The sequence below is a fragment of the Agelaius phoeniceus genome, chromosome 21 (genome assembly GCF_051311805.1).
Source record: "Agelaius phoeniceus isolate bAgePho1 chromosome 21, bAgePho1.hap1, whole genome shotgun sequence".
NCBI lineage: Eukaryota > Metazoa > Chordata > Aves > Passeriformes > Icteridae > Agelaius > Agelaius phoeniceus.
Window position 1 is genome coordinate 6,971,001 of NC_135285.1, and position 109,725 is coordinate 7,080,725.

The window sequence follows — 109,725 nt, forward strand, 5'->3', positions numbered from 1 at the left end:
AGCACCTCTCAGTGTCAGAAGTTCTTGTTTCAGTCCTTCTGCACCAAGTTCTGCAGTAGCTACAGCTGGATTAGGTGGTGAGGAGGCCAGGAAGGCTTTGGGAAGGGCCAGGCTGTCTGAGGAGCTGGGTGGTGACAAGGACATCGAAGGTCAGGCATCACAATCTCACCCTGGTGAGGAGTGTGGGGCATGGGCAGGGCTGTGGGGCTGTGGCAGGGCTGGTGGAGCCAGGGCAGGGTTCTGTGCTCACACCAGGGGCTGCTAAGGACAAGATTTTCTCGAACCCTGCCCTGGTTTTGCAGGCAGGAGCTGCCTCGTCTAAGAGGCATCTTGACACTAAGCAGAATTTGCTGCCCGAGGGACTTTCCCTTAATAGGCAGGAGAGCAGCAGCTCTGAGGGACCCTCTCCTCCCTGATGGCTGGCCCTGGACTAAGACATTCCCTGGGGACATTCCAGCCACCCTGCTGGAACCCTGCAGCCCTGCTGCCTGGCCCTGCTGGCACTGCCCATCCCATTGTGCCACCCCTGCTCTCTGCCAGCGCTGGAGACCCAGCACCAGGCCCTTTCCCTGTGCCCCAGCAAAAGCTCTGTGTGATCAGGGAAGGGATTTGGTGATTTCTCCTCAAGGCGTCCTCCTCTTCTTCCATTGCATCAGTCAGGAACAGGGATGGGAGATCTAGAGCAGAGCTGGGAGTGGGGCAAACACAGCGTCCCCCCTCCCCAAGGCACCCCCGGCAGCAAAACCCCCAAATATCCTTTTTTTCCGAGCAAACCCAGGTGAGACAGAAGGGAAGGACGGGACGGGGCGACCCGCAGCAGGTGGGGAATGCAGTCCAAGCTCTCATCTCCCGAAGCGGAAGGTGAAGCCCCCTTTTTTCCTGTTGTAGCCGTTGAGTTCCTCCGCCAGGTTGCCCAGGGCTCCGCTGCGCTTCTCCCCTCCGCTGGGCAGCGCCTCGGGGCCGCCGCTCCTGCCCGGCCGCCGCCCGGCCCCGAGCGCCCGCAGCTCCCGGGCGATGCTCAGCAGCGCGTCCCGCTCCTCCTCGCTCCTCCTCCGCTTCGGGCCTGCCCTCCAGCCGGGACCCCGGCCCTCCGCCGCCGCTTGCCAGCCAGGACCGAGCAGAGCCCCTTCCCCGGGCTGTGCCGGCTCCCAGCGCTCGCCGGCAGGGAAGCAGGCTCCCAGGCTCAGGAGGAGCAGGCAGGACAGCGAGTAGGGTGTTCTCATCTGGGGGAAGCGCAGGGAGGGGAGGGAATGTCAGGGGAGCAGGGGCTGCCCTGGGCTGTTCCCCAAACCAGCCCTGCTAGAACCCCCCGAGCATCCACTGCTCCTCCTGCAGCAGCCTCCACACCAGCACCCAGCCCCAGAGAGGGTCCGAGCTCCCCCCTGCCTTCCCTTCCTCTTCCCAGAAAGAGGAAACGGGTGGTATTATTTTTTTTTTTTTTTTTTTTTTTTTTTTTAATTTTTATTATATTGCCTTTAAAGCTGCTGCAGGTGCTGGGGGCCAGGCTGTCTGCTCCACCCAAGGGTTTGTTTCTCCCTCCTGTGCCAGACCCAGGTGCACTCAAGCCCCTGCCTGCCCTTCCCAACACCCCTTAGCATAGAGGCTTCACTTCGGGCTTCACCCCTACCTTTTTCACACCTTGCCTCTGTTCTGCTCTCTCCCTTTTCCACCCCGTTTCCCATCACGGATCCAAATTTCTGAGTCCCATCCTGGGGTCTGGGGGTGCTGTGGGTCCCCAGCTGCTTCCCACCAGCCTCTCACTGCTCCCCGGCTGTGCTGCCCATCGAGGCAGGGGTGTAAAGCAGGGACAGACGGACAGACAGACACACGGACACCAGTCACTTACCTCTGCACCTCGGTGCTGCCCAGTGCTGCCTCCCCTGGCACCTCTCTGCCCGCCCCGAGTCCGATGAGCAGGACCCGCCTTGGGCCATTAAATAGCCACGGGCGCCGATTGCCGTGTCACCCCTGGGCGTGTGGCCGCAGGGAGAGGAGGGGGGGACCCTCGGGGAGGGAGCCGAACAGGGGACGGAGGGGACAGGGGTTGGTGGAGCTGCCACAATGGGAACGCAGCAACGCCGCTCATTAACGCGCTGCTTTCGGCTGCTGCCTCGTTTGGAGGAGCAGCCGGGAGCTGCCCTTGTGTCCCTGGCAGCTGTCAGGGGTGCTGCAGGGATGGAGGGGCTCGTCTGGGGGCCCACGTGTGTCCCCCTCATCGGGCTGGTGTGTCCTGTGTGCAGCTCTTGGGGGTGCCACCCATCTGTTTGTGTGCACAGGCACCACTGGAGACCCCAAACCTGCCCAGGGCCTGGCCCCACATGGACGTGCCCGAGTGCTGCCACCCTCCCTGGTCAGCACACACAGCCCCAGTGCTGGAACACGGTCCCCAAGGCACCTTGCTGTCCCCTCCAGGTCTGTCCTGGCTGTGGCAGTGGAATGTGCAGTGGGCAGCAGGGAGGGACTGGGGCATCGCTGGTGCTCTGTCCCTTGGAGCAGGTCCCCATGGCACAGACACTGCCACCTCCCCAGCCCCAGTCCTGGGGCCACCCCAAGGTCCTGCAGGGCCCTGGTTTGGGCTGGAGCCCTGGGAAGCCTCAGGCCTCAGCCCCTGGGTGTCCCCAGCTCTTGTTTTGCAGAGTGGTTTTGGTGTGGTGATGGTGCAGGTCCCCAAGGGTGCTGTGCCATGAGCCTGGCACGGGGAAGGAGCCATCCCCCAGCACAGAGAGGAGCTGCAGAGATTCAGTGTCTCTCCCTTTGCTGTCCCTCTGGCCGTGTCCCCGTGCTGTCACAGCTGTCACACAGTGAGTAACGATGAGATCCTTTTATTAAGGAGTTTAGAAAGTCCACATGTACAGCTTTGGACACACTCACACACGACCTAGACTTCACAGCACTGCTACACACCAGGGCCTGGCCCAGGGCTTCTCTGGGAAGGTCCATGGCCACATCCCAGCCCCACAGTCACCCCTGCCCACCCCTTTCCAGGGAGGTGTCACCACAGATGGGTTTAACCTAATCCAGGGCCATGGAGCAATGCTTGAGCTCTTGGGAATAATCCTGGGAAATCCTGCGTCTTGGCATGGATTAAAAACCTCTCGTGCAAGTCAAAACAAATCTCTGGGGGGTCCTGGGTGGCACAGGCAGTTACACAAGGATGTGCTACCAACAAACCAACCTACAACATTCCCTCCCTGGCACGGCAGAATGCCATTGGAGGGGTCTGGGGGGGGATGAGCCTTCCCACCCAGCACATGGGAAGCTGGGTTCCATGTGCATTCCATGGTTCCATGTGCATTCCTGCCCAAAGCATCAGAAAACCCAGCCACAGCTAATCTACCAAAAAAAACTGATTGAAAAGTACAGATGGGTGCAGGCAGGAACCTTTCCAGGAAGGTCCAGTGGAATGCAGGAAGCTCCTTGGAAGCTGTCAGGGCTCCTGCTGTTGTGCTGAGAAATGCCACTGCTGAGTTCCCCCAGTCCCCATCGTTCTGGGCATGGATGGAGTGCTTAGAGTTGAGTGCCCTCCACTCAGGGCTCTCCCTCGCCCGAGGGCTCTGAAGGGTCTCTCTGGCAGAGTAAAAAGCTGTGGTGATCCCAGTGCATCGTTTGTCCATTTCTCTGTCAGGGCAGACAGACAGACAGACACTCACCCAGTAGGTGAGAGATCCTGTCCAGCACAAGATCCGAGGTGGGGAAGGCTTGAAAAAAAAAAAAAGAAGATTCACAGAGGGAAGTACAAACCTGGCACAGTTGGGAAGCTGAGCCTTTGATCTCCCCGTGCTTTAAGCTCCCCTGGAAATGGAGACAGGGGGAGTTTTCCTCCCCTCCTCAGTCCATCTGTCTGTCTGATGGCGTTTCTTGGGGCAGGGCTCTGCTGTAGCACGGGCAAAGAATGCTGTAAAGGGTGGCAGGGCTCTGTCTGTCCCCTCCCCTCTCAGTCCAGAGTCTGCTCACATTTGGTTCTCGTTTTTTTTGGACAAAATCCCCCATTTGAGTCCTTCCAGGGAGCCAGCAGGAGACATCAGTCCCACAGCCCATGGCAGCTCCTGCCTGGGCTGGCTGGTGCTGCTGCCCAGTTATCAGGGCCCTGCAGATGCTAAGCCCCACTCGGGGCTTCTCTTTTGCAAAACCTTAACAGGATTTGAGGAAATGAAAGGCTTTGGATATCTGCAGGTGCCCAGCCAGTGCCACAGCTCAGAATGCAGTGTCCAGGCCAGCAGTGAGCAGAGGGGCTCACAGGGGGATGTGGCTGAGGTGCCCAAAGGGTCTGGGGAAAGGTCACAGCCTCTGGATGGTGAAAGTTTGATGTGAATCCCAGTGGGTCTGGTTGGGAGGGAGGGGCTGTGAACTGCAGGCAGAGCTGCGTTGGGAAGTGAGCCTTCCTCGCCTCCTCCTCTTCCTTGCTGTGCTCCCTGTTTGCCCAGCACTGCCAAAGCAGCTCCGTGGTGTGCTCAGCTCTGGGTGTGCGTCCTTGCAGCGCTGGTCTGGCTCCCCTTGGGGTGTCGTGACCTGCTGGGAGGCTCCAGGACTCAGGACAGGGACAATGGGGAGTAAGGAGCTGGTGGTTGTCCCTCCCCAGCTGCGCTGCTCCTGCAGGGGCAGGGGAGGAGTTGCTGGCACGGTCAGGCTGGCCCAGCTGAGCCTCCCCATCACCAGTAGCACCATGGGGGGAGCTGGAGCCGTGGAGCAGCAGCCTCATCCCAGTCCTGGGCGTTTGGGGGGCCCATGACAATGCCCCCAGCCCCTTGCCAGCTTGGTGAGCCCACTGCCAGGTGTCAGTGCCCAGGGCAGAGGTGACCAGAGGTGCTCAGCCTGCCTGGGCTGCTGCATCCCTCCCTCCCTCCTTCCTTCCCTCCAGGCAGCTCCTTTCCTTCCTGCTGGCACCTCTGCCCAAATACCTGCATCCTCTGTGCCCCAGCCAGGAGCACAGGCCGTGGGTCATGCTCTGGCCAGGACACCTGGTCATGGCAGTGGGAAGCAAAGGTCTGACAACTCTCAGGGTGCCCAGGAGCCAAAGTCACCCTCACTGGCAGCAGGTGCTCCCCACGAGCCCCTCAGAGGTGGGCAAGCCCTCGGAGAGGATGAGGAGGATGGCAGCTGAGGGATTGGGTCTGCAGGGTGCTGGGGAGGGGCAGGGGACCGGGCGCTGATGCCATCAGCTAATTCTCCTCGCGGATGGGCCGGATCTTCATCTCGGTGAACTTGAGCGAGTACTGCCAGCCGGTCCAGGAGGACCACTCGATGCCGTCGGCGTAGGAGCTGTGGTGGCCCCGCAGGTACTGCCCGTTCAGGTTGGACGTGTGGCAGTTGCGGTACCACCAGGCGCCGTGGTAGAAGGAGGCGCAGTTGTTCTCCGAGTGGTCGTTGTCCAGGTCCTTGGTGGTGAACTTCATCCCGTTGTGCTTCAGGAAGGAGTCACCTGTGCCAGGGGAAAGGGGATCCTGATGGGCACCTCCTGCTCCTCCAGCAGATGCCCAACCTCACCCACCTCCATCTCCCCGAGGCCGCAGGGATGCAGCTGGTGCTGCTGCCATGGGACACTGGAACACCCCAGCGAGGAGGTTGGTGCCTGTGTGTCACAGACATGTCTTATGAAAAATCTTTTCCTTAAGAATTTTTTCCTCCTGAGAAGCCTCAGGAACAAAATATAAACAATTATTATCTGCTGCTATGGAATGCAACAGGTGCATCTGGGATTGGTCTCATGAGGTTGTTTCTAACTAATAGCCAATCACAGTCCAGCTGTATTGGACTGTCTGGTCAGTCACAAGATTTTATCATCATTCCATTTTCATTCCTTTTCTATTCTGTCCAAGCCTTCTAATGAAATCCTTTCTTCTATTCTTTTAGTATAGTTTTATATCTATATATATTTAGTATCTATATATATCTATATATATTTAGTATAGTTTTATATCTATATATTATATTATAGATAATATAATATTCACAGTATATTATTTATATAATATAAATATACATCTATATTATATAAATATAAGTTATACATATATAAATATATATTTATATTATATAAACATAATATATATTTTATATTTATATAAAATATATATTTATATAAATATGTTTATATAAGATACTGTTTATATAAAATTATTGACATATAAATATTGATATATAAAATATCTATTTATATTATTTATAAATATTATCTATATATAAAATATAATATTTTATATTTATATATGAATACGAAATAATATTTCTTTTTATAAAATAATAAATTAGCCCTCTGAAACATGGAGTCAGATCCTCATCTCTTCCCTCTTCCTAAGACCCCTGTGAACAGCCCCACAGCTGTGTCCCCCCCCGCCCATGGGGGATGTGCCCTCCATCCCGCTGCCCCACCTGCTGTCCCTGAGTAGTCGGCGATGGTGATGGGGTACCCGTCCTCCTCGGGGTCCACGGAGAAGAGCCCCACCCCGAAGCTGCCGTAGTGGGCGAAGGCGGTGCCGTTGTCGAAGTCCTCCAGGTCGATGCGGAGCTCGTAGCTGCCCTGCACGGTCAGCAGGTGGATCCTCTTCAGCCCTGGCAGAGGGAGAGGGGTGAGTGTGGGCATGGGGTGCCCAGGGCTGCAGCCCCTCCCTGCCTGCCCAGCCCATCCCTCCCAGCCCACGGGTGGGGGTTCCGGTGTCCCCTCCATCACAAAGGGACCCCAGAGCTCCCCAGGCTTTGCCAGGAGCCAGCAGCGCCAGCCCCACACACCCAGCCAGTGCTCTCCTGTCAGCTTCCCAAAGCCGTCCCGGTAGGCTTCCCAGCCACGGAAGAAGTTCACGGAGCCGTCCTCCCGCCGCTGGAACACCTGGGGACACACAAAGGGCATCAGCTGTGGGGCTGCTCCCAGCCTGCGTGACCCCCGTGCTCCCCACCGCGCTGCCCACCCCTCCCTGCCGCTGCCTAATTAGCGGCACAAATTAACCCCTGTCGGCTCCGTGATTGCACAGGGATGAGCTCCCCGGGGAAATGCTCCATCCCAGGGGTGGGTGAGTCCGTTCAGGCAAAGCCCTTCACAGGATCCTCTGTCTGGAAATGTGAGCAGAGCTCGGGAAACCTGAAGCTCCTTGGGAAGTCGTGGGGTGTCCCTGGGGGGGTGGACACCCTGCAGGCTGCTCCTGCACAGGTGAGCAGGGGCACAGGGGGCTCGACCCCAGCTCTGTGCAGCAGCACGGGGTGCCCAGGTTGCTGTGAGCCCTCCTTGCCAACAGTGGGTGCCCAGAGCTGTGTGAAAACCCAGCAGGGCTGATTTCTTCCTCCTGGATCTCCTTGCTCTCCTGGGCAGGCACCCCATTATAAAACATCATCTCTGTGACAGCCTCATTAATCTCCCAGAGAAATTAACTGTGAGGCACGGAGTGTCCTGAGCCCTGCAGAGCCCCCAGATCCCAGCCAGATCCCAGGGCTCAATGCAGCTTTTCTGCTCCGAGCCTTTCCCTTTTCCTCTCCCATCTGCTCACCAGCCCGTGTGCCCTGTGTGTTCCATCCCCTTTTATCCACAGTTTTGGGTTTGATTTATTGACAGCGATCCAGAAAATGCTGCTTCATGCCCGACCATTTGAACTTAATTAAGCCTCCAGCCCTGGATTAATTGCATTAAAGTTGGCTGAGCAAGCCTGCCCCGCTCCCACCAAGCTCTGCGGTCCCAAGGCCGTGGTGGGGACAGCTGGGACACTTGGTGGCTTGGGCAGAGCCCTGCCAGGGGCCAGAGAACCTCATCCTCAGGGCTGCCCAGCTGAGCTTCCAGCACCGCAGGGCTGGGGAATGCGGATGAGCCCTGAGCCAGCCTGCTCTGCTCCCGTGGCTGCCCCTGCCCTCCCACACTGGGTTTCACCCTGGCAGGTGAAGCAGAACCACCCTGTGACCCTCTCACTGTTTGCCCTTCCCCAGATGGGCGTTTTTGGGGCTGGCTGTGCTGGCTGAGGCTCTGGCACAGCTCTGATCCTGCTGTACTTACCTTCTAGAATTAGAGCCTTAATTTTTATCCCTGCGTTGAGCACTTGAGAAGCTGTGGTTAAGCCCATTTAAAGGGGCTTTCTTCAGCCTTGCTGGGAAAGGGGGACAGCACGGCTGGACAGGAGCCTGAAGCTGCTTTTCCCCAGCCACCACCAGCTCCGTGGCTGGCATGGGGAAGGCGGTGGCTGCAGCACCAGTGCTCCCTCCTAATCGGCTTTGAGCCACAGCTCTAAATAGGCCAATTGCCTGAGTGGTGCCCAGGGAAGCGTGTGGGACAGGGCTCCACTGCCTGAGCCTTGGCACAGCTCAGGAATCACCTGAGGAGAAGCCTTCAGTGCCCCTCTGCCCCCCAGGCTCAGCCCCATGGGGGCTCAAAACCAGGTTTGCTGCTGGTGAGTGCTGGAGGTGCTGTGTCCTCCCGAGTCTCCTGCTCCATCCTCACCATCTCTCATGTACAGTCCCTTCTGTGCCTCTTCTGTGCCCCCTCCAGGTGCAGGCAGGGCTGTGGGAGCCTCCTGGTCACCCTCTGGGGATGCTGGGGATGCTGGGGATGCTGGGGATGCTGGGTGCACCAGTGACCTGCAGGCTCATGTGCTCCAGCCCTGCCTCGCTGCTCTCTTCCTCCTCATCAAATATGCATCACCCCCCTCTTAAGCAAAAAGGATTTCCCTCCCTTCTTGAAAGGCAAGGCTGAAATATTTATCTCCCTCGTTCTCTGCCTCCCCCAGTTGCCCCTGTGGGGCAGGGACAGGCTCCTGCAAAGCCACAAACCCAGAAAAATGGGTTAAAAGCAGGGAAAAGTGGGAGCACCAGCCTGTGCCTGCCATGGCACTGGCAGCTCCTCTCCCTCAGCTCCACCAAACTCCTGGTGGGCTTGAAGCTCCCAGTGTGGGGACATCACCACCACAGAGCTCAGGCTCCTGCTCCAGTTTTGGCAGCCATGGCACAGAGCCCACAGCCCTGTCCCCTGTCCTCTGAACTCTGTCACAGCAGGGAGACCCAAAGAAAGGCAGGGAGAAAGCTCTGGGCAATGCAGAGCCAGGCCCAGGATGTGCCAGTGCCTTGGGGCAGCCTGTGAACACCAGGGCTGGCAGCTCTGCCCGTCCCAGGAGCTGCTCCTGCCTGGCCCTGCCAGCAGAATTGTCTTGTCCTGTTTGTGGTGACACAGAAACCACATCCCCTGGAAAGGGGACGTGTTTGTGGCTCCTCTCAGCCCCTGCCTGTGGTTTGCCCCAGCCCAGTGTCAATGCCCAGCCCCATCCCTGCAGCAGGGGCTGCCCAGGCTGGTGAGGCTGTCCCCACCAGTGTCCCAGCACAGCAGGTGCCCCTGCAGCTGGAAGCTGTCACTTGATGTCACCACAGCCCTTGTGCTGCTGGCACAGCCTTTTCTGCTGCTTTCTTTGGCTCTCCCACCATTTCCAGTGCATGCTGCACATGGAGGTGATGCTGAGGTGCTGATCCCGGGGGATTTTGCCCCAAATGAGGAGCAATGGAGGCTCAGAGGCACTGGGAGGAGTGTGGGGCATTCTCAAAGACATTCTGAAGCCAACATCATGCGAAGAGGACACTTTTGGAGCCCTGCTGGGATGCTGAGCTCCCTTGACCTCTGCCATGCCATCATCACTTCAAGAAAGAGCCAGAGGTGAGCGTCAGGGGCAGAGCTGGGCTGGGCAGCCCCAGGGCAGCCACTGCAGCCCCAGGCAGGGCTGGGCACAGGGCATGGATGGCACTGACCCAGATCCACATCCCCAGCAGCACAAACGTGGCCCTGCTGCTGCCAAGCAGGACTGAGGGGGGACAAAACAGCCCAGGATGGGGACAGGGAGCAAGCAGGACCCTGCAGAGCAGGCTTGGGGACAGTGAGGTCCTGAGCTCTGCCCTTGGCCTCTGAGCTGCCCAGGCAGCCTAAAGCTGAGCTCAGCAGCTCCCAAGCTCCCGAGTCAAAATTGATTCAGCTGCTGCCATCGCTTCCACCCACCCACCCACATGCAAATAAGCCCAAATGTCAGGAGAAATCACTCCAGAGAGGAGGGGGGAAGGGGAAGGGGAAGGGGAAGGGGAAGGGGAAGGGGAAGGGGAAGGGGATTTCCCAGGCTCTGCCCCATGGCACCCATCCATGCCATGGCTCACCTGGAGCCTGGGCCAGGCAGTGCTGAGACAATCCCTGCACCCAAAGGACTGGGGGCACGTTTGGGACCCTCTGCTGCAGAGCACCCCAGAAACAGGAGCCTGGGGTGGGCACCCTCAGGCCAGCCCTGACTGTCTGTGGGGTCCTGCTTTGGCTGCTGGCCCCATCAAGGCAGGGGTGACTCTGTGGTGTCTGTGCCACTGCACTCCCAGGCTCAGAATCCCTCGCTGAGCCCCCTCCCCAGCCTGCAGCAGCTTTAAATAAGCCTTTGAGTGTCTCACTAATCACCTTGGGCTGCTCTTCAGGCTTGGCTGGGGCTGGCAGAGGCTGTGCAGGCTGTGCACGGGGTTTGCAAGGACCCTCTGCACCTTGGGGAGCCAGAAGGGTCCCCTCTGCCCTCTGTAATCCCCCTGGAGCTGAGGTCCCTGGCTGTGCTGTGCCTCAGTTTCCCCACTGGAGCTGCTGGTACCACCCTGGTTCACACCACAGGTTCCTGCTGCCCTGGGTGGGCTCTCAGAGCCTCTCACCAGCCCCTGAGGACAGGGGGGCTAAGCTCCCTCCTGGCCCTGCTCAAAGCTGCTTAGGGGGATCAGATGGTGGGGATTTGTTTCCTAGAGCACCCAGCTGGAGGGTGCTGGCCAGCTCTGCTCATCCAGAGCGTTCTCAGGGCACAGGCTGCCTGCCCACCCCTCCTGCTGGCACCCCAAGTGATGCCCTCCAGGGCAGGGGGAGCTGCTGGCCCCAGCTGCTCCCTGGGGCAGTGGCAGAGCCGTGTCCCCATTGCTGTGATCACAGCCCATTGCAGCTGCTGTGGCAGAGCCAATCGGACAGGGAGTGAATCAGCAGAGCTCCCGTGGTGCCCCAGGCATCCTGGCCTTAAAAATGAGGCCAAATGTCCGGGTTTGGGGTCTGCCCTGAGCCCCAGCACCACCTCACCGGGGCAAAGCACAGCCACAGCCCAGCCCTGCTGAGAAGGACAAATTCCAGAGGTGGCACCAACTCCCTGCCTGAACCCCCTCCAGCTCCAGCCCAGCTCCCCAGGGCAGGGCAGGCACTGGGCTCCAGCTCCACCACTGGGCACCTCTGGGTGCACAGCCAGGCCCCCCTGACACTGACTGTCCCTCCTGGTGACACCTCCAGGTGTCCAAAGCGCCATCTCCCCTGCCCAGCAGGGCCAGCAGTGCCAGCAGTGCCAGCAGTGCCAGCAGTGCCATCTCCCCGTGTCCCCAGCAGGGCCATCTCCCCGTGTCCCCAGCAGTGCCAGCAGTGCCATCTCCCCGTGTCCCCAGCAGTGCCATCTCCCCGTGTCCCCAGCAGTGCCAGCAGTGCCATCTCCCCATGTCCCCAGCAGGGCCAGCAGTGCCAGCAGTGCCATCTCCCCGTGTCCCCAGCAGTGCCAGCAGTGCCATCTCCCCGTGTCCCCAGCAGGGCCAGCAGTGCCATCTCCCCTGCCCAGCAGTGCCAGCAGTGCCATCTCCCCGTGTCCCCAGCAGGGCCAGCAGTGCCATCTCCCCGTGTCCCAGCAGTGCCATCTCCCCGTGTCCCCAGCAGTGCCATCTCCCCGTGTCCCCAGCAGGGCCATCTCCCCGTGTCCCCAGCAGTGCCAGCAGTGCCATCTCCCCGTGTCCCCAGCAGGCTGCTGGCAGCTCACTCACCGTCCAGCCGCCCCCGTCCGTGCTCATGTCACAGTAGACCTGGAAGCCATCAGGGTAGTGGGTGGGGAAGATGGAGTAAATCCCATCCTCCTGCTGTCCACTCACGTAGATGTCAAAGCAGTCTCGGGGCCGGGAGCCTGCAGCCATTGGGGTGGGGTGGGATGAGGGGAAAGCTGGTTAATTAATGGGCTAATTTAATGTCTTGCCATTTCTTCCTGGCTTCCAACCTTGCTTCCAGCTTGGTGCTGCTTTGCTCTTTCCCTCCCTTCTCCTCTGATGCTCGGGGTGAGCAGTGCCAAGGGGGATGGGGCTCCCCAGCAGCTGGCAGGGCCTGACCTCATGTCCCTGTGAGATGGCAAGGGCAAGCTGGGACCCAGATGGGGACAAGGGACAGCCAGTGCCCAGGGAGGCTGTGGGCACATGCTCCCAGCTCCAGGACAGGCTCCCTCAGCTGCATCCCAAGCCAAGCTTGAGGGATGTGCCTGTGCAGAGCCACCCTCCACACCCGATGGAGGTGAATGCCCTGCCTGGTCCCTGCTACCCTCTGTGAGGAGCTGATGGGTTTGCAGGGGTGTGAAGGGGCTTTTGGGCTGCTTCATGGACAGCTGGGAGCGGCACGGTGAGAACTCCCCCTCCCAGGACACACCTTTCCCTCTCCCTCCTCCTCCACCTCCCGCGCTGCACTAAATCCCTTCTCCAGGATGCTCTGCCCCATGCTGGCCGTTCCTCCCTGCCCCGGGCAGCCCCAGGCACATCCCTCTCCCCAGGGATGCCTCTCACCGTTGGAGCAGCCCCGGGGCCGGGCTCCCCTGGCCGGGGCTCGCTGCAGGTCAGCCTTGAGCCGGGGCCGGGCCCCGCCGCGCTCCCTCTGCAGCGAGTCCAGGGCGTCGCTGACAGAGCTCACCAGCCGAGCCATGCTGCTCTGGCTCTCCGACAGCAGCTGCGGGCAGGGAACACGGGGGGGACACAGAAATTGTGGTGAAATGGTTAAATCCCTTCCACATCCCAGCCCCTTGACCGCTGCGCTCAGCAATGCCAGGGTGTAAATCCACAGATCCCATAAAACATCTCTGCTGCTTTATCTCTGATCTTTGTTGGTTTTTGGCAGGGGTCAAGGTCCAGATAAGCACCTATTGCCCCCAGGGAGGAGAAATGCCCAAACCTGGGTGCAGTGGTGCTGCAATCCCATGGATAAAGAGCATTTCTGGGCAAGGACAGGATGACGGAGGCAGCAGGAATAGCCGTGTCCTGAGGCAGCCGCCAGCTCCTCTCATCCCCTGAGGTGACCCAGGCTGGGACAGTGACACGGGGTGGCTGTGGCAGAGCACCAGGATGGGCAGAGAAGAGAAGCAGCGAGAAACAAGCAGCTCTGGGCAGAGGGAGTTGAGTACCAGGAGGGTCAGGCATGGAGCCCCCAGCCATGCCCTGGATCTTGCTGTGACACCTGGCAGACCCCTGGCATACTCAGGTAAGCATTTCAACACAGCTCATTGGAGGCTGGGAAATTTTGGGGACTCTAAGGAGAGGGGGGGCTGATTTCTGCATGAACTGCCCTTGAGAAGGTTCTGTGGTGTTCTTGGCTCTGACTGGAGCTCCCAAACTGGACCTGGAGCTGGGACACCCACAAGGTGGGAGGCTGCACACCAGGCTCACTGGCACTGGGGTGGTTTGGCAGGGAGACACTTCCCAGCCTCCAATTCCCAAGCACTTCAACCTCAGCTCCTTCTCCTGCAGCTCTCCCCTGGATGCTGAGGGCAGGGGTTGTGAGCAGCCGAACCCCAGGGACACTGGGACAGAGAATTCCACCCCCAGGGAGCCCTGCCAGGAGCTCTGCCCTGGATGCTGAGGGCAGGAGCAGCCATGGCATGGGGACATTGGCACAGGGAATGCCACCCCCAGGGATTCGTGGGGTTTGGTGGGTCAGGATAGGTGGGTTTGGTGGAAGGCTAGGCCTAGGCTGCTTAGGGTGAAGGCTGAGTAGAAGCTTAGGTGGAGGTAGGACATAAAGAAAGTTATAGGGTGGGAGCTATGATCTGTTGAGTGGAAATCAACCATCTTAGACTAACTTTCTGTTATTCTGCTCATTCTAATCCGCCTTGAATTCATTCGCAGACTAGTCCTAGGGTAAGGAGGAGGATAAGTGAGGAGGTTCAGGTTAGGGTGGTGTAGGGGATTGTCGTTGGGTGGCTCATGGCAGCGGGAGGAGCAGGGCCTGCCCTGCCTGGCACTGCCAGCCCCAGCTCACCTGGATGAGCCTGCCCTGCTCTCCCTGCAGGGCGCTGAGCTCCTGGCCCATGGCGCTGTGCCCCTTCTTGAGCCCGTCACAGTCGGCACGGAGCTGCACGGCGTGGCTCAGCAGCTTGGCCACCTCGTCCGCCACCGTCACCAGCAGGGCCTTCTGCTGGCTCTTGGTGGCCTTGGCGTCGGCGTCGTGCTCGGTGAGGGCGTGCAGCAGGGAGCCCTGCAGCCCCTCCAGGCGGCCCAGGGCGCCGGCGGCGCTGGGGCAGTTGGGGTCGATGAAGATGTTGATGCGGGAGCTGTCGGCCTTCTCGATGGTCACCAGCGCGTTGGCCTCCTCGGGGTTGGTGCTGATGACGGGGGGCGGCTCGGTGACGGGCGTGTGGTAGTGGTTCATGAAGAGGATGGCCCCCGTGACTGTCACCGCCAGGAGCACGGCCACCGAGAGCAGCACGGTGCACAGGATGTAGCCACAGCTCATCCTCTGCGGGCACACAGACACACTGTCAGCACTGCCCCGTCCCCTCAGCCCAGAGCGACGGCGTTTGGGGTCTGGCAATGGCTCTGAGGGTGGGGAGCACCCCAGGGAGCCCTGCAGGGACACGGAGGCCACAGTGAGTGAGCAGAGCGGCCGAGCCCGCCGAGGAGCCGGCCATGAAATAATAACGAGAGCGAAGGCACGGCCCCGCCTGCTCCCGTGGCATGTTTTATTTACAGCTCTGATCCTCGGCTGCTCCAGCCCTGGCTCCCCAGGAGATGTGTGTGGGGCTCCCTGCTGCCCTGGGCACAAATGTGGGGAGAAAATGGGAAAACACCTTGTGTCCCTCACAGCAGGGATCACAGGGAGAGCAGCACTGATGGCTCTGGGGCAGTGCTGGGGTCACATTGCCCTGAGTGCTATGGGGACCTGCTCTGCGTAGGGCAGCTCCCAGCTATGGCAGGCAACTCATCTTCATCCCCCTTGTCACCTCATTTCCTGCTGGAGGGGGCAGAGCTGCTCCCAAAGCCTTTGGATCAGTCCCAGAGCCTCCTGGCGAGGGAGAATCGCTGGGAAAGGTCTATGACCCCCCCCCAGCCCCTCTGGCAGCTCTGCTGCTGCTCAGACCCCTGGGCTCAGCCCGTGGCCCCTGCTCCAAGCCCACCAGGAGCCTCTTCTCCCTGCAAAGCCTCGAGTGCCAGCACAGTCGGTGCAGGGTGGGTGAGATCCCATCGGCTCCCAGTCCCCCTCCCCTCCTCGTTACACCTGCAGGACAGAGGCTGTGATTTCCCCCTGACCCTGGCCACAGCTGTCACAAGGAATTGCAGGGCTGGCAGCAAACTGCAGATTCAGAGAGACAAAGACTACTTTCCCCAGAAACGAGGGGAAAATTGCTGCATCTGCAAAGATTTCCCAGGCCCTGTCCCTCCCGTGCACATCTATCTGGAGTGACACCTTCCTTCAAGCACCCTTCATTCCATTCCCTCTCACGCAACCATTTGCATTAAGGTGACCCCACAGCTGCAGCGGGGCTGCCCGGGGGGCTGAGGATGCCCCACCAGCCCCAGGGTGTGCTCTGGGTGTCTCCCCCTCTCCGTGGAGTGAGGCTGCAGATCAAACAGCCCTGGAGTGACTGGGAAGCCACCTGCAGGGAGCTCTGCGAGGGGACAGCCCCAGGCTCAGCCCCTCGGTGCAGGTTAAAAGGAGATGTCAAAGGCAATAAGGGAAATTCTGGGCAAGCAGGGGCTTGAGGAGTTTGCCTGGTGTGTGTAGTAGACACAGAGCCCTGCCTGGGGGCACAGGGGACACCCAGGAGCAGCAGGATGGTGGCAGATGCCCATTGCTCACATCCTTATGTGGACATCCAGGACCTGGGCTCAGCTGGGCCCCTCAGCACCCTGGAGTGACAGGAGGGGTGGCTGCTGACCAAAGTGTCAGGTGGTTTGGGATCTACAGAGTGAGCAGAGACCCTGTCCCTGTGGTTGTCCTGGCTGTGGCTGCACCCTCATCTCCAGGACTTTGTGCCCTCCCATGCTGCTCCCCACAATGCTGCCATGCCCAGCTGGAGGGGCCCATGGGGATGCAGGGCCTGAGGGTCCCCTCTGAGCAGAAAGAGCTCCCAGAAGAGAGCCACGAGTGGATGAGGCTCTGCTTCCCACAGCCACACAAATCCCAGCTGAGCTGTAACACACCAAAACCTCACAGCTCTGCCTGGGTGTACCACCACACCAGGAGCTGTATCCAGCTGTTTTCCAGCCTTCAAGCCCCACAATCACTGCCCTCCCACCAGTAACAGGAACTGGGAGCCAATCCCCTTCCAAAGGGATCCCCCCTGCTTGTGACTGCAGGATCCTGAGTGGCAGCAGCCTCAGGAGTCCCACGGCATTTTGCTGGCAGGTTGTGTTACCTGGCAACCTGCAGTGGGGAGAGGAGGCAAACTCAGCCAGTGGCACCAGCAGCACTCCAAACTGGGGTGGGGGTCCCCCCAAGCCCCTCCAGCAAAGCAGCACTGCAGGAGCATGCCCAGTGCTGGCATGGGACCCTGCAGACACCCCCTGCCACACGCTGCTGCCTCACCATGACCCAGCTCTCATGATCCACAGGGTTCCCACTGTCTGTTCTATGGCCTCAAGCTCCTGGAATTCTTGCCAAGACTTTTGGACAGCTGTAAGACACCCCCCTGCCCTGGTTATTGATGTTCCCCTGGGGACATCCATTGGGCTGGAGGTCCCAGTGTCTTGAAATCACTCCTTCCTAAGGAGAGCAGAAGCTGTGAGACTGAGTGGTGCTTGGGATGAGCAGATCTTCACTTGCAAACCTGCTCTGGAGCCTGGAGGGAGCCCCAGGCAGGATCTAAGGGATGGTTGTGTCCCTGGTTGGGCTCTCCATGCCCTGCACTGGCACAGGATCTACACTACTCACCCATGGGTCCTTGGTGACCCAGCCACAATTCCTGAGCAGCTCTAGACCCCATCAGGACCCTCAAATCAGCCCCCAGCCCACTCAGCCAGCCAGACTGGCTGTTCTGGGGATGGAGAGCAGCAGCTCCAGCTCTTGCAGCCTGTGGGAAGGGAAGGACAGGAGCTGGTTTGTCCCCAGGGCACCCAGAGGTGGCTGGTTTCTGGAGAGCATGGATGGAGTGGTGGCAGGAGAGGCTGAGCTCTGTCCTGGGAGATGCTCTAAGATGAGGAGTCCCCCTTGCTCCTGCCAGAATCCCTGCTCCTCTCGGCTCAGCAGACCGAGGGATGGATGGCAGCGGTCCTGCAGCCTGGCTGCTCTGCCCTGGGCTGTGCCCTCAGCCAGGGACGAGCCAGAACCTGTGTTCTGCTTCCCAGGTAAGTGGACACTGAGGTTTGCATCGCCCGGGCTCAGCTGCTGGTGCAAACTTTAGTCCAGGTACCCGCACCTCCTGCCGGGGTCCGCCCAGCGCTGCAGGCGCCCCAGGGCAGCGAGGGTCCGTGCCCCAGCCCGCACCTATGGCTCACTCAGAGCTGCTGAGCAGCTCCGTTTGCATCCTCGCCCTGCTCCACCGCTCCGTCCCTGCCCACCCTCGCTGCCCATCCCGCCCTGCCGGGCTCGGGGCTGCAGCCGCCCTGGGCCGGGGCTGTGTCACCCCCGCGGGCACGGAGCGGCTGAGCCGATCCCGCTCCCGTTTTCCTGCTCTCCTCCGTCACCCAGAGCCTGCTGCCGCCGCTGCCTCGGCACGCCACGCTCTGCGGATGGGGAAGAGGAGAGGACAGAGCACGGGCGGGATGGAGCCGCTCTGTGGGTGAGAACAGAGCTGGGCTGGGCTGGAGCCGGGACCGCAGCAGCGGCTGCGCGGCAAACTCTGTGCATCCCCTGAACCCCACCGCGAACCACCCGGCTCCGCGCTGCCTTCTCCACGGCTGGAGGGGCTGGATCCATCCTGCCCGGCTCGCCCTCGGGGGCACAGGACCGGGGGATGGCAGCTCCAGACGGATGGCACCGCTCGAATCCCTGCGTGCAGGGAGGGAGCTCTGCCAGGGAGGGCAGGGCAGGGCAGGGCAGGGCAGGGCAGGCTGGTTTCTCTCCCTGGTTTCCCTCTCGGGGGGTCAGGGGTCTCCCGGGGAGCGCAGCCCCTCTCCAGTGAGGCGCGGGAGCTGCCGGCAGAAGGAGAAGCCGGGCAGAATCCCCTCTCTTGCCTTGCTGCGTGTGTCAGGGGACAGGAAAGTGGCGGAGCTGGGGTCGAGCTGGGGTCTCACGGCTGCTCCCCCCGTCCTTGCCCAGCTCCTGGGTGCCGAGGAAGGGCCGCACTGCCGGCTCTCGGTCCTTTCCCTTCACTCACAGGCTCGCTGGAGATTTGCTGTCCTCCAGCTGCTCGCAGACACGCTTGCCCATACTCCGCACTCCTTCTTCCCACCCTGCCCGCGCTCAGCGCGCATCCACGCCTGTGCCTGTCCCTGTGCCTATCCCTGGAACTGTCCAGGGCCAGGCTGGATGGGGCATTGAGCAACCTGCTCTAGCGGAAGGTGTCCCTGCCCGTGGCAGCGGGGTCGGAACTGGGTAATCTTTAATGTCCCTTCCAAGCCGAGCCATCCTGCGCTTCTCGGGCTCTCAGCCCGCTCGGCCGCGCTCGGGGCTGCCACACGTGCAGCGGGATGTGCAAACGGGCTCCGGCACGTGCCGGATCCCCGCGTGTCACCGCAGGCTCTGCCGCCGCAGCGCCGGCCTCCCCCCAAAACCCAGCGGGGGCCGAGAGCCGCTCCAGCGGCCGGGAGCCCCCGAACCGGGAGGGATGAGCCCGGCTGCAGCGCGGAGCCGAGATGCCAAATCCCTCGGAAAGGGTTATTTAAGCAGTTTAGAGCGGTTCAGCAGTGTGGCAGCTCCGGAGCATCGGCCGCTGCCCCAGCCCGGGGCAGCCCCGGGGCTGGGTGGGCGCCCTGGCCGCAGGTTAATTAACGCATTAATTGGGAGGGGGGTGAGGAGGAGCAGCCCGGGGGCTTCGCACGGTGGGGACGGGGGGCAGGGACAGCTCGTGGGCAGCTCGCCACGCTGGGCTGCGCCGGGAGAAAAGCTCGCTGGGGACACTGGGGGCTCGCTGGGACCCCCGGGCTGGGTGACCCCCCCTGCCCCCCTTGCCCCCCGCCCCGTACCTGTGATTTCTCCTGCTGCCCATCCTCAAGTTGCGAGGCTCCTCCCACGGTTTTCCAACGCTCGTTCCCCATCGCGCCGCCAACTTCCAGCCCAAGTAAGTGCCCGGACCCCCACAAGCCCCCCCAAACCTCCTCCCCGGCGGCGCAGCCCCCGGCCCGCCCGCGCTGCCCGGCTGGCCGCGGCGGAGGACGGGCGGCGGCGGCGGCGGCGGCGGCGGCGGCGGAGGAGGAGGAGGAGGAGGAGGGAGGGAGGAAGAGGAGGGAGGGAGGACACGGGCACGGACACGGGGGTGGATCTTCCCTCCCCGCCCGCCCCGACCCCCCCCGGGGCTCCCCCGGCCCCGCTCCGGGCACCCCTCCCGGTGATGCCCCGGGGGATCCCCCCGTCCCCCCCGGCACCGCCCGCTGCCCCCCGATCATTCCGGACCCGGACCCCAGCCCCCCCTCCAGCCCCGGGCTCCGCAGCTGCCCAGATGTGGCAGCACAGCTGGAGGAGCGGCAGCAGGTAAGGCGGGGTGCCAGCGGGATCGGGGGTGCTGCAGGGGCCCCGGGGGGAGAGCGAGGGGCGCCCCGGAACCCGCTCACCCCTTCCCGGAGAAACGCCCCCACATCCTCCGGTGGAACGCCCCGAGCTGGTGGGGCTCAGTCCCATCGGTGGGCAGGGATGGGCAGGGTGCCGGGCGGGGGGGCGGAGAGGGCGGCATCGGCATCGCCACCCCCCCAAACCTTTGTGCCCAAGGGTAGCCAAAGTGCTGGGGGGCTCTCGGAGCAAATCCCAGCGCACTCTGCGGAGCTGGTGCTGGTGGGGCGAGGCAGCAGCCGCCCCCAGCCCCTCCAGGGTCACAGCGATGCCCGAAGCCCAGCGCTCCCAGCCCCAAGCCGTGGTGCTGGCCCTGCGTGCCAGGGCTCCCTCCCGGCCCCGTGTGCCGCCACTCCCGTGTGGATGTGGTTTTTCCTTCCCATAGCTCTGCCGCACCTCCCGTAAATCTTTTATTTGCCACTTGTCTGACCTGCGGGCAGGAGCGTTGCTGAGAGGTTCAGAGGAGCATCGTGAGAGCAGCGATGGCTCAGAGCTGCTTCAATCCGGCTGGGGGGAGGCTGAGTTCTCTCTCTCCAGGCTGAGAATCCCCTGGGAAACCTCCTGGGCAGCCCTGCAGCCCCTTGTCCTGCAGCGTGAGGCCGTCCCCTGGGCACCCCGCAATCCCCCCGGGTCTGTCCTGGAGCTCAGCCCCTGTCGGGACCTGCAGCAGCTCCCATGTGGCTCCACTGGGGTGGGGGCTGCCTGCCTGTGGGGCAGGTGTGGCACACGGGTGGCAGGTTGCGTGTGTGGGGGACCAGGGGTTCAAGCAGCTTGTCTCCAGGGCACACACCCTATTTTGGGAAGAGCTGGATGCGTGCTGGGCTGGCAAATATTCCCAAAGAGCTCTCTGGGGCAGGGAGGGGAGCACAGGCGTTGCCTCAAGCCGTCGGTTCCCTCTCTGTGTGTGTGTGTGGGGTGTGTGCATTGTCTCCCGGCCAGGTGCAAATCCTGCCTTTGGCTGCAGAGGTGTTTTGTGTGGATTTACCGGGCGATGCTCGTGGCTGGCAGCCCGGCTCCTTCCCCATGGATGATTTTCAAGGACTTCCCTTTGCAGCTGAGCCCGGCCAGCTCGTGCCGCCGGTGCTCGGTGTGCCCGCACCAGCCGGGCTCAGCTCCCTGCTCCGCTCAGCCGTGCTGGAGGCAGGAGGCGCTGGCCCCCGGGAAGCTGTTTAAGCTGAACTCCAAACAATAAAAACTTATCATTAAAAAGAAATGCATCTTGGCTTCATGTGGCCTGGCAGCGCGGGGAGGAGTGATTCAGTGGCTTGTCAGCCCTGGGCGTTAGGCACGCCGAGCTGCACAACTGGACACTCTCCAAGTCCAGCAACTCATTTTCTGCAGATGGAGCCGGGACCGTGCAGCGGGGCTGACGCTTAATTTGCAATCCAACATACCTTGACATAACCCACAGCCGCACGGCCGAGGTGCTGCAGGATGGGATCCTGGGAGCCGGCTGGCCGGGCTGTGCCGGCAGGGCTGGCCCCTCGCTGGCCCCTGCGCTGTCCCCATCGTCCCCTGACAGCGGCTGCCTGCCGGGGTGCAGGGCCCGGCTCGGTGCCAGCGCTGCCCCCAGGTGCCGGTCTCCAGGTCTCCATGAGCGGGATGGAGGTTGCCACCCTGGCAGAGGGGTCCGTGTTTTTGGGAGCTTTAGTGATGCTCAGGGTGAGCCCTGCCCGGGCCAGGGGCCAGCAGGGACACTGGCCTGGCTCATCACTGACTTACACTGAGCCGTGTCACCTCCTGTTACCTGTCATAGGGTCCGGCTGTAGCTGTGGAATTGGGGACATGGGGAGGGGCGTCCATGGCCAGCTGAGACCCACGGCCCCACAGCCCAGCTCCACAGGCTGTCTCTGGAGGGATCGGGTGCTCAGGGTGCGCCTTGTTTTGGGCACACGGTGGTGGCCGGGCACCGATGGGCACAGACCCTCCCCGGGGCTGAGGAGGGGGCTCTGCCAGCAGCCCAGCCCGGATCGATAGGCATCGGAGAGGATGATTCATGTCTCAGGCTGTGGCCCGAGGGCAAAAGCGGAGAGAGGTTTGATGTGAGGATGCCGGGAGGCTGCGGCTCCTGCTGGGAGTTGCGGTTCCTGGCAGCGTTTCCCCTCCCGAAGCTGCTCTGCCCGCGCTGCCCCGGGGTCCCGGCTTGGCCTGGGGGAAGAAAACGGCTGAAGCAACACAGGATCAGACCCAAGCTCTAAACAGAGCCTTTTCAAACATTTCAGACACTCTCTCCTACGCTGTGGTCTAAACAGCGAGCAGAGCTGCAGTGGGGGTGTCGGGCAGAGAGGCTGGGCTGGGGTCAGCGCTGCGCCCCCGTGGGGACAGGACACCACAGAGAGTGGGACAAGAGGGTGGCACTTCACCCTCCTTGTGTTCAGCCGCACTCGGTGTGGATCCCCAGGGTGCCAGAGCTGGTGAGAGCACCGACGTCCCGTGGGTCCAGCCCAGAGAGGGGCATCAGGGCTGTCCGAGACACGGGGCTGGGGTGGGGGACACCGAGCCCTCCCCCAGGAACAGCGTGTGCTTTCCTGGGCAGGGAGCCAGGGGAGGCAGAGCCGTCGCTGCACACGCACGGCGTCAGACATCATCATCATATTAATAATGAAAGGGCAGCTCCTTCAAAGCTCTCCGTCCCCGCGCCGGCGAGAGCGCGGAATGCAGAGGAGCTGCGTGAGCCTCATCCCAAGCAGCCGAGGGAGAGCGCTGCGGTGCCCGGATGGTCCTTCGCTGGTCCTTCACCGGGCCACCGACCCGGAGTGACAAAACCCTCCCGGTCCCCGCTGGGTGCTGTCCCTGCTGGGAGTTCGGCTGCTGCGGGGGTCCCTGCACAGGAGCAGGGCAGCCCAGGGTGCCCCCAGCTCCTGCTCCAGCACTGCCCTGTGCTGAGGCTGTGCAGGCTCCCCTGTGCCCCCAGCTCCTGCTCCAGCACTGCCCTGTGCAGGCTCCCCTGTGTGCCCCCAGCTCCTGCTCCAGCACTGCCCTGTGCTGAGGCTGTGCAGGCTGCCCTGTCCCCCTCTTTTGGCCCATTGTGGGGCCTTGTTGTCCCCCTTTTTGTCCCCCTTTTTGGCCCTCTCTCCAAGGGTTGAGTGCTCTGTCCATCCCTGAGTGACACCTCTGGCTGTGTCAGGGCCTTTTTCTTCCACAGGGGGAATCGATGGCTCAGACAACAGACAAACCACCCACAAAGAGCTCTTGGGCTGCAGCCCACATGGGGTCAGTGGCATCAGTTCTGCTCTTTTCCCTGCAAGATATTTTCGTTTTTAAAACCCCTCCTTTAACACCCCCGTTTTGTCTAGAGCATCCCCAAGCCTGGTTGTACTTTGTGAGGGTCTCAGCAGGACCAGACCAGGGCTGAGCATCTTTTTTCCTCTCTCTCCTCTGCCAAACACTCTGCCCCACTTTTGCCCCTCTTTGCTGCAGATGCCATGGTCTGGGAAGGAAAGAATGGAACCCTCTGTGGCAGGTAGAGATGGAGCACCCCACACCCACCCTGTTCCCATCCCAATCCCACCCCATGCCCACATGCTTTCCCTGGCACCCCGAGTGTTTCAGAGGTCCCCCCTACAGCACTGTCTCAGAGGGGTGGGTGCTGCTCTGTCCCTCCCAGCTCTTCCTTTCCAGCCCTTTCTCAAGCTTTTTTTTTTTTTTCCACTCCTCCCTCCAAACACAACAAAAGCCCCAAATCCCTTGCAAATGAGAAACCTCTTTTTGTTCCTCTTTTCCCTTTGCTTTCTGCTACGGCAGAGTATTGATTGGAGCTGATGTGCTGTAATCCGCTGTTTCTCTGAAAAGTTGGCATCCCAGAGTCCCTGGAGGGGCCAGATCCTGCCCTGGTGTGGGTATTGCTCCTCTGCCAGGCTTGTGGATAGCAGGAAAGCTGCATCCCTCCCCATCCCATCCCATCCCATCCCATCCCATCCCATCCCATCCCATCCCATCCCGTCCCGTCCCGTCCCGTCCCATCCCTCTCTCCTGTCCCGTCCCATCTCTACACATGGTGAGAGGGTCATTATGAGCAGCTGATGGCTGGGAAAAGGCTCTGGTTTGGAGCAGATCCAGGTCAGATCCCACTGGGATGGATATCCAGAGCGCTGCCTGCCCTTTTGGCAGGGCAGGGGATGGTGACAGGGGGGACATTGGTGCTGATGAGAGGGGCTGGCTGGGGGGTCAGCAGAGGTCTCCAAAAAGGAACAATTCATTTTCCTGACAGCCAAGGAGGGCTGTGGGGAGATAGGGCTGACCCCAGCCTGAGAGGGGCTCACTGTGGGGTGCAAGGCTGTCTCTGTGGGTCTGGGCCCTGGCTGGAGCCCCCCAACTCCACCGTGCTGCCACTCCATCTGCACTTAATGATGGCAAATGGGCCGGAGAGCTGGAAAGTCGGGGAAAGAAACCCAGCCAAAAATCGCCAAAAAACACAGGGAAGATTTTAATTTAAAACCTTTTCCCACATGGAGAGCAGCAGCCTGGGCCATCTGGAGGAGCATATGCAGGTGAGGGGGGGCAGTGGTGCCTCCTCCAGCTCCCCTTGCTCTCAGCAGCCTCCAGAAAGGGCTTTGGGCTGGTGAAAACTAACCTGGGGGGGCCTGGGTACCCCAATCCCAAACACCAGCATGGGGGACCCCAGCTTTCCCTCCTGAGCTACCAAGATCTCTCTGTTTAATTGCTGTATTTGCTGCAAAAGTGATGATGAATCCCAAAGCAAACTACAATAGCAGCTGAGTTTATTGCGAGAGATTAATTCAGCAGTTTAATTGAAACCACAGGAGCAGGATGGGAAAGCATCAGTGTGGGGCTGGGAGGAGGGGGTCAGGGTCAGCTCTGCTCAGCACCCACATCCACCCCTAGCCCCTGCAGTCAACGATGCCCAAATTAGCAGATTTACTCCTCAGAGGACTTCTCCATTGGCTGAGCATCACATCCAGCATCCCAAAGCCCCAAGTCTCCTAGCAACTCCCCAGCTCTGCCTGTGCCCACCCATTAACCCCTTCCCAAGCCCTCCCCACGCTGTGTGGAACACCCAGTGCTTCGAAGGCGTCGCTGCCACACCGGGTGGGAGCAGGGGATTTATGCAGCAAATAAATCTGCAGGATGCTGGAGGGAAGCTCAGGATGCTCGGCTGGGTGGGAGAGCCAGGCTGGTTCGCCAAGACTCAGAGTGTTTGATTGCAGGTGGCACAGAGAAACCCCTCAGGTTGATGTGTTGGTGGTTTGGTTTCTGAATATCACGTCAGTTTTGAAGGTTTTATCCTCCTGGCTTGTGGAGATGATGGGGAAAGGTCAGGGAAGCCCCAGATCGTGGCCAGCCTGTGCAGCTCCCAGCTGGCATCGGCGTCAGGGGAGGCTGAGCACGAGCCAGCCACTTCCTCCAATTTCAACAGTAAATCAATGACACAGCTTCTTTGAGGATAGGACGGAAGGGAAATTTTCAAGGAAAATGGCCCTGAAAGTGTAAAATCGCAGCAGGACATGGTGTGATGGCCAGGCCTGGGATGAAGGAAGTGGGGCTGCTCTGTGATGTTTTTTTCAGATGAGATGTCCAATACTTCCCTGGTTTGTCTTTAGAGATCAGAAAGGAGGAAACCAGGGTTGGAAAAAATAGTGGGGTTTATGGTTGAAAAATAACAACTGACATGAAAAAAAAAAAAACAAACAAGTTTGTTTGGGTTTTTGGTTTTTTTAACTGTCTTAATAGATATAGACTGGGAAATGTATCCAAAGATCACGTGCCACTGAAAAGGATAAATCACTTCTCTCACTTTAATGTGCTTTGTTGAGTTTTATCAGAAACGTTGTCATAAAATTACCAAATTGAAATTTTAAATGGGGGGAGAGAGGGGATATCTCGAGGGTTTATTCTTGCTTCTCTTTTCTTATTGCCAAATAAAATACAATTAAAGCAACATTTTCTATGCCAGCCAGCATAGCTAACATCGCTTTTCTGACGGCACTTTTTTCTGTCAGCCAATGAAAATAGATGATGCAGGATTACCAGGGAGCATCCAGCCTCCGTGGCTGGAGGGGGATGCGGAGCAGCAGGCATTCCAGTTTGAAACAGAAGGATTTTATTCCCGTGGTGAGTGGAAATCTCCAGGGACGTTTCCCACAGAGCTCTCTGCCGCCGCCTGGAGCGAGGCTTTGTTTTTCCTCCGCTCTCCCAGTTCCCACCAGTGCCTCCCAGTCCAACCCAGTCCTTGGCACAGCCGCCACTCTGCGAGTGCCAAATTAACCCGGGACCCCCTGCAGCACTTTTGGGGTGACCCCAGTGGGGTCACCGTGGGCTCTGTCCCCCGTGGGGCTCATTCAGTGCCGGGGCTGCCGGTGGCTCAGCTGCCGCCTGCACCGCAATCCCCGTGGTAATTGGATGAGGGCACCGGTTTCCATGAGAATATGAAATCAGAGCCCCAGCCCCAGTGCAGGGCGACACGCCTGGGGATAGAGAGACACGGCAGATCACGTTACAGAGGAGTTATTTCTCCTACTTTAAAGTCAAAGGTATTGCAACAACTTTTATTTGTCACAGAGCGTATTGGGGCACCTCTGATTGATGGGAGAGGGAGGGAGGAGCCCCTGGCAGAGGGGCTGAGCACCACCACTCGTCACAGTGATGGCTCTGGGGGCTGTGGGAAGGCCCCCAGGCTTCCAGCAGGCTTAAAAAGTCCTTAAGTGATTCCCAAGCCTGATTTTCCAAAGCCCCCTGAGAAACCATCTCTGTGATGAGGTGCGAGTGCTCAGCCTCTCTCAGGGGACAGCCCAGGCTGTGGCTGTGCCCACAAACCTTTGTGGCAGGGCCAGTGCAGGTGTTCCAGTGCTGCACAAGTCTTGTGGGCAGCAGCTCAGTGTCACCAGTACAGGGAGTCACTTAGCAAATGAGGGGCTCCAGTGTCCTCCCAGTTACCAGCTTAGCTGGGTCTCAGTGTGGTGACCATCTGGTGGCATCTGCTGCTGCTCAGCTGTCACCCACCCTCCTGGAGAAGGGGCAATCCGGGCACCAGGGGAAATGTCCAGGGATCCAGCAGAGGATTAGGGGCAGCCATGGCAGGAACATCCCATGGCTCCTGCCCTGGTGGGGATGGATGGATGGATGGATGGATGGATGGATGGATGGATGGATGGATGGATGGATGGATGGATGGACATTTCCCCACCCACAGCACAGAGGCAGGGGGGAACACACAGCCAGATGTGCCTTGTTAGCCAATGGAGTGGCCTCAGGTGATGCTGACAAGCCCATTAAAGGGGTTTATCAAGGGGACTGGGGGTGGCAGGAGGCTGCTGGTTTTATCTGAGATGCTGCTTTTGGGCTGGGAGAGCCTAAGGCTCTGCTCATTAATTAGAAAGGCTTCGAGGAGGTTTGTACTGGTTGGCCTCACTTGTGAGCAGCCGTAATACGATGAGTGATTAGGGACTCTGGAGCTTTTCAGCCAGTGTCGTTAGGCTGCTGATGAGCTCAGGAGACAAAAGGTCCTTTTGGGCTGTGCCTGGAACCGGCTGGTCCTGCTCTGACCTGGTGCTTCCTCCTGCTCTGCTCCCCGACCTCCTGAGCCCAAGGCAATGGGTGAAATGTGTGTCCTGGGGACAGTGGTGGCTTGGCTGTCACCCTGTGTCCTTGAGCTGGGTCAGATCTGGAGTAGTTCAGCTCATCAGTGAGATGATGAGCTTGTGGTCATGCACGAGTGAAGCTGAGATGTTCCTATTTTCACTGTCTGCCAGGTATTGAGAGAATTTGGGGATGATTACCTCTGAAAAGGTGACTTTAGACCATTTGTGCATCAGGGAAGAGGATGGTGATGTGTGTCCTGACAATTGCTTTGGGAGAGAGCTCCTTTACCTGTTATGGGGTTTCCCCACTTGTCTGGGCACTGATGGTGGAGCCCTCTTGCTCAGGGGACATCCTGACGGTGTCACTGTCCCATCCTGCCCTTGCCCCTTGAGGGCTGTGGCAAAGCAGGGAGCAAAATCTGCCGGATTTTCTCTGCCCTCCCTCATCTCCTGTCAGCCTTGGCAAAACTTCCTGCAGCTCAGCAGCGTGGTGGCCCCTCCGTGGTCTGGCTGGCATCTCCAGCACTGCATTTACAGCAGTGTTAATTAAATACTTTCTGCAATCAGCGCCACGCATGACCCCGCTCCCCGGGCTGGGCTGGGCTGGAATGTGCCATCATCGAGTGAGAACATGACTGCTGCCATCCCAGGGAATTTCTAATAGAGATTTACTCATCCCAGGCCTCTCGTTTCTCCATTTTGTGACATTTTGCAAAGTTCAGGTTTACAAAATAAGCCAGCGTGCATGAGAGATGCTCCAGCCATTATTTACAGGTTAATTTCCCCACTACACTGAAGATGGGGTCTTCACTCTGTGGTCAGCAGAGCTGGGGGCTGTGCTGGCGGCTGCCCTTTCCTCCTCCCTGCCCTAGGGGCTGCTGTTTGTGACAAAGAGCACCCTGTCACCCCGGCTGTGCTCCCTTGCAGGGCTGGGAGAGCGGCAGAGCCGTGTCTGTGCTCATTGGAATGCTTGAGGCATCCTGTAGCTCAGCCTGCCTCCAACCCCTGCTCCAGTCCCAGGGTGAGGGATGCAGGGGGAGAGGGAACTGGCTGCAGTGTTAGGAAGGGCCATGTAAGGCTGCTGCGGTTTTTGGGCTGTGATTTGGGATGCTCAGCTGCTCTGCTTTTAAAAATGAGGCTGTGCTGAAAGCAGGAGGAGAGCATGGAGGCAGCAGGCTGCCAGCAGAATCCTGTTACTGTGCCCCAGGTCTCAGCTACAGGCACAAAAGCCATTCTTGGCAAATCACTGGTGGTTGGAGCTGCCTGTTCCAGGAAGGTGAGGCAGTGTGTGTGCTGAAGCACAGGTAGGTGTCCACCCCAGAGGCTTGTCCCTCCATGGCACAGGGTGGTGGTCAGTGCCTTTGACGCTCTCCCATTTAACCTGTGGCCAGCTCCTGTGGGTGGTGGGACCTGGAGCAAACCACCAAGCTGGCTGACCAAACCCTCTCCTCCTCCTCCTCCTCAGGATGAAGCTGGCTGTCCTGTGTTCCCCTTCCCCAGCAAGGTCAGCTCATCCCCTTGGGAGTAGCTCCTGCTGGAAACGAAGAACCGAACCACTCCAGGAGTGCAGTGGAGCCCGGGGCAGTGACCCAGCTCTCACCCCAGCTGCAGGGCATGGATGGGGCCACCCTCAGCCTCAGGGGTGCTGGAGGCAGGTGAGTGGCACCCAGTCCCACCCACCCTGTCAGATCCTGGCCGTGCTGCCAGCCTGGAGCTGGGCTGTGGGATCTGGCACACCTCGCTCCTGCCCCATGCCTGCCTTGTCAGGTCTGATCAGGAGGAGGATCTGTTGGCCCTGTTCCTCCTCTCCAGATTTAATTAACGGGCCTTTCATCTCTACCCTGAAGGAATCTGCTATCTTCTGTCTTCTTAATTAACGTTCATTAAGCAAATCAGAAGAACATTTTCTCCTCTCCGCCTCCACGGCTTTTAACCCTTGCGGGGTTCCAGGTCTGTGTTGGGGCAGAAGAAGGTTCCTGGATGGGTTGGTGTCATCACAGCCTTGGTCACCACACCCCTCAAGTGCTTGGACCAAAGTCCTGGAGCAGTGGGTGAAGTCTCTCCAGGTACAGAGGAGTTCAGGTGAGGTTGGGCTTTGCTACCATTGGACCACAGCAAGTGTAGGGCATCCCCTTGGGCAAGGGGCAAACTTGTGCCCACCACCAGCAGGAGCCTGGGGAGGGCTCATCCAGTCTGGGGCACAGCTGAATCCATCTGGGAATGTGCAGCTCCCACCCCAGCTGCAGCATCCCCACTGCTGAGCACAGCAGTGTCAGCACCAATTCCCATCAAGCTCTGTCTGGCCCTGTGGGCCATCCCCCCACACCCAGTGGGCTGTGCCGGAGGAGGAGGAGGGACTGGGACATCATCAGCATCCTGAGCCCTGGCTGGGTGGTGTCATCACTCTCTAGCATGGACCCCTCTGTGACAGGGACAGGCAAATCCTCTCAGGGATGATTGTTGCATCCCAAGGAGGAGGAGGAGGCAAACTCTTGACACAAAAGGTTTGGTTAGAGCTCGGTGTTAATAGTGCCAAGGTTGTGGGATCAATCCCCATATGGGTCATTCATTTAAGAGTTGGGCTCAATGATCCTTCTGGGTCTCTTCCAGCTCAAAGTATTTTATGATTCTATCTCCTGTCCTGAGCTTACAGCCTCAGTACCACAGGAAAAGCAAAACACCTGGAAAACCTCATCCCTGCAGGATGCAAATCCCATTAAAACTGGTGCTGGAAACGCGTGGGACAATTATTGAGCTGCAAACCCTTCTCTTTCTCCCCGGAGGTTGACAGTGGGTTTCCCACTGGCTGCCCACTCCCAGGCAGCTGCTGCACAGCTCCTGGATGCTGGGAAATGCAGCCTTCCCAGAGGAGCTGGCTCTGGCTGTCAGAGCCTGGGTCAATATATGATAATGGGGCTTTGAAACGGCGCCGCTGCCCAGGACTCTGATTCACAGCTCCCCTCTGGTGCTTGCTCCCGCAGTGTGTAGGGGAAGGAGAATAAAATAAATAAGAGTAGAAGGGAAGGGGATGAAGGGAGCTTAAATTATATATGAGTACTAAGTTTCCAGAGCCCCTGTGGGCAGCTCAGTGAAGTGGTGTGGGGGTCAGAGCTCCCCTGTGCATCCCACTTTTGCAAATACAGCCCCGTGGTGTGTGGGTCAGGGTTTGCCCAGGGGCATGGCACCGTGCCAGGCTGCCTCTCTCCCTGTTTGCTGTCACCCTCCTGCCCTCGTGGGTCAGATCTGGAGGGTGCCATGGTCCCCAGAGGGATTCCCCTGGCACAGACTATAATTAGCATTAGCTGAGAGCTGCTAATGAGGTCTGGTGATGATCTGGTTTTGCCACCCCATGGAGATGCCTCCACAGGAATGTGCCCTCACTCGGGCCCAGGGGACTGGGCTGGCTCAGGGCAACAGGCAGGGATGGGACCCCCCTCTCGAGGGTGATGGGGTGTCACAGACCCACATCCCAGGGAGGTTGGTGTGGGTGGGAGAGCAGTCAATGCCCCCCGTAAATCAGTGTGGGCAGAAGAAGGTGCTGAATCTGTTTCAAAGCCTTTCCCTAATCCCCTCTTGATTTTGGGGCTGCAAAAAAAGTGAGGACCCCTACCAATTGAAGGGAAAAGCCTCATGTGAGGTATGCACCACCACAAGCTCATTCCCAGGGCTGAGAAATGGAGGAGCTCAGCTATGCCCACGCAGCTGAAGCTGCAAATCCCCAATCCACAAAGCAACGGAGATGTTTTGGGGATGGAGCACTGGATGGTCCCATCCCCACGGCCTGAGGGACTGGGATGTCCTGCGGGGATCCCAAACACCACAGCTCTGCCTCACACACGAGTATTTCGACATTCCCAGCAGCTTCCACAAGATGGACCTCGGAGCGAGAGGAGGTGCCGGGTAGGGGGACCCGTCCCATCCCATCCCACCCCGTCCCATCCCATCCCGTCCCGCCCGCTGCCATCCAGAGGAGGCTCAGAGTCCGGCCAGGATTTGCACGGCATGGCACGGCCTCCGGGGCTCTGCCTGCTGGCCCTGCTGGGGCTGGGGCTGGGGGGCTCATCCCCCTGCTGGGACCCTCGGGGGCAGCCCCGCCGCTGCATGCCCGTGTTCGAGAACGCCGCCTTCGGCCGGGCCGTCCGCGCCAGCAACACGTGCGGGTCGCCGCCGGAGGATTATTGCCTGCACATGGGCGCCCAGCACGCCAGCGCCCTGTGCCACCGCTGCGACGCCAGCGACCCCCGGCGCCACCACAACGCCTCCCTCCTCACCGACTTCCACAGCCAGGAGGAGAGCACCTGGTGGCAGAGCCAGTCCATGGCCTTTGGCATCCAGCACCCCAACTCCGTCAACATCACCCTGCACCTGGGTAAGCGCCAGCGGGAGCCCCGGCGGGGCCGGTGGAGGGCAGGGGGTGCGGAGATGGGGCTGGATGCTCCTGAGCCCTGCAGCGCTTGCTGCCAGTGCTGAGTTAAGGACGGGACCCTCCCCAGGGCTTTTTATGGGGTGTGTGGAGGGAGCTGCACTGTGCAGAGCGCTGAAAGGACTCGGGGAGGGTCTGCCCTGTCCATCAGCCGAGCCCCGGGATGCCAGGAGCTGTGCCTGTGCTGCTTCCCAGGCGGCCGTGCCCGGAGTGCCTGCTCCCCCCTTCACCCCAGGATGCTTTTTTTCTGATTTTGGAAGCCTGCGGAGCAGGAGGCAGATGGTTCCTACCCTGGGAGAGCCTTGCCCGGGGAGGGTGGCTGCCATGGGTGCCAAGCCCCCCCTGTTTCACCCCCGTGCGTTGCTCAGGGTCCCTGGTTTGTCTCGGGGTGCCGAGCTCCAGACACACCGTGCAATCCCAGTAGGTTTCCCCAGCTGGCATCCGACCCTCTGTGTTTTAAATACCGTGCAAGCCGCCCACCTGGAGGGTACTTAAACCCAAGGGGCATGCCTGGCATTTTAAAAAGGTTTTATAACATTTTCCTGCCATCTAAACTCTCCTGGCTGTTGGCCAGCGCTGTAAAATCTTCATTCTCTGCAGTCTCCTGCCATCTGCATGCCGAAGGCGGGTAGTGGAGGGGCTGCGGCTGGAGCCGGTGAGGGGACAGCCGAGGGTCGGTGTGGCACTGGTGAGGGGACAGCCGAGGGTCGGTGTGGCACTGGTGAGGGGACAGCCGAGTGCCGGTGTGGCACTGGTGAGGGGACAGCCCGAGGGTCGGTGTGGCACTGGTGAGGGGACAGCCCGAGGGTCGGTGTGGCACTGGTGAGGGGACAGCCGAGGGTCGGTGTGGCACTGGTGAGGGGACAGCCGAGGGTCGGTGTGGCACCGAGCCGTGTTGGCGGGACCCAGCGCGGTCGGGGCGGCCGTGGAGGGTCCGTGCCTGCCCCGGCAGGGTCGGCGGAGCTGCCTGGCTGGGTGGAGGTCGCTGCTTTCCCAGCCCCTGCGAGGGGAAGGGCATCTGGTCCTGTCCCCGGGCCGCGCTCCCCGCCGGGCACCAGGAGCGGTGCTGGAGGAGTCTGCCATCCTCACTCCCTGCTCCTGCCAGCCCTGAGGGCATTTCCCGGCCTCTTGAGCACCCAGCACAGGCTGTCAGGTTGTCCCCAGTCCGTGTGTGGTGACCCGGGGCACAGACCACCAAAGCGCAGCCTGTGTGGCCGAGCCTGCTGCCCCTCCGGGCGGCTTTGTGGCCACCAGTCCCAGCTCGGCACAGCGACATGTGCGGGCTCTGCAAGCCCCGGGGCTTCTTTCCCATTCTCTGTCCTTCTTGCAGCTCTTCCCTGGCTCCTCTGTGGTCTTTCTTGGACCCCACACTTGGGTTTCCAGTGGAGTCCAGTCCCTGTGACTGCCCTGCTGTGTCTGTCTGTTAACACAGCCAGGGCTCAAGCATTGCACCGAGCTCATCTTCCAGCCCTATTATAGCCCCTTTGTGAGCTGGAGCATCCTCTGCCATTCCACCCTTCTTCCTACATGGCTCCTTTATCTTGCCATGCCAAAAAATACCATCTTGGTGCTTGGCACATCATTGTCTGACCTTTCCCACAATTGCCAGGCCCGTTCTTGTCCCAGCCACAGATGTTTTTATTGCTGCCTTAATGCTTCCACTTGGGTTAAGCAGGAAAAGCCCAACTGCAGTCCCCTGGAATGAACCTGGGCTGAGTCCTTGCTCCTGAGCTCCACCAAGTAATTGGGTGTTTCATCCCATGCAGTGTGTCCCCTCAGCCTGCCTGTCTTGCTCAGTCACACCTCTTGTAAGTTCTCCAGCGTGGTTGCCTGGGGAGCTTATTAAATAAGACATGGGATGACTTGGACAAGCCCCGTGTTTACCTGCATGTTGTTGATTGGCGTTAATTAGATTATGCTCCTTTAAATCTCTCTCTCTGTGAGGTTCCAGCCATGCTGTTATGGTGCAGTGGGCTTGCAGCTGGTCGATCATCCCAAGTGTCCACAGCTCTTGTATTTGCCCTGTCAGATGTCAAGGAAGGAACTCAAAATATCCATGGCTTGCAAAGGCAACAGACACCAGGGCTCCTCAGGAAGCAATCTGAATGCCAATGGCTCACTTTGGAGTGTCTAGATCAGGCATTATCTGTGTCTGTGATTCTGATTTTCCTGTAGGACTAGAGATGACAGGACATGTTGGTGACATGACTGTCCCACACACTCCTTTCCTTCTCTCCAGAATTCTCTTCTTGGGGCCCCAGAGCAGTACAAGCTGCATTTTGGGCTCAGGGGAAGGCAGGTGCACAGCTGGGAGAGCACCCAGGGGTCCTGGTGCTGCCTGTGCACCCTTCCCAGCATCACTGTCCAGCAGCACATCTGGCTTTGGGACATGTCACACCTGAGCAGCAAAGAGGAGACAACCAGCCTGGTTTATTTTCTGGATTTTTTTTTTTTTCCTTAGGAGAAATTGGCTGATTTAAAAGCCTGTCTGGGAAAAGCACATGAAAATTCGCAGACAGGCTTTTTAATCAGCCAAATTTCTCCTCTCATGAAAATTCCTCAGAAAAGTGAATCTGCTCCACCCCAGCTGGAGGCACCAAAATGGGGCTCCCCCAGCGTGGCCATCCCCTCCCCTCGCACGGGGCCACTTGGGGCAGGGGTGGTTTATTGACACAGCCCTGCCTTCCCTTCCTCTCCCAGAGGAAACTGCCCCACGAGGTGACGGCCCCGACCTCGCTGTTTTGGTAGAAACCCTCTGGGGACCGCGCTGTCTGGGAACGGGCGCCTGCCAGGGTGCAGGACAGGGCCACCCCCGCTGCCACCAGCGCGGAGCGGTCCCCGAGGGAGGGGAGAGGCACAAGGCAAGGGTGGGACAGCCCAGCTGCAGCCCCTTCTCGGCCCTCGTCACCTCCGGGTGGGCTGGGAGTGGGTCTGTCCCCCTCTCCCGGCAGTGCCGGGCGCTTCCTGCATCCCTGATGGGATGCAGCTGCTTTTCCCAGCGCTGGTAGCCGGCTGCCTCGGCTCCCCCGCAGCAAAGTCGCAGCACATACGCGACAGTATTCATATGGGCCCAATTAAAGGCTTGTTTTCCTAGTCCCGGAATAACCCCTCTAACATTCCCAACTCATTATCTTTTCAAATAAAGCCAAAACCTTGCAGCTAATTGTTTTGTGCTGTCAGGAGTGGTGCTGTTATGGAGCAATTCGGGCTTTGAGCTGGTCCTTCATCTCTGGCAATTAAGTGGGTCTGATGTTCACTTTGGTGTTTTCTCTTTTCCTTTCTGCTAATCCTTTCAAGCTCTTTCAGAGCTCGCCGGACGCCCCAAGGATTGGTGGCCTCTCTTTGTGTTCATCCCAGCAAAGATGGAAGCGATGCCAGGTCCTGGCATGCAGCTCCCTGGGAAGGGATTGGCCTTGACCCTTTCCAACTCTCCATCCCTAAAGCACCAGTGCCCTGGGGATGCTTTCAGTGCTGTGGGCCTAACTCTCCCCCACAGCCTGGATGTGGAGCTGCTCTTTGCCCGTGCAACCCACCCAGTGCAGCACACAAGGGATGGGGGGCAAGAGCTTGGATCTGGACAGGGTTTGGGCTGCGCCAAGGAGGAGCTGGTTGAGGGCAGCTGGGTGGGGGTGGTGATTTGTCCATTTTTAGCTGTGCTGGGTGCTGCAGGGTGCTGTCGGGATAGCCCAGGCTGTGGTGGCCAGCAGAGGGTCGCAGCGTGGCGGCTCTGTCCCCAGGCAAAGCCTACGAGATCACCTACGTGCGGCTGAAGTTCCACACCAGCCGCCCCGAGAGCTTCGCCATCTACAAGCGCAGCCGCGCCGAGGGGCCCTGGGTGCCCTTCCAGTTCTACAGCGCCTCCTGCCAGAAAACCTACGGGAAGCAGCCGCGGCAGTACCTGCGGCCGGGAGAGGACGAGCAGGTGGCCTTCTGCAGCGACGAGTTCAGCGACATCTCCCCGCTGAGCGGCGGCAACGTGGCCTTCTCCACCCTGGAGGGACGGCCCAGCGCCTACAATTTTGATGGGAGCCCCGCGCTGCAGGTGCCACCGGGGTGGGAGGGGGTGTGGAGCCTTGGGATCAAGGGAATTATTGCACCCAGCTGGGGTAAAAGTGCTGGGGATGAGCTGCAGCCTGGCTTGAGAAGCTGCAGGATGTGGCCTGGTTGGGGTGGGAGCTGGTGGCACAGACCTCTCCACCAAGGTGGCTTCCCTGTGTCCCCTGCAGGAGTGGGTGACAGTCACTGACCTGCTCATCTCCTTGAACCGGCTCAACACATTTGGGGATGACATCTTCAAGGACCCCAAGGTGTTGCAGTCGTACTACTATGCCATATCTGACTTCTCTGTTGGTGGCAGGTGAGGAGCAGCCAGGCAGAAGCATGGGGACCTTCTTGGGGCTGTGGGACTGGGGCAGCTGATCCCCACCTCAGTCTTGTCTGAATTGTGATTTTGGGGTAAACTGCTCAGATGTGGCTTCCTCCATGTGTAAACTGGAGCTGGAAATGCAGAGATGGGTGATGAAACCTGGAGACCTCTCAGCGGTGCAGAAATGTCTTTTCCCCACTAGCCCAGTCCACGTGCCACCAGCTGTATTTGCTTGGTTCCCTCCCAGCCCAATGGCTTTTCATGACACTGGGGCTCATGTTGCTCCTCCTGTGACCCTGCTGGTTCCTGGGCACTGCAAAAGGGGAGCCATGGGGTTCTAGTGGAAAGATGACCTGAAGCTGCAGAGGCCACTGGAGAAGCTTGGAGTCAGCATGGCCACAGGCAGAGAAGCTGCAACAGCTGCCAGCAGGAAAGGGCAGCAGATGTGGGACAGAGATGCAGGTGGCACCCACTTGGTGCTGCCCGTGGGCTGTGCTGCACATGCCCTTCCCCAGCTGGGAGAAGTGGAAAATTTCCCCATCCCTGAGAGCGCTCTCTGCCCCAGGCAGCAGGGCTGGGACGGCTCCCAGCAGGCAGACCTGGAGCTGTTGTCCCACCTCTGGGGCCAGCAGCTGGAGCTGGTTAGCACGGGCCACCCTCAGTGTGTGACCTCCCAACTGGCCAGGCTGGGAGAGCCTCAGGGACGGGATGGGCGGCCTCAATGCCAGCCCAGCCTGAGCTGCTCTCACCCCACAGCCAGCCCAGGAGCAGGGTCACACACTGCACAGCCTGGGCACCGTCCCACTGTGGCTGCTGCCCACACTGTGCTCAGAGTGGCTGCCCCGTGCTGGTGTCTCGCTGCAGGTGCAAATGCAATGGCCACGCCAGCGAGTGTTTGCCGGACGAGGCCGGGCAGCTGGTGTGTGTGTGCCAGCACCACACGGCTGGCACCGACTGTGAGCGCTGCCAGCCCTTCTACCAGGACCGGCCCTGGGCGCGCGGCACGGCCGAGGCTGCCAACGAGTGCCTCCGTGAGTATCCCTGGTGGCTCCCTGGCCACAGCCATGGCTGGCCCTGATGGGTGCCCTGCTGCTGTAGCAGCTCACCTGGCACCTCCTGCCCTTCCTGCACCTGCCCTGATGGCTGCCCTGCTGCTGCTGCATCAGCTCACCTGGCACCTCCTGCCCTTCCTGCACCTGCCCTGATGGCTGCCCTGCTGCTGCTGTATCAGCTCACCTGGCACCTCCTGCCCTTCCTGCACCTGCTTCATTTTGGGAGGATTTGTACCCCGGGGCTCCCCTTCACTGCAGCACCCCGAGTATTTCCATTCCCTTTACCCCACGAGTGCAGCCGTCTGCTCCGTGCATTGTACTGCACCCACTTCTGCTTCCGAGGGCAGAGGCACTGCTGAAAGCTCTCACTGCTGGGCCAAGGGGTCCCATCTGGCCCATCCGACCCACAGGAGGTTGCCATAACCTCCGGTGCCCACCCGTCCTCCCGCCTCTCCCCCAGCTTGCAACTGCAGCGGCCGCTCCGAGGAGTGTTTCTACGACCGGGAGCTGTTCCGGCGGAGCGGGCACGGGGGACACTGCCGCAACTGTCGCGACAACACGGCCGGGCCCCACTGCGAGAGCTGCAGGCAGAACTACTACCGCTGGGAGCCGCAGGGAGCCTGCCAGCCCTGCCACTGCCACCCCGCAGGTGCGTGCGGCTGTGCCCAGCTGGGCTCCGGCTGCAAAATTACCGATAACCCAGCCGGAGTTTGCTGGGAGGGATGGATTTGGTGGCTTCTCTCTTGCTCGGGGTTTCCCCATCTTCCCCATCCTGTGTCTCTCCCTGGCTGGGGTTGAGCCTCAGGGCTGGCCGGGGTCCCCGCAGGTTCCCTGCAGCCCCAGTGCGACAGCTCGGGCACCTGCGTCTGCAAAGCCAACGTGACGGGCTGGAAGTGTGAGCGCTGCAAGGACGGCTACCACAGCCTCAGCGAAGGTGGCTGCAGGTGAGGAGGAACCTGGCCCTGGGCAGGGGCAGTGGGATGGGACCGGGGCTCACCCCATCCTGCCTTTATCTCACCCCGTCCTGCCTTTATCTCACCCCATCCTGCCTTTATCTCACTCCATTCAGACCCTGCAGCTGTGACCCCGCGGGCAGCGTGGGCACCTGCGACCCCAACACGGGGCACTGCACCTGCAAGGAGAGGGTGGAGGGGCACTTGTGCAACAGGTGAGCACCTGGCATGGGGACAGGAACACTGTCCCTTACCAGTCTTGAAATTGGTGGCAGGGTTGTGGGGCTGCATTCCTCTGGGCCACTGGGGCTGGGCTCACAGGAGTGTCACCAGTGTCCCACACAGAGACACTGCCGTGGTTCCCTGCAGCTCTGCCTGCCCTGTGCCACGTATTCCTGTTTCCTCCCCGTGCCCAGGTGCCAGCCGGGCTGGTTTAACCTGCAGCCCCACAACCCCAGCGGCTGCACCAGCTGCTTCTGTTACGGCCACTCCAGCGCCTGCAGGGCGGCAGATGGCTACGAGGAGACGCACATCCGCTCCGATTTCAGGCAAGGTAAAGACCCTCCCCAGCCCCAGGTAAAACGGAGGGCTCTGCTCTGCCAATTTCAGCCAAAAATGTTTGGGAAGGATGTGGCTGAATGTTCCTCTTCGGGGCTGAGCATCTCCCTTTGGAGCTAACTGGTGGTGATGGGTGGAGAGGGATTTCTCTGGCTTGCCCCTGTTTTACTGTTAAATTTCTGCTTCTCCAGCTCCACGGGGACAGGGTATCCGTGACTCCCTGTGGCACCCCTCCATGCCAACCTTCTCCTGGGGCTGTGCATGGCTCAGGGAGGGCTGTGGGGCCAGCATGGACATTGCACCTCACCAGGGACTGCAGGAGCCCTAAAGATCAGCTCAGAAAGATAAAAAACCAACCCAATAGGATGGAGCCTGCTGGGAACTTTCCCAATGGTTCCCTCCTCTCCCCATGCTCGGCTGGGATGTGACAGCGCAGTTGGACGGGCGGGAGGGAGGCGGTGCTTTTGCCTGGCTGCTGGCAGGGCTGGGTGCGTGCGGGATGCTGGGGAAGCCCTGCCATCTGCCGCGCACGCCGGCGTGTGCAGCCCCGCGCGGGGACACCGCGGGGACACCGCGGGGACGGGCACCCCCGGCGGGCACCCCGCTCTGCCGCGCCTCTTCCCAGATGGAGGCGAATGCGCCAGGCACGGGTGGATCTTAATTGCCTTTAAACCGCGCTGCCAATTGCTGTGCTGCTGGAATGTCTTCGCGGCCTTGAAAGCGATCCAGGCTTTAAACCGAGTCTTTTTTTCCATCCTTCACACAGCCAGTTTGGGGCTGCTCCTTTGGGGACTGGGTTTGGCAGTTTCTGAGCTGAGATGCAGCCACAGCACCCTCCTAAGTCCCCGCTCCCCAAAACATTCCCCAGTCTACAGTGGAGGGAGATCAGATGGAATTTTCTTATACTGGGTGAAAGTATAAATTGGGAATGATTTGATAACAGAGCACAGCCCACTTGAGAGATTTCCAAGTGTTTGTCCTGCAGAGCTGGAAGAAATAACTAACCCCTGTGGAATGGAGGGGAGTTTAACTGGTTTCTTAAGGAAACCAACTTAATGCAACTATGGCCCATCTCTTCTGGGCTTCTCCAGCATTTCTCCTCAGGTTTCCTGTGCTCAGCAGTCCACAGTAATGTTAGAATGGCAGCTCAAGCAGGAGGGCAAAAGTTTAAAGATAATAATTTCCTCCAAATCTAAGAAAATAAATAGTTGAGGGGTGGTTAAGGCCCCCCTCCAGTGCATGAGAGCAGAGAGCCCAAGTGGGGCAGGGTGTTACAAAGTCCTTTCCAAGACTCAAGAGAGTGTTGGGAGGAGGGACAGAGCCCCTGAAAGCAGCACCCTGCTGGTGCTGTGCTGCAGGGACTCACTGCTCCCTTAGCTGTGCCTGGCCACTGTATCCTGTCCCACAGGGCTGGAGGGCTGGGCTGCCACAGCTCCAGGCCCCACAGAGCTGCCTCTGCGCTGGGCTGGCCAGGAGATCCTCACCGAGTGGGATGGAGAGGAGCCAGTGGATTTTCTGGCACCAGGTATTGTGTGCGCTGGGTCCCTGAGGTGCTCTTGTCCCGCTGCCATGCTGGTGCAGGAGGCACTGAGCTCCATTGCAGAGCTGAGCAGGTTTCTGTAGCAGAAGGCAGTGGGGGGGTATTGGATTGGGACCCCAGGAGGGCAGGCTGGAGCTGGCAGCACCCTAGGAGGGTGACTGTGGCTCCTGATGATGGTGGTGGGAATAGGACTGCACTGGCAGAGCTGGTGCCTCCATGTCCTACAGGCTTTGCTCCTCTCTCCCCTCACAGAGAAGTTTCTGCAGAACCAGCACCTCAGTTATGGGCAGCTCCTGTCCCTGCTGCTGGGAGTGGAGAACGGGACAAGAACAGAACCTGGGGTGCCCCTGCTCCAGGCCCAGCTGCTGCTGGAGGGCGAGGGGATGAAGATCACCATGTCCAGCAGCAAGAGCCAGCTCCAGCATGGAAAGCAGGTTGTCACCTTCAGGTACCCATCACAGTGTTTTGGGGAGACAGTGGGGTTTAGGGCTCAGTGCCTGACTTGTCTGGGCTGCCCTTTACTGCTCTCTGCCCCCCTTGGGGATTTAACTGTGCTGTGCCTGGGTCCCAGCCAGGAGCTGAGCTGTCCTGCAGCACCCAGCTCATGCTGGCCCTGTCCTGCCTCCCCCACTCCTTCTCCAACAGGCTGCATGAGGCACAGGAGGGTGCAGAGCCTTTGCTGTCGGCCTTCAGCTTCCAGCGCCTGCTCTCCAACCTGAGCTCCCTCCGCCTCCGCGTGAGCCACGGCCCTGGGAGAGGTGGGTGGCTCCACAGGACATCCCTGTGGGGACCAGGCTGGGGTGGGACTGGAGACATCTCCAGAGGACATCCCTGTGGGGACCAGGCTGGGGTGGGACTGGAGACATCTCCAGAGGACATCCCTGTGGGGACCAGGCTGGGGTGGGACTGGAGACATCTCCAGAGGACATCCCTGTGGGGACCAGGCTGGGGTGGGACTGGAGACATCTCCAGAGGACATCCCTGTGGGGACCAGGCTGGGCTGGGACTGGAGACATGGAGGCAGCATCAGCTCTCAAGGATGAGAGGGATTGTAGGGGGTGTTTTGGGGCAGGGGCTGCCTCCTCTCTATGAACACCCCTGGGCTCTCAAGGAGGTGTTTTGGGGTCTGTCTGGAGCATTTCAGAGCAGAGCAGCATCCATTCCCACACCCTTCTCCCCTCTCACAGGCAGGCTGTCCCTGAGCGAGGTCCAGCTCACGTCTGCTCGCCCCGGGCCGGGCCCACGGGCGGGCTGGGTGGAGGAGTGCACGTGTCCCATGGGATACACCGGGCAGTTCTGCCAGTCCTGTGCACCTGGGTTCAAGAGGGAGATCCCATTTGGTGGCCCCTTCGTCAGCTGCGTGCCCTGCACCTGCAACCAGCACGGGGACTGCCACCCCCTCACAGGTGTGCACCCCCCGGCCCCTCCACTCACCTGCTGCTCCGTGTGTGGGTGACAAATCCCTGCCTTTGCTTGTTCTGAGGGAAGCTGGGAACAACTGGTGAGGTTGTGGTTCCCAAAATTTGCAAGTTGAATTGCTTGGGTGGTTCTGGGGGCAGCGTTCATAACTGCAAAGATAGAGATTATTAATGAAGTGCAATAATGGTGGTAATCTATAATTAGAGGAGCGTTTTTCATGATATTTTATGACCTCTAAGGAGGAGGAGGGAAGGGTGCTGGTGCTCAGAGGAGTGAGGGAGCAGGGGCCAGGACAGCAGAGAGGGTTTTGCTAGGCTGGATCTCACAGGCAGCTTCACTGCCTGATGAGAGGAGCAGGACTGGGGTGCAGCTCTGGAATCTGCAAATTCAGGGTTAACCTGAGCAGAGAAACAAGGAAAAAAGCAGGAAAACACAGAGGGAAGACACCAGAGGAGCCAGCTCTTGTGCTGCCAGCCCAACCCCTGGTGGCTGGCTCTCCTCAGTGGGGAGCAATAATGATGCACGGCGGGGATGGAGAGGGCTGGAGGAGGCAGAGAGCTCGGCGAATGCCCCTGCCCTGCCCACGAGACCACGGGCGGCAGCTCTGCAAACCCGCCCTCATCCCGCAGAGAGGGGCTGGCGCCGCCGACTGCACAATCCCCAGGGATGGGGCCAGACTTTTGATGTTCCGGCCTGGGCGCTGCCAGCCTGCGCACTTCCTTTAGTTTATTTTTCCACTTCTTCCTGCCACCCGCTTTTTCTTTCTTTTCCATCGTCTGACTCTGCCTGGATGTGGGGAAAATGGAATAACACCCCCTCCTGCGCAGCCTTCCTGGTATGACCGACCCCACAAAACACGGGGAAAATCCTCCCCCTGTCTCCTCTGTCTCCAGTGAAGCAGAGCATCTGCCTGGAGCTGGGGGGTTCCTTGAGCACTCTCCCTCCTCTTCCTCCCTCTCCTCCTCACAGCCGATTTCGGAAGGCTGACTCAGAGGCTCGGCTCGCTCTGGAGATGCTCCCCGGTGGGTGCCGGGCCGGCTGTTTGTGTTTCCCAAGCCGGGCTGGAAAGGACGCGCCTCGACGCTCAGAAATGTGTTGTGGATTACGGCAGGCGCCGGCAGCCCCCGCACACATTGATGGTGCTGCGTGTGCCAGCGCTGCCTCGTCCCTGCATCGCTGTGGCCGCCGTGCCCTCTCCAAAACCTTCTCCCTCGACCAAAGACAGGGCAGGGAGGGAAAATGTCCCGAGCGCTGGTTGGAGATGTGCAACCCCTCGCTTGGAGCTGCACATTCCTCTTGCCACGCTCAGTGCTGGGGTCTCTGTCCCTCCCGCAGTCCCCGTTGTTATTCGGGGTTGGATTTTCGCGGACCCTCAGCTCGGTTTTCCTCCCCGCAGGGCACTGCCAGTGCTCACACAATACAGAGGGTCCCTCCTGCGAGCGCTGCAGCCCCGGCTTTTACGGCAACCCCTTCTTGGGGCGCTCGGATGACTGCAAGCCCTGCCCCTGCCCCGGCCGCTCGCCCTGCACCCAGGTGCCCAGCACTGGGGAGGTGGTCTGCACCCACTGCCCCCCGGGGCAGAGAGGTGAGGCTGCGGCTGGGTGGGCACCGGGGCTGTGGGCAGCGTGGGCGCGGCTGGATCCTCCCCACCGTTCCGCCTTCCCCAGGAAAGCGCTGTGAGCTCTGTGATGATGGGTTTTTCGGGGATCCCCTGGGGCAGAGAGGCCCCGTGCATCCCTGTGAGCCGTGCCAGTGCCACGGGAACGTGGATCCCAATGCCGTGGGGAACTGCGACCCCGTGTCCGGCCGATGCCTGCGCTGCCTCCACAACACAATGGGCGAGCACTGCGAGAGGTGCCGGCCGGGCTTCTACGGGGATGCGCTGGCTCCCAGCCCTGCTGGGAAGTGTGCTCGTAAGTACAGCCCCCGGGCACAGCTCACTTGCAGCCAAAATCCTCCCAGCAGCGAAGGCAGAGGGTGGAAGGGGGATGCCTAGCAGGTTTAGGGGCTGATGGATGGTCCAGGTCACCCCCACGTGTTCCCCTTTGCCCTCTTGCTCCACTGCCATCCTTCCCCAGAGATACTCTGGCTTGCAGGGGCTCTTTGGAGCCCTGGCTGATGGGGGAATGTGGCTCTCCACATTGTCAGGAGCTCAGCCCCAGTGCACGCCATTCCTGCAGTCCCATCCACCAGCCCCATGCTGGGATTTAAGGGTTATTTTGTCTGGTTATTTATGCTGGGATTTAAGGGTTATTTTGTATCCCATAGCTTGTGATTGCAACCCCAGTGGCTCAGACCCGAGGCTGGAGGGCTGTGATCCTGTCACAGGCCAGTGCCACTGCCTCCCACACGTGACAGGCAGAGCCTGTGGGCAGTGCCAGCCCGGCTACTACGGCCTGGAGCCCACCGTGGGGTGCAGGAGGTATGTGGGGCACGCCATGGGGCTGCCAGGGAGCGGCTCCATGCTCCCAGCTCTGCTCTCTGCATTGATTGCCTGCTCATGACCCTCCACTTCTCATGCCAGCTGTGAGTGCCACCCAACAGGGTCCCGGGAGAGCGGGTGCCACATGCTGACGGGGCAGTGCTCCTGCCAGCCTGGCGTCACAGGGAGGAGATGTGATCGGTGCCAGCACGGCTTCTTCGGCTTCTCTGCCAGGGGCTGCCGAGGTAAGGGGAATGGGCGCTGCATCTTTGTCCCCAGAGCAGGGCTGGCAGCCACACTGTGATGCCTTTCTGCCCCCACTGCAGCCTGCAACTGCTCCCCGCTGGGCTCCACCACCCCGCAGTGCCACGAGAACAGCACCTGCCTGTGCCACCCTGGCTTCGTGGGCTACAAGTGTGACCGCTGCCAGGCCAACTTCTTCCTGGAGCCACGGAGCTCCCGCTGCCAGCAGTGCCCTGCCTGCTATGGGCTGGTGAAGGATGAGGTACAGCCTGTGCACTGCTGGGACAGGCACAGCACCCCTGTGTGACAGTGTTTACAGGGGTCTTAGGATGAGGGAAGAGATGAGGATCTGACTGCATGTTTCAGAAGGCTTGATTTATTATTTTATTATATATATTATATTAAAACTATGGTAAAGAAAGGATTTCATCAGAAGGCTAGCTAAGAATAGAAAAAGAAGGAATGATAACAAAGGCTTGTGGCTCGGACCGAGAGTCTGAGCCAGCTGGACTGTGATTGGTCATTAATTAGAAACAACCACATGAGACCAATCCCAGATGCACCTGTTGCATTCCACAGCAGCAGATAACCATTGGTTACATTTTGTTCCTGAGGCCTCTCAGCTTCTCGGGAGGAAAAATCCTAAGGAAAGGATTTTTCATAAAAGATCTCTGTGACAGCCCTGCAGTGCCTCACTGTCCCCCCGTGTCCCCCTGTCCTGCCCACAGGCTGACCTCCTGAGGGCCAGGCTGCAGCAGATGGAGGAGTGGCTGCAGAAGCCAGGCTGTGACACCCACCCGGGCCAGTCTGCCATGCTGGGAGATGCACCCCGTGGAGATGGGCTGCCAGGCCCACACCTCCTGAGAGGTACAGGGGACTCCCCTTCCTCCCACCCATTTCACCCTCTGCTCCCTCAGGGTGCTGTGACATGCTGGGGGGTGCAAGGAGGTCCCAGGTGAGTGCTGGCCTCAGTGTGGTGTGACCTGGGTGGGGACAGTGGAGGGGACATGCCTTTTTAGGAGGACAGAGCTCTGCAGGGATGCTCACACCACTGAGGTCTTGGAGCAGGCAGTGGTGGGCATTACTGGGGGCTGAGCACCAACACATGGGAACCCTTTGGGTGCTGAATTCCTGGGTCCCTCCTGAGCACCCAGAGGGACTGTATTCCCCTTTCATCAGTAGGTGTTAGGGGCTGGGGCATGGGGCAGCTCCACAGGGCAGCAGGGAGCCCTGAGCAACCCCAATGGGCAACGAGATGCTTGTGCTGTCCACAGGTGCCTGGGCCACCCTCTTGGTGCAGGTGGGGCAGCTGGCAGGGGCACTGGACACTGCACAAGGCCGTCTCAGCAATGCCAGCCAGGCCACCAGCTGCTCCCATCATGGACCCCCCAAGACCTGCACCCTGCTCTCAGAGATTGGGGCCGTGCTGCAGTCAGCTCAGGAGGAGATCCTGCATGCTGCAGACACCCTGGCTACCACGGTGGGGGCTCTCATGGCCCTGGGCTCCTGAGAGGGGTGGTGACAATCCTGGGGGCACTGGGATGTGCCTCCCAGGACTGTTGGGGTGGGATGTGACCAGCAGAGTGAGTGAGTGGGAAAGCCTGGGGTCCATGTGGGTATAGCCCTCCTTGCAGCTGAGTCAAGAGGAGATATTTTCCTTGCTCTAGCCCTTTGGGAGGTTCTTGGTGAAGCTGGGCTGGCAGGATCCAGGGGTGCCTGCTCCCTGCCAGGGTCTTAATACTGCTGTTTGCATTCCAAGGAAATTCCCCAGGAAATCCCACGGCAGCCCACAAACTGGAGCCACTGGGCACTGGAGGCTCAGGCTCTGTCTAAGAGGTAAGATTTGAACAGGCAGAGGAAGAAAGCTGTCAGCCCAGCTGGGGGTGCAGGGGGCACTCCTTTGCCAGGAGGCCAACCCTGATTCCCTCTGTCTGGGTGTCCTTGACCCTGCAGCCACAAGGACTCCATGGCACGGGTGGAGGCCATGGTCAGGAGAGCACTGCGTGCCTCCAACGCCAGCTCTGAGCTCCTGAGGAACCTGCTGGAGAGGAACACCACACAGCATGTGCAGCACGAGCTGGAAGCTGGGTGAGGGGCTGGCAGGGCACCAGAGCCCCTTTCCTCTGGCCAGGCCACTGTCACAGGGCTCAGTCACAGGGATTTGCCACCTGCCCAACAGGCACGTGCTGAGCACCTTCAAACTCATTGCACTGCAGTGCTGTAAAGCAGAGGGACAGGGTGCTGTGTGCTGGGGGGGTCAGGAAAAGCCCCCAGAATTTTCTGCTACATCCATGTCCAGGGCCACATTGTCCTCTTTGTCCTGCAAGGGACCAGAGGGCCCTGGCTGACAGCAGTGTCCTGTGTAGGTATGAGGAAATCCAGCGGGCACAGGAGGAGCTGGGTGCTGGCATGGCAGAGGTGGCAGTGGAGGCCAGGAGAGCTCTGGCAGCTGTGGAACAGGCACAGGCTGACCTGGCTGAGAGACTTTCTCAGGTGGCTGCTCTGGGGCAGGTGAGCAACACCCAAGCTACAGCTCCTGCTGGCATCCCTACCTCCTGCTTTACCAGTGCTGCCTCCCGAGCTGGGACGTGATCTCATGGAGCCTTTGGCACTCCTGATCCTGCAGCAGGTGCTGCCAATGCAGGCTGGAGACCTGGCACAGGAGCTGGCAGTGCTGGAGCAGGCAGCAGCAGCCCAGGAGCCGTTGGCTCAGCAGGCTGTGGAGGCATCCCATGCACTGGCAGCTGGATTGCACCTGGAGCTGCAAAGGACTCATGCCTTCAAGCAGGTAATTGCTGCTCACAGGAATGGAGCCCCATCCCTGCTGCTCCAGCAACTGGAGGGACCACATTGCAGCTAGGGAGCTGGGAGAGGATGTTTTGGGAGACATCTTCCCTTGGGCTCCCAGATGTCCCTAGGAGCTTGCCTGCCAAAAGGGAGCAGGCTGAATCCCATATTTTCCTGCTGCCCAGCCTCATTCCTCCTCTCTTCTCCTCTCCAGCTGCAGGACCAGGCTGGCTCTGCCCATGGCATGGCCACCATGGCTGTCTCTCGAGGAAAAGCTGCGCTCTCTGATGCCAAGTCCCTCCTGGCCAGTTTGGAAGGTAAAAGGCACCGGTCAGAGCATCTCCAGCCACAACCTGGCTCTCACCAGGTGACAAGGGGACAGTTTGGTGATGGCCAGGTTGCTCCCATAGGCATGAAGAAGGTGCTGGGGCATCGGAAGAGTCAGGCTGCCCTGAGGAGGAGGATGGCCACCGTGCGGGGCAGAGTGGTGGTGGATGCTCAGAGGAAGATTAAACAGGCAGAGAAGACACTGGGAAGCTCCCTGTCCATCTCCACCACAGCCCAGAGGACAGCTGGGGAGGCTGAGCAAGTCTCTGAGGAGAGTGCCAAGGTCTGAGCTGAGGGATTGGGGTGGAGCTGCTGGGCATGGCCAGGCTCAGCCGTCACCTAGAGAGCCCAGGCTGCTGCAGGCAGGGCTGTGTGTCCCCAGGTGACTGTCCCCATCTCTGTCCTTTGCAGAGGGCACGGGCTGTGCTGCAGGAGAGCAAACAGGCCCTCAAACACGCCAGCCAGCTCGCCACGCGTGCCAATGAGACCCAGTGGGAGCTCTCCCGGCAGGAGCACATGGCTGAGAAGCTCAGGGGAGACCTGGAGGAAGCACAGCAGGTCAGCTGGGTTCCCTTGGACAGGTTGTGTCCTCCAGAGCATGGAGGCAGCTCTGCCCACAGCCCAAAGCATAGGGAACAACCCGGCTTGGGAGCTCCACTGTAGGGACAACACCTTGGGGATGTTCCTGGGATGTCCTCTACCATCCAGCCAAGGGTCAGTGGTGTCCCTGATCTGGGTGTCTGTCTCTGTTGGAAGGTGGGATCAGAGGTGAGTGAGATGGCAAAAAGTCTCCAGGAAGCCCGAGGCTCACTCATGTCAGACATGGAGACCCTGAACACCCTGCTGAACAGCCTAGGTGAGACCTGGGGGGAAATGGGGTGCAGGTTCCAGGGACAGGGCTGGGCTCTTGGCCAGGGCTCTCCTGCTTGATGGCCATCCAGGCTGGGCTGGGTGCTCTCTGGCTGAGATCATCCATGGTCTCAGCAAGGCTTCTTTAAGGCTCATGTCTTGAGGAAAACCCTCATCAAGAATGAATTGGGGCTTGCTGAATGTGTGTGCTCACGTCTGCTCTGGGTACACTGATCTCCCTTGGGATCCTCAGGGGGAGCAAGGCTGGCAAAGTCCCTTTGGAACTGAGGGCTGTGCTAGACTGGATTTGCTCCTTGTTGCTGGCTGGTCTTGCTCCAGCTCCTCCTGTTTTCATCATGTGGGTTTATTTCTGAGCATTCCAGGACTCTTGCATCCAAGAAACTTTGCAAAAGGCTGGAAACCATGACCCATTTGTAAGAATGAGAAGTGCCCAGGCCCTGCCTGGAGCCACAGCTCTGTTTGCTTGTCTGTGATCAGTGAGAAGCTACAAAGCCTCCATGCCCTACTGCACCCACTCCTTACAGTCTGCCTGGTGCCATGGAGTACATCCAGAACATCTCCTGTCCCCTTCTCTGCTCTCATCCATGTCCTCTCCCTCCTTGCCCAGGTAACCTGGAGCAGGACACGGAGGTGGAGGCAGTGCTGAGCACTGGGAGGCTGCAGCTGGAGCAGCTGTGGCTGCGCCTGGCCACGCCGGGTGCCCTGGCCAGCCAGCTCAGCCGGCTGCAGCAGGAGGCGGCGCGGCAGCAGGAGCAGATCCAGGCGTTTGAGAGCGACTTGGCTGAGATCCGGGCCGACAAGCAGAACTTGGAGGACATTTTGAGGAGCCTCCCTGAGAGCTGCTCCAAGTGACAGGTCGCTGGCTGCTGCCACATGTCCCCTGTGCCCACCCTGCACAGGGAATGGCAGAGGGAAGGGCACTCTGCATTCACCAGCACCAATCCCTCCCACTGCACTGCCCTCCTACAGTATCACACCCCAGGTCCTTGTCCACACCCGTTCAGGCTCTGCATCTCAAGCACTCTGCAGCATGACTCCAGCCACCACCTCTGTCCTTGGGATGGGGGGACACCCACCCACCAGGGGCACTGATGTTTCTGTGCAGGATATGGAGCCATTCCAGGGTTGGTCTCTCACTGCAGAGTGAACAAAGAATCCTCACAGATCTCCTGCATCCCTCCTTTCCCATTGCAGCATGGTGCACTGGGCAGGGACAGCTTCCCAAGTATGCAATGTACCCAAGCTGTACTGCCTGGCACTCCCTCCTGCCCCAGGAGAAGAGAGAGGCTCTGACACGTGCTGGAAGCTGGTCCTGCTGCACAGCACCCTGCTGTGGTCACAGAGGTGCAGAGAGGAATCCTGGTGCAGCCAGGCTGAGAGCTGCTTGCCTGAGGGCACACAGCTTGCCTGCTTCCCAAGGGAAGGGAGCTCACAGCAGGGAGGGCTTAATTAATGAGCAGAAACAAAGCAAAGATGGATCCTCACCCAGCTCCTGGAAGGCAGGTGGGACATCCTCAGCCTGCTTCAGTATGAGAGGAGCTCAGATCCTGCTGTTCCCTTGCTCCAGGGTAAGACAAGGCCACAGCCAGCTCTGCTTGGCTCACTGAATGTCACCAGGCATGGCTATAAAACAGCCAATTGCCACCAGTCCCAGGGGCTGTGTGGCAGAGATGTAGCCAAGGGGGGAGTCAGAGCAGCAGCAGCCACAGCCCCACGAGCCCCACTGGAGAGGAGCTGGCTGATGGCAGCAGGCTGTGCAGCCAGTGTGGACTGGATGGGGAACAGCTGGACACTCGCTCCTGCCTGTGTCACTCCCACGGGGTGGCAGAGGTCAGTGGCTGTATTGCCTTTAAAGGAAAGGCATTTCTGTTCCTCTGTGCTCCCGTGTGGGCTGGGCTGCAGGACAAGCCAGGTCCTGGCTCAGCCCACCTTGTGTTGACTGTGCTGTGACTCCAGGTAGCTGAAGTCATTCCCATGAGACCAGAAACGAGTCCCCAGGCTGGAGCTTGCTTCATTTTTTAACCGGTTTTACCTATGTTTTTTTCTGCTCACAGTGCTGCAAATCAGGTTTGCTAAAGTCTTGTGTAATTTATGTAAAATTGCTGCCATCGATGTTGAATCCCCCAGCAACATCTCTGGTGGGTCCAGTGGCCTGGAAGGAACACAGGATTCTCCTACTGAGAACAAAGCCACCGCCTTTCTAATTCTGCACAAAAGCTGCCTGAGGAGTGGGGTGCCAGAGCTGCAGTGCTGTGGGGGTGTGATGGCAGGGGCTCCCCTGCTGCTGCCCAAGGACAGCTCTGGGAAAGCAAAGCCATGGAACAGTGAGAGCACAGCGTGATCTGGCTTGGCCAGAGGCAGGGGGCCGTGGCCACTTACTGTCTCTCTGGGAGGACAATTATACATCTCCAGCGAACACACAAATTTGCTGCTCTTACAGAAATGTCAAGCCTCTGCTGTGTGCCTGCTGCTGAGGATGTGGTTCACGCTGCCTCCTGCTCTCCCTGGAACTCTGTGTTTTTCGCTGGTGCCACCTGCCTAGAGCTGTATCCATTAAAAATTCTTAATATAACACACAGCTGTCCATCCAGGGTGTGTGGCGGCAGGAGAGCACACTGTACCTGAGTCTGCTGCTTTTAAAGAGCAGGGGTTTGAGATGCGGCTGCATTTGGGCTGGTGAGGGGCAAATGTCTGAAAATTCTAGCATAAGATCATGCTAGTACATGATTTTAACATAAGGTGTCAGGCTGACACAGAGGGGGCGTGCGGCCCTGGCCGGGACACGCATGGCCGGGACATCACCTCGGCCAGGACTGTCCCTCGCTCCATCCCTTCTCCCGCTGCTCGCACTCCAGCGTTAAATCCATCGCCTGGAGGCGGCTGTGCCATCCCGCCCCTGTGGCTCTGCCGCCGGTACCGGCGGGGCGAGGCCGCTCCCAGGGCAGCTCCGGAGCGATCCCCGGTGTCCCGGAGCCGCGCCCGGCGGGCGGTGCGGGCACAGGGAGCCGGTGCCTTCCCTCCTGCGGGAAACCCAGAGCCGGCGGTGCCTCCCCCGTGCTCGGGCACCGCGGGTACCGCGCTGCCCTCCCGGTGCGGGGCGATGCGGGCTCCGCCACCGCCCGCTGGGGCGGGGAACGGGTTAAGGGCGGGGGGCGGAGGGCCCGGCCCGGCCCTGCCCGCCCCTATTTAAGGCGGCGGCGGGCGCGGGTGGCTCGGTGCGATGGCGGCTCCGCGCCGGCCGAGCGGCGGGGGGCTGCGGAGAGCCCCGCATGACGGGCGGCTGGACGAGATCAACAAGGTGGGGCTGGGGCCGCCTCCCGACCCGACCCGACCCCGCGGGGAGTGGGGAGGGGGCTGCGGCGGGGGCGGGCGGGGCAGGAGGAAGAGGAGGAGGGGGGCGGTGGGTGCAGGAGGAGCTGGAGACCCCTCTGCCCAACGCCCTTTGGGGAGGGGATGCGGCCGCAGGGGGAAGCGGGGTTTCTGCGGGGATCGCTCTCCATCCGCTGGTATTGCCCTCTCAGGCGGCTCTCTGCTCCCCGTGCATCGCACATCGGCAGGTCCGAGCGGGCTGGTGGGCGCCCGGGGGCTGACTGCTGTGAAATTCCCTTTGGGAACGTGCTCCGGCAAGAATGGGGACTATTGTTCTCCTGGAGGATTTCATCCTCCTCTCTGCTGTATCGAGTGCTTCAACTTTTTCTTCCCGGAATGAGAAGTTTCTGCTCCTCAGAGCTGACTCCAGCCTTCCTAGCTTTTCATTACAGCGGGTGAACGGGCTGCCCAGGATAGCTGGACGTCCCACAAGGCTCGGGCAGGGGGAATGGAACCTCCTGGATTAGTGCAAAGTGCACTGGGCTTCGTGCCCTTCAAGCCAGGGTCAGGCAAGGTCCTTTTCCCCCAAGCTCCAGGCTTACCCTGTCCCTTGCTTGGCATGGTTATGGGGGCAGTTCTGTTGGCATCCCTCCCAGCTAAGAGCAGTTCTGAGGGTGAAAAGAAGGTTTTAACCTCGAAGCAAACAGTGCTGGGACTTCTAGCACTTCTTAGGTGCTCCTTTAGTTAGCGACACCTTGGTGTTACAAGTGCAGAAATCAAATCGCTGTACAATATGAGAGGAGGTGGGCTCACCCTGTTCTCACATTGACTAAGCTATGAAAAGTAGCAATATGCTCCTCCAGTGAGACAGTAGAGGTGAAGTTTAGGTCACTGGAGAGGGAATTAAGTCATTAGAAATTACTCAATTAACTAGAAATTAGGATGTGCTGTGGAATAACAGCAGAAAAAGAGATGTCAGGTATAAGGTGTAGAATAAAAGCACTTTGTTGAGATGGAGCCTTTGTAACCTGCTGCTGGAAGGCAGACACAGCACACCCTGCACCAAGGTGTATAGCTGGGTCTAACATACATCCCCTAGCCAAGGTGGTGATGGCCCCTAGGCTGAGGCTCAAGGGACTGTGCTGTACCTACTGCTGCAGCTTCAGCTTCTCCACAGCCTCCAGCATCACACAGGCACAAGGTGGATACGTGATCCTTTAAGCTGGTGGGAGCTGTAGGACTGAGTCTGGGAAGCTGTGCTTGCTGGGGTGCTGGGGGTGTGCCACTGCTGTGTCCCGAGGCTCAGGGCTGTTCCCACACAGGGGACAGGTTCCCTGTCTCTCCCCTAAGCTGACATCACTTCTGGCCTTTTCTTTGGCTGAGGTTTGGGTGACAAAAATGAAACAAGCTATGTGACTTCCCTCTGACAGAGCTGCTTGTTTGCATGCTTGCTGCCCTGTGTGCTGGCTCAGCACTATGAGATGGGGTTTGAGCAGCTCAAAACCAAGCTGCAGATAGCATGGGTGGCAGATGCCCGTGGATCCTCAGAAGCCATTGTGCTCTGGGCAGCAACCCCCACGCTGCTGTGCTCTGCCAGCTCTGTGTGGCAAGGAGGGAGTGCAGCAAACAGCCTCACACCTCCCTGACAAACAGCTGATACAGAAACTTGGGCTGATACTGTGGCTGGAGCCAGGGAGGGGGTTTCCCCAGCACCGAAGAGCCCTAAGGCTGTAAAACAGTCAAGTGCTCCTAATAAAACCTATCAGGCCAAATTCCTATCAGGCTTAATCTCATTGTCTCATCCTAACACTTAGCTCCCTCCAGCTCTGTTTTCCTGGCTGGTTTCTACCCCAGAGCTCTCTCTGGGACATGGGTCTGGCAGGAGTAGACTGAGTGCACATGTGCTGCTGAAGGATAGCCCAGTCCTAGTGCTGACTTCCCTCTTCCAGCCTGGACCACTCTTCTGGGCTCCCCTCTTGGTTTTTCCCCTCTTTTCAGGCAATGCAATCACATTGTCCAGCCTCGTGCATCAAGGTGGCAGGTCTAATCCAGCACAGATTAGTTTCAACCTTGTTTTACCTTCTAATGCTCTGGGCTGCAGGGAAGGAATTCAGCCTGTTAGAGAGCAGGTGCCTGCTTCTCCCATTAAGGGCAGGCATGAGCATCCCTCAGCCCTTCCCAGCCCCTGCAGGCAGGGTGGCTGGCATTCAGCACTTAAACATCCCTGTGAGAGCTTGGCCTGCCACTTGGAGTCACCTTTTTGGGGAGCAAGGATGGATGTGGCTTTGCTCAGGTTGTGTTGCAGGTAACTGGGACTTGTCTGACTGAGTTTATTGGCTTAGAAAAGTCTCTCAACAGCTCAAGGAAGGCTGTTCAGGGCAGGAGCGGGGGAGAGGCTTTTAAAGCAGTTCTTATTAATAGAACATGCTCCTTAAAATGGGAACTTTAGCAAAGGGCTCTAGGAGGAACTTCAGTAACTTCAGTCAGGCTCTAGGAGGAACTTTCAGCCACTCTGAGTTTGAGTTTGAGTCACGGGCCCTGGGGACTGAATTCCTGTGTGCCATTGTGAGTGTTTTCCTTATCACAGTCACAGCCCAGCTCACACGCAATGTGGAGAGTGGAATGCCTTTCAAATACAGCCCCTTGTTGCTTCCTTGCACCTGGAGCAGAGCTGAGGTGCTGGTGGCCTCTCCAGCCTCCCTACAGTCCTAATCCTGTGTGCAGTGTCACCTGTGCTGCTCTTGTGTCACACTGCCAGGGGCTGGTGGCCTCCTGGGCGTGTGTCCCTCAGCCATCAGGAATGGATGCATTCCCTTCAGTGTTCACCATTTCTGTGCTGCTTCTTGCTCCCAGAGAGATGCTGTGCTCTGCCCTCACATCCCCTGTCCTGCTGGGAGGTGGAAGCTGCTTGCTGCTCCTGCAGGGCAGGAATGAAGCTGTGACCTAGTGGCCAGGAGGTGTTTTGGCCCTGTTTTGGCTTTCAGTGATGTTTGCCTTCTGCAGAGGCTGTTCAGTGGTGATGGCAGCAGGTAACACTACTCTGGTCTCTGGTGACTCCTGCTGCTGCCTGGGCCCAGGTCTCGAAGCTGAATTGGGCCCTTTGTGTTGGGCTGGTAAATGATACCCCTGGGTAGAAATAACTGAGCTAAATGAAACTGAGTTTGCAAAGGAGAGCAAAAGAAGGAACTGGAAATGTTTTTCACCACACACAGCTCTCCGTTTGAGTTGGTGACCATGGTGATGAGGGAAGGCAGTGTCACACTGGTTTTGTGGCCATGATCTCTGGTGTCCCATCTGGAGTTTCTGGGGTGGGAGGAGGGGGTGGCAGTCACTTCTGTCCTAGTGGACTTCCTACAAAACCCTAGTTCAGCTGCAGGGAAAAGACTTGCCATGGCAGTGAAGGTTTGAGGGTTCCCTGAGCAGTCCAAGCTCCCCTGTCCCAGTGAGGAAGGAGGGAGAGCTCCAGGTGTGTGGGATCCAGAGCACAGGAGCATGATTAGGATGGCCAACAGTGATCAGCACACAAGGCTCTTGGTGACCCATTCCTGCCTTCCCCATGAGCATGGGGAGCAGTGGTGAGGAACACATTCCCAGAGCAGGGAACAGCCTCAGCCCTCCATCCACTAACCCCTCAAGGGGTTTGTCCTGGACAGACCATGCATAAACTGTGCAGATGTTAATGATTTCTGCACTGAAGAATGTGGTGTTGTGCAGAACACAGAGCGAGTCATGAAGCTGTGCTGGGCTGGAGCTGGGCGGTGTGGGAGGGCAGGGACAGGAGCAAGGCCCTGCTGCTCACAGCTGTGGGGAGTGCTGCTGGCAGGGCATGTGCATGTTGTGGTCTGTTCTCTTGGGTATCTGAAGGTTTTTGAGGTGGGGCTAGGGACAAGTGACCAGAAGTGATTCAGGGCTTCCCCTCCAGCCCGAGCGGGGTAGAGGGGGGAAAATGGATATTTGGTATAAGAGTTCCTAAGCCCAAAATACCTGTTCTCTTGGGCATATGACATTCTGCAAACTTTGCCTGCTCTATTTGCAACCCTCTGAGTTTATCTAAGAGTTTGAAATCTGAGATAAGAGTGCTTTTTGCAAGGACTAGGAGCCCTTGCTAGAAATAAGTGCCCAATCCACATGCTAAGTGTGCTTAGCATGAGATGTGGGGAGTGGAAACCCTGGGTGAGCAAGAACAGGGGCTTTCATGCAGTTATTCCAAAGGTAGGTGGGGTCCAGTCCTCCCTCAATCTGCCAGTGAGAAATCTGAGATATCAGAGGGATTCCCCTTGCACTGGAATGTTAATGACAAGGTGTGGAGGGATTCAGGCCATTTTCAAGTCTCCTGATGCTGTTGCTGAGCTGTGATTCTCTGGGAATTGTGTGAGTCTTCTGGCTAATTCTGCCTTTGGAGGTGCCCTCTAGGGTGTTTTCCTTTGCATCTTTAACCTTGAGGATATATATATTTTTTTCTGTTTTAGGAGTTTCTCTGTGACCCGAAGTTCAGTAATGAAAAAGACCTGGAGGAGAAGTTGGCAGTGTTCAAAGGTGAGAACTGGAGGGTCGCCCTGTCCTTTGAGCCTTACTGTTTGCTCTGAACCAGATTATTTTCCTCAGCACTTGGATCTCACCAGCCTGAGATTCTCTGCCAAATACAAGTGACTGAGCTGGGATGGATGCCTTCCCCCTTGCTTGTGGGACTTGGTGAAACTCTCTGGAGAGGTGTTTTCCACACAAGCCTTTGTGCTTCTCCTGCTTGCAGGGCAGGGACTTGTCACCCTACAGACATCCTGCCTGGCAGCTGCTGTTACTACAAAACCTGCTGTGTGGGCAAAACCCTGGGGAGCAGCAAAGGAGGATGGTTTCTGTCTAGTTACCCAGCAAGCTAACTGGCATAATGGACCATGCAATAGCTGGACTCTATTTTATTTTATTTTTTTCCAAGAAGTAGGAGGCCCTCATTCCGCAAAGCAGAAGTGTCGGCTACTTTCTGGAGGAGTTGGGGACTTCCTCTCTCCAAAAGTTTTAGTTCTTTCCCAGCCCCTTGACAGCAGAGGGAACACAGCACTGATATGTCTAGTTCTGGCCAAAGCCTGACTCCAGTGGGTCAGCAGATCCAGGGCTTAGGTCTGGGCCTTTTGCTGGGACAGGGGATAGAGAAACAGCTCAAAAGCCTGGAGTCCTCTGGAGCTTGTCCCCAGACTGGTTAGAGGACAAGATCTGGCAGGGTTATTCTGGTGTACCCACTTTCTTTCCAGGCAGTGGCTGAAGGCAGTTGGGAAAACATGCCTGCGTCACACTGCCTCGAGGCTTGTGCTCAGCCTGGCTCTAACCAAATAAAACCTGACCTTGCTTCCATTTCAGACATTGTCTGCTATTTCCCTTTGAATTTTGGCTTTGCAATCCAGCAAGGAAGAAGCTGGCTGGCGTTTTGTGATCCCTTACACTGCTGGGCACAGAGGAGCCTCCTGTGCTCCCCGATCTCTTTGTGTTGCCTTTTGTGTAGCTTTGGCTTTTGGCTGCAGCCCCGCATTATTTTTTCCCATCACAATTGGGGCTCTTCAAACATTGCAACTGTAGGTCACAGGCGCAGAATTCCCTGTAACGAGAGCCTTTGGCATCTCTTCCTGCTGCCTCGTGAGTTTGTCTCCGTGGCCTGTCCCTCTCTCCAAGGCCTCCTCCAGCTCCCCCAACAATCAGGTCATTGTGTGGTGATGGGGGGAATATTTCTTCTCTGCTGTCCTTCCCACTTCCTCCTCCCAGCCTGGGGGAGGCAAAGATGGAGCCCCCATGCAGTGTTTGTGTAAGTGTATTTGTGAGGGAGGGACCGTGCATGGGTTTTGCCCCACTATATCCCTGCTGCTGGGGTGGGAGGGAAATGTGAATGTGTGAGCTGAGGCTGATGTAAAGCTGCCTCTGTTCTCTGCAATGTTGGCTAAGTGTCAGCTCAGAAGAAAAGAAAACATGGGCTGGGCGTGGACATGGCAGAGCAGGGTTTGTGCCCCAGGCATATGCAGAGGTGCCTGACCCTGGTTAGGGAGGTGGCAGTTAAAATGCACAAGGTCATTCTGGTGAGGCAGTCCCACATCAAGTATCACTCTGGCCCCTAAATATGTGTGTTACAGCCCTGATTTCTTCTAGGATTGGTTGCTTGATGGGAGACATTTACTCCAGCCTGAAGCATGAATAGTTTTGGTTTGTACATGGTACTTCCTGTCCATGGTATTCTGTCCTGGTCAGCTCATGGCAGCAGGAATCCATGGGCTGAGACCCAGGTGAAGACATGCCAAGCCTCTGCCATTCCTTTGCCTCCTGCCCATCAGTCCAGTTAACCCAACAATTTCCTTTGGAAGCACAGGTCCTGGGAAGACTCCATTGTATGAAATAGCCACTCTTCCCTTTGGCTCCTTAAATCAGCCTGCCACTTCTGTGTTCATACTCATATGCCTGTTGGTGTCCCTGGGGCAGAGGCAAAAGGTCTTTTCCATTTTCCTTCCTGGGGCAAAGGAGCAGCCTGGAAGGGCTTGGTTAATTTGAGTCCTCCAAGGCCGTTGTGGGGAGTGAGTGCTCACTGCAGGGTGATTTCTCCAGCTCAGCATGGATGGATGGTGCCAGCAGGCATCTTGCTCTTTCCATTTAGTAGAGCTGAGGTGATGGGGGCGCCCTGTGGTGCTGGGAGCTGTATGGTCTGCAAGACAGACAAATCCTTGCCTGAAGAGCTTAAAGTCTAAATGGGGAACAGCTATCAACGGGTGGGGGGTGTGTAGGAAGCTCAGGTGTGCCACTTCAAAGGGCAGAAGCTGCACAGGACTGAATTCCTGAATTTTCTAACTCAAATCAGTGCTCTGCCTGTTACAGCATGCAAGTTTTTGTCCTGCAAAGCTAACCAGACCTTCTGGAGCAGGCTCTGCCTCTCTCTGACAATGCCGGAGTTGCTCAAGTCAGCAGTGTTTGACAGCAGGCTGGAAGGGCAAACAACCTGCTCCAGCATCACTGTGCCCAGGCATGTTCTTGGCTTCAGCCTCTTGATGTGGTCCTTGAGCATCTCTGCTGGCAGGTGCTGCTCTGGAGGGAGCACAGTGACGGGAGCACTGTGGAGTCTGTCCCTCATTACTGCAGGCAACTGCGTCATTTAATCCCCCCTCTAATCTGATCAAGCTTCATCTCGGGAGTGCTCAGGGGTTTGTTTTCCTTGCTACTCCTTCTGGGAGCCTGTTCCAGAGCTTTGTTTTTCTGGCTGGAAACCTTTTAACGCTGTTCATAGCCAGCTGATACCTTGTTCTCATGCCGGTGTTTTCCTTCAGCTTAAATGAAAAGCAGCCACAATTACAGAGAACTTAACTCTAGAGCCCTAGAGTTGAGATAAGGGTGCTAAAACCAGGCCTTGAGATGGTCTCCCCCTCTGAACTTTGCATTCAGCAGTATTTCAATCTTATCACCAAATGCTTTAATTCAGGGCTGTAAGCAGGCAGTGCTCCAAAGCCCTGCACACCCCCCTGCTCTAGAGTCCTGCTAACTTAATTCTGTGTCTCTTCCAGAGAAATACATGGAGTTTGACCTGAACAACCAAGGAGAAATTGGTGAGTGATTCTGAGGGATGCTGGGCTGGAAGAGCCACAGCCTGTCTGCTGCTGAATCTGCTGCTTCCTTCTGCATCATGGTGTTGAGGAGGAAAACTTGTGGGCTTTTCCTGTGTCCAGCCTTGCTTGGATCTTGATTGCCAGCCAGGGGCTTCCTTGGCTCTCCAGCCTCTGCCCCTCAGCTTCCTCAGTCTCTCTTTGCCTATTTCAAGATCTAAGCTCTTCTCAGTGCTGTTCTCCTGAAGTTCTGTTGATCTCCTCCACTTCTTTCTGCTCTAAATCCTTTTTTTTCTTCTCCCTTTTTCTCCACTGAGGCCTTCTTCTCAATCCTCTGCTGCAAAGCTGGGAATTCAGAGCTGGGAAGCTGCAGGACTTGGACAATCCTAGGGCTTGCCTGGCTTGAGGCAGGAGCTGTATAAATCCATGAGCACTTCTGGTGCAGAGAAACTCTTTGCTTTGCAAGGAAGGGAGCAGAGGGAAGCAAAGGACTTGGGTGTGAGTCTGGCTCAGCTGAGCAGCCCTGCTTTGGGCTCAGAAAGCACCAGTTACATAAAGTTCCAGCCTCCTGCAGGCCTGGAGCTGACACTGAAGTGTAATCACTTGTGCACTGTGCCTTTCCAGGAGGCAGCTGCCTCGTTCCCCTCCTCCACAAGTCTTCCAGCTGAAGTGAAGCCTGTGTGGAGCTGGAGAGGCCTGACTCAGGGCTTCCGGGAGGGAAGGGGCCCGCAGGTCTCAGCAGGCAGCAGTGCAATGGGAGGAAATGGCCTGTGGCGATGGGCAGGGGCGTCTGCTCCCCACAGCTTGTTTGTCTCCAGCTTTAACCCCAGTGTTGCTTCCCTCCTCCCCATCCTTGTGATTCTTGGCACCACAATCCGAGCTAGAGAGCACTGTCCCCACGTGTCTCTGGAGCACTTGGAGTTGTCCCTCTTCTCTGAGTGTGTGGTACTTTTATCTTGAGCTGCACAACTGGGAAGTGATGCTCTGTACTGGGCAGAGTGGCAGTGAGCTGTGCTGGAAGGCTTCTTGTGGCTTTTGGCAACAGCTTTTTAATGTTGTCAGTCACAGGGTGAGGCGGTCTCAGGTGGGAACTCCTGGCTCTGTCCCTAGGGTTGCTCTGTGCTCAGTGGGGTCACCCCTTGACAGCAGTGATTGCTCTTGCAGATTTGATGTCTGTCAAAAGGATGATGGAGAAGCTGGGGGCTCCGAAGACCCACCTAGAGCTGAAGAGGATGATCTCTGAGGTGACTGGAGGGGTCAGCGACACCATTTCCTACCAGGACTTTGTCAACTTGATGCTTGGGAAACGCTCTGCCGTGCTCAAACTGTGAGTGTCCTGGGCTGGAGCCAGGGAGAGCAGCAGCACCTGAGCTGCTCTGGGGGGAAGCTGGGAAGCACAGGCTGTTCTGTCTGGTGGAGCTGGAGCTGTGCACACCCAGTGTTCATGGAGGGAGATGAGGATCCTTGTGCAGGGGAGTCTGCAGGGTGCCATGGAGGGTGTACAAGCCCGTGGTGAGGCTGAGCAGTGGCGAGTGCTCCCAGCAGAGCTGCCTGCTGTGTGTTAGCACCAGGCTTCCTCCCGCGTGCTCCATGGGAGCCATTCCCCTCCCTTCCCGAGGGTGTGCAGGCATTCAGCACTGCAGGACTTCTTCCCATCTCTTCTCTGAGGATCCTGCTGGCTTTGGGGACGCAGACTTCCCCTGTGGATGGTGGCAGGACTTGAGTGAATGATGGTCCTGCCAGCACCAGTAGTGCTGGCTCCTGTATCCCGCAGGATGCTCCATCCCTGTCTGATCTTGGAGGGATGGGCAGTAGATGGAGATGGGGCACATGGTTAAAACAGCTGGCTCGTGCTGGGAGAGGTTTTCTGTGATACAGGCTGCCAGCACTAGCCTCCCACGGCCCCCTCTGCCCTCTCAACAGGGCTCTGAAAGTGCTGCTCTAACAAATGGCTTCCAAACACTTGCTTGGCTCCATCTCCATCCCATTGAAGCCTGGCATTTCCTTTCACAGCTCAAAGGCTGGCCCTGCTTTTGTGTCTGAAACTGCCATGAATAGGAGCTGATCCTCTCCATCCTCCTTACCCCTTTTTGAAGGCAGCTTTAGAAACACAGCCAGCTTTCCGGGCAGGTTGGGAGGAAGAATCTTGCACCCACCTCTCACGTGGTTTCTCTAAGCTGGGACATGTTTGCTGGCAGATTCTCCCCACTGTGTGCTGTGTCTCTGTCGTGATGCTCCTCTTCCAAGCAGACACAGACTTCTGACATCCCTGCTCCTCCTTTTTCTCCACAGAAACAGACAGAGCCTGCAGCGTGTCCTGTATCTCCCATCCCTCCTCCCAACTGCAGCAGCTTTCACAAACAGGTCCCTTCTCTTGCTAACAGACACCCCATTGTCTGTTGGACGCTGTAGAGCAGGAGCAGAAATGTAAAACTCGTCCTAAGAGCAGTACAGCCCTTTGATCCATCGAGGCAGCTGGCATTCCCAGCGTAGCTGCAGTCCTCAGGGAGGAAGACAGTGCTAGTGGTTACAAAATGCTTGAGATTCCTACAGCCAGTGCCTTGCTCCTTGTTTTTGCTCTCTCCCCTGGCTGTAATTGCTGTTGCTTGCTCGGTGTTGGCTTCTGAATGTTCTGTTGTGTGGTTATGTGCAAGGTGGGCCAGGAGTGGTATTTGCTTTTACGCAGCAGGAGCACTTGGCATGCAGTGTGTGCCCAGGGGATTTCGGAAGTGGCTGTCTAAATAAAATGTGCTAATCCTCTGGGCTCTGAGAGGAAAACCGGCAGAGACTTTGGGAACCCACTCCTGGTAGCTGCTGGAAAAGCCAGCCTGGCAGCACTGCCCTCTGTTGGCTTTCCCTGCTTTGTTAATTATCTAAGTGCTCTTTGTAGGGGAGCCAGATGCTCTTTTTCAGCAGAGAATGCCACCCCCAATGATGGATAAATATACATTTGCTTTTTTTTTTAATTGGCAATATCTGTTGTGTTTTGCAGGGTCATGATGTTTGAAGGAAAAGCCAATGAAAGCAACCGAAAACCTTCTGGTCCACCTCCAGAGAGAGACATAGCCAGCCTCCCTTGAAGAGGACAGGCTGTAAAATGGGCACTGTTTGCTTTGCTGGTCTGTAACAGAGGTTACCTGTGCTTTGTTACTCTTTGCTGTGGACAGTCCTAGTTTTCAACTAACCTGCCTTAGAGGAACAGCAAGGGAAGCTGGAGACCCCCAGCTCGTGTCTTTCTGCTGCATCCCTTAGCCAACTTGATCTGTTAGACAGAAGCCGTAGCACCAAGTGTTATGTGAGACCAAAAAGAACAAAAAATATCCTGTGATTTTACTCTTTCCTCTGCCCTTCCTGCATTTCTCAGACGAGGAGCTACTTTGTTCCCAGCCTGTGGATTCAGAGCTGTGCTTGTCATGACAGGTTCCTAATGGTCCTTGCTGCCAGACACGGACAAAGCCCCTGAGAGCGGCTTCATGGGTGTAAAGAAATAAGTGCCTTCTCTGCTCCATCCTCCTGTTCCTACTTTGGACTTAGTTCTTCCCCTCCTGACCTCCCCAAAATTCAAATCAGCCTCCCACATCTGTCTGCTCCTATGGGGAATGTGCTTGGACACAGAGATCTGCCTGCACAGCCTGCTGGGGTGGGGACAGTTTGTCTGTTCTGGGGGCTCATCCTGCGGGCAGATCTCAGGGTCCAACACCAGCCACTGCAAGTGAGGATGGTTAATGCCACCTTGGGGACCCCCTTCCTGATAAATCACCACTTGGGCCCGACCAGGAGTGTAACCTCTGGGCAGGTGATTGTCTGTCTCATCCATGGAGTCCAGAAACAAGCTGTGATGCCTTTGCAGCCCCACAGGATTCCTGGGGCAAGTGAAACCTCCAGGTGAAAGGAAAACTGAGCCTGGCCAGAGCAGTTGCAGATGAGGATCTGTCCTCGGGCAGCTGCTCTGTCCCTCTGATTTTTGCAAACCTCCCTGTATGTGTTTCAGCCTAGTCCCTTGGGACTGTCCATTTCCCTGATGGATAAGCCCTCAAATCTGCAAAATAAGAAGGGCTGCAAGTATGGAATATGAGCTGGGACTGTGCTATCCACGCTCTGGGTACTGTGGTGATTCTTGTTCCATACACAATTTCTGGAATTCAGGTGTTTGCTCTTTGGCCTTCCCCTCTTCTTTTCTTAAATGTTCTTGACAGCTTTTAACTTTTTTAAATCATGGTTTAGTAAGTACATTTTTTAAAGGAAATACAGATGATTAACTCTACTAGCTGATTGTTCCTGCCAAAGGCTGCACTTTTAAATAATTTAAAAAACCAACAAAAACATTCTCACTACTGTTTGTGTGAAAACCAAAACTGTAACAGAGAGAAAAATTATGAGCAAAAGCAGCACCAGTCTACTTCAAGGACTGAAAATAAATCTTTTGAAGCTACACAGTGTGTCAGTGTTTACTGTTATCTCCTCTGAAGTTTGGTCCATATGACTGGTTGAAGATTAAGAGAGCTGGTTTCCAAGTCTGTTAATATAAACCCTTAAACAGATCCAGGAGATAGGTTTGGACTGTCTTGATCTGATCTTTATCTGTAATAACTGACTGAAAGCCATGGAGTTTGTGGGATGAAATACAGACGCCACCTCCTGAAAGCTGGCTCTTTTTTCTGACTTACTGAAAAAGAAACAGGGGCCAGTGCTTGTTTTAAGGAATAACTTGTTTATTGAGAGCAGACACTTGCAATGCTTCTCTTGAAGGAAGGGGGTTTTTATTATTCTCTCTGCTCTTGAAGCAATTGCCCAAGGTTCTTGTCTGATGTGAATTATCTAAAGGGGAGACCACGTTTCCCAGGGAGTTACTGTGTGCACTTTTTTCACATGTTTCTCAAAAGGACAGGATTTCCCTGAGATCACAGCCCCATGTCTGCTTTCTGCTGCCTGGTAGCCTCTGGGAATGCACCTGCTTTTTGTGGCTGTGTGTTGAAGCTGTTGTTCACTTAGGAAATAAAGGAAGCATATTACACGAGGGAAACTTGGATGTGGTTTGCTGCAGTTCAGGTCACTGCCCAAAGCCATCATTGCTTGTCTCTGTGTAAATCCTTGTCCTTTTTGGTCCTGGAAAAGAGAATGACCTGCTAGAGCTGGAAACAGCCCTTCTCAAAATGTCCCCATAGGGCTGAGTGCTGGTGTTCTGTCTAAGTGGGAGCTGAACCCCTCAAAACTTGCACAAGTAACAAAATCGGGGACCTGGTGTGATCAAGCCCCCACATTTTGCTTTTGTGTGGTCCTGGAGCACAATAAGGCTCCTCCAGCTCACAGAGCTGCTGTGTTTGCAGCTCAGCCACCCTGCACTGGAGCTGACCCAGAGCATCCCTGTGCTCCCACTGCAGCCCATGCCAAGGGAGCAGGATTTTAGCTGAGGGAAAGGCATGAAACTGTGTCAGGGTAGGGTTAGGTTGGAATTAGGAAAAGGTTCTTCCCCAGAGGGTGCTGGGCACTGCCCAGGCTCCCCAGGGAACGGGCACAGCCCCGAGGCTGCCAGAGCTCCAGGATGTTTGGACATGGCTCTCAGGGACATGGTGGGATTCTGGGGTTGGCCTGCGCAGGGCCAGGATGCTCAATTTATCCTTGAGCGTTCCTTCCAACTCGGGAGTCTGTTATTCAGCAATAGTGATACGGATAAAGCATCAAAGCCGCTCACCAAGGGCTGGTGGCCGGGGGAGCAGCCGCCTGCCAGGCTCCACGGTGGCTCGGCAGGGACGGCCGGAGCCCATGCCCGGTTCGGCCGGAGCCCATCCCCTGTCAGCGGGGTCTCTGTCCTCTCCGGACGGAGCGGGCCATGGGCGTCATGCGGCTCGCAGCGCCTCAGAACCTGTAGAAAAATCAGGGCCAGAGCACACAGCTTTAAGCGGCGCCGGGGGGGGTTAGGTTGGACCCTGGGCGGAATTTCTTCACAGAAAGGGTGATTAGATATCAGAACGCCCAGAGGGTGGTGGAGTCACGGTCCCTGGAGGTGTTTAAGCAACGACACTCAGTGATGTGGGTGACAGGTGGTGTTCGGTCACACGTTGGACTCGATGGTTCAGAGATATTTTCCAATCGGACTCTGTGCAAAGAGGGTTTATTAAGCACAGCAGTGTTAGGGGAGGAGCCGCTGGGAGGACCCGGAGCAGCGAGAGCCGCGGCCAGAGCGGCCCCGGCGGAAGCGGAAGCGGCGCGGGGCTCTCCCGGCGGAGCGCGGGCGGCGGAACCGCGGCTGCGGGGCCGCCATGGGGGACGACATGGACGTGATCCCCGAGCGGGAGATGAAGGTGAGGCACGGGGAGAGCGGGGCTGTGGGGGCAGCCCGATGTGGGGAAGGGTGGACAGGCTGTTTCACTCGGGACGGGGGGCCTTGGCTTGGAGCCGGAGGAGCCGGAAGGGAGCGGGGCTTGGAGAAGGCTCGGCCTGGGCTGGAGAGGTGGTGGGTTCGGGGGGAGGCTTGGTTGGGACCGTGGGGCTGACAAACCGGGAGGGTTGGCTCGGGATATGGCGAGGCTGTTTGAGACATCCTTGCAGTGTTTGTGAAACAACTGCAGGATGGGTCAGGCTGGAAGGGACCACAGTGGTCATCTGGGTGAACCTCCCTGCTCAGACTGGTGCGTCCCAGAGCACACGGCACAGGACTGTGTCCAAACGGGTCGGGGATATCTCCAGTGAGGGACACTCCATACCCTTTCTGGGCAATCTTGAGGAGTTTCTGGTATAGTGTGGTGCAAGCCTGTGGGGTGGAAAAGGGAAGGCTGGCCTTGGTGTAGAGGGGTGTTTAATGCTTGGGGAGTGAATCACAAAATGGTTTGGGTTGGAAGGAACTCTAAGCTCATCTCGTTCTAACCCCTGCCATGGGCAGGGACGCCTTCCAGCAGACCAGGATGCTCCAGGCCTCATCCTTGAGCGGTTTCAGGGATGAAGGAGAGTTGGAGGAACCTTGTTTTGGAAGAAGAGTGATATGTTTCTAAGTCCTCCTGTCAGCATGCCTAGTGCTGGGATCTCCTGGTTTGGGGATGTGTGGCTGTGGGGCAGTGTGAGCTGGAGTCTTGCTGTGTGGAGCCAGCCTAGCCCGTCCTGTGTCTCCCAGTGTTACTGTGAGGCTGGGTAAGAAGGCACATGGGGGAACAGATTCCTGGGGTGATGATGGGTCTTTGTGCAGCTGCCTTCTGCCCTCACAAACAGGGTGGTTGGGTTGTTTGTTTTGCTGAAGTTTCTGAGTTCCTACAGCCTCCTCAGATTGCAGGAATGTACTTATTTAGTGGCAGTTATTTGGGAATAACTCAGGTGCTTGACTGGAGTTACTGGCATGTAGGTTAGCAAATGTGTGCCTGTAGCAGCAAGTTTTGTTCAGTCCTGTCCCATCCTTTCTTTATTCCTTTCTCTTTGTATCCCTTGGCTGGTTTTGGTGTGCTCCTGAGAAGGTCAGATGTCCCAGGCAGATTTTATGAACACAAGCACTGGGTACAAGAGAGATTTAACCAATGGAAAAAAAATGGTGTGATCTCAGTCTTTTATGGATGAGACAGAAAATGTGATGGAGCGGCCAGAGGCTGCCTGAGTGTGCAGGAGCTTCATGGAGAGGCTCCTACACTTACTGTCTTAGAGGAGCCAAAGTAAACTGTTCCTCTTGGGCAGCATGTGAACAGCCTCTTCCCAACTCTCTCAAACAGGATTTTCAGTTCAGAGCACTGAAGAAGGTTCGCATCTTTGATTCTCCTGATGACCTCCCCAAAGAGCGCTCCAGCCTCCTCGCAGTGTCCAACAAGTATGGGCTGGTCTTTGCTGGTGGAGGGACCAGCCTGCAGATCTTCCACACCAGAGATCTTCTCATGCAGAAACAGCTGGGAGAAGATCCCAATAAAATCGGTAAGGCACACTTAAATCTCATGGGTTTGGCAGAGACAGGTTTGTAGGGGATTTATGACATGGAGCTCTTGGCTTCTGATACATGTTACAGTCCTTGCCATTCTCTGTCAGGCGTTAGAATTGCCACATTTTCTTGTGTGGGAAGGCAGGAACAGTGGTTGGTAGCCATTCTTTGAGCCTGTGCATGTGTCAGGGATGTGTGAGAGTGGAGGGACACACTGAGGCAGCTTTCACATTGAGTTACCCACTCTGACTAAATTACTGTCCAGGAGAGGAGAAGCAGCCACTGTTCCACCACCTGAGTGCAGAATGGTTTTCATTCTCCTTAGTAACTGTTCCACTCTCTACATACATAAAAAAAGCCAAAAATCTTTCTACTTATTATTACTCAGGTTACTGAGGAAGGAAGGTGGCGTTTTCTTTTTTTAGAAATTTGGCAACTCTCAAGATTGTATTGATAGAGATGAAGGGATTTGCTTTCATTCAATTTTTCTGTGTGTTACCTTTGATAACTGCTGTTCATAGGACTGAGGATTATGACATAAATTTGTTGTCTCATTTTACAAGAACAATTCCTGCTATTTAAATTTGTCCCCTTCATTCCATCTTCCTTTCCTTTTGTGTTTCAAGTGGAGAATATTCAGAGTACTCTGGTTCCCATGAAGTTTCCTATGCAGCACCTGGCTCTGAGCTGTGACAATCTCACCCTGTCTGTCTGTATGATGTCCAGTGAGGTCGGGTCCTTCATCAGCTTTTTTGACGTCCGCACATTCCTAAATCAGGTACAGCCTATGCCAAGTGGGTTTGCCTTTGGTTTGGGGTTTGGGTTTTTTTTTTCAGAATACAGCAGAGGAGAGGTGTAGCTGGGGTGGGATTTTCTGTCTCTGTGAGGGTTGTCTAAAGGAGTTGCTCAAAATCTGCTTGTCTTTATCAGTTGTTAATTTATAGGCAGGTCAAAATTGCTTTGAACTGTGGCTTCAGGAGAGTTGGGTTTTGTGCTCCACTTTGACTGTCTCATGTATTTGTCTTTCCTAAAAGGCAAAACAGCAGAAACATGCATTTGCTTGTCACAAACTGGCCAAGGACTCAGGAGGTGCAGCCATGATCAACGACCTGAAGTGGAACCCTGCCAGTCCCACCATGGTGGCCATCTGCCTGTCCGATGGCAGCATCTCTGTCCTGCAGGTCACAGACTCTGTGAAGGTCCATGCCACACTCCCATCCTCTGCTGCTGTCACATCTGGTGAGTGGCAGCCTTGGAGGGCACGCAGAATGTTGAACACTAAAGAGCAGATATTGATTAAGAGGTGTATAAACACAGGTTGCTTGTCTCAGGAGGAGGTTTCTTAAAATTCTTAACAAAAAGGAAGGGTTTAAACTCAGTGAGACTCAGAAAATGTGTTGCAGTGGAATTACTCTTTCCCAGTTGGTTGCAGCAGCTGCGTCTTGTGAGTTACCAAACGTGCCCACCTGTGGTTTGTGCTGTCTGAGGCTTGACTCATTTCCAGGAAAACATGCAAATTAGCATCATCACCTGTTGTGTTTTGACCTGTATGGTCCTGCATTTTCTGTGACTGGATGATGCCTTGTTTGATTCAGATACATTATTTTTTTCAGTGAAAAAAAATCAGTTTTAATTTATTGGTGCTGTTTTTGTGTGGCTTTGTAACTCTCCAGTTCCTCAGGGCTAATGAAATTATCTTTTTTTTTTTGCCTAGTGTGTTGGAGCCCAAAGGGAAAACAACTGGCTGCAGGGAGGCAAAATGGCACTGTGGTGCAATATCTGCCTGTAAGTATTGGTAGTGTTAAGGCCTTATGATTTCAGGAGTTTGAAATATGGTATTTTCTTGGTTTGGGTTGTTGGGGTTTTTTGGTTTTTTTTCCTGGTTGACTGGTTTTTGCATCACAAACTACAGAACTTATTTAGGTCGCACATGGTGTGAGCCATGTGGTGCTACCCACGTGCTTCAGTAATATTCAAGTGTCTTAGGCCAATATTTGGTTTAGTTTAAGATTTGCAGTGGTCACTGAAGTAATGATTTCAGAGTGGCCCATGATGAGTGTTAAAGAATGTGTGAGTTGCTCTAAACCAGTTCTCTGGGCTTTCTGCAAAACTTGCAATTGGATTTGTTCATTGCCTTTTCTGTATATTTAAGAGTTGTTTTATTTGCAGAATCTGCAGGAGAAGAAAGTAATCCCTTGTCCTCCCTTTTATGACTTGGACAATCCTGTTAAAGGTGCATATTTTTATTACTTTTTAACTTGTTTTCTCTTTAAAAGTATTTTACTCATTGTTCCCCCTGTTGTCTTGAGTTATAGCAGCTGTATAGCAATGGTTATGAAATTACAGTGTGATTTTCTGTGATTCTTAAGCTTAGTAGTTTAGGAGTTAGTTGCCATTTGCTTGTTATTTCCTTTTTTGTGCTGTGCACAGTTAAAATCAACAAGGAGATATTAACTATGAAATGTTTCTGGCTGAGGTGTTTGCTTTCTCTTTCAGTTTTGGATGTACTTTGGATTGGCACGTATGTCTTTGCCATCGTGTATGCAGAGGCTGATGGGACACTGGAGATGTCTCCACAAGTGGTCATTGCCATATTGCCTGTGAGTGCCAGCAGTCACAATGACACAAGTGTCTGTTGCTTGTTCCTGACTTGTTCATGACAATGGAGAGTTGCTTTTATTGTTGATATTGGCACCACATAGAATTTGAGTTTAGTATTGTTGTAAATCATGGGATTGAGGTTGGGGGATTAAGTGGAAGAAGTAGGATCCACCTGAAAATCAATGAGTAAATTGTTCTCTGTTGAGATCCAATTATGACGTTATTGGTGTGCCCTGAAACTGTTAAATTTAAGGGAGATTACTTGGTTGGTGCATTGAAAGATACATTATCAATGTTGATCCTCCAGAAAAAGGAAGAGAAGCGACCAGAGAAGTTTGTGAATTTCATGGAGCCGTGCTACACCAGCTGCACTGAGAGACAGCATCATTACTTCCTCAATTTTGTGGAGGACTGGTGAGTGACAGGAATCATGGCAACGTCCTTTCCTTGGTATGCATATCTGAGGGGTTGGTGCTTCTGCATAGATTGTGTTCCTTCTTTTTGTTGACCTTGCAGTGGACTGTCATGTTAGTTTTAACCTGTTTGTGTCCATGCTTACAGGGATTTAGTTCTGGCAGCTTCAGCAGCTTCCACAGAAGTCAGCATTCTTGCCAGGCAGGGGGATCAGGTAATATTTTCACTCCATTTTGGAATGTATTTTGTGTTGCATCTGTGCAAATGTACATTTTCTTTCCCCAAGTATAACCTATATAAGACCTGGAATACCATGAGATAATTTTTTTTTAAGACATCCCAAAACTAAACAAGCTTCTAAATTGTACATAATCTGAAGATAATTCTTAGATTAACAAAAGATGTGTGTTGTGGACCAAGTACCAGAAGTCTGGTTTTTGTTATTCACTTGGCAATCTCAAAATTTGGTCAAACTCACTTTATTAAAGGATTGATGTGAGGTTATCAGTTGAAGTTAAGCATTAGAAATGCCTGACCTCTGACATGCAGTGATACATGAGAAGTCACACACAAATCTGTGAAGGACCCTGATCTTTCTAGCATTTGTTAATCTGACAAATTTAAGTAGATACTCTTTAGCTGGTGTTTCAGCTATTGTAGGCTGGAGTGCTGAAGAAGGCTGGTCACAGGAAAGCAGTAGTTGATGTAACAATAATTGTACTTTTTGCAGAACTGGGAATCATGGGTTTTGGAGGACTCAAGCAGAGCAGAACTTCCTCTGACCGATAAAAGCGATGACACTCTCCCTGTTGGTGTTGCTGTGGACTACACCAGTAACATGCCCATCGTGATCAGTAAGTCTTGTTAGTCTTTCTTGTGGAGTAGTCCAAAAATCTCAGTATATTTGATATTTTTGAGGGGCAGCCTTGTACTCAGAGCTCTGGAGATCATTCTGAAAGGCAGCCCAACACATCTGCTGTTTTAATACAAAACCCACAGCACGTGGCTTTACTTCTGTGTAAGGATTCGGGGGCGAAGTGTTAAATAGATTTTTTTCCTGGAGCTTTCAGCATCCTGGGATATGACACCAACAGACATGACAAACAAAGCTCCTGAGTTACATCTGTCCCTAGAACTGAGATTTTAGTGAGTTTAAAGGAGTCGTGTTCCAGCCCTGGGGATTTCAGGCTGCCCACGAGGTGTTCTTTATTCTTGTCATTTATGTCCTTTTGCAGAACTGTTTTGTATAAAGTACATTTGCATGGATCTAAAGGAAAAGTGGGTTGGCTTCAAAGCCAGAAACAGCAAAGATCACTGAGGTGAATGTGTAGGTTTTAATTCTGCATTAAAGCTCAGGTCTGTATTGCCTAAACCCTGCTGTGCTCTACATCTCAGCTGCATTATTGCTGTACCTTCTGTGCTGCCTGAAGGCCTTCAAAGCACTTTGTCAAAGTCTGAAGCTACATCTGAGCTATTGTGTTGCATCTCAGTGAATTCTGAGAATTCTGCCTTGAAGGCCAGAGACAGATAGAAATAGTGATGCCTTCAGGCAGAGTGGAAGGTACTGCAGTCAGGAGTTCCTGAAGAGCACAGGAGGGTGCCAGTTAACTGAGACCTTTACCTGAAAAAAACCCTGCAGTAGGGAATTGAGGTCAAACATTTGTATTTGAATGCCAAATTGAATTTGAAGCCTTTTCTCTGTTAATCTATACAGTTACTGGATTAAGAAATCTGTCAGGACAGATTTTTTAAAGCCTGTGTTATGCTGCCTCAGAGTTTTTAAAAAGGTTTTCAGAGAAGCATTTTGCTAACACATTCTCTGTGTTCGGACACAAGAGTTTGGCTACACATTAATTGGATTTGCAGTTCACAGCAAGTTTAGGTTGCAGAGAAACCTGATTTGTCCTGGAGCTGTTCCCAAGTGGAAACAGCCCTTCCCTAGCATGGTTTTCCTGAAGAACCAATAGTAAAGAAAAATGGCTGTTCACTCTGCTGCCTGACAAACAAAGCACCATGATTATAGCAGATTTTTCCTGCACTCTGCATGTGTTGGGTTTGGGGTTTTGCATGTAATTAAGCACAGTTAAACTATTACAGAATTTTAGAAATACAGAGAGTGTTCTGGAGCCTTTAACTGTTCTGAGAATTTTTGTACTGAAGCAGACTCACAAAGCAACTGCATAAAACACAAGTATTTTATGTCAGTGGTTCAGATCACGAGGATATTTGTTTGATGTTTGCTTTCTTTAAAGTTAAAAAGCTTCCTCTGTAGCAATTCTGTTTTGTAGTTTATGCATATGAATGTTAATAAGGAGACAGGGCCCAATGGAATGTGGGGATTGCTGAAAGGAATTGAAGGAGGGAGCAAGAGTATCAGTGAGGAAAAATGACTGCTTCAAAATCTGAAAAAGCTTGGCACAAGAATTGATGGGTGAAAGTTGGGCTTTGTCATTCAGGAGATGACATTCAATTGTCAAACAACCCTTTTATGAAACATGAAGTCAGGAACATAAAGGAATACAAAAGGATAAAGAGAGAGATCTGAGCACTGACAGAGAAGCAAGGGAAAAAAGATGCAAATGAAAGCAGGAAGGTAGAAATGTAAGAAATATTGAAGGAGGCAATTCCAGTAGGAACAGAATAGGAAGATTTGACTGTAGGACTTATTGTGTGGTCTCTGGCAGGTGATGAGAAAATCCTTGCTCCAGCTCCAGTTCTGATCCTGCTCTCTACGGATGGTGTGCTTTGCCCATTTCACATGATCAACCAAAACCCAGGAGTCAGGTCACTTATTGTGACCCCAGAGCCACTGCAGCTGGCAGGGGAGAGAGTTCCAAAGGCAGCAGGTGAGTGCTCCAGGGGCTCAGGGGAGCACTGGCATTTGTGGATCTTTGTCATACTGATTTGTCAGTTCAGTACTAGACACATGTGGTCACAGAAAACATATTTTTTTCTTTATAATGATAATGGGGAGCAGTTCTTGGGTGTTTTGAACTCCCAGGACTGTTCTCTGTCTTTTGTGCATGACTGTGAAATTGCTTAGTCCTGTTCACAAAATCACAGAATCATTTGGTTTGGAAAAGACCTCCAAGATCATTGAGTTTGTTTGTGGGATCTCAAGCACTTTGCAGGCTGTGCATTTAGACTTTCCTATGCAATCAGCCTTTGCAGAATAGGGCCAAACCAGTTTTAGGAGGCTCTTTGCCCAGTTCTGAGCATGGCCTGCACACTTCAGAGAGGTGATGGTTTCCTCCATAGCTTTGCCATAGGAGGTCATGATATGAACTAAGGTGTTTGACTGCAGAAGAATCATATTTAAACAAAATCCTTTTAAAACCCTATTTAAAGCTTTCCTCAACACTGTGAAAATTGTGTCAGCAGGTGAATAGGAGTAGTTTTGTTTGAGTTATAGATGTGTTTCCCTGTGTAGTATGATGTAGGCAGGTAAGATGATTTTTTTGCTTGTCTGCATTCATGGAGAAATTATTGCAAATGCACCGTTTTCTCCCCTGTGCCCAAATTTGCTTCTCCTTTCCCAGCCAGAAAACTGTTTTTTGGCAGCCTGCCTTCCTGCAGTGCTGCCTAACTTGTATGCTTACTGCTGATTTTATTTGAGATGGCAGGAACCTCATCAAAATCAATGGAGGAAGGTGAAGCTTTTTCACAGGAAACTGCAGACAACATTAATCTGAACAGATTGTTGTATTGATCATGACTTTGTACAGTTTCTGTATCACTTGCTGGGATTGGGGACTGCAATCCCAGCTCTCCCATCTCTCTTCCTCACTGTCCAGTGAGAGAAGCAGTGCTGAGCTGTCCATATCAAACAGATTCAGCCTTGCAATAGCTTCTGCCATTACTCAGTGCAGCCCCATGAGCCTCCTCCTTTCCCATTTGTCTTCCTGCAGGGAGTGCTGCCACAAGTCCAACCACTCCTCCAACTTCTCTAAAGCCTGACACAGCACCAGCTGCTGCTCCCACTGTGCCCACCTCAAGTCAGTCTCCAGCAGGGAGTGGAGCAGCTGTTTTTTCCTTCATGCCCTCAGCTGTGAAGACTCCTGGCTCCACAGGCAGTGATCCTCCACCATATTCCTTTGCCACCGATGCCTCCAAGCAAGCCCAGACTCCTGCTCTGACTGGACTAGCAACATTCTCCTTCTCCTCTGCTTCTTCCAAGGCATCCATGACTCCTGCTTCTGTAGGCAGCACTACAACAGCTCCTGCCACCTCTTTTCCTTTTGGCTCCATGAACTTTAAACCAGCTGCAGACAGCTCGTCTGGGCCATTGCTCTCCACAGCTCCTGCTGCACAGAAATCATCCTTTGCACCTTCAGCTTCTTCAGTCAAAGTGAACCTCAATGAGAAGTAAATAGATTCAGCAGTGAATGCAGGGGCTGGATGCTTGTGAAATTGCTGCAGGCATGGATAATGTGTGGTAGTTCTGAAGATGGTGTCTGGCTTTTTGCCCTGACAGCAGTTCCCCACATTCCCAGGAAAGCACTGAGGAAGCCCCTCTTTATCCAAGAGTGTTGTGGCTGTGGAAACCCTCAGTGCTTCCCATGCCAGAGGTTTTGTTCATGGGTACTAGTCAAGGGACAGTGACAAAAATTTAGACTGATAAATTGCCAGAGACTTAGGGGGGTTTTATATCTTTGTTTCATAGGCAACCAACAGTGATTCCATGCTTTGTTTTGATGCAAATCATGGCTGAGGACTGCTGGGAAATTTCTTCTGTCTGGAATTGTTTTAGTGGGGTGGTGATAGCACAAGTTTCTCTGACAGTTTGTTGAAGGTTCCTTACCCCAGAGAGGAAGCTGGAGCCACAGCTGATGGATTGCTTTGCCACTCTGTGTTCAGCAGAGAAGGTGCCAAACCTTTTGGTTCTGTTCTTAAATGGACACTTGCTCACTGAGCACAGATCTGGAATCTTCAAAGCTTGTTCACACTGACTGAAAAAAACTAATATTGATTAGAAACTATGTAAAATGGGTTTGAGTGTTCTCAGATGTCATATACTCACTCTTCCCTCCAACTCCTGAGACTTGCTCTTTATTTTTAGAAAAAGTGGTTTAAAACACAGAGCTATGTTAATTGGAGCTGCTTTTTAAGGAGAAGAACTTTCATGTAAAAGCTTCATAAGAAATTTCTGATGGTTTAAATGATTATTTTTGAATTAGAAAAATCTTTACTACACCAGAATCTGATGGGAGCTCTTAGGGCTTTTTATATTTTGTGTATAAAGCAAATGATACACCAGTGAATTGGCTGAATATTTAAATTGGCTGCCTTGAGGAGCTGAGTTTGCAAATGAATAGAAATTCATATTTTCTTGCAGAATTTCTGTTTGAGCCTTACTCTGAGATGAGCACTGAAGGGCAGCTCAGATTTGCTATAGCTGGAACAAAATTATGAGGTGCATTTGAAACAGGGTAGTATTTTTTGCTGGCATTTGGCTTTTACTCATGGGAGGATCTAAGATGGAAGTCTTTGTGGTTCCATGTATTCAGAAATTATCCTGAATGGCTCTTTCTCACTATCTCCAGAAGCTACACTCGTGATTTTGTACCTGGAGCTTGAGTAGCTGCTGATCCCAGGGGATGTTCATTCATTTACTCATTCATTCACTCATTCATTTATTCATTCTCTTGCAGGTTCAGTGCTGTAGACACCTCTTCTCCCACAAGCAGCAGTGGGCAAAGCACCTCCACAATGTTTTCCTTCTTAACCAGTTCCAAAACTGCTCCTGGAGGCTCTCTGAGCCAGTCCACGCCTGCTGCAGCCCCTCCTACCACACCACTGAAGACTTCATCCCCTGTGCCTGCCACAGGTAGGAATCTGATCCCTATTGTTGGAAATAATGCATTATGAAAAACATTCTAAAAGTTTTAGAACACAGGGAGCTTCATTTGGCTTTTTACTTGTTTTTCCTGCTGCTTTTCCTGTTCCAGAGGCCCTCCTGATTGGCACACCATCATGATGTGAATCACTTTGTCTTGAAACTGAGCATTTTTTCCATTTGTGCTCTATTTCTCAGAGAGCCATAGGTGAAATAATTATATTCAGCTGCTTAAGTTCACCCAGAAGTTCTGGCATTTTCAGTGCTCTGAGGGTTTCTGGGCAGCCACACAAATCAGTGCCTTACCTTCCATCTGCATTGACCAGAGTTCAAAGTGGTCACAAGAGAAGTTGAATGGAAGTGAAAAGGCACCTGAGGAAGGTGTGTTCTTGCATTGGGGCCCACAGCACTACTGCTTTTGGATTTGATAGTGCTGATTGTTTCTCATCACAGCCTGTTTCCTCCAGCTTTGTATAACTTCATCAATTACTGTTCTTATTAAATTCCAGTGGCACGTCCTGCTCAAAATCCTCCTTCAGCTTCCTTGGTACAGAAGACAGCCAAAGTCACCCCATCAGCAGCAAAGCCAAGCTCTGCTCAGGTAACAGGAACTTGACTGGCTTCTTTGGAGGGTGAATGTTTTTCATGGCCCATTAATTGCTTAGAATTCCTTGGTCTGCACTAATGTTCTTAGGTCAAAGAATTAGCTAAGTTCTGATTTTGAAACAGTAGCAAATCTGTGGATCTAAACAATGTTCTCTGCCTGTCTTTAGAGAGCTGTATTTTGACCTGTGTTATAATGAGAGTGTCTGGATGGAGTTTGTAACACCAGGCCTTTTTTGATATTCTAAGCTCCCTGTTGCAATGGATATATCCTTAATATTGGTTTTGGTTTTGTGGGTTTTTTTTCCCCCAGGGCAAATCAGCACTCCCCAGCACAGCTTTAGAGAAACAGACCCACCAGTGGAAGGAGTCAGACCCTGTCATAGCAGGAATCAGGGAGGAGGTGAGATTTTCAAACAGTTTTCTTCATAATGCCACACAAGCACTTCAGTTCAGCTGTGTTCTGATGGTGTCTGTAAGTAGTTTAGGAATCAGAATGGAAACTTTTCCTAAGATGATCAGCCTGATTTGTAGTTATTTGTGTGTCCTGTTCAGTCATCTTCAGCCACTGTGCTGAGAAGATGGAGTATTCTTTCCTGTTGATGTTCAAGAAGAATTTCCTGCTTTGGCTGCAAAGTGACCAGTGTTTATGGTGTAGCTGAGGCATGATCCAAGAGCTGAGACATTTGTTCCAGTCCCTGCTGTGTTTTCAGTGGCTGCCCTTTCTTCCACTTGGCCTTGCAGATTGCACATTTCCAGAAGGAGATGGAGGAGCTGAAAGCCAGGACTTCCAAAGCCTGTTTCCAAGTTGGGACTCCAGAGGAAATGAAGATGCTGCGAACTGAATCAGAGGATCTTCACACCTTCCTCTTGGAAATTAAAGAGACAACAGAGGTGAGCAGGCTAACCATGAACCAGCAGTGACTCTTCCTCACCTGATGTTCCTCCTAGACCTGCTACAGCTGAACTGTAGAGGGAACACCTGACTCTGCTGTGTTAATGAGGGGCTGCCGTTTGCCTTTGTGCTTTCAGGCAGATGCTTGCAGAAGCCCTTGTGCTAGAAATGGCAGTAGGAAATGTTACCTTCAACCCTGTGCCATCTGTTCCATTTCACTTTGCAGTCACTTCATGGTGATATCAGTATTCTGAAGACAACCCTGCTGGAGGGATTTGCAGGGGTAGAAGAGGCTAAAGAACAGAACGAACAGAATCGTAGCTCGGGGTATTTACATTTGCTCTATAAGAAACCTTTGGATCCCAAGAGTGAAGCACAGCTTCAGGTATGAATCATGTCAGCCAACTTCTGACAGAGAGCTTTAAATCAAATAAAACTTAGGCTTGTGTGTGCAAGTTCCTAGCATTCTTGTTCTGCCCTAAGTATTTGCCGTTTCAGTAAATAGTCTGGTAAATGTGTGGTGAGGTTTGGTTTCCATGAGTTTGCAAGAGCTGCTGGAAATCCTCTCCTGAAACTCCTCTCTGTTGTTGCCATTTGCAGTGATGATTCAAAACTCCTCCTGAAAGGGATTTAGTTCACCTGAGATCTAAGTCTTCTAATCTTAGAAAGTGACTCTTGACATCCTGTTCCTTCTCAGCCTGTAGTGTTTGTGCAGGGATTTAGTTAAAAGAATGTTGGGTTTTTTCCTATACTTTATAGAAGAGTTCTTAGAATTATTTTTATCTTCAGCAAGTGCCTTATGGAACAATTTGATGATTTATTATGACTTACAGAATTGTGTGGTTAATTTCACGGATGGTGGAGCATAAAGCTTAACGATATTCTGAAAGCTGGGGCTCAAAGGAAAATAACCAGCAGTACATAAAAAAGCTTTCAAAGACAGGAAAGAAAGTAGGGGTGAAGCACTTTGTTACAGCTCTGGTGATGAAGGCTATTTAACCCTAAGCAAAATAGAGTGAATGTGCCCTACAAATGATACTTGGTCTTTTATACACTGATAAGTTCCCCTCAAGAGGTTTGACTGGCAGGTTGAAGGCATAATTGAATGTCATCTTTGTGGCATTAGGTATCAAGACCATGCATGCAGTTATTAGAAATCAGCTGACACAAAGTAATTTCTTTTAGGTCTGATCTCTAATCTTCACCTGGATTCTGTTGATTGATTCACAGTCTTAATTGCATGCCTGCTTTGATGTCCAGCATGTCGCTGTGACATTTGAAGCTTATGCTTGTGACTTCAGAGAGATGATAATCTTGAAGTATGTGTTTCACTGTGTAGAGAAAGGACCATAAAGAAAGTAGAACACAGTGGGAGAGAAGTGGAAGTGGATTTGAATGGAATGAGAGAGCTTTTGGGTGAACTTTGTGGAAGTTTGCTTTGAGAAAGCTGTGTGCTGACTCTGAAATTTTGCTCAGTCTACATCATCCCTGTTCTTCTGGGTGAGAAAAGCTCCCGTAGGCAGCTTTGTGTCTTAGTTTTCAGTGAAGTTTTCAATACCCTGAGACTTTTCTGATGTCCAGCTCTACCAGTTTGGTATCCAGAGAGTTGCTGCCATGTAGGTGCTGGGGAAAGGAAACCTGGGCTTTGTAGTGTTTAACACTAAGCCTACAGCAGGACTGGGTTTGCTTTCAGGTTGGAGAGGTCCCACTAGAATTTCATGCTGTATGTTGAAAGCATTTACAGTGGAGTTCTTCTCAAGCTATGTTCCTTGGCTGCTTCATTGTATTTAGGTGAACATTCTGTTGAGATGAGCTGAAAGCAGCTGCAGTTCCCATTTCCATTTTACAAGGTTGGAGTTCAAGCCAGGGCCGTGTCATGCCAGGCAGGAGGGATCACAGAGACTGAGCTCTGGGTTTGTTTAGGGAGCAGAGCTTGGGGCCAGAGGTCTCTGGCATAGCTGCTGCAGTTGTGCAGCTGTGTGGTCATGGATAAGTCACTTTACTCTCTGTCCTTGCTTTTTACTTATTTTCCTACCTATAAAAGTCAAATTAATTCCTTGCCTTACTGTGGGAGGTGTGAGCATTTGTGAGTGCTTTCATGAATCATAGTCTGTGAATGCTGATATTCTAGAGCCGTGTGAGCAGCCTGCAAAGCTTTGATCACTTATAATTGTTAGAAGTTTCAGTGTTGTAAGATGGGACCAAATGACTCATGCTCTGGAAGTGGCATTTGAAATAAGGATTGTTTTGTATAATGCCTGGGGTTTGTAAAATCCTTTTTGTAAAGACCTGGCAGTGTTTTGCAAATATTATGGACAGTATTTCTCTTAATTGAGAGCTGAGGTGAAATGTCCAGACGAGCCCTGGACAATGTGTACCCTATTGATTGTTACATAAATTTTCACCATGTTGGGTTCTGTTGTGCTGGCAAAACTTTCCAGGCAGAAATACCGGCAAGTGTTCTATGGCTTGGACTGAATGAGCCCAAAGAGTCTTCATCTTCTTCAACTGAAACTGAGATTTCTGAAATGAATTTAAAGTTCACTTTCTTTTTCATGGCAGGAAATCCGGCGCTTGCACCAGTATGTGAAGTTTGCTGTTCAGGATGTGAACGACGTCCTGGATTTGGAGTGGGACCGGCACCTGGAACAGAAGAGAAAGCAGAAGTAAGTGATTGAAACTGGAGTACAGAACTACATCTGTGAATTGGAAATTAATCTAATAATCAACAGACAAAGACCTTTTTCTGTTTAAAAGTCTGATTATTTTTTTGAGGGATCTGGGAGTAAAGCTTGTCTCAGACACCTAATGGGAGCCATAGGTTCAGACTCTCTGGCTTCATATGCGTTACAAGCTTGTGTCTCTGTGTACAGTGCAAATAGTGCTTATAGAAACAAACTAAGCTTTGCAGAAATTCATTGATGGCAGCTAATTAAGCCTTTCTAATAGATAAAGCATCTTAAAGCAAATGAGCTAAATAAATAAACTGGCAGCACGTTCAAAGGAGAAATCTTATTTGAAATGAGCTGAACTGCTTTGGAGATTGACCTGGAGTTTCAGTAGCCAGAACCACTAAGCCATTGGTGTTTGCTTGCCTGCCTGTGGCCCAGATGCACAGAATGGTCCTTATCCCTGTCTCTTGATCTGGTCTCTGCAGGCGTCTGATAGTCCCTGAGCGAGAGACTTTGTTCAACACCCTGGCCAATAACCGGGAAATCATCAACCAGCAGAGGAAGAGACTGAACCACCTGGTGAACAGCCTGCAGCAGCTGCGCCTCTACAACCAGACATCTCAGTGGAGTGTTCCCAGTGATTCACCTCTCAACAGTGCTCAGAGGTGTGTGAAACATGAATTCCTCCCTCTCTCTTGCCCCCAGCAATGTGCATCCTCCAGAGAATGATGTTTTGTGGGCATGGTATGGGAGGACAGGATGTTCTAAAGATTATACTAAACCATGGCCAGGTAATACAGAAGTTCATTGGTTGGATTCTTGGATGCCGTTTGATGCTTAGCAGAAATTTCCCCTAAAAGTTTAGAGTTTTTTTAGTAGATGGTATAATAGAGCCTCCAGGCTGAGGTACTGCTGGTTGTCTGTCTGACTTCAGGGGAAGAAGTGAATGACTATTGAAGTTTCCAAAATAGTTAAAGGTGCATCAGACAGTATCTAGAGGAGCCAATTGTTCTTCTAAATATGCCAGTGGTTCTAGTGGCTACTTTGGCCCAGTTTTGTTCCTGCTTTGGTAGGCTTCTTTTTTCTGCTGCTGTTTTTTCACTGCTCTGCCTTGTCCCAGTTTTGACAGTGACCTTGAAAGCCTACGCAACGATTTGATGAAAACTACTTTGAAATCACATGCAAAACCTCTGCCCAAAGCACCTGGTAATTTATTCTTTCTTCCTGCCATAAATGTGAATTACCTTTTTTTTTACTTGCAGTTTGACTGTAGACTAATAACTACTTTCCATTTTCTAGCTAAGTTATCCCCAGTGAAGCAGGCACAGTTGAGGAATTTTCTAGCCAAGAGGAAAACTCCACCAATTAGGTCTACAGCTCCAGGTAAACCTTTAGTGACTATAGAAGTCTGATATGCTTTCTGAGAGGGTGACTCACTTGCTGTGGGACCAAGATCAGAAATTAGCTTTTCACTACTCAACCCCTACTTCTCTTTTCCTGTTCTCCCATCTGCTCTCAGAAGGACTTGCCTTCAGTTGCTGCATGGTTTAAGGCTGTCTTTCCCGGCAGTTAAGAAGTCAAATCTTATCGATGCATGAGTTAAACAAGGCAATAGGAGACTGCCCTAAAATAGGGTGCATTTGTCATGGCTGATACACTGGATGGTTCCCTCAGCTTAATACTGAACTTTGGTTTTGATGTTGCAGCAAGTTTGTCTCGATCTGCCTTCTTGTCCACGAGATATTATGAAGATTTGGATGAAGTCAGCTCAACATCCTCAGTTTCCCAGTCACTGGAGAATGATGATTCCCAAGCAGTGGACCAGGAAGAGGAGGCTGCCCCAGTCCCAGTCCCTCGTCATGCTCCTGTGGTCCGAACTCCCTCAATCCAGCCTGGCTTGATGGCTCAGTCTCCATCCTTTGGGAAACAACACCTCTCCCTGGGTACTTTGTGTGAGTTGTGTTTGCAGTGTCTCCTCTCAATGTGGTCTTGTGGGTAGCTTTGACTACTGTATTATCCATTGCCAGTGCTTCAGGCCCTGGAGAAATGAGATTGCAGGACACAGATTTACTTTGCCAGGTTCCCAGGAGCAGTAATAGAGTCCTTTGTAACCTCATGAACTTGAGCTAAAGGCACTAAAACACCTTGACTCACTGATTGTGTTTTTGTGATAGCCTGCTTCTTTCAAATTTCAGTGACCTAAAATATTGCCCAAAGACTAAGAAACTGGAGTACTACTGCATCTGTGGCCAGGGTTAGGAGTTCTGAGCCCAGCAAGTCTCAGTAAGAGCTGCATTTGCATACACTTTCCTTGTGCAAGAGAGGTTTCTTTAATCTCTGCAGCCAGAGAGAAAAATAAGGTGTCAGCAGAAGTGTCTGTTACAGCAAATTGGAAGTCCTCTAATGCATTGAAGTTAAATCTATTGAGACTTACTAAATTCCTTGGGATATACCAAAATCTGCCAGGGACAGATTGTGTTGATTATTTGAATGGCCTGCACGTGAGTACTGTCAGAAGGAAGCTGTGTACTTAGAGGAACTGCAGTTCAGCAAAGGCTTTCAAAGACTCCCTGATTTATAGAGAAACATTTAACTAATACTTTTGTTAATTTGTTTTTTTTTTAGTGCCTGCATCTTCAAACAGAATCATCCCACAAGGGGCAGACAGTACAATGCTTGCAACAAAGACTGTGAAACATGGAGCCCCTGCTCCCACTGTCACTGTTCCAGCAGCACAAGCAGCTGCTGCTGCAGCTCTGCAGAGGCAGATGGCTGCTAACCAGTCCCCAGGTAAAAGGATGGCTGATTGCCCAAGTGACCTCTGAGCAGCTGAATGGGGCTTTCACAGGGATTTAGTGCTCTCAAAGGAGGAGATCATCAAACAAAATGTGGCACACATCTGTAGTTGTTGCGCCTCTGAGCTATCCCGTGTTCCTTTGTCTTCCTTTTTCCTGTAAGCTGCTGATACAAAATACCTGAGAAACTCCCATTTCCATTAACAGAAGATGTTATGGTGTTGGTAAGAGAGAGTTCATAATAATTAGATTTGTTCAGCAAACAAAAAATGTACCAACTCTATAGATTGCTGCCCACTTCTTTTGTCCTTCATGAAATCTGAGGATCCAAATGTTTCAGGCCAGGTACACTATATATGTTCTAGAATCTTGGAATTCCAAATCTTTTTGGAATTATTCAGGCCATAATCTGAGGTTCCAAATGTTTCAGGCCAGGTACACTATATATGTTCTAGAATCTTGGAATTCCAAATCTTTTTGGAATTATTCAGGCCATAATCTGAGGTTCCAAATGTTTCAGGCCAGGTACACTATATATGTTCTAGAATCTTGGATGGATCTTTTTGGAATTATTCAGGCCATACTGAATGAAATGAAATGCTTAATATGGAATTTCTCTTTACATCTGGTTTTTTTTTTTTGTCTGTTTTTTGCTGTTCCTTCAAGCTGTGAGCACCTCCTTGACTGAATCAACTCTGAAGAACGTTCCTCAGGTGGTGAACGTTCGAGAACTCAAGTCTGGTACACTGACCCCAGCAGTCTCTGCAGTCATAGGGTGAGTGAGTGCTGCCCTTTGGTAGCATTTGCACTGAAGCACATCTGCCAGTGGGGAGCAGTAGCAGTGTTTTACTGAGCCTGGCTGTGTAAGGCCTGAAGTGGGTGTATTTAGACAAGAGTATTGAGTTTGTGGATAGAAAGAAAGATCTTACCAGGTCATTCAAGGAATTGCTAATGGCTTGTCCTGAACAAATGATGAGACTAGTATTAACCTCCTTCTCCATTTGTCTGTGAAATGCATTTATGTGCATCCACTCCTTTTGGGATTCAGTGGTTTTACTGCTAATAAGAAATTTGGGCCTGGTATCTCTCAAATCACTACCTCTGTTCTACCTCTTTCACTGAGGGAATTGCAGCCCTCTGTCACTGAGTGTGGTCTGTGGCTTCAGGCTGTCCAGATGTTTTCCTTCTACTTTGTCATCCTTTGCTGAGAGAACCTTCTCTGCAGTTATGCCTCTTCTCTCTGTTGCCAGATTCACCCCCTGAAGGGAGGGAGAGCTGTGCTCTGGCTTTTCTGGACGCTTGTCTCAAATGTTTTGACACCAGAATTTTGACTGAAGGGCTGGGTGTCACTAGGGGTCAGTCACTTTGGAACCTTACAGAGCTGCAGGGCTCTTCCTCAGGAGTAAACTAGGAACGTTGACTTCTGGTATTTAGCCTTGAATTTGTTACCATTTCTTGTGATTTAGTTGTAACACTTGGCTTCCCTACTCTGCTTCCTGCAGACAACAGCCAGCTCAGCTCATTCCAGAGATTTCTTCCTTATCACCAGGCTCTGTCACCAGCCTAGGACTAGGCTTTTTCCCTGTCATTGTAATGACCTTGGAACTGTCTTTACTTAAAGTTCATGCTGTTGCTTAAGACCAGGGCAGTGCATGGCCAGTTCTGGGCAGTATTGAGAAGTCTGTGCAAAGTTGGGCTTAGTGCACGAAGAGGGATAAATTCACCACATATCTCTGATTATGTATGGAGTTGCAAATGCTTTATCCATATAACAGTGAGCTGTTTGTGCAGCTCCTGGAACAATTGCTATTGTTGCATCACTACTGGCTTTCACACATTTGTGTGTACTCTTCACTGTCAAAGAAAAAAAGGTGGAATTCCTTTGATTCAGCTTTTTAAAAAGGGGACAGTCTCACAGTGGTGGTACTCAACTGGAGACCTTGACATTTACTTCATGGTTTCTTTTGCATTTTAATTGAGAAACAGCTTGGGTGCTTTTTGCTATTTTATTTCTTCCTAATAGTGATAAACTGGAGTGGGGAGGGGAATTGCTACATCTTTTGAAAGTCAAATTTGTAGACAGCTCTACTTGGGAATTTTTTGGCTAAAAGTGGTGTTGTGACCAGGAAGAGTTTTCCACTGTCTGTTTCATCAGAACTATGATGAAAAAAGTAGAAAGTACTGGCTCTGCACAGAGGAGATTGTGAGTGAGCAATATGTAATGAGATTTGTTTGCAGTTGAACTGCAGTTAAAGACCTGTCTTACTTTCAAGTAGTTTTAGATTGTCAGTATTGATTGATACCTCTAATTTATAGAGCACCAGCTAGCTTGATATCTTGGAGGCTTTCTACAGTTTTACTTTATAGCTGACCTCATAAAAATGTACTTTCTAAAAATTCTACCCAAATGAGCCATGCTTGCCAGTCAGATTCAGCACTAAAATGAAGAGCATTCACCCAGCAAAGTTAATTCACCACTTTTTGCTACTTCAGACATCCTGGCTGTCTTTTGCTGCCACAGCACACTCTTTGGTTGGTAAGCAGGAATGATTTTTCAGTTGTTATCAGTTGTTCAGTGGCCTATGACTGGGTGTGTTGGTGGTCCCAGTCCAATTTTCAGTGAAAAAATAATCCTTTCTCCACAACTGAAGTCAAACCCAGCATTTTCACAGCATTGTCAAGTGATGAATGTTGAGATCAAGTCCCACCATCTCATGAATTTCACAGACTTTCTGTTGTTTTCTTTTTTGTCCAGCATAAGCTTGAAATCTACAGCTGTACCATCCCACCACCAACTTTTGCCAGTGTTAATCTTGAAGTTTTCATTGTTTGCTGTACTTCTGCTTTGGGCAGAGGGCAAATCCAGGCCAGGCAATGTAGAGAAAGTTACTCATGACTGGAAGGAAAGAAGGACTCTAGTAAAGCAAAGCTGTTCAAGGCACAAAACCATATGCAAGACCAAATGTTCATGCAAAATGTGTCATACTTGTGTCCTCTTCCTTTAAAATATGGTAGAAGATCCCTATGAATTGGCCTGCAGCTGACCAAACAGTAAATGCAGTTTGGGAATCCTCATGCTTTAGCAGACAGACAATTTTGGATGCCCAAATTTGCTCACTGTCTGGGATTTGCAGCCTCAGCCAGAGATTGGTTATTGCCTTAGGGAACTTCTGGTCTGAGTCAAGATGGAGAGAACCTGCCTGGGTAAGAAAGCTGGGCTTTGCCACCAAGGGAATGCAATCATGGTTGAATTAAAGCTTCTGAAATCTTCTGGTATTGGCCAGTGAAGCTTTTGAACCTGGTGGACCACAGACTTGAGATGCTAAAACTGGTTGGCTGTTCCCAAGTTGCCCTGATGTGATTTGTTGGTGGCCCACAGTGCCAAGGTCAGATCCTGCAGCCCATGAGATGCTGTCATTCTGCAGCAATTGTCTGGGGGTTTTTATTTCGTGGTCAAAAATACCATATTTACAATGTAGAATATAGATTAATTTTATCACAGTTCTTTCCATGACTTTGTCAGTGTTTACAGTACACTTCAAAGACAGGAAATGCTCCCTCCACCCCCTCCCAACTTACTCAGCATTTCTAAGCATTGCATGTACGTGTCTGGACTCCACATTGTGAAGGAAGCTGCTTAAATTTGTTATCCACTAGGCATAAAATTGTAATCCCCTTACCTGCTGATTTTTCATCAACTCCCTGTAAAATAGAAAGCCCTGACTCTCTTCAGAGACAAGAGTGTCTGGAGAAGACTTGATCATTTCAGTCTAGAGGTTTAAACACATTTACAGGCTTCCTTTGTTAAATGTGGCTGATTCATTTAAGAGGTTTATTCTCTAATCAGATTTGTTCTTTTGGAGTTGTGTGTGGAATCTTTAATAGTGGCTGTTGTTCAGGGCTTCTGGGAGCTGGGCTTTCTGAGAGGAGAGGAAATCCTCTTTCAGAGTAGTTATTCATATAATTGTTTAATTTTTCTTTTTAAGATCATCTGTACCTCACTCTGCAGCCCAGGCAGTCCATCAAGTTTTGGCAACTGTTGCTACAAATCAAGCTAAGCAGGTATTGTGATATGGAGCCCTTTCCCTGTGGAATACTTACCTGGGCATGCTCAGCAGAGTTTGGGGGTTTAATTTTCATAGCTTGCCCTGCATTCTTGACAAACCATTTCTGTATCTGTGGCCTTGACAGTGTGATGCCAGGCATATCTATGTTATGTCTTGTCTTTTCTAACTTCTGAAGACATGCAGCTTTCTGATGGCCACAGCCTTGCTGCAGTGATGGTTGCAGCTAACAGCAAAGGAAGCTGTGTTAGGTAGCAACAACTAAATTTCACAAGAAAACAAAAAGAAAGTTACAGGAAATCAGGGAAGAGAGTTCTTTATTACCCTGTTATTCTACTGAAAATATTGCTTAATAGTTGACAAGCTGCTGGGTTTTATATCTATGCATCAAAAAACCCCAGTGCAGAAGTCTTTGTCCTCTGAAATCATTGAGCTGCTGCCCACAGAGGCTTGCTGACTTGTTGAAAAGGCTGAGGACTGACCCTCTATTTAAGTGTCAAGACATAATGGGCCCAAGAGTGCAGGGCTCTCCTAAGTGCTGCAACCACCCACCTCTATTTTATTCTTAAGTCACTGCATGGCACTGATAATAGCAACCCAAAGTCAGAAGGTCCTTTGTTAATGGACAGACTGACCTGAAGTGGTGCTGTGTTTTTAGACACCTCTGACAAGCTCAATGAAGAGCCAGACTCCACCTTCCTCTGTGTGTGCACCCTCTCCTGTGGCATCCACAGCTGCTCCAACATCATCTGGCAACAAGATCTCAGGTAAGTTGTCTTTCTTTTGTGGAGATGGAAATAAGGCCTGGCTGTCTCTTGCAAGATGTCAGAGTGCACAGTCCAGAGAATGAGGATACTGAGGAGAAGAGATTAGCCTCCACTGAGAGGTTGCTATGCCAGTCTTGAGGGGGAGAATTTGTCAAAAAGAAGGTACAGAAGTGCAGGAGAGTGGTTCTCTATACTCCCTGTGTTTTGTCTGTTCCTGCATCTAGAATTTAATGACACAGTTCCTTGTTCAGAGTGCACTCAGGGCTTGTAACTCTTATCAGGAAATGCTGAGAGCACATCTTCCACAAGGCTACTGTGGTTCGACAGCAAATTAAAAGCAGCTCTTTTGTTTTTAAAACATTGAAATCCTGCTGATTTTAAATGTGCTGATTTGATTTTTAGCCACACAGCATTCTAGGAGTACCTGAACAAGCTTGATCTAATTCCTGTGCAGGATCTATTGAGCTGTAGGACCAACTTCAGAGCCACTTCAGACACAGGGATCAGTCTCATAGAGTTGGGAAGCTTCTAAAGAAAGGAATGCTCAGTTTACAACTTAACAGGAAAAGAGGAACAAGAGGGGAAGGAAGCAATTGATTTTTAATGTGTATTAGATAATAATGCTTGCATTGGACATGGTTTTATAAGCCTCTTGCATAAATGTCTGCAATCCATCTCTGTTGGTCTTTTGCCTTTAATCCGTGGATGTAGGTTGCCTCTTAGCCAGGGGTAAGAAGCAGTAAAAATAGCTAGGAATTATATTTGACTTGGCAAATGCTTCTTAAATTTTGGTTTATTGAAAATGTCAGCTCCTGAATTTGATAGCACTTCCTTTTTATTAGAAATTTATTAAATTATAGACTGTGTGTGCAAGCTAATCCCTGCTTTTCTAATAGATAGATGTCAGGATGCGTTGTTTATTTTTTTGATTTGTAAATTTATTTTAAAAGTATATTTATTTGTTGTTCTTGTAACTTACAGGACAAGGGACAGTAAAAACAGTTACAGCTGTTTCTTCTACTGTGACATCAGTACAAGCAACAACTTCACAGCTTAACAAAACATCCTTGTTTTCTTCTGCAGGGTCTGTATGAACATTAAGATTTCTTTGTAGTTGACATTAAATATGGGTATTGGCTGTTACAGCAGGTGTTGCCTACAAGCTGTGCAGTACTGTAAAATGGCACCTGCAGATGTTAGACTGGGAGGGCAGGGGTTGTACCAGAGTCCTTTGAAGACCTTGTTTGTGGAAGCCTGAGTGAAGGTGTTTGAGGCTTTGACACAATATCCTGTTGCTCTGAGAATTTTCAGTGTATAACTAATCAAGAGTAAAGGGTGACTGGCTTGTTTTTTGGTTTTATCTACAGTGGACTGATAAACAAATTCCCTGTTAGGACTTGAAATATGTACTGATGGGGACATTCACTGAATTACTTCTTCATTTTAATACAGCAGAACAAATTTTGTGTTTTGGCTTGGAAAAGTAATCAGTTCATGAAGGTGACAAGAGGGGCCCCAAGCCATCTGGTGATATCTGTTACATAACAATAACACAAAGCAAGGCACATGTTATGAACATACAGTTACTCTGAAATCTCTCTTATGGAATGGTATTTCAGGGATGGCAAAAATGTTTATTTGGTTACATCTTGTGTTTAGGGGAGAGGGATGATTCCTTAGGAATGATTGTTTGAAATTCTGCATGTTTACTGGTCTAACATTCAAGTGAATTTCTCTGTGAAGTTGGCAACATTATTTCAGAATACACACACATTCAAATGGGTGGTTTCTTCCAGTCTTACCCATTTCTCTGCACTTTTTAAAGTGGATACTACCCAAATGCCTTGCTGGGCTCTTCAGAGGGCTAAAAGAGTCCTTTTGAGAGATGGAAATTCAGATTCAAAAAGCAAACAACCCTGCCTTTGTCCCATGTGCAGTGCCTCAGTGTGTAAACCATATGCTAAATACAGTGCTGTTGTCAGTGATGTCTTAGTCCCATGGCCTGACTTCTGTATCAGCAGCTGGTTTTTGAGAAGCAGAGAAAGCTTAAAAAGCCTCAGGGAATGAAGATCTTTGCAAGACTCATTATGAAAGATCACAGTATTTTTGCAAGACAAAATATTTTCAGTGTAAAATAGTCATGATAACTTTTCATTTTTGTCTTGCTATGAGTGATCTCCTTTTTGATGGATGGTTGTATCCAGTCATTCCCTTCTGCACATGCACTGATTCTTCCCTTTTAGCTCTTTCAAACTGTAGCTGCTCCTGTGCTGTTTCCTCTCACCAGTCTCCCCAAATCCATCAGATTTTGGTGCATGAGGAAGAAATACACAGCAGAAAGGAAAGAACATGGAAGGATGAGGATGGTCAAAAGAACTTTGAGCCCTGACTCTCTTTAACCCTCTACAAGCCTTTTCAGAGAGGGAACAAATGGAGCACAGTGTGTGTTTCTCTCTTCCTGTTTAGTCCTTGGAGAAAGTGCTCCTGTGTGCCTGGCTTTGTGCAAGTCTGTACTGGAAAGCTGAGCCTCAGAGTTGTGCTCATCATATGGTTGGAAATTTCAGCACTTGGAGCTAAGTCATTCTTTCCCTTTCTCTCCTCTCCTCTCCTCCTAGGTCTGTATTTAATTTTGGTGGTGTCACATCAGCTGCTTCATCACAGACTCCTCCCAGCCTCGCTCCCTCACAAGGTGAGTCTGGGAGAGTTGTGCAAACAGCATCTCTTCCCTCTTAACAGAGTGTTTACTCTTCCTAATCCATGTGGTTCTTGTTCTGTGTTGCACTTCTATTACTAAAATTGCAGTAACATTTCATACCCATGCTGGGTTCTCCCCTGTAATACACAGAAATCTGGGCCACCCACCTGTCAATTAAGCAAAATATTTGTTGCCAAGAACATTTAGGAGGCGCTAGTTTATGAAAAGGGTAACATCTGTAGTCGTTTCCTCTGCTGTTTTTAATCTGTAGATTTAAAGTTGCTGAAGTGAACTGACAAAGAACTGTTATCCAGTGAGCATTTAGTAATCAGAGGGAAGTGCTTGGAATGGCTTTGTGCTGCTTCCAAAATTGAAGTGACAATACAGAGGCTGCCTTTCCATGCCATAGGTAGATCCTTGTTGAGTCTCATCAAAGGGAACTGATAAAATCTGCTTTGTAGTATTGAAGCTTTCTGCCTTTAATTTCAGTCTTGCAGATGAGATCATACAGTCAGAAAATTTGCTCCCAATGTTGTTGGTTCCTCTGATAAAAGATATCACCTCTTCTTACAAATCTTGGCTTGTTTCTATCCTTAGACCATCACAGCTACAGTAATGCTACTGATACTCTTGATGTTAAGTAGAGAGAATGAAGTGGGCTTAAAATTTGGAGATGAACATAAAAGCTTAGGTAAATAACATAGATAAAGCAGGAGTGGGAGGTACAGGAGGCAGACTTGTAAACCACAGCATTGTGTGAGGGCAGGTACTCCACTCTGTTCTGTGAACTGGTAGGAGCACCTCTGTCTCTAATTGGTAATGGAAGAACTACAGAATGTAATTTCAGGGCCTCAGGAGGAAAATAAAGCTACATTATTGAGTGTCAGTTACTTAAATATACTTAATATAGAGGAAAACACAAGGATAATACCAGATCTGGTAAGAAGCTTTTGCTCTTTGTTGTTTGAGCTCCATGCAGATTTCCTGTACTTTGTCCAAACACCAGTGAAGTGTTTTCAAGTCAAAATTTGTTTGGTGCACAGAAATGAAATGACAGTACATTAAATAAAACTAGCCCATGCTCCCTTAAAACTTCAGCAGTTTCACACTGTTGGACAGCAGTGTAGGTTAGAAATGGAGCTGCTTTGGCAATTACATTTGAGAGTTTTTCTCTAGTTTTTCAAAGCTGAAAGCAAGCTGTATCAAAACTGGTTGGTAGTCTATAAATAATTGAATTGGTAAAGAAAGATTTGATTTTGTAGAAAACTCTTCAAGTGTCAAAGTATTTTTATGACCTTAACTGTTCTGAGCCATTGGTTTAAAAAGAAAGTGCTGAAGTAAATGTCAGGAATTTTTTACCTGAACCAAGTAAGAAGAGGTGAAAGTGGTGTCAGTAGAAAATTATCTGTAATAACCAGGTCTTTCATGTTTTTATCAAACTGCTGAAAAAGAAATAGGAGCCAAAGGCTGGAGTTGTCTGTACTCAGAGAGAAGGATGGTTAAGTGGAGGCTGTGATGTGACAGTAACAGTGTTTGTCACTGCCACCCTAGCCATAAAGGCTTTGGGTGTCACTGTAATGTCCTGAATGGCTGTGAAGGTTGCAGTTACCTGATGGACAGAGGCTTTATAGCTTTGAGGCAAGAGCACTGACAGTCTGTGAAGCACTCAAATGGGCCATTATTGCAAGAATGATAAATGAGCTTTGCATACCCTAACTCGATTTGTTACCTCTGCCTCTCTCACTGACAGCTCCTGCAAAAGAATCAGCCCAGCCAGACTCATTTTTGTTTGCTGGGAGTTCCAAACTTGGAGCAATTCCTGAGGCCTCCTCCTTTGTGTTTGGGTCCCACAAATCAGCAGGTGCTCCAGGAGGTGGAGTAGGAGGTAGCACCTCAGCAGATGGCACCCAATCAACCAAAGCTGCTGCAACATCATCTTCTGCTCCCCCCACAACCTCTGGCAAGTTGGATATTGCTCCATCCAAACCAGGAGATCACTTGTTTCAGGGCAACCTAGCTGGGGAAACTCTTGGGAGCTTCTCAGGACTACGGGTTGGTCAAGTAGATGATAATGCCAAGAGCACCAGTAAAGCACCATCTACCAGTGTTGCAGGAACACAGTCAACTAAAGTGTCTACAATGCCTTCTGCATTTAATTTTACTGCTCCCCTGACTTTAGGAAAAGCTGGAGAAGCTGCTTCAACCTCAGGCACGTCAGCTGGCACAGCATCCATCAGCACTAGTGCCACGGGCAGTCTCTTTGGCAATGTCCAGTTAACCAGCACGGGGTCTTCTGGGGTGTTTAATCTTGGAAGCTCTGGTGGCAGCAAACCCACCTTTTCATTTGGTATTCAGCAAACAAACAGTATGAGCACTTCCACCTCTGCCCCTTCTACTCTCCCTGCTTCAACATCCCTCTCGTTTGGAGGTTTCTCAAGTTCATCACAAACTGCTGTCCCTGCTGCAACTTCCAGTAAGTCTGCAGGGGATGCCAAATTACAACCTGGCTCAGAAAAAACGTCTGAAAACGAAGCTGGAGCAGCTGGGTCTTCACCTGCAGTGCCACAGCCCCAGGCACAGCTCACAGAGCCACTTAAAGAACCAGCCTTACCCCAGGCCACAGCTGGGGACACCGTCCCAGAGGGCTCTGGGACCACAGTGGCACCTCCTGCCCCTGACCCCGTGGCTGCTCCCACCTCCACCAGCGATCTGAAGGCCCCGGTGCCTCCTGCTGTCTCCACAGCCACCCCAGCAGATCAGAATGTGTCAGCAGCAACCTCCACAGCAAGTGTTGCCTCTCCTGCCTCTCCTGCAGAAGCCACAGGTGCTCTGGCTGCTACCTCTGATGTGACTACAGGTGTGCAGAGTCCAGCTGTTGGTGCCTCTGTGTTTGCCCCCACTTGTGCAGGCTCCTCAGTGTTCTCTCAGCCACCGAGTTCCAGCTCCTCTGGCTCAGCCTTTACCCAGCCTGCTGGGGAAGCTGCTGCCACTCCCTCCACACCACCTGTTTTTGGACAGCTCCCAGCAGGTACCACAGCATCCTCTCCCTTTGGGCAGCTCACCACCAGCACTCTGTCCACAGCCACTGCCACCACCCAGGCTGCCACCTCAGCCTTTGGTACTTCTGCTTTTGGCACCACCACCACGGGAGGCTTTGGCCAGCCAGCCTTTGGGCAAGCACCAGTCTTTGGACAACCTGCAAGCAGTTCTTCAAGTGGCTTTACCTTCAGCCAGTCTGGCTTTGGGACAATGCCAGCCTTTGGCCAGCCAGCAGCTTCCACAGCAGCCTCGAGCAGTGGGAATGTTTTTGGAGCCCCAGCCAGCACCAACAGTGCCAGCTCCTTCTCCTTTGGCCAGCCAGCCAGCACAGGGGGGGTGCTCTTTGGGCAGAGCAGCCCTCCTGTGTTTGGGCAGAGCACTGGCTTTGGGCAGGGGGGATCTGTGTTTGGGAGCACTGCTGCTGTCACCACCACCACGTCCTCTGCTGGCTTCAGCTTCTGCCAGGCCTCAGGTAAGAGCAGAGTGGCACTGTCTGCCTTGGAGGGTATCACTGGGGAAAGCAGGATGGCATTAATGCCTTTTTTCCCCCCTATGGCACCTGATGGGTCTCATTTTTTTGGTTTGGTTTTGTTCTGTTTTCAATTAGTAAGAACAAGAGCTGCAGTGGATGTGAGAAGCAGGCTAATGTTGGAGGCAAAAGAAGCTTTTGCTCTGTTTCACTATTCATCAGCAGGCTCTGAATGTAGCCTTGTCAGCCAGTCCTGCCTTCATTTTATACTTACTAGTCTACCTTAATTTAATTTTGAATTACATATTATCCTGCCTGTTGCACAATAACTGGAAGTGTTGTAAATTGTTGAGTGAAAGGGGCAGAGCAGCTCTGAGACCATAACCAAGGCAATGAATAAACAGATGCAGCAGTTCCTTCAGTGGTCTGCACTGAACACATGCAACAGTGCATGTACAGCCAGGTGTAATACTGTGTCATCAGCTAGGATGGCAAAAAAAAAAAAATTTAAGCCCTCAAAGTGATGTGTTTGCAGGAAAAATCTGTTAAATCCACTTCTGCATTTGGATACATCTCAAAATTAAATATAGCAGTAACATGAGCACCAGCTACCTGTCCACACAGTTAAATTGGATTCTTGCACAGACCAAACCTCCTTGGTCAGTCCCTTTTTGTTCTCCACATGCTCAGTATATTGTTGGGGCTTTTCCAAAGGTTTTTCTCTACAATCTTCAGAGAGCTCCCAGGGAAAAGTGACAAGTGCATAGTAATAATGGAGAGCATGTATTTCCAAGGAAGAAAAACTAATTAGGTTCATTTAATTAAAAATGATGGCACTGCAGGCAACTGCTTGCTCATTTTAAGTACAGTAGCAGAGAATAGTTAAATGGTGGGAAGTGAACTCTGCTCGAGAAAGGTGTTCCTAATTATAGAGATGCAAGTTTTATTACAAAAGGCACATTTAAGTGAACTGGGAAATGGAAAGGGGAGTTCTCTTTTTAATCAAAACATTTCATTATCTTTAACAGGAGTCTTCAGGTAACAAAGCTCAGATCCTCTTTACACAAGGGCAATCAGAATGCTCCAGTGCTTGTGCACGACTTGCAGTATTATTGTAGCCATGTTAACAGAAATCCAATTCTCTTGGTGTTAGCAACAATCCCACAAGTGAAAAGGCCTTCTATTGTCTGTTTTTAAGTTGGCCAAAGAGAGAATGAGAATGACTTTGATATAAACTTTCCATGTAAATTATTATTTGGGTGTTGGCACATGCTTTGTGTCTGTCCAGCCTAGATGTGTTTGGTAACATAATTTATATCCCTGTGTTTTGGCATGGAAGACCTGTCCTTATCCTGTCCTGGTCTTACACTCTGGTAATAGTTTTGGTGGTTAATTTTTCTTTTTTTCTCTTAGGTTTTGGTTCTAGTAACACAGGTTCTGTGTTTGGGCAAGCAGCAAATACTGGAGGCACTGTCTTTGGCCAGGCAAGTATTTATGGCTTTGTAGGGCTGTTACATGTGGGGCACTTGGTCAGGGTTCCCTATTTCTGATATATTTTTTTAATATAGTTGGATGTATTAAATAAAATGTGCCCCAGTCTGTACTGGGGATATTTGCTGTTGTGGTAAGCACCAAAGCAGCATCTGCATGAATACTCCAGGGGGCATGGGGACACAAACATTTTATCACATGCAAGATAAGACAGATGCAGTAAGTCTCCTGCCTTTGTTCCATGCTATGTGGAAAGTAGGGCAAGTGTAGGGCAAGTCTCAAAGGCATTATTCTGTGCTGTGGACAAGATTTAAGACAGACTTAAATAAAATTTCATGGCATTCCATTTTGGAAGGTGATTGCTGGCTGGTTTGCCAGCCCCTTCAGACATCCTGAGAAAAGGCCCAGGCAGAACAGCCTTGGGGGAACACGTGCTGCTTTGACTTTGCTTAAATCCCTTTTTTGTCCTTTTTGTGTTCTAGCAGCCATCTTCTTCCAGTGGAAGCTTGTTTGGAGCTGGAAGTGGTGGGAGAGGTGGAGGCTTCTTCAGTGGTTTGGGAGGAAAGCCAAGCCAGGATGCAGCCAATAAGAATCCCTTCAGTTCCTCCAGTGGAGGATTTGGATCTGCAGCTTCCCAGAGTAAGTGAACAAAAGAAGAATACAAAATGTGCTGTGATTTCCATCTGCTTTTGTGAGCCCATCTGCTTTTCTGCTGATTGTTTTTGAGTCAATTCTGTGTTAATATGAAAGGCTTTGAGGGAGTAACCAGAGCATGTGTGATGTGTAATGCAGAATTTTTCTTCTAGGTTTATGGAAAACAAGTAGGGAAGCCATTGAAGCAAACAAGCAGATGCAAGAAGTGTGAATAATATCTATATTCTGTAGAGAATTCTTGTCCTAATCCTTCCTTAAAATGAAATACTCAAAATTCTTGTCACTGAATTTCTGCCTCCAACTTGGTTGGAAGTTGGAAAGCTTTGATCATCTCTCATCGCCCTAAGACTGTAAAAATTGCAACGAATCAATATGAGAGGGAGAGAATTTTTGTGAACCTCTGCCTAAAAATTCATGTCTTTATGCAGCACATGCAAGGTACTTTACCAGAATTTGCTGTGACATATTGATAGGCAGGTAGAAAGCACAAAGAAGGGGAGCCAGTGGCTGAACATCAAAGTTGGGAAACAAAGGAAAGCTGTAAAGTTGGTGCTGCAAGTGGTTAGAAGTAGCGCTTCAAGCCTTAAGAGAGAAAATCCATTTATTTTATTACATCTTTAATGATCCATTGGGATTAATGGTTGAGGTCAGTTTTCTAACCTTGCTAATTTAATAATTTAATGCAGTTCTGGGGTTTGTGATGAAACAAAACAGATGGTTCACCAGAGAAAAGCTTTGGTTGCTCTGTGCCCTGCCTCTAGATGCAAAAACTCCCTGTAGGCTTATGAAGGATGAAAAAAATGAGTTATTTTTTAGTAAGGCTGGAGAAGTTTGGCTCCTACTTTAAGGTCCTGTTAGATAATCTTGTGTAGAAATAGTGAGCATTGCCAAAACAGCTGAGAACCTTTAATTTGTGGTTTGCTGATATTTGTGTTGTCTGGAGAGAATGATTGTAGCTGCTGGGATTCCTCACTTGAGGAATTGTCTTTTACTGACTGGGGCACAGGATGCATCTAAACAAATCATCCTTCCTGGTGATTTACTAGATTGCAGCAATAAAGGGTTGTTAGTGGTCTGTCAGATCCAGAATGGATCTTGGTGCAACCTCAAAGTCCTGTAGGAATTAGGGCAAACTTGGCTTCTCCCTGTGTTGTTTTCAGTATGATGTTCATTGTGTGCTTGGGGCTTGAGGAAAGAAAAGTCATTTTCCTTTCTCCTGCTTCAGCTAATGAAGTGCAATGTAGAATATTGTCTTCTCTGAGTATTGGCTGTTTATAAATATTCTTCATCTCCCCAGATTCTTCGAGCTTATTTGGAAACAGCGGAGCAAAGACTTTTGGCTTTGGCAGCTCCTCCTTTGGAGAGCAGAAGCCTACGGGCACTTTCAGCTCTGGTGGTGGAAGTGTGGCCTCCCAAGGCTTTGGGTTCTCCAGTCCAAACAAAGCAGGTACTTTGGGAAAGCACCCACTAGGACAGCCCTCACTGTCTGGGAGTTATTTGCTGTTCTTCCACTTAGCTGTCCACAGCCTGGACTTGGTGCATGGACAAGAATTGTCTCTGAACAATAAATGAAAAATAACTAATGGCTGAGTGAATGGAGCTTTAACTGGTGGGTCCAAGGCTGGATTTTACTCTCTCTTATGCAGCATCCTCAGGTGTTCATTCCAAAAATTCCCATTGCAATTTAAGAGCTGAGAGCTGTGCAATTCAGTTCTGGTCTTATGTTCTGTGAAGTCAAGAGTACAGAACATGGAACTGAATACATTTTTCCTATTTTAGATACTTCCTTGGAATATTATCTTACAAACTTTGTTCTGGGTTTTGTAACCTCTTTTATCCCCATTTCACTACTTAAAATTGTGGAAAAAGGAAAATGAAGCATGTTAATGTACATTGCTAAAGAGAGTGTTTGCTGACCAAAGCTTCAGCCCCTGGGATAAATGCTCTTAACTTCCTAGAGATGGAGGTAACAAAATATCTGATCTGCATTTAAATAATTCAGGCCTAGCATTTATTTTTTTTCCAGACCTTTTGTGTTTACAGCCAAACAGTATCCATTACCTTGGCATGGACTGGAATTTCACCCTGGGTATTAAAAGGTGCAGTGGTATCCCATCCTCATCCCTGGTCAAGTAAAAGAGCAGGTGTCCTTCATGTTCCACAGTGAAACAGGCCAATAATATCAGCAGATGAACATAGAAAGAAATAATCTGGGTAGAAATCCACTCAGAACTGCAGGAGGCAGCTAGCCCCTGAACAGAAATTGCCAAGAGCAGAGATAAGTTCTCAATTCCCTGCAGGCAGTTCCACTGACATCCTTCCATTTTAGTTTCCACTACTTAAACCAGAATTAAATCATACCCTACCTCCTGAATCTTTGCATCCCTGAAGCACTTAAAACCCAACTTTGCACCTACTCTCTGATCTTCAGAGATGGGGGAGACTTGCCAGTTGCAGTTTTCTTTCATGCATCCAGGCACTTCTCTTACCCATATCTCTTGCAACAAAACACCCTGCAGATTGGAATTAATTGTTTAAATTGGTGTCCATATGATAGGATGAACACCCCATTATCTACCTGGAAAGCTGCTCTTTGTTTTCTCTCTCTGCCTTATTGTTTATGTGATATTCCTGTCCCCTTTTTTGCCTCTGTTTTGCTCAGGTGGCTTCGGTGCTGCTCCAGTGTTTGGCAGCCCTCCCACTTTTGGGGGATCCCCTGGGTTTGGAGGGGTGCCAGCATTCGGTTCAGCCCCAACCTTTTCAAGCCCTCTGGGCTCAACGGGAGGCAAAGTGTTCGGCGAGGGGACGGCAGCAGCCAGCGCTGGAGGATTTGGGTAAGCCAGGGAAAGCAGCCTGCTTGCATGACAAGGTTCTGCTTGGTTACCTCTGCTTTGACACCAGGAATATGTTCTGCCATTGACTGGTAAGATCAAACTGTCCTTTTTTTTTTTGTTTAAGGACAAAAATGTTAAGGTATAAAACTAAAATTGACACCCCAAAGAATGAGTGTGATCATTTTAATGCCGGTAACTCTTTTGAGATGTCAGCTTGTAACTTTGTGAGGAAATGCAGGGGTATTTTCTCTGTGTGCATTTAATGAGTGCAAATCTAGGACTACAAACTGTGCCTAGCAAAGAAAATAACAATTATTGTTATCTGTTACTCTGTCCAGACACTTTATCCTCTGGTTAGATTTGGGCTAGAGATGCTAATGAGAATTCAGGCTGTTCTCTCACCTGTGGGATGAGGCACTTGTAACAACAGTCTGTGCTCCCAGAGCTCTTCATATTTATCCCTCCCTGATTGTTTTTACCTGTTCCTGTATCCCCTAAGCCTGTGCTTGGCACCAGAGCAGACAGCACATCATTCCTTGCTTTGTTCAGCAAATACAAAATTCCAAACCTTGCCAAGCAGCTTCTGCAGGAGGCAGCAAATGCAGTTCTTCAGCCTTGTGCTACCAACATTGTGCTGCAGTTACAGTCAGACTGAACACAGCCAATTTAAAAGAGAAAAACTTCCAGTGAGGAGAGGAAACCAGATGTCTCCCCAATCTTGGTGTTTATAAATTTCACAAGTGTTTGTCTCTGTCTGGTTTCAGGAGGAACTGCCCTTACCTAAGGCACAGGGGTGCATCCAGAAGTGTGACTTGTTAATTCCTCTGAGGTGTGGGCAGGTACCCCTGAGCTGGGGCAGGCTTCAGCCAGGTGCTCCTGCTGCCCAGAATGTGTAGCAGCTTGAGGAGTCCCTTTGGAAAGTGGAAATACAGGCAGCTTAATTCAATCTCAATAGAAGGATGTGTTTGTAGGGATGACTTAGCTGAAATCAACTGCTAGTTTGTTCAGTTCCAGCATCCAGCCATTGTGCTGCAGGATTTTGTACTGAGACTGGATCTGCTTAGTGACAACATGGAGAGCTTAAAGATAAAATGGGATTCAGAACAAGCAGCATGTTGATGGAAAAGAGGTCTTGCATAAGCAGTCTGCAGACTCAAGAAAGATAATGCAGTGACTTCACTTGTGGGAAGCTTTGACAATTTTTTCTCTACTAGAAAGGTACAGACTCAGTCTGATATTTTCAGCGTTCCCTGAGGATGTTGATTTTTAAAACTTTTAAAGAGTGTGCAAAATTCCCAGGCATCTTTACAAAAATCCAAATCTCACCACAAAATGTTGAGCAATAGTTTGATTCTGCAGTATAATGTAGCATCTGTGCAGGACTTCCTTTTTGCCTTTCTCTTGAAGTGAAACTTTAAAAATCCCAATTCCAAAGAAGTTACTTGCAAGTACATGGTGTTGTATTAGCTCCCAGTTCCTGAGAATACTCTGCTGACTTAAATACATGTGATTCATACTGCTTCAATTCTGAAAAATCTGCATCACTCAATAAATTATGGGGGTGTCAGAAATAGAAACCACTACACTTCTTCAGAGCCTTCAGTTCCAACTGTTGGTGGGCAAATGATGTTTTGCTTTTATAAACTAACCTCAAGTGCATCTCAGTTGTATTTTGCACAGCAGCTTTACAAAAGACCTGAAAATCTGGGCAAGATAGGTTGGATCAAATTGTTACCAGGCAATGACTGCATTTCATGTCTTTTATGTGTCTGGAAAAAAAAAATGTCCCTATTAAGCTGTTTCTTACTTAAACTGTGTGCAGCCTTTCCAGCAGGCCTCTTCTTGTTGTAGCTGAAAGGAGCAGTTTGAACCACAAGTTTCCTTGTCACTATTTTCACCACCTCTTCCTTACACAAGGTAGACAGGATTTGTATTGTAGCATGGTCCTGAGAAGATGGAGCACCCTAAAACCTCTTGTTCTAAACACATCACCCAATCTTGCTTCTTTTTTAAAAAACTAAAAAAAAAAAATCTATTCTGCTTTTCCTGAGAAAAGCACATTTGTGATTCTGAGTGCTGCCTGCAAGTACAGAGGTGAGAGGACAGAGCAGGAGCAGAGATGCAGTCACTGCAGTGCCCCTGGTATCTGCTGCTGCCTGTGGAGGCAGTGTGCACACTTGGCAGTGTCTGGGACAGGAGAGGTGATGTCCTTTGCCAGGTGAATTGCTTGTCACATTGCTACAAGGGCTGTCTTTTGTCTGGAGAGATAGCTTTTGATGTAGGTCTGTGTTTTGGGTTTTTTTAAGTCTCCTAGATGTGGATGGATGGAGAGATGGGTTAACGTGCTGTCAGGTTGTGTTCTAAGTGAGAAATGACAGGAGTTTGTGAGGCACAGCCTTGCAGAGCTGGCACACTGGGACATGTCCAGCTCTGCTCAGGCTGCTGCTGGGTTTTAGGATTGTTGTGCACTTGCAGAGCTTTAGCAGAGCTTGTCATTTGGAAATCTGCATTTTGCCCAGTTTAGGTTAAATTTGAAGGTCGTTCTTTGAGAACATTTCTTATATTCAGAATGGAAGGAAGGGCAGAGAAACACTGCATGTCATGGTCTCATTAGTGTGTCACACCAAGAGCTTTGTGCTGCCTGGCTGGACAGAGTGGGTGGAGAAAGACACATTTCCTTATATAAAAGTGTTTCTCATTTCAGTCCCCAAAGGCAATTAGGGAAGGGATTAGTTAGAGCTGGTGGGGAGAAGTGCCTGGTTGGTGCAGATCTTCAGGGAAGCACTGGCACCTTGTGTGGTTCAAAATGGGCTGGGGAGAGAAAGGAATTGAGAAATCTGCACATTTCTCTGAGCAATAGGGAAGATACCCTCTGAAATTTGAGAATCTGGGTTCTGTATCTGGGATCTGCTTTGTGCTCTGGCTTTGAGCAGCTCGCACCAATTCTGTGTTTGCTGCCCTGTTTGTGAAGCAATGCTGTGCTTTTGGTGAGAGCCACACACAGGGGTGAATTAAAATATTCCATTTGATGGCTGGAGTTGGTATTTCCAAGCACTTGAAAAGATACCTTGTGTGTAAGCATGAACATATTTGCCTTGGTGTGTGTTTAGAATGGGAGCTGAACAGACCTTGCTATGTACAATACTCTCCCAAAGCAGGAAATCTCTTTCCAGAATGAACAATTATTCATATCAACTGATCCCACCTCTTGATATATCCTCATTTAAGGGGGTGCACTGTTATCATGGGCATGGGGACAAACTTCTAGTGTAAGTGAGATGTTTGCAAACTCAGATTTTCTCTTTAAACCTGCAGGTTTGGTGGCACCAGTAACAACACGGCGTCGTTTGGCACCTTGGCAAACCAGAACACTCCCACCTTTGGCTCCCTGTCCCAACAGGGCACAGGCTTTGGCACACAAAGCAGTGGATTCTCAGCTTTTGGGACAGGTGGAGGAGGTAGGAGAGGCTAAAATCACCCTAACAGCCCCCATGTCTCTGGTTTTCCCTGGAAATTGGGTGGGAATCCTCAGCTCCCTGCCAAAAATCTGCCTGGTGCTGTAGGGAAGGCACCATGTCCAGGAGGATTGAGGGGCAGGGTGGGGTACAGCACCTTCTCAGCCTTCAGCTCCTAATTCCATCACTGATCTGCTGGGTGCAATGGCAGCACATCACTACTGCTCTGCACACCTCATCTGGTTATTGCTTTTCACCTCTTTTTCTGGAGTTGCTCTTTCTCCTCAAAGGAAAATACTGAGAAATAAGGAATATTTCTTCAGTACCACATGCTTGGGTATCTGTGCTGTAAGTGTTCAGTGTTAGAGGAATATGCACTGAAAAATTGAGCTGCAACACCAACAGCCAAATGTTTTAGTGCTGCAGTTCAGTGAAGCCACAGTGATTTAGGCAGGGCTCAGAGCAGAGCCCGTGCAGGGCCACGTTCCCTGGTGGCTGCCTGACACCAGGGGCCTGCATTAAGCACAAACCTCAAAAAAGCAGCTCAGGGAGAGAGGAGCAAACCAGGCACATTGTCTGCAGGGCTGCTAATGAATGACCTGGCTGATGAGCAGTGAAAGCCAAGCTCTGTCAGGAGGCAGGCAAGTCACTTCTCTTGTAGATGGAGATTTGACTTTCATTGTTTGCCCATCGCTTTTTTCCTGGCCTAAGGCAGGAAAGAAATATTTTTCAATCTCTGTGTGGGAGGGGACATTTACTACAAATCCTAAGCATTCATTTTCCCTTTTACCAACTATTTTTCTATCTTGCTTTTCTTTCAGGCTTTGGTTTTGGATCACCTAACACGTAAGTACCATTTTGTGTCTTAACTCTTCCTTAAAAATAGGAATTGAATCAGAATAGAGTGGAATGATTTGCAGGAGCAACCTCTGAAAATAGCACTTAAATACTAGCTCTGATTTCCATTTTGGTGATGCTTCAGAGGCCTAAGTCCAGGCTCTGGATGTGAGCTTTCCAGTGAGGTTTACCTGTCTCTTCAGAGAAAATTTCGACTTGGATCATGCTCCCTCTCCATCTCTCAGGGACATGATGTGTGTGCTCAAGCTGTGTGTGTGAATCAGGAGTCTGCTCCATTTATCAGGTTGAAACAAGGAATGAGATAAATCGGTCCTTTTGTGGCTGAAGTGAGAGGATGATTTACAGTTAAAGGTTAACTCTGTCATCTGCTCTGCCTCTGCCTGGCTGGATCCCTTCCAGCAAGTTTCTTAAACTTTGTTTCCCTGTCAGATAGAGAGAGCATGGATCTCTGCAGATGGCAGGCTCTAGAATAAGCACAATTATATCTAGTCAGTGTGTGTTGCTGCAGGCTCAGGTAAAAGGGGCTGGAAATACTTGTGTGTTCTCAGAAAAAGCTCCTGGTACTAGGGAGACTGGAGGTTTGATTGAGAGATTTGCTGAATTAATGCTGCCTGAGGGAGGCTCTAGCACTCACTGCTGTGGTTTTCTTTTTATCTTGCTCCACAGATCTTCCTCTGGATTTAGTGGATGGAGAAGCTAGGGACATCCTGAACTCTTCCTGTAGCTCCTGCATTCATGAGTCACCCACATGATTGATACCCTACCAGCTTTTCTTCTAAATACGAGTTCTCAGACTTTTTTTTTTTAAGAAAAAGATTTTGCTTATTTTTATGCAATACTTGCTCTCGCTCTATATTAAACTATTTTATCTGGCTTGATGTTTTCTGTGGTGGAAGGGTTTATTATCTCCCTGCATCAAGGGGAGCTGGATGTGTGCTGAGCTCAGCTTTTTCTTGTCCATCCCTTGCCTACCCAAGGGAGTAGCTCCAGTTGGTTCCTGACATAAACCAGCACATTTTTCATTAATAGAGTGCCTGATTATCCCAGGCTCTGAAGAAGGGGCTGAGGTTTGCCCTGCTAATTTTAAGTCTAGGATGGGGCACATGCTTATCTCAGTGAAGTGCTGAAACTGAGTCATGTGTGAGCCAGAGGCTTAGTGGAGAAATAGGAAATTATCTGGGAAGAAGCTGGCAGCGTGCAGAGCACGTTCCCATGGCAGTAACATTCAGCAAAGAGGTGGGAAGTAAAAGCTCTCCTATTTTTACCTTTCTGTAAATCTTACAGAACTCAAAAATTGGAACTCAGGTTCTGGGGAAAACTTCTGGCCCTGGAAGCAGACACATGACCTCCATCTAGAGCCATTAGTGATTTTGCTTTTTTTGGCTTTGGTTGTTGGATTCTACTGTTGGATACATTTTTTTTTTCTAACAGAGATGAGATTTTGTTTTTTTCCTGTAGCTTTTGGCTTTAGTCAATTTCATTTGTGAAATTCTCATGTGTTTGTACCTGAACATACTAAACAAATCTTTTAAAGAATGCCCCAAAGACTTCTGGCCAAACACTTTTTCTATTTGATGCATCTGACCTCCATGAAACCTCCAAATGATGCAATCAGGTTTTGTTGCTCTGTGGATAACATCTTTGAAATAGCAGCTCCTGTGTTAGCAGATTGGATGGGGTTTTCTCCTTGATCCTATTAGGATGTTTTGGGGAGTTCTGCATTTTCTGTTTTCAGCAGAAACATTCTATTGTTTCTTTTTCTCTTTTCATATGATGACAGGTGACATTTTCTAGTTTGGTGGACATGTGATCATTTTTGGGACTTGTAAATAATTGGTAACTTCTTGTTTTCATATCCATTATAAACTACTTCTATTTTTCAACAGTTCCTGAAGAAATTGTTTTTTTTTTTTCAAATCAGCCTAAAAATATTTTCCTAACTCTTGTCCTTGCTGAGCCAGGTGTCCTTCCTGTCTCTGCACCCAGGAATGATGTTAGGCAGGTTTCCTTTAAAAATGAAGAGATGTGGGCAATTCAGTGTGCAAGGAGGGCTTGTTTTTAGCTGTGGAGGGGCTTTGCAAGGCCATGGGCTCCAAGGCTGTTCCATATGCCCTGGATTTTACACCCTGGTGTGCCATGGGTCATGCTAGAGGCAGCACTTTTGGGATTTGGGTGGAACCTCCCTGTCCCTTTGGGGGAAGAGGGAGAGTTCTGGTGATCCAGGGACCACAGCACTGGGACAGAGAGAATATTCCCAGACTGGCTGGTCTGGAGGTGGAGAAAAGCTGAAGATGGATTGAAGCATGCCCTTCCCAGTGTGTTCTCCTTGACAAGACAACATTTCTTAAGGCCTAGAGGTGACACTGCTGTTGTGCTTTCTTTCCTCTTTATAAATAGCAGCTGGCCCAAACCATTGACCTTAAATTCTTTGCATGAATCTCCCCTCACTGTGGCATGTGACACCTCCTCAGAGGCCATATCAGCTGTGCTCCCCCAGATAGCTCAGCAGCCTCTTGCTATGGAGAAGATTGGCTTGGTAAGAATGTGGTGTTGGCAGGCTGAGCCTTTTGAAGTTTCTCTTTTGGAATGATGGGAGCAGTTGGGGGGTGTCCCTGCTCTGCTGCTTGGTACCTGTTTAACTCCTGTGCCTTTGGAACTACCCCAGACCCTGACTGAACATACATTTTCTTGCAATTGTTCCCAAATCCTGGCTGAAACAGCCCAGCCCCCTGAACTCTCTGCCCTTGAGAAGCAGGTGCTGCTCCCTGTTTCCATAGCAGCTGCTGGAGGAGCTGAGCAGCTCAGGCTGATCGTGACCAAGAGCCCACAGGAATATGCACAAAACCCAGCAGAGTCTGCTCTGGAAAATCTGCATTTTCATTAGATGACTCAAGGAGCTGGTAAGTGTGTGTGGCAGTGGCTTGGTGGCTGCCAGAGGCTGTCACAGCTGTGTCACCTGTGCTGAGGGGCCTCTGGTCATGAGGCCTGTGCCCAGTGCTCTGTGGCTGGACATCCACCCAAGGGTAAAGCTGCTAATGCAGAAAACCCCAGGCTTGGTAGTCCTGGGGGAAGAATTCAAGGGCTAGCCAGGTTTGGGGGCTCACTCAGTAGCTTGTCCATGCTGGTTAATCCTTGGATAGCCAGCAGCTCTCACTCCACTGCTCTGGAGGAGCTTTGCCTTCTGTGCCTCTTTTTTTCCTGCTCTTTCAGTATGAGCAGAAATCTTCCAAGGCTTTTATCAAAGGCTAAATCTTAATTATGTCTAATGAAAGCACACACTTATTTTCCCCTCCCCTGAGACCTCAGGGCAGTGGGAAGCCAAGTGCTGGAAGGGCTCTGCTGTGACAGAGCACAGGGCTGGTGTCACTGTGGTGGGCAGAGGGGAGCCTCAGGCACAAAAAGGATCTCTCCAAACCCATGGGGAGACCAAAACAGGGATTTCTGCTTCCTTGAAGGCTAAAAGAGCAAAAAAGAAAAGAGCTTTTTTTCTGGAAAAATAAGGCCAAACCATAGCTTTGTCACAGAGGTAGAAAAATTAATTAATCTCATGTTTAAAAGGCTTTTGCTGTTTAATGCTTGGTATTTCAAAATGTGGTCTTGGCCATATCTCTCTGTCTGGTTCTACCTCCTGGGAAGGGAAGGACATAATTCCCATGGCCCTTCTGTGCCACAATGGGGAGGTGACCAGAGGACAAATGCCAGTGGCATCCTGCTGTTGGGAGGGGATGGCAGGGCTGGAGCTCACCCTGTGCTGCTGGGTCACATCCCTTGGCCTGTCCCTCACAGCCACCCTCCTGCCAGGGACAGAGCTGACCAAATTCCTGGCACTGGGAGGAACCTGGCCATGGGCAGGAAGGGCTGCTCAGCCCCACAGTGAGCTGCTGTGGTGGGGTCAGGCCTGGGGTGATCTCACAGGGAGGTGAGGGAGGTTGGGAAGGTGCTGCAGAGCATTCCCTTGCTGCAGAGCATTCCCTTGCTGCAGAACATTCCCTTGCTGCTGCAGATGCTGGGAGCAGGGAGTGAGGCTGGGCAAGGTGCAGGCAGGTGGTGGCACCACCTCTCCTGCCAGCCCTTTGCCCAGCAATCAGGGCACTGGTCTCTGCCAGCATTCTGGAGCAGAGCTCCCTTCTCCCCTCAGCTGTGTACATGTCCAGGCTGGGAGGCTGAAATGACATTTTATTTATCCCTTCTTAGTTTTCATGTGTCCCTCGTGCATTGCTTCCAGCATTGCTTACAAGGAAAAATAATCCTGCATGAGGCTTTGGCATGAGTGAGCCTGGGAGTGCCAGGGAAAGTTTTGTTCCTAGATAAATGTCGTGTGGAGCCCCAGGGGCTGGGAAGAGGCAGCTGTGGCTCACAGGGGTGAGCAGCCCTGGGTCAGCAGAGAGTCCATCCCTGTCCCCCTCTCACAGCCATGGAGAACTGGCACTCAGTGCTTTGGTTTAATTGGCACAGGGGTGTTTGCTCAAAGGTTGGACTCTGTGACCTTGGAGGTCTTTCCCAACCTTTGTGCCTCCATGACTCTTCCTCTCCCAGGGATGAGCTTGGATGTGCCAACACATCTTCCAGCTCTGCACACCCACACAAGTCCATGGGCTCAGCTCCCTGGGCTCTGTGGTCACTCAGCATATTCCTCACCTCACCCCATCCCCACCTCCCTTTCCTGCAGCTCTCAGTAGGTCACAGAGCTCCTCCTCTGCCCCTGTGTGTCTGTCCCCTGCTGCAGAGCCAGGATTTCTCCTGCCTGCCCTTATCTCATGCAGGCTCTGTGCTGCCAGGGCCTGTTTGGGACTCCTGTGTTCCCTGACAGGAGATAAGCTCAAGTGCTGGGGCTCCACTGCTCTGCTCCAGCTTGGGCTGCAGTTCTGCCTCCTCACAGCCCCAGCCCAGCAGGGACAGAGGCACTGAGCCCCCTGCACCAGTGCTGCAGTCACTGCACTCAGGGCTCCTCACAGGACCTCCCTGCAGGTGCAGAGGTGAAAGGGAAATGTGGGACAACTCCAAAATCATGAATCATGGTTGAGTCAGAGCTGACTCTCCAGTGTTGCTCTCCTGGATTTGGGGTAACCCCAGTTATGAATCGTGGTTGAGTCAGACCTGGCTCTCCAGAGCTGCTCTCCCATGTTTGGGCTCTTCACAGAATCATGGAAAGGTTTGGGGGGGAAAGGGACCTTAAAGCCCATGTCATTCCACCCCCTTCCACACCTCCCACTATCCCAGATTGCTCCAAGCCCTGTCCACCTGGCTTTGGACATTTCCAGGGATGGGGCACCCTGTGCCAGGGCTTCACCACCCTCACAGGGAAGTAATTTTTTCCAGGATTCTACAACCAAAAGCTTTGTGGGGACCAATTTACAAAAGCTACTAAAGGTAGCCCTGAGAATCTCAGTGCAGGTTGTTTCAGGAGCTGTTACAATTATCTGTCAATTCATGGCACAGTACTTTTATTTTATTTTTCATAGGTGCTTCAAGGTTCTTCAGGGCATTGCTAAAAATGTTTTGCTTTAAAACTTGAAAACATGAACGAATGAAAGGAGTATTTGCAGCTGCTGCACATTAACAGTTTAAGAAGATGTGAGAGAAGAGATAGGGAACAAAAGCTGATTTGCATCAGCAGAGGAAAGTCCCTGCAGAGTTTCAAGAAGGAACTGTGGAGGTCAGAGGGTTTCTTCAAATGAAGGAACTGTTGCCTCAGTCTGCTTAAAACTGAGGTTAGAAAATCACAAAACCAAGGGACAGAACTTGTAGAAAGGCAAAGTTTGAGATGTGCTGCAGTCAAGGATTGGTGTTAGCTGGAGCACCAGAGCAGAGCTCCAGCATCACCTGGGCTGTGCTGGGCTCAGCAGCTCATGACCTTCCCTGTGCCCTCCTCATCCTCCACAGGGGCTTTTCCAGTCTCCCTGTGCAGGGAGAAGTGCCCAGGAGCTTTTGGCTTTTCCAGGATCTCACCAAAGCAGCTGTGAGTTGGCTGTGTCCCCTCCCCACCCCTCCCTCCCTCCAAAACTGGGACATCTAAATTTAACCTGCTATCAACAGATGAGGCTGGAGTGTTTCCACTGTGGCAAGGAATCCCACTCAGAATCTGTCCTCTCCCCTGCTCAAGCTCCATCCCTGCGCATTCCTTCCTTCGAGCTGGGAGTTTCCTTCCTCCTCCTCCCCATGTGCACTTGTTTGTGTCACTGCCACAGCACTGATACCACAGCAGGTCTTTGCTCTGGTGCTTTTTTGGAGAAGTTTGGATGCTGCTTTGCCAGCTAGATCAGGGACCAGCAAAACTTCTCAAAGACCAAACAAATGTGCAAAGGAGAAACCTGTGTCTTGCTTGGGCAGAAGTGGTGGGATGGGAGCCTGAGTGGGGTCGGGCTATGGCAGGAGGAGCTGGAGCACGGAGCTGGAAGATGCCAGTGGCTTTAAGAGATCAGCAGTGGAGCTGTGCTGGCTGCTGGGCCAGGCACCCCCTGCTCTCCAGAACTCAGCACTTTGCTTTACTGGAAAGCAAACAAAACCTGAACGTGAAAATTTTCGGGGGAGGGCAGGGAATAACGGAATGAGTACAGGTGGTGTTTGAAAACCTCTCCTCTGCCCAGGGCTCTGCACTGCTGCCTCTCTCCAGATGTGGTATTTTCAGTGAACATCTGACTGGGTGTTGCTAAATAA

General features: G+C 52.6%; 5 protein-coding genes across 10 annotated transcripts; 3 read left to right on the forward strand and 2 right to left on the reverse strand.

The window, feature by feature from the left end:
• Window positions 1–842: 842 nt before the first annotated feature.
• QRFP (pyroglutamylated RFamide peptide) lies at window positions 843–1,354 on the reverse strand. The gene has a single exon (XM_054646622.2). The coding sequence runs from the start codon at window positions 1,221–1,223 to the stop codon at window positions 843–845; it is 381 nt and encodes a 126-aa protein (XP_054502597.1). The 5' UTR covers window positions 1,224–1,354.
• A 1,452-nt stretch (window positions 1,355–2,806) lies between these two features.
• Window positions 2,807–19,403, reverse strand: FIBCD1 (fibrinogen C domain containing 1). The gene is made up of 7 exons (XM_054646504.2): window positions 19,084–19,403; window positions 14,000–14,476; window positions 12,535–12,694; window positions 11,755–11,891; window positions 6,727–6,823; window positions 6,370–6,549; window positions 2,807–5,419 (listed from the first exon to the last, which is right to left on the reverse strand). Exons 1-7 carry the CDS (start codon window positions 19,153–19,155, stop codon window positions 5,160–5,162), a joined length of 1,383 nt encoding a protein of 460 aa, XP_054502479.1. The 5' UTR covers window positions 19,156–19,403; the 3' UTR covers window positions 2,807–5,159.
• A 75-nt stretch (window positions 19,404–19,478) lies between these two features.
• On the forward strand, window positions 19,479–50,735 carry LAMC3 (laminin subunit gamma 3). 4 transcript variants are annotated; one of them, XM_054646481.2, is made up of 31 exons: window positions 19,479–19,588; window positions 28,667–28,856; window positions 29,049–29,283; window positions 31,063–31,570; window positions 35,362–35,666; window positions 35,851–35,981; window positions 36,855–37,021; window positions 37,503–37,691; window positions 37,869–37,986; window positions 38,112–38,210; window positions 38,412–38,548; window positions 39,962–40,078; window positions 40,346–40,541; window positions 40,739–40,851; window positions 41,281–41,499; window positions 42,909–43,097; window positions 43,180–43,425; window positions 43,781–43,934; window positions 44,037–44,179; window positions 44,261–44,439; window positions 44,906–45,044; window positions 45,452–45,657; window positions 45,937–46,013; window positions 46,131–46,265; window positions 46,544–46,688; window positions 46,804–46,965; window positions 47,179–47,281; window positions 47,375–47,574; window positions 47,703–47,849; window positions 48,048–48,147; window positions 48,769–50,735. In XM_054646481.2, the coding sequence occupies exons 4-31, from the start codon at window positions 31,204–31,206 to the stop codon at window positions 49,011–49,013; spliced, it is 4,728 nt and encodes a 1,575-aa protein (XP_054502456.2). In that variant the 5' UTR covers window positions 19,479–19,588; window positions 28,667–28,856; window positions 29,049–29,283; window positions 31,063–31,203; the 3' UTR covers window positions 49,014–50,735. The 4 variants fall into 4 exon arrangements, with proteins under 4 accessions (XP_054502456.2, XP_077045066.1, XP_077045067.1 ...); XM_077188951.1 differs by having other exon boundaries at window positions 29,152–29,283; window positions 30,867–31,570; XM_077188952.1 differs by having other exon boundaries at window positions 29,152–29,283; window positions 30,867–31,570; window positions 46,807–46,965.
• A 577-nt stretch (window positions 50,736–51,312) lies between these two features.
• On the forward strand, window positions 51,313–63,467 carry AIF1L (allograft inflammatory factor 1 like). Its single transcript, XM_054646411.2, has 5 exons — window positions 51,313–51,459; window positions 55,940–56,006; window positions 58,997–59,038; window positions 60,200–60,362; window positions 62,028–63,467. Exons 1-5 carry the CDS (start codon window positions 51,382–51,384, stop codon window positions 62,113–62,115), a joined length of 438 nt encoding a protein of 145 aa, XP_054502386.2. The 5' UTR covers window positions 51,313–51,381; the 3' UTR covers window positions 62,116–63,467.
• A 1,751-nt stretch (window positions 63,468–65,218) lies between these two features.
• On the forward strand, window positions 65,219–103,946 carry NUP214 (nucleoporin 214). 3 transcript variants are annotated; one of them, XM_054646579.2, is made up of 36 exons: window positions 65,219–65,337; window positions 66,727–66,922; window positions 67,553–67,704; window positions 67,961–68,165; window positions 68,641–68,711; window positions 69,096–69,159; window positions 69,423–69,526; window positions 69,835–69,941; window positions 70,089–70,155; window positions 70,672–70,795; window positions 72,626–72,787; window positions 73,850–74,306; window positions 75,593–75,768; window positions 76,287–76,378; window positions 76,694–76,783; window positions 77,125–77,274; window positions 77,502–77,660; window positions 79,838–79,941; window positions 80,433–80,612; window positions 81,068–81,153; window positions 81,247–81,330; window positions 81,654–81,899; window positions 82,573–82,737; window positions 83,409–83,517; window positions 86,729–86,804; window positions 87,465–87,573; window positions 88,555–88,657; window positions 90,189–90,262; window positions 92,019–93,779; window positions 95,190–95,260; window positions 95,750–95,906; window positions 97,219–97,368; window positions 98,584–98,755; window positions 102,071–102,213; window positions 103,032–103,056; window positions 103,735–103,946. In XM_054646579.2, the coding sequence occupies exons 1-36, from the start codon at window positions 65,296–65,298 to the stop codon at window positions 103,766–103,768; spliced, it is 6,267 nt and encodes a 2,088-aa protein (XP_054502554.2). In that variant the 5' UTR covers window positions 65,219–65,295; the 3' UTR covers window positions 103,769–103,946. The 3 variants fall into 3 exon arrangements, with proteins under 3 accessions (XP_054502554.2, XP_077045209.1, XP_054502555.2); XM_077189094.1 differs by having other exon boundaries at window positions 95,753–95,906; XM_054646580.2 differs by having other exon boundaries at window positions 81,654–81,890.
• Window positions 103,947–109,725: the final 5,779 nt, after the last annotated feature.

Excerpts from the sequence above, each read along its gene's own strand:
- NUP214 (XM_054646579.2), top strand. The coding sequence starts at position 65,296 with ATGGGGGACGACATGGACGTGATCCCCGAGCGGGAGATGAAG. Across the intron at positions 88,658-90,188 it reads TCCTTGTTTTCTTCTGCAGG|GTCTGTATTTAATTTTGGTG; the intron begins GTCTGTATGAAC and ends CTCTCCTCCTAG. Across the intron at positions 95,261-95,749 it reads GAGGCACTGTCTTTGGCCAG|CAGCCATCTTCTTCCAGTGG; the intron begins GCAAGTATTTAT and ends TTTGTGTTCTAG.
- QRFP (XM_054646622.2), bottom strand. The coding sequence starts at position 1,223 with ATGAGAACACCCTACTCGCTGTCCTGCCTGCTCCTCCTGAGCCTGGGA.
- FIBCD1 (XM_054646504.2), bottom strand. The coding sequence starts at position 19,155 with ATGGGGAACGAGCGTTGGAAAACCGTGGGAGGAGCCTCGCAACTTGAG. Across the intron at positions 14,477-19,083 it reads GGCAGCAGGAGAAATCACAG|AGGATGAGCTGTGGCTACAT; the intron begins GTACGGGGCGGG and ends GTGTGCCCGCAG. Across the intron at positions 6,550-6,726 it reads GACAGGAGAGCACTGGCTGG|GGCTGAAGAGGATCCACCTG; the intron begins GTGTGTGGGGCT and ends TCCCTCTGCCAG.
- AIF1L (XM_054646411.2), top strand. The coding sequence starts at position 51,382 with ATGGCGGCTCCGCGCCGGCCGAGCGGCGGGGGGCTGCGGAGAGCCCCG. Across the intron at positions 59,039-60,199 it reads GAACAACCAAGGAGAAATTG|ATTTGATGTCTGTCAAAAGG; the intron begins GTGAGTGATTCT and ends TTGCTCTTGCAG. Across the intron at positions 60,363-62,027 it reads CGCTCTGCCGTGCTCAAACT|GGTCATGATGTTTGAAGGAA; the intron begins GTGAGTGTCCTG and ends TGTGTTTTGCAG.
- LAMC3 (XM_077188951.1), top strand. The coding sequence starts at position 28,816 with ATGGATGGGGCCACCCTCAGCCTCAGGGGTGCTGGAGGCAG. Across the intron at positions 45,045-45,451 it reads AGGCCCACACCTCCTGAGAG|GTGCCTGGGCCACCCTCTTG; the intron begins GTACAGGGGACT and ends TGCTGTCCACAG. Across the intron at positions 48,148-48,768 it reads CACCCTGCTGAACAGCCTAG|GTAACCTGGAGCAGGACACG; the intron begins GTGAGACCTGGG and ends CTCCTTGCCCAG.